Source organism: Cornus florida, unplaced genomic scaffold, assembly GCF_030987335.1.
Source record: "Cornus florida cultivar Cherokee Brave unplaced genomic scaffold, ASM3098733v1 CherokeeBrave_3.0.0_Hap2_Chr06, whole genome shotgun sequence".
In the NCBI taxonomy this organism is placed as follows: domain Eukaryota; kingdom Viridiplantae; phylum Streptophyta; class Magnoliopsida; order Cornales; family Cornaceae; genus Cornus; species Cornus florida.
The window spans coordinates 84,501,476-84,645,654 of record NW_026775576.1 but is presented as its reverse complement, the minus strand read 5'-3'; the positions used below and the strand labels follow the sequence as shown (position 1 = coordinate 84,645,654).

Genomic DNA, 144,179 nt, shown 5'->3' with positions numbered 1-144,179 from the left:
AACAAGTTGAATGACTTATGGAGGATTAATTTATTATATAAGGGAATGGATTAACTAAAATGTTAAGTCCTACTTATATTCAAGTCAAGTCAGCTGAACAAGTTGAATGACTTATGGAGGATTAATTTATACTGGATATGATGGTTACTAGATTTTATATATATAAGTATGGTGCAATGATATGAGTTTGAGTCTCAGGATCAATGGTTAGGGCGCGTATATCGCCAGGGATGTGTAGTTAAATACAGTGTAGTTGTGTACCCTAATAGATCTAGGTACTCATGCCCACTATATGTGCGTTTTGCATGTTGCCTACTATTCAGGTTGAGACAACCCTATAGTCTAGTGAGGTTCCTTTAGTGTGTATATATATATATACGGACTACTAGTTACTGTTGGATTGACTAGGATGTATACGTGTATCGGATCTCTACTTGGACTGTAATAGAGTAGAACTTGTTTGTGGGTCTGACCCACCATTATTTTTCAGGTGTTCGTCACGAGTAGAGGTTGTTCGTGCTGAGCGGGGATCAGTTTACTTCATTCTTCCGATGCTACATAGGAGTTCCTTTATGATTCAGTTTCCTGTTTTAGATTACTGTCATTTGTTTAGTTTGGATTTTCTAGGGGTCTACACAATATGGATTCCCGAGTTGTATTTTGGAGGATCAGTTGTATCAGAAGAGTTTATTAATTAATGAAAATATATTATGAGGTTTATTATTATATTATCATTTTAGTTTCTTATCAGCATTTTATTTATTCTTCTTTATTCTTTTGTACTCTGTGTTCGTTTATTATCAATTTGTTTTGATATTTTCGGGTATTTGGGCGTGGGCCTGGCCAACCCGCATTCAAAAATTCGGGGGTATCACAATATATGTTAATTGTTAATGATTAATTGCTCCCAACATAAATGTATATGTACGTAATTATCAATCAATAAAATATTTTCAAAAATCTCACAAGAACCAATGCATAATAAGTTTCCCCAAATACCCCTAACTGGAACCATGCATTGGCCACAGTATTCCTTAGTAGGAATGGCATTTCCGTTGTTAGTGCCACGATGGAGGGCGTTTCACAAGAATGAATGCATAATCAGTTTCCCCAAGTACCCCTAACTGGAAACATGCATTGGCCATGGTACTCCTTAGGAGGAATGGCATTTTCGTTGTTTGTGCCTTGATGGAGGTTTTAAAGAGAAAATAGTTACTACAAAAGTGGGTCAAATCTTTGTTTTTATCTAAAATTACAAGTGCATGGAATTTGGACAATTATTTACTATTTCACTAAATTAATTTGTAGTATCAAGTGTTGAAATGTTGTACTTCTATCATTTTTTAACTCTCTGTATTTTATCCCTCATATCACCCACGTTTTACATCAGTCTATGCCACGTGTAACTTTCTCTATCTATCTCCTTCTCTCTAGAATATAGCTGCCTGTCAAAATAACAGAATTCAGTAACTAAATTCTTATATACTATATATATATATACAAACACAAATAGTATACGTCTATACATATCGCTACATAATCTCTTACCCACTGTAGTGTAAAAGCTCCATAATCTAGGGTTTTTTTTAATCCATGGTAATCGAAAACTTTACCAGGCTTCAGCGTTTTAAGTGGGTAGTATGCTTTATTGGAACACTTATTATGGAGATTACAGTGTTTCGTCTATCCAAGTTTTTCAAAGAATTGATGTTCGGTTCATATGAGACCTACTGGTTCTACCTTTCTATCCGTTTCTCTTGTGCGGGTGTTTTTGGGCTTCTCTAGTATTTCTGACCAACGCAAAACCCTAAATTAAGAGCTCGCTGGCTAATCAAAGCCATCTTTGACATTTTTCAGCTGCTCTTTTCTGGCTACCTGGTGTACAAACTCTTGCATCCTCCTAACCAAAAGTCCGAACTGATCGACACTGTAGGGGTCATAACGATGGTCATACTCGCGTTCTTTTCCGTGTTTCTCTCTCAGCTCATGCATCCAACAATGGATCTAAAATTCCCCATCGTTTTTGTTCACGTGTCATTCCATATGAGCTTTGAGGTGAATACTGTGCTATGTTGGATTATTGTGTGCCTCGCATCTCTGACAGTCATTCTTGTTCGTGCCTACCCGAAGAACCTTTACAAAGAGGGGAGGTTAGAGCTGCTCAAATTCCTCTGCTACCAGTTACTTCCAAGACGAGACCACTCATTCCGGTGATACTCGATGCTGCCTGTAAAACTCACAACACACACACACATACACACACACACACATACAGGATTCAGAGTTAGTTAATTATTGTAATTATATATGTATTGATATTCTTGATTTCGAAAATACTTGCACATTGTTCTCAGCTAGCGTCGATGGAAACTCGACATGCGGGTGCTATTTCTAACATCGAACTAACCGCCGCTACTGCATATCTGCCTGTATTAGAACAATCAGAGCATCGCGAGTATGACTCTCATTCTATGATGTAAAATTTAATTTTTCAGAATCTTTTTTTTTTTTAGTCTATTTGGTATATCTATACTATTTGTTATTGATTGATTGTTCCCAACATAAATGTTTATTTACATAATTATCAATCAATGAAATATTTTCACAAATCTCACAAGAACCAATGCATAATAAGATTCCCCAAACACCCCTAACTGGAACCATGCATTGGTCACAATACTCCTTAGTGGGAATGGCATTTTCGTTGTTTGTGCCACGATGGAGGGCGTTTCAAAAGAATGAATGCATAATCAGTTTCCCCAGGTACCCCTAACTGGAAACATGCATTCGCCATGGTACTCCTTAGGAGGAATGGCATTTTCGTTGTTTGTGCCTTGATGGAGGGTGTTTTAAAGAGAAAATAGTTACTACAAAAGTGGGTCAAATCTTGGCTTTTATCTAAAATTACAAATGCATGGAATTTGGACAATTATTTACTATTTCACTAAATTAATTTGTAGTATCAACTTTTGAAATGTTGTACTCCTATCATTTTTTAACTCTATGTATTTTATCCCTCACATCACCCACGTTTTACATCAGTCTATGCCACGTGTAACTTTCTCTCTCTATCTCCTTCTCTCTATAATATAGCTGCCTGTCAAAATAACAGAATTCAGTAACTAAATTCTTATATACTATATATATATATACAAACACAAATAGTATACGTTTATACATATCGCTACACAATCACTTACCCACTGTAGTGTAAAAGCTCCACAATCTAGGTATTTTTTTTCATCCATGGCAATCGAAAACTTTACCAGGCTTCAGCGTTTTAAGTGGGTAGTGTGTTGTATTGGAACACTTATTCTGGAGATTACGGTGTTTCGTCTGTCTAAGTTTTTCAAAGAATTGAAACTGGGTTCATATGAGACCTACTGGCTCTACCTTTCTATCAGCTTCTCTTGTGCGGGTGTTTTTGGGCTTCTCTGGTATTTTGGACCTGTGAAAATCCCTAAATTGAGAGCTCGCTGGCTAATCAAAGCCATCTTCGACATTTTTTAGCTGCTCTTTTCTGGCTACCTGGTGTACAAACTCTTGCATCCTCCTAACCAAAAGTCCAAACTGATCGACACCGTAGGGGTCATAGCGATGGTCATACTCGCGTTCGTTTCTGTGTTTCTCTCTCAGCTCATGCATCCAACAATGGATCTAAAATTCCCCATCGTTTTTGTTCATGTGTCATTCCACATGAGCTTTGAGGTGAATACTGTGCTATGTTGGATTATTTTGTGCCTCGCATATCCGGCAGTCATTCTTGTTCATGCCTACCTGAAAAGTCTTTACAAAGAGGGGAAGGTTAGAGCTGCTTAAGCTCCTCTGCTACCAGTTACTTCCGATACGAGACTTCTCCTTCCGCTAATACCCGATGCTGCCTATAAGACTCACTATATATATATATATATATATACACACACACTGGATTCAGAGTTAGTTAATTATTGTAATTATATATGTATTGATATTTTTGATTTCGAACATACTTGCACATTGTTCTCAGCTAGCGCCGATGGAAACTTGACATACCGGTACTATTTCTAACATTGAACTAACCGCCGCTACCGCATATCTGCCCGTATTGGAACAATCAGAGCATCGCGAGTATGACTCTCATTCTGTGATCTAAAATTTAATTTTTCAGAATCTTTTTTTTTTAGTCTATTTGGTATATCTATACTATTTGTTATTGATTGATTGCTCCCAACATAAATGTTTATTTATGCAATTATCAATTAATGAAATATTTTCACAAATCTCACAAGAACCAATGCATAATAAGTTTCCCCAAACACCCCTAACTGGAACCATGCATTGGCCACAGTACTTCTTAGTAGGAATGGCATTTCCGTTGTTTTTGCCACGATGGAGGGCGTTTAATAAGAACTAATGTATAATCAGTTTCCCCAAGTACCCCTAACTGGAAACATGCATTGGCTATGGTACTCCTTAGGAGGAATGACATTTTCGTTGTTTGTGCCTTGATGGAGGACGTTTTAAAAAGAAAATAGTTACTACAAAAGTGGGTCAAATCTTTGCTTTTATCTAAAATTACAAATGCATTGAATTTGGACAATTATTTACTATTTCACTAAATTAATTTGTAGTATCAACTGTTGAAATGTTGTACTCCTATCATTTTTTCTCTCTCAGTATTTTCTCCCTCACATCACCCACGTTTTACATCAGTCTATGCGACGTGTAACTTTCTCTCTCTATCTCTTTCTCTCTAGAATATAGCTGCCAGTCAAAATAACAGAATTCAGTAACTAAATTGTTATATACTATATATATTTACACACACAAATAGTATACGTTTATACATATCGCTACACGATCTCTTACCCACTGTAGTGTAGATGCTCCACAATCTAGGGTTTTTTTTTCATCCATGGCAATCGAAAACTTTACCAGGCTTCAACGTTTTAAGTGGGTATATGCTGTATTAGAACACGTATTCTGGAGATTACGGTATTTCGTCTGTCCAAGTTTTTCAAAGAATTGAAGCTGGGTTGATATGAGACCTACTGGCTCTACCCTTCTATCATCTTCTCTTGTGCGGGTGTCTTTGGGCTTCTCTGGTATTTTGGACCAGTGAAAATCCCTAAATTGAGAGCTCACTGGCTAATCAAAGCCATCTTCGACATTTTTTAGCTGCTCTCTTCTAGCTTGTACGAACTCTTGCATCCTCCTAACCATAAGTCCGAACTGATCGACACCGTAGGGGTCATAGCGATGGTCATACTCGCATTCTTTTTCGTGTTTCTCTCTCAACTCATGCATCCAAGAATGGATCTAAAATTCACCATCGTTTTTGTTCATGTGTCATTCCACATGAGCTTTGAAGTGAATATTGTGCTATGTTGGATTATTATGTGCCCCGCATCTCCAGCAATCATTATTGTCCGTGCCTACCTGAAGAACCTTTACAAAGAAGGGAAGGTTAGAGCTGCTCAAGCTCCTCTGCTGCCAGTTACTTCCGAGACGAGACCTCTCCTTCCGGTGATACCCGATACTGCCTGTAAGACTCAATACACACACGCACACTGGATTCAGAGTTAGTTAATTATTGTAATTATGTATGTATTGATATTCTTGATTTCGAACATACTTGCACATTGTTCTCAGCTAGCGCTGATGGAAACTCGACATGTCGGTGCTATATCTAACATCGAACCAACTGCCGCTACCTCATATCTACCCGTATCAGAACAGTCACAGCATCGCGAGTATGACTCTCATTCTGTGATGTAAAATTTATTTTTTCATAATCTTTTTTTTTTTAGTCAATTTGGTGTACCTATGCTATTTGTTAATGAGTAATTGTTCCCAACATTTACAGAGAATTTGAAGATTATGTTAACAGAAATTAACTATTGAAATTAGTTAAATGCAATTTGATAATGATTATTGAACACAAAATAAGTATGACATGGAAAGTGAGAAAGAATGCGTGTGACCAATAATAGATAGGGCTGCGCCAAAAATCTATTAGGTTTTATAGGAATTTTGAACTTCCAGTAAGAGTCTAAAGGCGCGCTCAAGTCTTGTGGTGTTTTTTGATAATTTATTTGGCTTTGATCTCTCTTTTAGATATTGGAAACTGTATTTGTAAAAATGTTATGGTTATCTGTATGTTAATAATATACAGGGAAAGGAAATACTAGATATTTAATATCTTCTTTCCTGTTTCGTTTAATTGAAAATCATTTCATGTTTGTTGGTTGCCTAAGAAACAGAGTAATTAAAATCATGAAAAGGAATGTGTGTGTGATCAGAAGTGCTGTGTTGAACTGTATTGGGTTTTATAGGGTTTTGGACTGAATTTAAACCTCCATTATTTTTTCGACGCGGATGCTCAAAAATGGAATTTCTTTGGTGGTTCGTGTATGTCATCTCATTGTAGCTTTTGTTGTCCTTCATGACAAACTTTTAGAAGCTAATATTTAAAGTACAATCTAGCTTATATATTTTAATTAAGTTAGTAGGTTCAATCATGAAGTTAGTATTTTTTTCCTTTCAAGAACTGTATTCAACTTTTGGTCAAAAGAATGTATGGACCATAAACATTATTTTCATAATTGTTAGATTTAACACATGTATCTTGTATTTATTTATTTATTTTTTCCAGGTGATCAGTCAATAGGTGGAACCATGGAGGGGAGGAATATGAAGAAAGAATTGTGTACGTACTTATGTTTAATGAATTATCATATGTTTAATGTAAGAGTAATATAGTAAAATAAGCAATAAAAGTGTTTTAAGGAATATTATTACCAAATAATTTTAAAAGTAAAAGTGCTTTATACAATGTGTCACCAAATGCTTAACTGCGTTGTACTGACAGCACTTTTATAACAGTTCTATTATTAAAAGTGTTTTAACATTCTAAGAGTGATCCCAAACTGGCTCAAGTTTAGATTTATCAACTAATAATTCAACTAAACTAAAACACAGGCTATGTTTATCGTATCAAATAAATACTAAATCAAGTTAGGTTTATATAATATAAAAAAAAATCATCATTCCAAAATGAGTAAACTTCAGTAGGGTGACATTTTGTTCCTTCACGTGTTACTTGACTCACGTTTCTCTCATAAATAATTTCTCTCTCCTCAATGATTATTCAAAATTATTTTCTTTGATGGTCCTTGTTCTTTTCTTTTTCTTTTTTAAATAAATAAATAAAGTGAATTGGTACCTGTGGAGGGAAAAAATCCCCTCCAATGAAATTACTCCACGTCATCTCAGATACAAATCTGTTTTCCAAAAGCCCGTCACACTCAAGCAAATCTGTCTTCCAAAGGCCCGTCACACTCAAGCCCAAATTGAATGTATTCTCAGCCCAGGGTCTCAGTTATCAGCTCTCTAGACCTTTATCCAGGCCGGATCAAAAGGGTATCAACCCATTCGCTAATATCAAGCATACGGCCCATTATTCAAAGCCCAGCCAGTTATGAAGAAATTCTGCCAATAAGAGGATTTACCATGGAAGGAAATTTTACACAAAACAAGTTCTGTACATAGAAAATTCGTCAATTGAAAGAACTCTAATTGTAAAAAAAGTCATACATGGAAAGGATTGGAGGACAAGCAATGCGAGTCTTACCATAATTCTACTATCTTTTGTGTATAAATAGAGGCCAAGACCTCCAATAAAAGGATCCCAAAATCATCCAAGCAATTCAATTATTGATAGGTACTGTTCTTGTTTATTCTTATTGTTTGTTGAGTGTGTTGTATTATTTTCTCTCAATTGTAATTGGTTGAGCGAAATTTTGCACTAACAGTACCTCAATGATTTGCGTATAATTTATCCAAAAAAAAAAAACCTATGAGATCTGTATTATTTTGTGATAATTAATTATTTAAATTGTTATATCAATGTTTAAAAAGGGAAGATGTACGTTTTGGTATGAATTAAAAAACAAAAGGAGAGAGAAAAGTAAGTTAATGATTGATGAAGTTTTAATAGTTATTCAATAATTTTTTATTCTAATAATTACTGCGAATCTTCCATTATCAAACCCTAATAAGAGAGAAAAGAAAGTTAATATAAAGTAGATAATTAGATATATATTCCAATAAAAATTATCTATAAGAATAACAAATATATAGATTTTTAAATTGGGAGGATCGAAAAAAATTAATTATTAAAAGGACATAGCTATTCAATAAGAATTCAGATAAGGAAATATTTTTTGTAAATCATTTTCAACCATTTAGGGGTAAAATATTTTCTACGAAAAAATAATTTTCTAATTTTAGAGTCTCCCAAATACCAAAAAAATAAGAAAAATAATTTTGAAAATATATATTAGGATGAAACAAACGAGCCTCAGCTCACTCAATTGATCTCCCAAGTATTATTAGTATGCTCATACCACTAGTCCAACAAAATCACTTCGGTTGACTTATCAAGTAGGTGTACTGTGTATTGCAAATTTTAATTTGGTATACCTTGTCATTCGATAAATTGAAATTTTTTTTACTGTTGACAAATCGCTTAGGTACACCTACGGGGTATTAAAGATTCAATGTGAAATATTTTATTCAGAATATATATATATATATATATTAAGTAAAATATTTTATGTATTTTTATTTTTTTTTTTGATATTTGGTAAATGTTTAGGTCGACGTTAAGAAAAAGTATATTGGGTGTGGCATGTAAAATAATTTGTCGAAAATTGATACATAAGTTATTTTGTTATATTTTATTATTTTTTTTATTCGTAAATATTTTAGCACAACCAAACACCAAAAAAATAAAAAAAATACTTATACCCATTGCACCACGGAAGAAATTTACATTATTTTAGAAGTATTTTGATACGTGATACCATTTTTAATCAAAACTATCTACTATTATTATTATTATTATTATTATTGATAAATAGAGAAATGGAGAGTTTTAAAATAAATATGATAGCTTTAACTGAAAATAGTCCTACTTAAGATATTAAAATATTGAAAGATAATATAGAATTTCTTCATATTATGCAAACAAGTAAACAAGTAAAAACAAAGTCACCACTAATAAATGCATTATTTTAAGTGTCACGTTGATCATAGCTTTAAAAGGATGACTTCATAAAAGAATAAAAATAATAATAATAATGAAAAAATGATTCAGCACATTGTATTTTCATAATTCCTTTACATATATTTTAATCTAGTCTGTTACATATAAATATTATCATTATGTGCATATTCTAATGGGAAAATTTAATAAAACTCTATTTAATTATGCATATTTTTAAATATGTCAATTTTTAAAATTTATTAGATTTGACTGTTAATTTTATCAAACTAATTACAAAAGTATAAAATAAAATAAATTTTAAAAAAAAACACTATTTAGACTCTTTAATGGCCTTTGTTTCTCTCGAAAAGTCTGTCGTGCTTCCAAGTTCATAAATTATATTATTTATGGCGATGAGCTCCAATAGACAAAACATGGACCAATTTTAAAGTTCTCTAATTCAAGTGATCATCATTCAGATAAGTTTTAAATTCGAAACATGGGCATTCAAAGTCTTCAACTCCTTTCTCGCTTCCTTCCCTTTCAATAAAATCAAATAAATTAACTATAAACCTTTTGGCTTATTTAGTCTTTCTTCTCTCTCAAACCCATTTTCTCTCACTACTTTTCCTAATAAAAACTCTTCTTTTATATCAGTTCCGTGTACCATTGCTTTCCCTGTTTTTTTGAGTCATCAAAACAACTAAAGATTGTTTTCTTCTAAGTTCACAAGTTCTTTTAAATTTTCGTGTTTAAATTTGATATGGGCTTTTCGAAAAAGCATCAACCAAATGGAAGCTTAGAATCCGAAGGCAAGAAATGGGTGATCCCTGGAATTGCAATTTTTGTTTTCGGGTTTCCCTATTTTAGTTGTTTAGATTTATATTATATGAATACAATATATATTTATATAATGGGTATTATAGTTTAGTTCAAGATATTTGCTTAATGGATTTTTACTTTTAATTTCTTACGTTTTGTCTGTTGGATTGGACCTTGTAACCTAAAAAAATAGAGTTTATGGACTTGGAACCATGCCCTTGTAACCTAAAAAAATAGAGTTTATGGACTTGGAACCATGACAATGACATTTATGACCATTAAAGTATCTAAATAGTATTTTTGTATACTTTTGTAATTAGTTTGATAAAGTTTGCGGTCAAACCTATACATTAAAAAAATTAACATATTTAATATGCATAATTAAGTTTCCATTCTAATTGAGAAATTCTATAATAATTGGAAAGTGTTTTGACACTTGATCAATGTGTGATTCGAATATTAATTTTTTTTTTTTTTAGTGTGATTTGATTTGACATGTCAAAATACACCCGATTTTACGTGTCTTAATTCCTTGACATATATTTTAAGTGTCACATTTGCTTGATTACATATGAAAACCACATTTTACAATATATATATATACACACACACACACGGAAAAGGCACGTGCAATGCATGTAATTAATGTTTTGCAACTTATCAAATTTTTTTTTTCATATATTTTTTTATTATTTTATTTTATTTAAATATATCATTGTCTAATTAGATTTTATTTTATTAAAAAAACTCATAATAAATAGATAAATATAAAGGTTATATGTGATAGAGTTTTCTTTTTATATTAATTAATAAATATTTTTTATGTTAAAAAATAAATGTTGAAACTCTTTACACTATTATATTTTATTTATATGTATTATTATAATATTATATATTTTCTTTAAATATATCCCTGTTTAATGTGATGGAGGTTTATATAAAATAAAATAGACAATTTGTGTTAGAGTTTTATAGAATAATTTGTCATAAAGTTTTATAGAAAATAAACTAGGTAATTTGTGTTAGAGTTTTATAGAAATTATTTTATTTTCTTTAAACATATCATTGTCAAATAAATATATAAATAGGTAATATGTGTTAAGAGTTTTATAGAAAAATATTTTACAAACTCTTTTTATATCAATTAATAAATATTTTTTTATATTAATAATTCTTGTCTAATTAGATTACCTTTTATTATAAAAAAAAAATCATAATAAAAGATAATTTGTGGTAGAGTTTTAGAAAAAATATTTTATTTTTTATATCTTTTAATAAATATTTTTTATATTAATAATTCTTGTCTAATTAGATTTTTTTTTTATTAAAACTCATAATAAATAAATAAATAGGTAATTTGTGTTAGAGTTTTATATAAAAACTCTTTTAAAATCAATTAATAAATATTTTTTATATTAATAATTCTTGTCTAATTAGATTTATTTTTATTAAAAAACTCATAATAAATAGATAAATACTTAAACTGCGTCAGAGTTTTATAGAAACTATTTTAAAACCTCTTTTTTATATCAATTAATAAATATATTTTTATATTAATAATACTCGTATAATTATATTTCCTTTTATTAAAAAAACTTATAATAAATACATAAATAGGTAATTTGTGTTAGAGTTTTATATAAATTTTTTAAATATATATATTTGTCAATGTGATAGAGTTTTATTGATAAAAAAATAGGTAATTTGTGGTAGATTTTATAGAAATTATTAATAATTCTTGTCTAATTAGATTTTCTTTTATTAAAAAACTCAAAATAATAAATAGGTAATTTATATTAAAGTTTTATAAAAACTCTTTAAATATATCTTTGGCTAATTTGTGGTAGAGTTTTAAAGAAATTATTTTATTTTCTTTAAATATATCATTGTCTAATTAAATTTCCTTTTATTAAAAAACTCATAAAAAAAGATAATTTGTGGCTGAGTTTTAGAGAAATTATTTTATTTTTTATATTAATAATTATTGTCTAATTAGATTTTCTGTTATTAAAAAACTCATAATAAATAGATAAATAGGTAATTTGTGTTACAGTTTTATATAAATTCTTTAAATATAATATTGTCTAATGTGATAGAGTTTTATTGAAAATAGAATATGTAATTTGTGGGATAATTTTATAAAAATTATTTTATTTGAGCAATACTAACTACACCATCCTCAATAAATATACATATCATCTTTAATTACTAAATTTAATATGGTGAGTACCAAATCATAGAGATAGTGATTTATTATTGGTCCACGTCACTAATGAGGATGGTGTAGATTCTCATTAGTGAGTACCTAAGTATTATTCATTTTATTTTCTTTAAATATATCCTTATCTAATTAGGTTTCATTTTATTAAAAAACTCATAATAAAAGGTAATTTGTGGTAGAGTTTTAGATAAGTTATTTTATTTTAATTGATAACTTATAGGATTTATTTTAATTGGTAATTTATTTAATGATTTGAAAGAATTTTAATTAAATAATTACCTATTTAATTTTAATGGGTAAATTAGCATAATATGATTTATTTTATTTGGTAACTTATAGGATTTATTTTATTTGGTAACTTATTTTATTATTTGGTAAATTATTTTATCTATGAATGGTTTGAAACATATTTGAATATCAATTAAACAATTACCTATTTAATTTTAATTGATAATTGATTTGTGTCAAAGTTAACAAATTTAAAATTGAATTATCAATAGCACTCTTTTTAATATTTAATGTGCATGTAATATTTTAATACAATGCACTACCGTATTACTTAAAAACTACATTATTACTTAAAAAAAATGTTAACTACATTATTATTAAAAAAAAAAAACGTTTAAATATGCCAATACATGTTAATCCACTGCCCAACTTTATCACGAGGATGTAAAAAAAAACAAAAAAAAAAAAGAAAGTATGAGGATAATATGTGGTGAATTAATTATTTATGCACCAATTGATTTATTTCAATATTTTATGCACCAATTGATTTATTAAATATATGATTATGTATTAACACTTTTTTTTTATGGAGCAAATAATAAATAATTTATAAAATTATAAAATTTCAATGAGTACAATTATATGATGTAAAAGAAAGTTGTTTAGTGACCCTTCAAATTTGTTGAATCGCGGAGAAAAGAATGGCACGATTTTGATGTGCTTGTTCTTGGATGAATGTTGACCAAAACTTTATTTTATTCTGAAATTCTGCCCCTTTAATAGAATTCTCAATTTAATAGGACAATGACATGTGTCATTTCTTGATAAGGACATAATCATAATTGGGCTAGCCCAGATGAATATCATTATCTTTTATAAGAATAGTATAGATATAGATTTTGTGTTTGTATAAACTATTTTAAGAATAGTTGAGGAGGCCCCAGACGACATGGGCCGGATCCGACTTGCAAACACTACATTCAGTCCGTACAGCTGGGTCGGCCCATATAAAGACACTGCCATATGGGCCGAACGCGAGTAAGCCCATCAAAGGTGACCAGGACTTATGGAGGAATAGGCCCAGATCCAGCAATCAGTAAATATCTTGTAAATATCTTGTAAATATCTATAAATAGGATAAGGAATGGAAAGGAGGGGGATCTTTTTTGAGTTGAGGTGTAAGAATTCTAGAGAGAGAAAGAGGGGAACGAATTTCTTGCATCTTCAATTGGCGCCGTCTGTAGGAAACGCATGGAAGTTTGGTTGATCAATGAGGAATATCGAGTGGATTCAAACCAATTCGGTTGATCGAGACTCGATCTTTGGGATTTGGATCCAGATCTGAGCGATTGTGACCTACTCTGGAGGAATTACAATTCTTGAAGCTTTGGCAGGAGTGACTTCAGATCTACGCAACAACGAGTTGTTCGATTGTGGCAGGATCTGACGGATTTAGAGTTCAGACAATTCAGATCTCGTAAACAGTGAGCATAATTCGGAGAATTAGAAGCCAGATCTAAAAATTCCTACTCACGAAGCTCGGATCTACTCGCGAACTTGAGATTAATGCCTTTACTCCGTTCGGGAATAATGATAGGTGAAAGCTCCAATCCGATGGAGGCTGTCCAGCAAACAAAGCTTGAGGAGTTGATGAACTTGATTGAAGCTCTCAAAAAAGAGAATGCAGAATTGAAAGCTGGAATGCAACATCGGCAAATACCAGCGGTTTCGCATCCACTTCCGGTCGGAGAAGGAGGTGTTCAATCTAATATCGCGCATCAAGGCGAACAGGACAAGAACAATCAGTCAGCTCACCACCGTGATGAAAGGATAATGGACAATTTGCCGCCAAATGTTCGTCGAGTTGAAGATCATGAAGGATCGACTCACGTTGATCCGCATCGGGAAAGGTTCGACCGAGAGGAAGTGATGGAGGTTGATCGCCGTCGAGTAGCGTCGCCTTGGCAAAGAGAGTTCATAGAGGAACGGTCGTTCGATCCGTCTTACCGGCCCTCCATGGTTACTATCACTCATCACGGTTCGGAGGGCAGAACCGTAACTCACAGAGCTACCGCTGGACTCCAGAGAGAGAATGAAGCTCTCCGATCCGCAGCTCGGACGGTGGATTCACCATTCACCGACGAGATCTTGAATGCCCCGCATCCAAGGAAGTTTGCTATGCCGGTCTTTATTCTGTTCGACGGAACGACCGATCCGATCGATCATGTGTATCATATCCAGTTGAAAATGGCCCTGAATACGGAAAACGACTCTTTAATGTGCAAATGTTTCCCTACAAGCCTAGCCGGACCGGCGCTCAGCTGGTTCAAAAACTTGCCTAGGAGCTCCATTGGTAGTTTCAGAAACTTGTGCGATCGGTTCATAAGCCAGTACTATGGGAACAAGCGCCCGCCGAAGGACATCTCGAGCCTATTCACGATGAGGCAGCACAAGGATGAACGTCTCCAGGCCTTTCTTACCAGGTTTAATCTCATTAAGAGTATGGTGATCGAATGCCACCCTTCTACAGCAGTTCAAGCCTTCAAGTTAGCCATGACACGTGGAACTCCGTTTCACACCAGTCTGCTAATGAACACGCCGACTACTATGGATGAACTCAATGAAAGAGCCGATGGCTTTGTGCGCCTAGAAGAAGAGGAGGCAGCTAATGCTCGGACAACGTCGCTTGTGTCGACCGAGGAAAAGTCTAAGGCAAAGATCAGGCAGAAGCAGGCTCAGCCGCAACGTCAGACCTCTTGGAAGGCAGAAAAAAGGTCCAAGGAGGAAGAGCTGATTACTCCGCTGAAGGTCACTCTGGCGAGGCTGTATCAGGAGAACAAAGATAAGTTTCATCCACCACTGCCAATTAGGCAACCCCTCGAACAGAGGGATCAAACTAAACATTGTGCTTTTCATTCTGATTTCGGTCATCAGACTAACGAGTGCAGGAACCTGAGGAAGCAAGTGGAGATGTTGATAGCTAGAGGGGAGTTCGCGAGTTATGTTCAAGGTTCGGCGATGGAGCAGAATCGACCGGTGGAACAAATAAAAAGGAGTCATAAACAAAGCTCCCACAATTCACAACCAGTTCGTATAATCAATGCTATCCATGGTCGACCCGAGCCTAGTGAAGAGTCAGATGAGCTGCTCCGGGTGCGCCTGCGGCAGGCGCAGATGAAGAAAAGGGTCGGCAGTGTGAATACTCTACACCAGCAGAGCCCGTCGATGCAGATAAAGTTTGACTGGACAGACCTGCAGCGTGTTCAACTGCCTCATGACGACCCGTTGGTAGTCAGTTTGACAGTGGCAGATTGCTTGGTGCGCAGAGTTCTGATCGATCCTGGGAGCAGTGCGAATGTCATGCCGAGGGACACATTTGACAGGCTCGAGATTAAACCAGAGAGGCTCAAGCCCACTGGAAATCCCTTGTTAGGGTTCGATGGGAAGAGGGTGGAGCCCGTCGGGATGGTGGAAGTGGAAGTTCAAGCTGCAGAACGAGCTCTTATGGAAACTTTTGTGGTTGTGGAAATTCACCCCTCGTATAATCTCCTGATGGGAAGAGGATGGATTCACAGAGTCCAAGGTGTACCCTCAACTCTGCATCAGGTCATGAGGTGCCTCGGACCCGATGGAGATAAAGTGATAGACATTCGGGGGGATCAGGTTGCAGCCAAAGAGTGTTATTCCGTCACACTAAAGCATGCTGGGAAAGGAAAGGCGCCCGTCCGTTCGGCAAGCCCCAGATAGCAATTACAGGAACCTCCGCTCGAGCAGAATAGGGTGGAGGAGTCAGTCGACTTGACCGAGGAGCCCCTTCTGGATGTGCAGATCGATCAGTCCAGGCCAGAACGAACTACCAGAGTAGGTATAAGACTGACCAGAGAAGAGCAGCAAGAGCTAGTGGATTTCTTGTCCCACAATACCGACGTATTTGCATGGAGTCACCTAGACATGCCTGGAATTAGTCCCTCCGTATCCTGTCATTCCCTGAATGTCAATCCCAATTTCAAACCAGTGAAACAGAAGCAGCGAAGATTTGCTCCAGAACGTAATCAGATCATAGCGGAAGAAGTCGATAGGCTGCTTGATGCGGGATTTATCAGAGAGGTGCACTACCCTGATTGGTTGTCCAACGTCGTTGTTGTGCAGAAGAAGAATGGGAAATGGCGAGTATGCATTGATTTCACCAATTTGAACAAAGCCTGTCCGAAGGACAGCTTCCCGCTGCCTAAGATTGATCAAATGGTGGATGCCACCACTGGGTATGAGCGTTTAACCTTTCTGGACGCTTATTCAGGTTATAATCAGATTCCTATGGACCCCGCAGATGAAGAAAAAACTTCTTTTGTCACCGAGCGAGGAACATACTGCTACAAAGTTATGCCTTTCGGACTAAAGAATGCGGGAGCAACTTATCAAAGACTTGTTAGCAAAGTTTTTAAGAATCAAATGGGTAAGATTGTGGAAGCCTATATTGATGATATGGTGGTAAAGAGTAGAAAGAAGGATGCTCATCTGAAGCATCTGCAAGATGTATTTGATGTACTAAAGCGATATGGGATGAGGCTCAATCTAACCAAGTGCTCGTTCGGTGTGAGTTCCGGACAGTTTCTGGGACACGTGGTCAACCGCAGAGGCATCGAAGTTAGCCCCGCTCAAGCAGAGGCTTTGATTAAGAATGCCGAGCCAAAGACGATCAGAGAGGTGCAAGCCCTCACAGGACGAATAGCTGCATTAAGTCGATTTATTTCAAAATTGTCAGATCACTGCAAACCATTCTTTGACACGATTCGGAGCCATGGAAGGCAGGTCTGGGGGGATGAGCAACGACAAGCATTGACTCATTTGAAGGAATATATGCAGAATCCACCAGTCCTGTCAGCCCCAGATCCGGAAGAAAAGTTATTTCTATATCTTGGAGTATCTGGTGTCGCGACGAGTGTCGTTCTGATTCGTTGCAAGGAAGGGGTGCAATACCCGGTATTTTATGTAAGCAATACCGAACGGGTGGTACTTGCACTTGTAAATGCAAAAAGAAAGTTGAGGCATTATTTCGAATCCCACCCCATAGCTGTTCTAACGACTTTCCCAATCAGAACGCTTATGCACAAGCCAGAGCTCTCGGGCAGAATGACAAAGTGGGCCATAGAGTTGAGTTCATTTGACATAACGTATGAGCCGAGAACAGCTATTAAAGGGCAAGCGGTGGCCGATTTCCTGCTAGAATGTGACGCCGAAGATACGGAAGAAGACCTTAGATGCGGCACTTGGAAACTTTTTGTGGATGGCTCCTCTAACCAGATGGGGGCTGGAATTGGGATCAAACTGCAAACCCCAGAGGGTACTTCCTTGAGCCAAGCACTCAGACTTGAGTTCCGAGCCACCCATAATGAAGCGGAATACGAGGCGTTGCTAAACGGATTAAAGTTGGCCAGAGAGCTACAGATCAAAAGTTTGACAGTGTATAGTGATTCGCAGCTGATTGTTCGGCAGGTAAATGGTAAGTACGCGACCAAGGATGACACGATGGGGGCATATCGTTCTGCCGTTCTGCATAAAGCCAAGGACTTTGCAAAGATTGAATTCATACAGCTGCCGAGGGAACAGAATGCAGATGCAGACCGGTTAGCATGTAGTGCTTCGAGTTGCGGTGAAACATTGGCGAGGGTGATTCCAGTAAGAATAGTGACCCAGCCATCTATTTTCGAAGAACCGTTGGACTCTGACCCTTGGCAAGTCAACGTCATACCGTATGAACCGAGTTGGATTGACCCCATCATTACCTATATTCGAGATGGCGTTTTGCCTATGCAAAGGGATGAAGCTAGGAGACTCAAAAAGAATGCTGCAAAGTACGCCATTGTGCATAACCAGCTGTACAGAAGGTCCTACTCTGGCCCATACTTGAAATGTGTCACCCCCGCGGAGTCGCAGCAGGTATTGCGAGCTATTCATGAGGGTGTGTGTGGCAATCATTCTGGGGGACGATCGTTAGCGCATAAAGCAATGACACAAGGGTATTTCTGGCCAAACATGTCAAGAGATGCGGAGGAGTTCTCTCGAAGGTGCGATAAATGCCAACGATATGGACCATTGATCCACCAACCACCTGAGGAATTGCACGTAATGGCCTCGCCATGGCCTTTCGCGCAATGGGGGATGGATGTGGTCGGTCCTCTGCCAACTACAAGAGCTCAGAACAAGTATGTGTTACTGGCCACGGATTACTTCATTAAATGGGTGGAAGCAGAACCATATCCTAGCGTGACTCAGACTCATGTGAGACGATTTATTTGGAACAATATTATCTGCCGTTTCGGTGTTCCCAGATCAATAGTCATGGACAATGGCACAAACCTCGACAGCAGGCAAGTAAGAAAGCTGCCGGAGGAGTATGGAATCAACCAGAAGTTGGCTGCAGTAAGTCATCCTCAGGCCAACGGACAAGCGGAAATTACAAACAGAACCATTTTCGCCTGCATTAAGAAGAAGCTGGAAGATCATAAGGGGAAGTGGTTGGATGAACTCCCGAACGTTCTATGGGCTTACAGAACCACCCCAAGGCGGCCGACTGGGGAGAGCCCGTTCGCAATGGCGTATGGTACCGAGGCAGTTATACCGGTTGAGCATTTAGTCCCCACTATCAGAAGCTTAGCATGGAGTCGAGATCAGAACGACAAGATGTTAAGATTGAACTTCGATATGATAGACGAAAGGAGGGACGCAGCGGCTATAAGGTTAGCATCGTATCAGCAAGTGTTGGCGAATAGTCACAACAAGAGAGTAAAAACACAGGGATTTTGCCCCTGGCGATCTGGTTCTGAAAAGAAAGGTGGGGATGGTCAAAAAAATGATGCCACCCTGGGAAGGCCCATACAGAATTGCAGAAGTCATTGGCAAGGGGGCATATACGTTGGAAACCATGGCGGGAAGGTTGGTCAGCAAGCCCTGGAACGCCACGTCTCTGAAGAGGTACTACCAATAAAAGCTAAGTTCCGGCTTTAATTGGATGTTGTTTGTTGTCAATCAAATACGTATGAATGAGCAAGTTACTGAAATTTACAAAAAAGAACTTTCTTTTCCAACGGTCTACTATAAAAACTTAAAGCCAAGTGGCAAGTGGCATTCTAGTCGAGCGCCAGGCACTTAAGCAAGATAAGTGGCAGCTGGCACTATAAGCCGAACGCCAGACACTTGCTAAAAACTTAAAGCCAAGTGGCAAGTGACATTCTAGCCGAGCGCCAGGCACTTAAGCAAGATAAGTGGCAGCTGGCACTATAAGCTGAACGCCAGACACTTGCTAAAAACTTAAAGCCAAGTGGCAAGTTGCATTCTAGCCGAGCGCCAGGCACTTAAGCAAGATAAGTGGCAGCTGGCACTATAAGCCGAACGCCAGACACTTGCTAAAAACTTAAAGCCAAGTGGCAAGTGGCATTCTAGCCGAGCGCCAGGCACTTAAGCAAGATAAGTGGCAGCTGGCACTATAAGCCGAACGCCAGACACTTGCTAAAAACTTAAAGCCAAGTGGCAAGTGGCATTCTAGCCGAGCGCCAGGCACTTAAGCAAGATAAGTGGCAGCTGGCACTATAAGCCGAACGCCAGACACTTGCTAAAAACTTAAAGCCAAGTGGCAAGTGGCATTCTAGCCGAGCGCCAGGCACTTAAGCAAGATAAGTGGCAGCTGGCACTATAAGCCGAACGCCAGACACTTGCTAAAAACTTAAAGCCAAGTGGCAAGTGGCATTCTAGCCGAGCGCCAGGCACTTGCCATAAACAAACACACGGCAAAGCTAATATAAAAGAAAAAGAAAGAAAAGATATGTATGTATTGAAAATAAGTTGAATAGAGCACAACACATAGGGAAAAAGAGTTCTGTCGTTTCATTAATATTGAGCATTGAGTTTACAAAAGAGAGATGTCCATCATTACAAAAAGATATGGAATAAAAGAATCCAAAGGAGCCCTAGCTAGACACCTCAGTACCAACAGCATCCTGGTCGTGCCGACTCGCCTCCTCGGCCCCATCAGCCGTCTCACCTTCACGAGGTGGGGAATCAAGGTGAATGACTGAATCGTTCGGCTGGGGCTCAGCGTCAGCAGTGGCTATGGAAGGAACCACGATTGACGATTGAGGAGCGGTCAGTGGCAGAGCGGTAGGAGGAGCTGTGATGATCCTTGAGGAAGCAATGTCCTGGCACTCATCGAATATGCGCTCCACTTCGGTGGGTTCTGGGTCGACATAGACCCCCAGAGGTTCGATCCCCAGATCCTTGTCTACCTCATCCGGAGTGGAGCTGGTCTGTCCCTCATCCGGAACCCGGTCGGCGAAACCTTCCCGGAATCCTTGAGCATACCTAAGAGCACCGACCCTTGAGAACCGAGCGTGAAGAGCCAGCATCCCACCACCCACTCTGCTGATCGCATCGATCAGAGCGGTACGCTCCTCTAGAGCTCTTTTCTCGAAAGCCATCAGAGCAGACTGTTCGTCAGCCAGAAGGCGCTGGAGTTCTGCCTTTTCTTCTCTAATTGATTCACGCTCAGTCTGCCAGACGCTCTTTTCAAGCTGGAGGGCGTCCTTCTCATCCTGAAGGGAATCATTCTCCTTCTTCAGGACATCTCTCTCTTGTTCGGTTTTGTCAAGCCGAGCCAGTACCTCGGTATTCTTCATGGCGAGGAGGTCGTTTTCTTTATTAGCCACCTCCAGGCTGTCAGAAAACTTACGGGCCCTGGCGTTCCCCATCTCCACCTGCTTCTGCATGGCCATCATTCCGAACAGTGTCTGCATAGGTGCACATTAAAAACGGTTAAGCCAATAGTCAGGTCGGGCGAAGGCAAGACCAAATAATATGAGAGAATTCATGAGTTGGAAAATAAAAGTCACCTCCATAGCAGATTGGGGAAAGCGGCTGAACACATCCTTCTGGGAAAGGCCCTTTGCCGCCTCAAGGTCCTTCGGAGTCCACATGCTCCTGTAGTAGGCCATAGCGGTCTGGCCATCCTTCAGCATGGTCTCGTTCGGTTTCACGAACGTCCCATCCGTTCGGGTGTACCGAGGGGCCCATGGCGGTAAGGTGGGGATAGAAGGGGGGCCTGAAGCAGAAGCGGAGCCACCAGCTGCAGCAGGCCCAGAGGGAGCAGGAGCTCTGATCGCTCGGTGCAAGAGAGCACCCGGCCCGGAGACCCGGGTCCTTCTAATGAGAGGCTCCTCCTCAGGATCGACTTCACTGTCAGGATGAGGCCTTTTGCCTCGTTCCTTGTCCCGACCGCCCCCCGCAGCAGCAGGAGCTATGGTAACTTGGGGGGACGCGCTCTAGTTGGCAGCAGGGGCGCTGGCAACAGGGTTAATAGCCACTGTGCTCGGGACAGTGTCAGAGATGGTGGCTGAGGAAGAAGCTGACGTTGGAGAGGAGGTCGCCCCAGCAGCAGGAGTGGCTGGGGGAGTATTTTTCTTCCTGCCAAAAGAAGGAATCTGAAGTCTGCTCATGTTGTAGCCGAGTGATGAGAGCGCTAAGAGGTTATCTGAAGTGAGGAGATCTGAGCAGGAAGGAATATCGTTCAGAACGTATTTCTTCAAGTAGTTACTCCTATCCCTGCAAACACTATAGCTCAAGTCATCACAAGGTATTCCTAAGGAACGGCATAAGAAAGTGCAAAAACGAGGAACGCATGTTTCGCAGGGGCAGTCATGTTTATGAGATTTGAATTTCTTATAGGAGGAGACAGAACAGACACCAAAGGCGCTCGGGATTGGGTAATCCTCTGCAGCCGGCGAAGACCAAGCCCCACTAATGCCCACGATGCTATCCCTCCAACCCTTCTCAGATTTTATTGTGTCCATACATATGGACATCTTCTCGAACGGGTAGAGGTGGTAGAAGGGTTCGTTAGTACGGATCTTACTGACCTTATAGCACAGAAGGAGGTCTATGAGGTCAAGGTCCAGATTTCTGTCACGCATCAACAAGAGCATAACAGATATGATTCTAAAGAAGTTGGGGTTGACCTGCAGAGGGGATATCCCCAATCTATTGAAGACATAACTAAAGAAAGGGTGTAGAGGGAACCTAACAACATTCAATTGAAGGTTCGTGAATAAGACTTCGCCGGGCAGGAGGCCGGCGCCGGTCATAATGTTAACGTCCTGGGGGCAAACCCTAACTTCGATGTTGTCAGGAAGTCTAAGTCTCATACGAAGAACATCCAGATCTACAACCATGGTGGAAGTGCTTGAAGAATCTAAAAGGGGGTAAATGGAAGCCTGCCGAAAGTAAAAAAGAACGAAACTAACCTTGGAGGACTGCAAGATCGCTGGAAGAATGACTCTTGAAGGATTTCACCAGAAAAAGCTTAGCACTGTTCTAGAAAGAGAGAGACTTGACTGATGATGGAGACGGTAAAAGGACGTGAAGTGGAATTCTAGAGCATTATAAAGGCGAGGGGGCCCGAGGGCCGAAGCGTCGGGAAGGCGAGAAATTCCTCGAGCCCCGGAACATTGATTCTGGATCTGACCGTCCGTTCCCCCACGTGGTTATCTCGAGCCGTCAACATCATGATGAGACGCCATCAATAATTACCCCTTATTAAATAAGGGGCAATTATGGGGGCAGTTGAGGAGGCCCCGGACGACATGGGCCGGATCCGACTTGCAAACACTACATTCAGTCCGTACAGCTGGGTCGGCCCATATAAAGACACTGCCATATGGGCCGAACGCGAGTAAGCCCATCAAAGGTGACCAGGACTTATGGAGGAATAGGCCCAGATCCAGCAATCAGTAAATATCTTGTAAATATCTTGTAAATATCTATAAATAGGATAAGGAATGGAAAGGAGGGGGATCTTTTTTGAGTTGAGGTGTAAGAATTCTAGAGAGAGAAAGAGGGGAACGAATTTCTTGCATCTTCAATAGTATAGATTTATTAGGTAATTTGTAATTTGAATTTATAGAAACTCTTTTAATAATAGTATAGATTTATTAGGTAATTTGTAATTTGAATTTTATTAAATAAATAATTTGAAAGTGGTGATTTATTTTATTAGGTAATTTTTTTTTTTAGAAACAAATAGATAAATAGGTAATTTGAATTTTATTAGGTAAGTTTAAGAGTTTTATATCAATTAATAAATTTTTTTTAGAAACAAATAGATAAATAGGTAATTTGAATTTTATTAGGTAAGTTTTAGAATTTTATATCAATTAATAAATATTTTTTTATATTAATAAATAAATACTAAAATACTAAATTTTTTTGCACAATTATTAATAGTATAAATATAGATACAGATATAGATATATATGCCCGTATGGAAATTGCAGAATTCAGGTAACTGGAATGTTAGGGCCCGTTTGGGAAGTGTAGTGTGATGTAGTGTACTGCTCTAGTCTAGAACAGAACAAGTGTTTTGTAGTGTGATGTTCTGAAATGGGAACAAAACATGTTTGGAACAAAAATTTGGAGCGAGAATTTTGGAATAGAAATTAATATTTTTTTTTTGGATGATTAAATTAAATTAATTACAGAGCTTCATTAGTACGCAAAACAAGAATTACAGAGCTTGATTAGTTGATTTAGGAAAAAAAAAAAAATCAAAACAAAACCCATACACACAAGTTAGCAGTTGTAGAGAGAGAGGGGGCAAGCTTGAGAGTTGAGACCCATACACACAAGCAAACCCAAACACAATGGAACAACGAAAACCCATACACACAAGGTAGCTCTCTCTCTTATTGCATAACTGTACTTCAAACTAAATATTGACTCTACCGTAACAGGTCTGGAACAGAGTGAGAGCAAAGCTCACATCAAATAAGAGACCCACCCCTCCTCTTGCATCTCTGGTCAAACAATATTGTAAATCAGTATATATATGTTCAAAAAAATGTCTCAAAGAAAGGTGGACCTGACACTTGACCGAAAGATATGGGTTTTGAACAATCTGAAATGAAACCCATTCTTGTAGATTTTGTAGTTTGCAGTTGCAGAGAGGGAGAGAGAGGGCAACTGATGCTTGTATGTTTTGTAATTTGCATTTGCACAGAGAGAGAGCAAGTTCACAGTTTTTTTTGATCTGAAATTAGGGCAAGTTCAGAGTTGAGAACGAGAATAGAGATGGAGGCGATTAGGAGGTTGAAATGATTTGCCGTGAAATCGCCACTGGGAAGCGATTAGGGAATTTTTTTTGATCTGAAATTAGGGCAAGTTCAAAGTTGAGAACGAGAATAGAGATGGAGGCGATTAGGGCAAGTTCAGAGTTGAGAACGAGAATGGGGATGGAGGCGATTGGGAGGCTGAAAATTTTATTATTATCTCGCTACAGTAAAAATAAATAGGCTTGGAACAACATAGAACACCAAATTATTGTTCCAGTTTTTGGGCCAAATATTGGATTTGTTCCTTGGTGTTTGTTACGGGGCTAAATTACACCACGAATTTTTGCCTCCGTAATGGCACTTAGGGCCACTAAGTCTCAGCCAACACAACAACACAATACACACAGTATAGAAATGTAAAGAAGGCACACACAGTTTACAGGGACAAGCCCCAACCTTTGCTCATATTAAACATATTACAAAGGAACATGAGTTCGTATAAGGAACAACCAAGGCTCACACCCTTCTCCCTGTTCCCTCTACAAAGCCCACCTTAGCATTATATAGGCCACTCTCAAAATCGCCCATAACTGTCCACTAAGATGATGGATGACACCCCCATCCACCTAGGGTCGTGCTGGCACCCTCCAAATGTGCCAGCACTATAATGCAGTTGACAAGCCCAACTGCTAGACCTGTTGGCATGTTCTGCTCATGCCACATAACCACAAGAAGTTACATTCTGCATAGTGGAAGAAACCACCCTTAACCGCCTGTGTGTTGGTCCTCTCAGAATTGTGCCACATGCTTGGGAGGTTACTCAGCACTCCCCCACTTCCCATGATGAGTGGGAAGTGCTAGTAACTTCCCCCAACCGACCGAGCCCACTAAGCCACCACCTCTTGTAACCGCAAGCCATGACTTTGTGTTGTCCATGCTCTAGCCACATCTGAGTCAACCTTGTGAACCTAGCTCAAGCCAAGTCCACCAATCTGCACCCACATATATATGTTTCTAAGTGCACGGCGTGCCAAGCCATGCACGCCTGTGCGCACGCTCGGGTGCACACCAAAGTGCACGCCGGCGCACACACTAGTGCCCTTCTTCGCGCGCCATGTTTGAACCCTCATGCGCCCGTGGCTGTACGCCCGCCTGGACGCCCATGCGCACACCGAGCTAGACGCTCGTGCACACTAGGTTGGATGCCTGCCAGCGTGCCCACCTGCATGCCCGCACGCGCGCCGCTGCACACCAGCGCGCGTGTCGGTGCCCACTTGTTTGCCCTTCAATATCTTAGATGCTCCCCACTTGTGCAACCATCTTGGAGTGGTGCAACACGTGCCCATGCACGTTGGCTAAGCCCTCTAAGCAAGCCATGCCATAGCCCAACCGATGTGCTCAACAGACCCCCCTAGTATAATCTTAAAGAAATCCAGCACTCTGACAGGAGTAAACATCACCCATGCTTGAGGAGTCATAATAGCCTTTCAGGCCTTTCCCGACATCCAAATTGAGTGCCGTCTGCGCCAACCAGCTTCTATGGACTCAAGGTACCTCCCATAAATATCCCGAGTCAAAACTCCAAGTTTCACTTTTCGCCATATTTACGAAAGTGCCATTGGGCACCCCCAGTGCACGCCGAGCATCCTTTTAAGCATCTTGTGTGCACGCTGACAACCCACTGAGCATCCTCATGGCTGTCTAACCAAAGCCAAAGTATTCCTAAGACATGGCATGGCCTTGAAATGCCCATGTCTTCCCTTGGACAACCGTCAAGGGGCTAACAAACTACCCCCACCAGAAGAAGTCGACGCCCTCGTCGACTTGTCCAAGTACTCCCTTACCTGTTTCTCAAACTGCCATAATGTCACATCCCTTTCCCAACTCGCCTCTGTTTCACTGTATCTTTTCCATTGCACCAAGTAATCAGTTCTGCAATTTTTCTTACTCTGACCCTGGGTCCGGTGAGACAAAATCTTCTCCACCTCCTTGTTAAACTGCAACCGAATAACAGGTGGGGCTCTCTTAGCTTGCTGTCTTAATGTATCTGCAGTGTCCTCATGAAAAGGCTTGAGGAAACTCACATGAAAAGTAGGATGGACCTTCAGTCTCTCAGGTAACTGTAATCTGTAAGCAACATTTCCCACTTTCTTCACAACTTCAAATGGACCATCATACTTCTGAATCAGCCCTCTGTGAATAGTCTTGCTGCTTATCTTCTTCCAAATCTGTGGAGTCAACTTCAACAGAACCTTGTCTCCCACTTGGAACTCTAATGGCCTTCTTCCTTTATTTGCATACTTTTTCATCCTTCTCGCAGCCTTGGCAAGGCTGTCCTGTGCCTCTTCCACCATCTCTTGCATGGAACGGGCATATCGGTATGCTGCAGGGCATCTTCCACCAGTCCTCTACACTGCCACCTCCTGTGGTGTGCGAGGTTGTTGCCCTGTTGCCAACTCAAATGGACTCATTCCTGTTGCTGAAGACCTGTGCAAATTATAAGAGAATTGTGCAGTGTCTAGCAACTCCAGCCAATTTTTCTGACTTGCAGTGTGTAATACCCCGATAATTTTAAAAGATTTATTAATTAGGATTAATTATTTTATTTTATTTTTCAATGATTTATTTTATTTTATTGAGTGCTAGATTAATTATCTTATTTTAATTAAGTTATATTTCGTGATTATGTATGATGATTGATTGTTTGTGTGGTTGATTATTGATTGAATTATTGGTGTGTTGATTTTATTGGTATTATATGACTTAGTTGTAAATTCTTGTTTGTTTATGTGTTTCATGTAATTAGTTATTTTAATTTCTGTATTTAATTAATTATCTTATTTATTTAAATTAATTGGATTGGGCTTAAGGAAAGTTGGACCAAAAGATGTGGTCTTGGGCTTGTATGAAACCTTATTGGGTTAATTAATAAAGGTCCGTGGTTATTTAATTATTTAAATGATCACTTTTGTATCAATTATTTATATATATATATATATATATATATAATTATATATAAATATAATTAATTAATAATTGTTATGGAAAGATATATATATAGATATATATTTATTGATATTTATAAGTATATATGATTTAATTAACTAATGAGTTAATTATGGAAGGAATATATATTTATATATAATATATGTTTATAGATATAAATTATTTAAAGGTTATTATTTTAATTCATAATACTAGTTGGAATAGGATTTGGAATTTAAGGTGTATAAAAATACACATAAGGCTTTAGGGTTAAAGGTTTTACACGTTAGAAAAATAAAACAGACAGAGAGAGAGGAAGAAGAAGGGCTGACAAGGAGGAGGTCGGATCCGAAAAGGAGGACGTCAGAATTGGAAGAGATAATTAAAGCTTAAAGCGTCGGTTTCGTTTCGAAACCTTCAGGCGAGTTTTCTCTAACTTTCCTCTTAGAACTCATAAGGATTTCACCTTGAGTATCAAGGCTTTAATTAAATTTAGTTGTTTAAAAATTATGGTTAGATCGAAATAATTAAAAAGTATAAACTATTATATTTGATTTTTAGATTATTGGATTTTAATTGATATATATAGGTGTTATGTATATTTTAAAATCAATCTATAGGTGGATTTGTGACCCAAGAGAGTTAATTATGGTTTCTTTATTTTCTAGAATTGTTCTGTAATTTTCTGGAATTTTTCTATATTTTTAGGAATTTATTAGGATTTATTTTCCTATTATTTGTTAGGAAAATAATTATATATATATATATATATATATACTAGGTAACTGGCGCATGTGGAGCGGCGGCAAAATAAAGAATTGATCCAGTGCGGCGCGGTGTAGGATAATAGGGTGTATATGCCAATTAGGGCCATTTGATTAATTAAACTTATGTGAATTGATATGGTGCATCGCGGCGCATAAAACTTTGGTGCGCATGTGTATCTGGACCATAGAAGTGGTCTGGTCAACTATGGGATTATTTGGTGTATTGCAGACCATGAGAAGATGGTGCACTCGCTGATCTGGACCTTAGATCTATTATAGTTAATAGAAAATAATCTAGTGTGAGCGTGTTCATTTGCGCACTCATTTATGACCATTGGATGCGGCATAAAGGAAGCGATGGATTCAGTGTGGTGAGCTCACGGTAGCTGAAAGAGCTTAGCCAATACCGGCACACAAGGAGGCATGAATCCAGCGCGTGCAAGTGCATAGTAAGCACGTGGGCGCGCGTGGGAAACTATGTTGGCCTAATTCGACACTAGAAATTAAAACGGTCATAACTTAGTCATTTTAAATCGAAATTGGGTCATTCTTGAGCTCAAATTCAAGGATTTTTCGTCCTCTTTCCAATGGTACCAATTTCATTATCAGATTCTTATCCTAATAAGAGATATTTACGTTTTAGTGAGACAGTGTCGGAAAACTATTTAAACCAATATGGAGTATTTAAAGGAAACTATTTCTGACATATTTAGTTGTACTAATTTGTGTAAATATAATAAATTAATAATTTGTTATGGAAGGAAGTGTATATATATATATATATAAAATTATTTATGTATGTGTATATATAGTTTAATTTGTAGGTATATATATATATAAATCATTTAAGATGATTAATATTATCATTCTTATTTGGCATATCTTAATAGGCTGGTTGTTAAATTAATGATATGCGTATAATATGCATGTGATGGCTATGTATGATTTAGCGTATTGTTAATTTTAAAGTTAATTCATGGTTAAAGTGCGGGCATGGATGAATTGTCAAATGATTAAATATATTACCTAAATATTTGTATGAATAGAATACACATATGGAAAGCATGGATGAATTGCTAATTAAATGTATGAATAAATATACCTGTGGAGGCATGGTTGAATTGCCAATGTATAAATATACATACACGGAGGCATGGTTGAATTGCCAATGTATAAATAAATATACTTATGGAGGCATGGTTGAATTGCCAATATATAAATAAAAATATTTACAATGGCATGGTTGATTTGTCAAAGCATAATTACGTTGTTATGTGTTAGATGATTAAAATATCATCTATGGTTGTTGTATGTATGGATTGGATTAGGGTTAGATATTCTTAAATGAGAATAGTTTAGTACTTACTGGTTAGTGTATTATTTTCCATTAATAAAATAATATTGGGGAAGACGTGGATGATTTGTCAAAACTTGGATTTTGGATATGTGATTTAAACAATTTAAATCATTACCGGGTTGGGATTAAATAGAGTATTTCTTTTATTATAATTTGTTGTTTAAATGATTAGACAACTGACTAGGATGGGATTAAGGTTAAAGGAGTTTTTATAAAATGAAATGGTAGATTGGTCTAGGTATGAATATTATTTTAATAATTATTTAATAGGTATGGAAATTTAATAAACCTATTAATGGATGTGATTAGTATAGTATATATAATTATATATAGACATGTATATCGTGCTTTATTAAAGTTAAAACTTTATTAGGTTTGGTTTTGATCAGAGATGATCTGCTTATTGGTTTTCAGAGGCCTGGTAGAGTGAACTTGCTCGTAGGGTTTAACCCACGATTTATTTTTCAGGTTATTAGAGGTTCCAGTCTCGAGGTTGAGGATCCGCAGTTGGGAGACTGTCATTCGTCTATTCATCTTGTGTACTTTTAAATAGTATTGGATTATTGGATAATATTTTAAGGGGTCCTTGAGTTATGGGATTTCCGAATTGTAATTGTTGGAGAATCATTAAGTAATATTTATTTATTAGTTTTCTTCAGCGGTTTATTTATTCTTTATTATTCATCTTTGTATTATGTGCTTGTTAAATACTTAAATTGTTTTGATATCCCTTGATTTTGTGCGCGGACTTGATCAATCCGTGTTCCAAAATTAGGGGGTATCACACAGTGACATAATGCCTCAGATATTCTTCCAATAACTGGTTCATCCTTTCAGTCTGTCCGTCAGTCTGAGGATGGTTTGCTGTAGAGAACTTCAGTTCAGAACCCATCAAGCTAAATGGCACTGTCCAGAACCTTCCCGTAAATCTGGTGTCACAATCACTAACAATATCTTCGGGCAAGCCAAAATATTTCACCACAAACTTATGAAATAAACCAGCAGCAACTTCCGCTGGGCATGCATGTGGTGCAGCAATAAAAATTGCATACTTAGAGAATCTATCTATAACCACAAAAATAGATCTCATACCTTCCACCTTAGGAAAACCAGAAATGAAGTCCATTGAAACTGACTACCATGGACGCTCTGGTATAGGCAAGGGTTGTAGTAGCCCTGCCTCCTTCTTCCTCTCATGCTTATCTTTCTGACAGACCAAGTAAGTCTTGACATATAAATCTATGTCATCCTCCATCTTGGGCGAATAATATGATCTGGATATCAACGCCAACATTCTATCCACCCCTGGATGTCCAGCCCATTGGGGATCATGCATTTCCCTCATTAGTTCCAGTCTCAAACTTCCAACAGGAACATATAACCTACCTCATCTGGCGTAGAGTAGATTATCTTCAATCCAGTACTTTCTGACTTCACCATCAGCAACCTGTTGCTTAAGTTTCTGATAGGCATTGTCGGACTGAGATTGCTCTTTGATTCTATCAAGGAAATCAGTATACACAGTTGTCAACGACGCCACATACTCCTGCACTTCTTTCCTACTCAAGGCATCAGCAACCTGATTCTGCTTTCCAGGTCTGTGAACCCACACAAAATTGAACTCCCCAAGAAACTCTTGCCAATGAGCTTGCTTTGGAGTAAGCTTTTTCTGTGTCTTGAAGTAGGTATTGGCCACATTATCAATCACCACTGTAAACTTGGTACCCAACAGATAGTGCTTCCATGCATCAAGACAATGTATCACTGCAGTCATCTCCTTCTCGTGAGTTGTATACCTATGTTCAGCATCCTTAAGCTTCCTGCTTTCAAAGGCACATGGGTGTCCTTCTTGGACTAGGACCCCACCAATTGCTCTATCAGAGGCATCAGTATGCACTTTAAATGGCAAACCAAAGTCAGGAAGTCTCAAGACCGGTTCTGTAGACACTGTCTGCTTAAGCATCTCAAAAGCATTCTGGCACTCCTTAGACCAAACCCACTGTTTGTCCTTCTTCAGCAAGTCCGTTAAAGGACTAACCTTCTTAGAATACCCCTTTATAAACTTTCTATAGTAGTGTGATACCCCTCAATTCTAGAGCCACGGGTGATCAAGTCCGAGCACAGATCTGAGAGATACCAAACAATTAATATATAAACAAGCAGAAAATAAAAAAACTGAATTAAGAAAAAACTAATAATACGCTGAATGAAATCTAAAATAAGAAACCTCAAACTTGTATTAATAAATTAAGTATAACTTAAAACCGTACAACTCGGGAATCCACCTAGTGGACCCCTAATTCCAAATCCTTGAATAAATTTACAAAATTTAAATCCAAAATTAAAATAGAAAGGAAGTCCTATGTAACCGGAAAAGTGAGTGTCTGTATCTGCATCAACACGATCAAGCTCTCAGCCTGGTACTGTCGAACACCTGAAAAATAAAGGAGTGGGTCAGACCCACATGCAAGTCCTGATCTACTACGATCCAAACAGGAATTCGATACGCAGATACATCTTAGATAGACTCAACAATATCTAGAGTAGTCCATATGTGTATATATTACACACTATAGGACGCTCACTAGTCCAATAGGTATGTCTCAGCCTGAGTAGAGATACCATGCAAATCGCACGTAATGTGGTTATGTGTATCTAGACCTACCAGGGAACAAAACCACTGTCCAGTTATCCATCCTAGGCGATATACGCACCCTAACCATGGTCCTGAGACTCAAGCTCATACCATGGCACCATAACATAAATATATAAAGTCCGTTCAAAGTGTGTCATTCAAAAAGTTTATTGACCTGACACATAGTTATAAGTATGACTTAACTTTTGTAGATAATCCATCTTATTTCAGAGTAGGTAGGTCTTGATATTTGAACTAAGCCATCCCTAATATGCCACCGTCCCATACCGGTGCATATACATCCATATAAGTAGGACTTAACTTTTATAGTTAATCCAACTTATTCCAAAATAGGTAGGAGTTAGTATTTTAACTAATCCGTCCCTAGTATGCCACCGTCCCATACCGGTGCATACAATCCTCCCAAGAGCACAGTTTATAAAATAACATTATGCATTCAACAACCATTCTCCAAAATATGCATCAATATAATTTAACACATATATATGAATATTAGGCATTCACTATAGGGCCTAAAAATAACCTTCCAATAATATAAACTGCTAAAATAATCTAAGCATTTACATTCTTCAACTTGTCCATAAATCGATGCAGTTCCGTAGCAAGGTGTATATAAATTTGGTCCAACATAAATATAGTTAAACATGGGTGTAACTAAGTCATGCCTCCACTGAAAGACTTAGAACCCAAGCTTCAGTCCATTAGATTGACATAACAGGTTTATGCAACTTCCTTCTCCAAACAGTACTATAATTGTGCATTTATGCACTGAACTAAGCATCAGACTATTCCAAACACACGTACACATATTTGAATAACAACCTGCTTATAACAGAGCTGCCAAACATGCTTCAAAACCTAAGAACATGTAAAGAAATCAAATCTCTTCCAGACAGTGTTGTAGCAAATGAGATATATAATAGATTTAAGCTATCAGTCAATCCCAACCAAGCATACATGTATTTAAATAACATAATGTTCATAACTCAACTACAGATCATGATTCAAAACTTAAGATCATGCGAAGAAAACAAATTGCACATCAGTCTGCAACACAAGCCAGTTGCTCCCGTAACCACATATAGACCTTTGATCAAACTGATGTTAATTCTGTCCTAGATTCTGAATGTAAGCTTGGTTCTTAATTATTTCATACATCATAAGCAGTGTATTACCTCACTCAACAGCCTTTAAACCATTCCAGAGGCCCAGACTCAGCCAAACAGAACATAAAATTTCAGTTTTACGCACCATTAAGAGAAAGAGAAAGCTCTAAGTTTCACAGAACCTTCTCCACTTTAGGAGAGCCGGCTCCCCTTCCTTGGGAGCCGGCTTTAGATGGGTAGGAGCCGGCTCTCACCCCTAGAGAGCCGGCTCTAGTGTTTTGGGAGCAGGCTCCCTCTATTTTTGGAGCCTGCTCTCACCCCTAAGAGCCCTAGCTTGTTCTGCATCTGTCATCTTCGACTCCGGCGGTTACAGTCTTTAAAAATAGTCTTATTACAGATTTTAAAGTCCTATCCTCATCCCAGATAAAACACCAGACCTCTCTTATACCCCTTTTAGTTGAATAACAGATCCAAGTTTGAAACAACGGCAACCATACAAAAGACTGAACTTGTAGTCGACTGAGAAACAGATTCAATTCCATCATGCTAGAAACTTATTTAACATGTTTAATTTCAGTTTTTAAGATCCCACTCACATCCCAGAGTAACCACAAGACAGAGTTATACAAACAAGAACGGAACTAAACATCAATTTGTAAAGCATCGACAATAAGATTTTAAGCTGAACGTGTAAAACTATGAAAACAGATTATATTCAATGATGTTTAATACTGTTACAACATGTATAAATGATGTCATTAAGTCTTACTTAAATTCCTGGAGTGTAACTAAGTATGCACAGAACACAAATTCCTGGGAAAGAGAAGATCAGAAACTTGCCTTTGAATTTCAGATTTGAAATTCTAATTCACCGTCTCTGTAATATGTTTGGTTCCTAAACTGCAAGTCTGCTCCTCCAGTGCCTTGGTTCAACCCAAAATCACCTCTCTTTCCTCCTTCTTGGTCCAAACTTAATCCAGACCAAAACCTAGACCTCCTCTCTTTATCTTCCTCTGTGTCTCTCAATATCTCACTGTATCTTTGTTCTACAGAAAACCTACGTTTTGTTTTGTGTTGTTTTAAACCCTAATCCACTGTAATATACATATATATAGGTTTAGACATTAAACCCTAATCCATATATAACCCGACCCATATGTAAACCTAGGTTACAAAACAATGACGGCTGCCTATGAAAATTATAAACCCAATGAAAAGCTATATAACAGTCACGTTGAGAACAAACTAAATCAACTATCACAAAATTAATCCAATTAAAATAATTAAATAAAACAATCAAATCCATAATTACGATAATTAATTAATTAACTTAAACAATGAATGCAATTAAAAACAATTACACAAATAATCAAGTAAACTAACACATAACTAAATCAATTACTCAATGAAGAAAAAAATAAATAAATAAAAATTAAATTAATTTTCAATTTATCCTTTTGAAAATTAGGGGTATTACATTCTCCCCCCCTAACAAAAGGAATTCCGTCCTCGAAATTCACAAAACTTTGAATTAATAACTTTACCAAATTCATTTCTGTTTTCGTGTGGCACAGCTTCATTAGATGAGCTCCACCAAATTCCACCATATTGAACAATATACCATGTATATATATAAAAAAAATAGCATATTTGTACAACTCCTAGATTGTATCTGTCAACGATCCAATCGTTCCGAATATTTAGCGAAGGGTAATGATCACTATTCCTTCATGTTCCATAGAATAGACGCATAGAATTCTTATACATGCAGCACTTTAACAAGTTGGTAACGCTATAGTATAAGCAACTGCCTAACTCGATTATCCAAATCTGTGAAAAGGCAGTGTAATACAGAAAACCAACCTTCCTCTAAAACAACCATTTTCTGATAGAGAACTGTTATGTACGAGTTCAACTATCTACAAAATCCGATTGCCGCTTTCAAACCGTACACACTCCTTACTAAAAGAGAGTATGTTTCTCCAATGTATCCTTACATAAAGTCAAGGCATTATCATATAACCTCGCTTCCAGGCCGGACCAACCAGTGGGAGATCGGCACCACCTACTATCCAAAATCCCAGACATTGTCGCATGAACCCCCTTGTGCCAACAATAGCACAGACAATATCTGAAAAGCTAAGTAACGCTTCCAATTACCTATGGCAACCTAGAATATATCCTAAGCATATTTACCGTGATTTAAATATAATATTACGATCACATATCCCGTCTAGAGATGTGAAGCATAGTTGTTGCTCCAACACCTTCAGAAAACTCCATGGACACAGCACCGGTTATCTGCTATATTGAATAACCACATGCTATAACTCCGTTATCAGTGTAATGGAGAATGGATAAGAAGCGCCAAAGTAAACACCACTAAAGTGTAATCCTCACGCGAACTCGCTCTATCCCCTATTCTTAAACCATATGGAAATTAAAATTTCAACTAATGTTGGTAACTTCTACCAACCATCCTCTCCTGATTAGTCCTACTCCAATCTCGATATAGGAAGTGGCTAAAACCTCCAGTGATATCCAAGTATCAATTATTATTATTATTATTATTATTATTATTATTTATTTTTTTTTTACCTTGTTAGCAGGTGATACATTTAGAAACAGTGATATACCTGTCTCTATCTGTACCGGCTCACCAAGACAAACCTAATAAGTCGTACTATAACTCCTATTCAGTTAACTGCAATGTAAAATTTATGAGTTTTACACCTCAGTCACTCCGACCTTTACCAGAATCAGAAATCCAACTACTATTCCTCTTTCAGCACCCTAAACTCATCGGAGGAAGGCACTACCTCCTATGGGGTCAACCCAAACATTCCAAGTTGATCACCTCCATTTTCCTGGTAATAGCAAGTGTTATTATTTTTTTTCATGCGAAAACTTAACTGACTTTCAAAATAACCACCCAAGGTTTAATTACCCTAGCGGTTGATAAAATCAGTCTTCTTCCCACCACCTCCACTAGATGTAACTTAATGTAAAGTGTGAAGCTGTGATACCCCTCGGATCCGAGACACGGGTTGATCAAGTCCGACCCGAGTCCGGGGGATATCAAACAATTAAAGTATTTTAAATCAAACACGGAATACAAAATTGATTTAAGAAATAAAAATTTAAAAGCTGAAAGGAACTAGAAGTAAATATCTTCCAAATATAATTATAAAAATCCAAGCTTCAAAACCTCTGTAAGTTTACAACTCGGGAATCTATCTATTGGACCCCTTATAAAATTCTCAAATAGGAGTTTAAATCATAGAAATAAATTCTACAGCTAACATAGAGAAGATTCCTACATAGTCGGAGGAATGAATATCTGTATCTGCTCTGCACGTCCAAGCTCTAACCCTGGAACTGACGAACACCTGAAAAATAAATGAGTGGGTCAGGCCCACATGCAAGTCCTGATCTACTACAATCCAAACAGTAATCCGATACGCAGATACATCATAAGAACACTCAACCATATCTAGAGTAGTCCGTATATGTATATAGTGCACACTAATAGGATGCTCGCTAGTCCAATAGGTTTGTCTCAGCCTGAATAGAAGGCAACATGCAAATACGCACCCTAAGGTGGGCATGAGTACCTAGACCTACCAGGGAACAATACCTATGTCCAGTTATCCATCCCAAGCGATATACGCGCCCTAACCATGGTCCTGAGACTCAAGCTCATACCATGACACATAAAATAAATATATAAAGTCCATACTCCTAATACAAAATATCATCCATCTGTATAGTAGTCTGATATATGTAGCACAAATTCATCCTGAGACCATAGTAGGTCATTCACTTTATTTGATTGACATGATACAAGTAGGTGATGGATTTAACATTTATGGTTAATCCATACCTTAATCCAAATTTGGGTAGGACTTAGTGTTTTGAACTAATCCATTCCAATATAGGTAGGTCTTAGTGCTTTGAGCTAAGCCATCCCTAATATGACACCGTCCCATACCGGTTCATACACATCCATTCAAGTAAAACTTAACCTTTTTATGGTTAATCCAACTCATTCTAGATTAGGTAGGATTTAGTACTTGAGCTAATCCATACCTAGTATGTCCCCGTCCCATACCGGTACATACAATCCTCCAATTAACATAGTCGATAAAACAGTAATAGATGCAAACCAACTATACTCCAGAATAAGCATTTATTATAACCTATCAAGTTTAGGATCAAATTATGCACACAATATAAAGTTTATAAATCCTAAACCAATTCCTTTAAGCTGATAAAAATTTACTGAGCATTTAACTCCTCCAAACTGCGTAGTTAATTGAACCACACTATAAAATCAACATCCATCCTCCAAAATATGTATCATTATAATTTGATACATATATATCAATAATAAGCATTCATTATAGAGCCTAAACAAAATAAATATTCCAATAAGGTAATCTGCAAAATAAGTATAAGCATTCACATCCTCCAAGTTGTCCGTATCTGCCGTAGTTGAATAACAAGGTGAAAATTAACTTGATTCAACACAAATTCAGTTAAATTTAAGTAATTAATGCTACTTATAATCCTATTTATATATGTTTAGTCCTAATTAAATCATATACAAACGATCCTCTAAATTCTCTAGTGTAAACAGTTTAATATTTAAGGTGCAACCGGTAAATTCCTTGCCTAACTGTGCATTGTCCAATCCTTAATTAAATTATGAATTTATGTTTCTCTATTGTTTAATGGATTTACAACACTTGTATCCATCCATTAATTCAATTCAAACCATTTAAAACACCCCACGTAGCCAAACAGTGCACTAAACCAAAACTGAGCGCATTCGGGTGAGAGCACTGCTAAAATTGCCTCAAGAGCCGGCTTTGGACTATTGGAGCCGGCTCCAATCCTTTAGGAGCTGGCTCCAAAGGCTTAGAGGCGGCTCCTAGGTTTTCTGGAGCCTACTCTTGCTCCTTTGGACACCGTCATTTGTTCTTGCTTCATCTTCTTCGACTCCGGTAACCAACAGAGCCTTTGGAATGTTTTAATCAGTTGTTATAGGGTCCAATCAAAGTTATAGATTAATCCTAACCCACTGATATGCAACCATGATTTGAACTAGACTCAAGTTTGGAAGCCACAATTACAGAACGTTCAAATAGCAACCTTAAACAACTTACAACAGATTTATTTTGTAAAAATCAAAACTGTTTTAAGATCTTGTTCCAGGCTTTAAACTCACTCCTAGATTAGTTACAAAGCATCCCACATATAATTTACAACCTTAGTTTACAACAACCTGAATCACAACTATAGAAAAACAGATTAACAGAGAAGCAGAAATAGGCAAAACAATTATCTTACGAGTATTTAAACCAGATTCTTATATGCATAAATCCATGATATTATGTTTGTTTACAATTGTTTTAGCCTTTGTTAAGTCCCTGAAGTCCTCCTAGGCATGCACAGAACACAGATTAAAGAGATAGAGCAGAACAGAAACTTGCCTCTGATTTCCGATTGAAAATCCAAAACTGTTGTCTCTAGCAACTTCGGCAATGTCAATAGTTGTTATCAACCTCTGCCACTCCTAGTTAAATCCAGAACTCCTCCTTGATTCCCTACCTTATTCTCTTAAAGTTCTCTCTGTATTCCCTCTGTATCCTTATGTACGTGAATATAGTGAATATGGTTTACAGGAAACCCTAGCAGACGTATACTTATGTATTTATAGGCTTAAGTTGAAACCCTAATTTAAATCCTAAACCAAACCCTAAATTAAATCCTAAACCAACTATATGTCGACTCCAATCCTAAACACGATGTAAAACATAAAATCCTAATTACCAAAACAGTGCATTTACATAAACACGTAAAGAAACAAACCCAAATACAATTTAAGCAATTAATTAAAGAAAACACAATTTAAAACAATTAATGAAAGAAAAACACATTTTAGTTAATTAAAAATAAAACAAATCAAATGAGCAAATAATTAATTAATTAAAACAAGCAAATAATCAATTAATTAAATAAAAATAATTATATTAAATTACAGGATTGTCCTTTTAAAATTAGGGGTATTACAGAAGCACCACACCTGTCTAACTAAGCTGTCCCGTGATCCATGCTATGCGTAGGAACTGATATCTTACCAGTTCTAAAATAGACAACACAAAGCTGATTTAATTGTATCAGTCACCCAGAATCCTGTCCCTTACGTAGAATTTAACAATCTATCATCTAGATTCGTGGAAACTACTCTGTCAGGCCCGCTCTAGCATGAGAAATGGCCACAAGGATCTAATGATTTCTAACGGTCCATCTAGATTATTTACTAGATATCAAACTTTGCGACAAAGCACTATGTCCCTCCGCCTACCTGCCTCCCAAACATCTGTTTTTTTTTTTTTAAGCATCAGGTCTCCTCCGAGACCAAATAAAAACTAAGAGTTGTGAACCTCAGTCCTTACAACCTCCTCCCAATTTGTCTAACAAAAGTATCCCTAGGCTGGTAACACCAGCTTCCATATTTAGATGTTCGATTCCATTATTAGGAACCAAATTCTTAATTAAGGATAGACTGACGAATAGTTAATCCTGTTTACTATCCTCAATTGGTTGCGTTCCTACAAGTACTTAAACCAGTACCAAAATCCTCCTGCTGACTTGGGAACACCCGCTTAAAGTTTCTGAGAAGATATTCAGCCAAGTTATTTCTTCCGATAAACGTTATAATCTATCAAATGATTCTTTTTCATTTGACTCGAACCACTGGGTTTCCTATCCCATCCTGAAAACATATTATAACTACACATGTCTAAGTTCGGCAAAAGTTAGAAATACTTACCAAATCCTATGATCCTATGCCCAAAAATCTTAGTGTATTCAATGCTATTCCTCTAAAACGATAGTTGACGGATCACTCACTTATGTCCCCAACGAAACCGTAATCTCGCTCCTGAATTATTAACGAAAAGGAAACACATAAAGCACACACAATAAAACACGATCGAACCCTACGTAAAACATCGTTCCTCCTAGCAAAGAAAATCTCTTTTTAGAAATCAACTTTGCCTGATTGGTTCACAATCTCCCTTCTACCGTTTCGGAGGTAATCATCCAATCTCGAAACATAGCTGAAAACAAAATCCATTTGCCTCAGCAAATGCCAAAGGCTTAACGTTCATCCTCTTTATACACAGAATACCAACTATCCAAAATAGCTTTGTAAAATAACTTAGAACATCCCAACCTAATCCCTATACTCCTCGGAACGTGATATAAAATCTTCGCTTCGGCCTGAGAAAAACTCCATCTGATCCTAAACTCCTAAAGAGTTCACCTTATCTACCTTTCCTAAAAGTAATCCCAAAGGTTAACCATCCGTAGGTCGATCCATGCCAACTTGACTAGCATCATTCACTATACTATTAGCGAACAAGATCACCCTCGCGTGATCCTTGCTTTCCAAGATTCACTACCCTCTTTCTTGAGTATGTTGAACCTTTCGACACTAGAATCCTCTCCGGACTTCTATTCCTCGGTTGTCTCTTCTATGAAAACATCTAAACTCGTGTTGGTCCCTTCATACGGTGACCTAAAACACACTCCCAAATCCTTCATTGGCTTGTACTTCCAAAAGTAGCGCCAACCAGAACTAAACCTTCGATCCCGAGTTCTACTTCTGGTAGAGAACTTGATAACGTACTCCTCTACTCCTTTGGTCTAATTCGCTGTCGCCGCAGACCCCATCCTCCTTCTAGTGTCAACCATTCCATAATTATGGAATATAATTGACATCAGCTGCTCCTCTTAACGAACCGTAAAAGAGTACAACGAATCCTAATATGGCTCTAAGTTTTTAAGAAACGCAACGCGGAAGACTTCTAACGAACGACACTCCTAAGGACACTAGAACCTGGAGTGCTCTGATACCAACTGTGATACCCCTCAATTCTAGAGCCACGGGTGATCAAGTCCGAGCACAGATCTGAGAGATACCAAACAATTAATATATAAACAAGCAGAAAATAAAAAAACTGAATTAAGAAAAAACTAATAATACGCTGAATGAAATCTAAAATAAGAAACCTCAAACTTGTAATAATAAATTAAGTATAATTTAAAACCGTACAATTCAGGAATCCACCTAGTGGACCCCTAATTTCAAATCCTTGAATAAATTTACAAAATTTAAATCCAAAATTAAAATAGAAAGGAAGTCCTATGTAACCAGAAGAGTGAGTGTCTGTATCTACATCAACACGATCAAGCTCTCAGCCTGATACTGTCGAACACCTGAAAAATAAAGGAGTGAGTCAGGCCCACATGCAAGTCCTGATCTACTACGATCCAAATAGGAATTCGATACGCAGATACATCTTAGATAGACTCAACAATATCTAGAGTAGTCCATATGTGTATATATTACACACTATAGGACGCTCACTAGTCCAATAGGTATGTCTCAGCCTGAGTAGAGATACCATGCAAATCGCACGTAATGTGGTCATGTGTATCTAGACCTACCAGGGAACAAAACCACTGTCCAGTTATCCATCCTAGGCGATATACGCACCCTAACCATGGTCCTGAGACTCAAGCTCATACAATGGCACCATAACATAAATATATAAAGTCCGTTCAAAGTGTGTCATTCAAAAAGTTTATTGACCTGACACATAGTTATAAGTAGGACTTAACTTTTGTAGTTAATCCATCTTATTTCAGAGTAGGTAGGTCTTGATATTTGAACTAAGCCATCCCTAATATGCCACCGTCCCATACCGGTGCATATACATCCATATAAGTAGGACTTAACTTTTATAGTTAATCCAACTTATTCCAAAATAGGTAGGAATTAGTCTTTTAACTAATCCGTCCCTAGTATGCCACCGTCCCATACCGGTGCATACAATCCTCCCAATAGCACAGTTTATAAAATAACATTATGCATTCAATAACCATTCTCCAAAATATGCATCAACATAATTTAACACATATATATGAATATTAGGCATTCACTATAGGGCCTAAAAATAACCTTCCAATAATATAAACTGCTAAAATAATTTAAGCATTTACATTCTTCAAGTTGTCCATAAATTGATGCAGTTCCGTAGCAAGGTGTATATAAATTTGGTCCAACATAAATATAGTTAAACATGGGTGTAACTAAGTCATGCCTCCACTGAAAGACTTAGAACCCAAGCTTCAGTCCATTAGATTGACATAACAGGTTTATGCAACTTCCTTCTCCAAACAGTACTATAATTGTGCATTTATGCACTGAACTAAGCATCAGACTATTCCAAACACACGTACACATAATTGAATAACAACCTGCTTATAACAGAGCTGCCAAACATGCTTCAAAACCTAAGAACATGTAAAGAAATCAAATCTCTTCCAGACAGTGTTGTAGCAAATGAGATATATAATAGATTTAAGCTATCAGTCAATCCCAACCAAGCATACATGTATTTAAATAACATAATGTTCATAACTTAACTACAGATCATGATTCAAAACTTAAGATCATGCGAAGAAAATAAATTGCACATCAGTCTGCAACACAAGCCAGTTGCTCCCTTAACCACATATAGACCTTTGATCAAACTGATGTTAATTTTGTCCTAGATTCTGAATGTAAGCTTGGTTCTTAATTATTTCATACATCATAAGCAGTGTATTACCTCACTCAACAGCCTTTAAACCATTCCAGAAACCCAGACTCAGCCAAACAGAACATAAAATTTCAGTTTTACGCACCATTAAGAGAAAGAGAAAGCTCTAAGTTTCACAGAGCCTTCTCCACTTTAGGAGAGCCGGCTCCCCTTCCTTGGGAGCCGGCTCTAGATGGGTGGGAGCCGGCTCTCACCCCTAGAGAGCCGGCTCTAGTGTTTTGGGAGCAGGCTCCCTCTATTTTTGGAGCCTGCTCTCACCCCTAAGAGCCCTGGCTTGTTCTGCATCTGCCATCTTCGACTCCGGCGGTTACAGTCTTTAAAAATAGTCTTATTACAGATTTTAAAGTCCTATCCTCATCCCAGATAAAACACCAGACCTCTCTTATACCCCTTTTAGTTGAATAACAGATCCAAGTTTGAAACAACGGCAACCATACAAAAGACTGAACTTGTAGTCGACTGAGAAACAGATTCAATTCCATCATGCTAGAAACTTATTTAACATGTTTAATTTCAGTTTTTAAGATCCCACTCACATCCCAGAGTAACCACAAGACAGAGTTATACAAATAAGAACGGAACTAAACATCAATTTGTAAAGCATCGACAATAAGATTTTAAGCTGAACGTGTAAAACTATGAAAACAGATTATATTCAATGATGTTTAATACTGTTACAACATGTATAAATGATGTCATTAAGTCTTACTTAAATTCCTGGAGTGTAACTAAGCATGCACAGAACACAAATTCCTGGGAAAGAGAAGATCAGAAACTTGCCTTTGAATTTCAGATTTGAAATTCTAATTCACCGTCTCTGTAATATATTTGGTTCCTAAACTGCAAGTCTGCTCCTCCAATGCCTTGGTTCAACCCAAAAGCACCTCTCTTTCCTCCTTCTTGGTCCAAACTTAATCCAGACCAAAACCTAGACCTCCTCTCTTTATCTTCCTCTGTGTCTCTCAATATCTCACTGTATCTTTGTTCTACAGAAAACCTACGTTTTGTTTTGTGTTGTTTTAAACCCTAATCCACTGTAATATACATATATATAGGTTTAGACATTAAACCCTAATCCATATATAACCCGGCCCATATGTAAACCTAGGTTACAAAACAATGACGGCTGCCTATGAAAATTATAAACCCAATGAAAAGCTATATAACAGTCACGTTGAGAACAAACTAAATCAACTATCACAAAATTAATCTAATTAAAATAATTAAATAAAACAATCAAATCCATAATTACGACAATTAATTAATTAACTTAAACAATGAATGCAATTAAAAATAATTACACAAATAATCAAGTAAACTAACACATAACTAAATCAATTACTCAATGAAGAAAAAAAAAAAAATTAAATTAATTTTCAATTATATCCTTTTGAAAACTAGGGGTATTACAAGTAGTTTGCCAACCCTAGAAAAGATCTCAACTCTGTCACTTTGGTAGGTGCAGACCAATCAAGGATGGCTTTCACCTTTCTCTCATCCATTCTGACATGGCCCTTACTGATCCAATGCCCCAAAAAACATCACTTCTTGGCGACAAAACTCACACTTCTCCTTTTTGACAAATAACTGAAACTCCTTCAGTTTTGAGAAAACCAATCTCAAGTGTTTTAAGTGATCTTTCAATGACTTACTATAGACTACAATGTCATCCAAATAAACAACAACAAAGCGATCGATGTAGTCACAAAACACATTATTCATTAAGTTGTAGAAGGTTGCCGGGGCATTAGTTAGCCCAAATGGCATTACAAGAAATTCATAAGACCCATAATGAGTTACACATGCAGTTTTGGGTTCATCTCCTTCTGTTATACGCACCTGCCAGTAGCCTGCACGTAAATCCAGCTTAGTAAAATAGGATGCCCTTGACAACCTGTCAAATAGATCTGCGGCATTGGGCACAGGGTACTTGTTCTTCACAGTCACCTTATTCAGAGCCCTATAGTCCACACACATCCGCATTGAGCCATCCTGCTTCTTCTGAAACAACACTGGCGCGCCATACGGTGCCTTGGATGGTTAAATATAGCCAGACTCCAGCAACTCATCCAACTGTCTACGCAGTTCAGCCAGTTCTGAAGGCGCCATCAGGTATGGGGCCTGAGCAGGAGCCCTAGAACCCGGCTCCAACTCTATCTTGTGATCAACAGCACGTCGAGGGGGCAATTGCTTAGGTAGTTCTGGTGGCATCACTTCTGCAAATTCCTCTAGAATTTCAGCAACAGAATCCGGAACTTCAACAAGCTAGTCCGGTTTGATCTCTATCATAGCTGCAAGAAAGGTAGAGTTTCCCCTCTTCAAACCTGTTTTCACTTGCAATGCAGAGATTATTTCGATGCAGCCATATTTACGATCTTCCTTCTTTTGGTGCCCATAAAGAGCCACTGATGGAATAAAACATGGACAACTCCTGTCCCAAATAAAAACTCCTCCCAAATATGGCACAACTACCATTCAGGCTTTCGTAAGGAACTCAATTCCAAGAATTAGATCAAAATCATCTAAGGGTACAGCCATAAGACTAACTACGCCCTCCCAACAACCAACTTTCATAGAAGTGGTGGCCATGCCTAAGACAGGCTTGGCTTCAGAATTCACAGCTTTCATCTTATTAGCATGTGGAATTAACTTTAAATTAAAGTTACTTACTTCCCTCTGCGCAATGAAGTTATGAGTGGCCCCCGTGTCCACCATTGCCAAAACTTCCTTGCCGTTTAGCGTCACCTGAATGAACATAAGCCCTTTCAACTCCATGGACTGTTCTTCAGTAAGAGCATTCAGTATTTGCAGAGGATTAACTCAGGTTGGACCAGATTCTGAGTCTGAGTCTCCTTTTGAATTAGCGACAATAGCACTCAGCTTCTCCCTCTTAGGGCAGTCCCTAACACGATGGGGACCATTGTAGATGAAACAACCGTAGTTGGGCTTAGTCCCACTACTACTCCCTTTGTTATTGTAATCTGCCTTGGCCTTGACAAAGCCACCACCTTTATCCTTCTTTTGATTCTTGTCCTTCTTCTTGTCCTTGAACCTGAAGGACTGGCCTTTGTCTTTCTTCCCCTCTTTGGACTTCTTCTTGTCTTGTGTAGTAGACCCAGTCATCTTGAAATCTACAAGACAATCTGTCGCTGTCATGGCAGTAGGAAGGTCCCTCACACCTTGCCTATGGAGTTCTGCCTGAGCCCATGGTTGCAATCCGGACATGAAATTGAACAGCTTGTCCTCCTTTGACATATTTCGAATGTCTAGCATCAAGGAACTAAAGTCCTTCACATAGTCACGAACGGTACCTGTGTGCTTCAATTTCTTCAGAGATTCCCTTGCAATCCATGCAGTGTTCTGAGGCAAGAACTGGTCCTTCAATTCCTTCTTAAGGGTCTCCCAAACTTCAATCCGAGGCCTACCCGCAAAAGCATCATCCTCTGTCCGTGTGCGCCACCATAGTTTTACATCACCAGACAGATACATGCTTGTAATGGTCACTTTCTCGCCATCAGGGATTCGAGCAGCCTTAAAGTACTGCTCCATATCCCATAGGAAATTCTCCAACTCTTTGGCATTTCGGGTACCACTGAAAGACTTGGGATCCGGCACCTTGATCTTCTGCGAAAGAGGATCACCACCGCCTCTGGAACTCCCATGAATGGCCCTCTTCACCAAGGACACTTCATCTTCAAGGTCTTTTAAGTTCTTCTTGAAGACGTCAGTCGGCGACTCAACATCTTCAGAGATACGGGTCAATTGCTCTTTGGTGGCCTGCATGAAGTCACCAAACCCATCAGGATCAGTCTTCAAGATATCCACTTCAGAAGCCAAGTTTTCAATTCGAACAACAAGGCTCTCTGCACCATCTTGTACCTCTGTTTTTGTAGGAAAACCCACGAACTCTTCCAAACGGGAAACTCTCTCACGAGTATTACCTCCAGCCATCGTAGAACGGGGCTCTGATACCAATTGTTACGGGGCTAAATTACACTACGAATTTTTGCCTCTGTAATGGCACTTGGGGCCACCAAGTCTCGGCCAACACAATAACACAATACACACAGTATAGAAATGTAAAGAAGGCACACACAGTTTACAGGGACAAGCCCCAACCTTTGCTCATATTAAACATATTACAAAGGAACATGAGTTCGTACAAGGAACAACCAAGGCTCACACCCTCCTCCCTGTTCCCTCTACAAAGCCCACCTTAGCATTATATAGGCCACTCTCAAAACCGCCCATAACTGCCCACTAAGATGATGGATGACACCCCCATCCACCTAGGGTCGTGCTGGCACCCTCCAAATGTGCCAGCACTATAATGCAGTTGACAAGCCCAACTGCTAGACTTGTTGGCATGTTATGCTCATGCCACATAACCACAAGAAGTTACATTATGCATAGTGGAAGAAACCACCCTTAACTGCCTGTGTGTTGGTCCTCTCAGAATTGTGCCACATGCTTATGAGGTTACTCAGCACTCCCTCACTTCCCATGATGAGTGGGAAGTGCTAGTAACTTCCCCCAACCGACCGAGCCCACTAAGCCACCACCTCTTGTAACCGCAAGCCATGACTTTGTGTTGTCCATGCTCTAGCCACATCTGAGTCAACCTTGTGAACCTAGCCCAAGCCAAGTCCACCAATCTGCACCCACATATATATGTCTCTGAGTGCACGGCGTGCCAAGCCATGCACACCCGTGCGCACGCTCAGGTGCACACCAAAGTGCACGCCGGCGCACATACTAGTGTCCTTCTTCGTGCGCCATGTTTAAACCCTCATGCGCCCGTGGCTGTACGCCCGCCTGGACGCCCATGAGCACGCCGAGCTAGACGCTCGCGCACACTAGGTTGGATGCCTGCTCGCGCGCCCAACTGCACGCCCGCACGTGCGCCGCTGCACACCAGCGCGCATATCGATGCCCACTTGTTTGCCCTTCAATATCTTGGATGCTCCCCACTTGTGCAACCATCTTGGAGTGGTGCAACACGTGCCTATGCACGTTGGCTAAGCCTTCTAAGCAAGCCATGCCATAGCCCAACCGATGTGCTCAACAGACCCCCCTAGTATAGTTTTAAGGAAATCCAGCACTCTGACATGAGTAAACATCACCCATGCTTGAGGAGTCATAATGGCCTTTCAGGCCTTTCCCGACATCCAAATTGAGTGCTGTCTGCGCCAACCAGCTTCTATGGACTCAAGGTACCTCCCATAAAGATCCCGAGTCAAAACTCCAAGTTTCACTTTTCGCCATATTTACGAAAGTGCCACTGGGCACCCCCAGTGCTCGCCGAGCATCCTTTTAAGCATCTTGTGTGTACGCTGACAACCCACTGAGCATCCTCATGACTGTCTAACCAAAGCCAAAGTATTCCCAAGACATGACATGGCCTTGAAATGCCCATGTCTTCCCTTGGACAACCGTTTAGGGGCTAACAGTGTTCCACTACTGTTGAGAACACAACAAGTTGGGCCCAAACAGCATGTGTTCTGAAAATAGATACTGTAGCACTGGAGGGAATACTACAGCACACTACCCAAACAGGGCCTTAGTAAATTTTTTTTTTTTTGACAGGAATGTTGGTAAATCATATTCACACCATCACGTGGTAACCGACTAATTCAACCACGTTTTTCCAATTTTATTTTTATTTGCCCAAAATCACATCGTGAATTGCTGATTAACGGCTTAGAACTCCGGAAGCCAGTTATCTCTTTACATCGCGAAGTATTGGATCAAATATATTATTCCCGGTTGTTCCATTCCATTTTCGTCCCTGTATTGTTCTCTTTTGATCCAGACACAGATTGAACATTACTCTCCCAAGAGGGACTCTCTGTTCTTTACAGGAAATGCTGAAATTCTTGAAAGATGTAGTGGTTGGACCTGGTTCGGGTCCAAAAGATCTACCGTATCACATTGGAGAACCCTACTCCGCTGCATGGGGCTCGTGGACTCACTATCGCGGCACCTCCAAGGTTGTTATTCATCATTCTCTCTCTATACACACATTATACACACACACACACATATATATTACATGTTTGTATGCATCAATTCCCGTATATTGCATATTTTGTTGTTTTAATTCTGTAAGGTTTTTTTAATTTCATAAGGATTAAGGGATTCTGAGCGGTCTGGGGACATAAATTTTGTAATGCAGGCATAAATTTTGGGTTTTGTCCTCATTTATTACTGTTATGGTGGGCCATTAGATGTAATTTGCCTTAATCGTCATCTGCGTTTGATTGAATTTGATCATTATACAAGTTACGAGGTTTGAAAGTAATTGATAATTTGTCCTTTTTAGTTCCTAATTGTTGGGAATGGGTTTGGAATTGCTTATAGATTAGCCTGCTTTGTTACTGAGTTATACATTCCACAGTTCAACTAACAAGGTCGAGTAATTTAGGAGTAACATTTGAACTTTGATTTCTAATGGGCCGCAACAGTATTGCCACAAACTGTAAGCTTGGGTTCTTGTTGGTGAAGGGGGAGGTATTGCATGTAAAATAGTGGGCATTGCAGGTGGAATTTGTTGGGTGGCAATTGGGGTTGACTTGTGTGTGTGTGGGGTAGAGAGAGAGAGAGAGAGAGAGAGAGAGAGAGAGAGAGAGAGAGAGTAAAATGGAAGTTGAATGGTCCATTAAATTTTTTGGTATAGTAGCTTAATACAAAATCAAATGCCTACACTAAAAAAATTGGGTTGAATGTATCCACACACACATTGACTTGTGTGTGTGTGGGTACATTCGTCGTCTAGAACCGGTGTATTGAAGAAAATTGAATCTATTCCTTCATCTGATGACATAGGATCAGTTTTAAGAATCCTTGAAATGTCTCATTGTCGTTGAATGGCTGCCATTTTCTACAATTGCTCCCAATGAGACATTAAAATTATGCACATGCGTAATGGGATGGTTTGGTATTCATGGGTCTTCTAAACATTTTTTAGTCAAGAGAGCTTCATCCTTATTCCTTATGCACCATTCACACCATTAAAAAACTGCCAGCATGTCCAGGAAAATAAACAAGCAGTATCCCATCAGTAGGATAAGATTTGAGTTCATCCAACTCGCCCAAGTTTGTTGGAAGCCTAAGCAAAGAAGGTACAAACGAAGTGAAGGGTTCTTTTTAGATAGGAGGTGGTTTTCTTGTGGCAGTAGTTGTGAACGTCTCTCCTATTCTCTCAGTAGGAAAAAAAATAGAAAAAGAATTGAAGTCTTCTGATCGGCATCTTTACAAGATACTGGAAATTTGATGAAGTCTAAGAAGTATGGATACATCTAGGGAGGAGCTGTGTTCGTGTTAGAACATATCAGACACTTCCATACACATGTTCTATACATTTTGGACTTGTCTAAAATTTTAAAATAATTTTCTTATTTTGACGCATGGCCGGCACTTCTTGGATTCTCTTCATCATGCAATTAATAACTCTGTACATTGGATATAATTTTCTGTTAGCATGAAAAAAAAATTGAATGAAAAGAATAAATTAAACGTTTATATATAAAAAAAAAAAGTTTGATCATCTTTAAAACAAAAGATTTAGAAATTCTTCATTGAAAGAGTGGATGTAAGAGGAGTTTTCATATCTATGCGCATACACATAAATGCCATGTCTTTGTTATGACTTTCTGTATTACAATGGTCACTATGATTATGTAAATTTATATATCATGAGTTTCATTTAGTCATGAAATTTATATTTAGTTACCATGAAAATTTTTATGTTGTATATATCTTAACTTTTATGTATGAAAAAAAAAAAAAAATTGTTGTCGTGTCTATCTTGCTCTTTTAAGATGTGTCGTCATGGTGTGTCTATATTGGGTCAATCAGTATCTTGTATGATGTCCGTATTTTATATTGAAGTAGTAAACAATCCCCCCAAAAAATCTGCTAAACCTTTGGCCAGCTTTTCATACAGTCAGTACCCCACCACCATTGCCTACGAACTCAATGGCACCAATGGTGTGATTTCAATCACATGTTCTTCATTTATTTTAGCTGATGGCGTTTCTGTAAATTGCTCCTCTTACTCATCAAACTTTATGTAAGTATTCACGAAAGCCTAATATAATTTTTATTTTATAATTAATCTGCCCTTGTATATATATCTGCTAAAAGCACATTTTGGTGTATCATTTTAGATTCGAATGTCTGATCTACATTCTAGTGCAACACTGTAGGATTTTTCATAATTAACTGTCTTAAAACTTGAACTCTAGGAGCATTAAAGATCTCCTGTAGTGTTGTTCCTCCTTCCCTCTCTGTCCTTTTCATGGGATTTTAATTGACTTCTGATCATTACTCTGTTTTTAGAGGAGGAAGGGTCGTCGGTGTCAATATTCTCTCTTTCGGGGAGTAGTGCCAATGACAGACATTTAGCTGCTGGTCGTAATGGTGTCAAGCGTCTCCGCAAAGTAATCTATCAATGGCTATAAAATTAGAAATATAGGATAGACATTAATAGTTACTTCCTTTATGCTTGCTGCAACATACTCTTGTTTTCTATAGTTTTCTATTTATGAGTTTGATGCAGCATGTGTAGTTACATCTCTCAATCCCATCTATGTTTGCTGTGAGTCTGTAACTGAAGTTTTAGTAAATTGTGGTAGTCATTTATTTAATTTTCCTGAGATTTCATTTATTTTGAGTACTTACTTGAGAACTGAGATAGTCAATGAATGTTGGGGAAGTTCACAGCCCAACTTGATTGAAGTTTCACACTATTAGCTTATAGTACCTACCATAAAAAGAATAGCTCATGTCACTGCATGATTTATTTTCTTTATTAGATGGATTTGATGTTTCACAGTTGGGGGTTTAGGTTCAAATATGCTACAGATGAGCTGAGACCGCGAGAGGAACAGTTTTTAACTTGAGCCTAGATCTTTTGATCTGGCTATGTTGCCCTTTAGTTGTTGTTGAATGATAACCCCCCTGTGCTTAACACTGTCAATAGCACAAGTTGATTTTGTATTTCCGGAAATTCTCATATTTCAGAGTTCAAAGTTGGTATTTTGTTTTTGAAAATTTTGTATTGGGCCTCACCATTCAAATCCCTACATTGTTCATCTATCTTGTCAAAGGTCAGCTTGTTTTATTCATGGGAACCATTGGGTCTGTATGTTATCTTAGACAGTGGTGTGTTTGGAAGCATGCGAGAGAAATGACAGATTTTGAGATCCAAAGCACCAAATCTTGATTTTTCTTTCAGTTCTGACAGTAGAACTTTGGATCTGTTTTTGACGGGGATTGCACCTAAATATGCTTGCAACTCCAGTCACGGTGCTTGAGAATCCATGCTTATGTATTACGTTTAGATGCAAATCATTCTGTTAACTTACCATTTTGAAACTTCTTTAGTTATCTAGACTAAAGTTCCATAAACAGCTTTTTCTTTGCCATTTTTTTGTCAACTTTTCATCTGTATTTGCGACTCTTCAGTTATGGGGCTTGAGAAACCATATTTGGCGTTTGAGATTTAGATTTAGTCCCGTACTTCTATAATGAAATACACAATGGATTTTATTATTTTGCTTTTTTATTTATGGTATTTTCTCAGTGTAGATCTTCATTTAAATTGTTTTGATTCTTAATTTGGTTGCATCACCCGCTGTTTTTGCTCCTTTCAGGTTAGGCATCCAAATATTTTGTCATTTCTTCATAGTACAGAGACTGAAACTTTTGATGGTTCTTCTACAAAGGTTAATATCTACATTGTCACTGAGCCTGTTATGCCACTGTCAGAAAAGATCAAGGAATTGGGATTAGAAGGTACACAAAGGTATATAAATCTGTCACTCTGGATGCGCTTTTCCTTGCTTATTCCAATGCTGCAGTGCACTCGTTACTTTTTTACTCAAATCTTTTTCACTGCATGTGATTCTGTATATGATAATTTATTGTAGTCCATTTGTGTAGAATAACATTGTTTGGGAACTTCCCAAGTGTTTGATTGCATGACTTTTTACGGGAATAATTCAACTTAAAAAGAGTGCTGTTTGGGCAATGCATTTTCTCTTCTAGGGTGTTTATTTGGTTTTTGGTCTTCATTTCCTTTTGATTTCTTGAAGTATATCTTTCACAAAAATCTGTTGTGGTTCCTTGAATTTTAAGTTCGCAAGGATTTGTATTTTGAATTCTGTTTTACACTTTGTTGGTGGCAGGGATGAGTATTATGCTTGGGGACTGCACCAGATTGCTAAAGCTGTGAGCTTCTTAAATAACGACTGTAAACTTGTGAGTTTTTTCAATTGCGTCTGCATTTTTTGTTTTGTTCTGCCAAAATATTTCAGTCTTTCAGAAAAGATTTTATTTATTTATTTAATTTTTGGAGGAGCTGGTCATGAATTTTTTGGATTTGAACGTCTCTTGTGGTGTACCCTTCTTTGTCTTCTTGTACCATTTTGACTGACATGTGCTTTATGAAAGTTCAAAGAAGTTAGCAATTTCATGACAGGGGAGCTAGTAACCAATGGCTCAGTATTTGGGGCTAAATATAATTTTTTTGATCTTTTTTTCTACTTAATATATATATTTTCCTGGATTAATCTAATTTTAAATTAGTCATCAAGGTTTGTCCTCGATTACAGTTGGTCTTTAAATATTGCATGGTAAAGTAGTAATTTAAATATCTTTTAACTATCACATGTGAGTTCTGCAACAAAGACTTGCAGCCCAACTGGTATCTAGAAAAGGTTCCAAAGTTCAGGCATTGTGGTTAAAGCCCCCACCAAAAATCTTTCTTAGAAGATATTAGAGTAGAACTATCATATTGTCCCCTTTTAATTTTAAAACTACCCTTCAAAATATAGTGTTGGTTGGGTAAAGTTTTCAAAAGTTGAGGATGTTTTCAGAAGTATGTAATCTTTTACATTTGAGGGACAAGAATTTTGGGACATCCCAAAGTGGAAAGATGGACAAGAATTATGGGACAGAGGGAGAATATAGATATACATGTATTACTTGAGTTCAGCTGACCATCCTTTATGTAGAACTCAGCCTTTCCTTTTCCTTTTTCCCTCTAAAAAAACTCTGGCTATGCAAAAGTTTTATAAAAAGGCCATCTATTAAAATTATTGCAAGAAGAAAAAACTTGAATGATGTTTCCCCACCAAATAAATAAAAAAAAGGAAAAATGATGAAATGTTCTTGGAGTTCAACATGAGCTGCAGATCAAGAAACAACGAACAATTTGGTTTTCTTCAGGCCCATTATGATCTGTATGTAGCTCCTACTGGTAGCCTGTAAATGCTGATGATACTAATGCTTTGATTGGGGAAAAAACAGCTGTTTAAAATGGTGTCATGTTAAGAAATGTGGACGCATTTCGCTTATGTAGTGATGTATTCTTTTTTGCATGCCTCGAGGTTTCAAACTTCTAATATTGGGTCTGTTCCAAATGCATGGTTACAGTTTTACATGTTATCTAGAAGTCAGTCAGGAATATTTGTGTAGAACTTTCTGGTCAATTGCTTTTACTTCTCTCTTTCATTTATATTTCTACTCATATATTGGAATATATTAAGATGATTCTAAAATCCTTCTTAAAAAGGAAAAAACATCTCTCTCTCTCTCTCTATATATATCTATCTAATATAGTATTATTTATATATTTATTTATTTGTTTGTCTTGTATTGGCTACCACAGGTTCATGGTAATGTTTGCTTGGCCAGTGTTGTTGTTACTCAAACTTTGGACTGGAAGCTGCATGCATTTGATGTTTTATCTGAGTTTGATGGGAACAATGAAGCTGCTACGGGACCTATGCTGGTAATCCATTTTTTTTTCTTTTCAATGTGATACTTGTTGCAATTTCTTTTTCACTTCTGATGTTGAATACATTATTTTTTATTTTATTGATCCAAGTCCAAGCAATGCAGCTTCTTGATTTTACAGGAGATAATTGTTTCACTAAATGAATCCTTCTGCTGCAATATTTTTTTTCAGCACATGCCTTGGAATATGAATACTTTTTTTACTCTACAATTGTTTGTTTTGCGCTGCTAATTGATTAATTAGAATTTGCTTTGTTTAGTTTCTTTGGCACTTCAATGGTTTGTGGTAGAATTCTTGTCAGGATGAGTAGCAGCTTTGCAGTAGTTAATTGAAGATAGTTTTGTTTCTCACATATTGATTAATATTATTATTTTTCCATACAGCAATATGAATGGCTTATTGGTTCACAATACAAACCGGTTGAGTTGTTGAAATCTGAGTGGGCAATGATCAGAAAATCTCCACCTTGGGCCATTGACTCTTGGGGCTTGGGTAAGTCTATACCGCCCTTTTTGTGGTTATGGTATATTATTTTATCAATCTATTAAAATAATATATTGCTAAATGAGCTCTCCATATTGCGTGAATGCTAAGAGAGGTACTTCTTACTCCTAATAGTAAGATACCTGACTTGGTGCATATGCATTCAGAAGCCTGCAACTGATCTGACCATTTTCATTGCATGTACTTCCAAGGGATTGTTGTTATATATGCCTACTGGAATTGGTGTCCATTCTGGCATTTTGCTAAGAAGAGAACCGTTGTTCATTGAAGGCTTGACTATCTGCTACCACCACTTTTGTTCATTGCTTGTGCGAAAAATAACTAAATGTGATTGTTAGCATGTGATAGAAATTAGCATTCTTGAAATTCGCCCAATTATCAGCAGTCTCTTTTGCATTGTGCATCATTTTAGACATTTGGCATGGTGCATTGCAGCACTTCTTAGTAGGTTGGAAGGATTAACTTCCATTTTTTTTTTTTTGATAAGTAAGAATTTATTAAAAACGCTCAAAAGGGGAGCGAAGCCCAAAGAAACAAAAGGGCCAAAGGGCACCTTAGACCTTCAGAGAGGCCAAGAAAACAATAATTAGGAATCATAGTTTTACATAGAAAACATATAATCTGTACTTTGTGGTCTTTAGTAGTTTTTCTAGTCTTGTTGACTGTTGGGCATTTCACATTTTCTTAATCTATGGGTATTATTGATGTATCTTTTTAATTGCAATCTAAGATTCCTTTTAATTGCTAGGCTGTCTTATTTATGAACTTTTCTCTGGTATGAAGTTGAGCAAGACAGAGGAGCCGCGTAACACTGCTTCTATACCAAAGGTCAGCCTGTTACTTTAATTTTACATTCAGTGAGTGCTTTTTGGTATCCAGTAGTTCTTGCTTTGTCATTCACTTCCATTGCTTTTTACCCATCCAAATTACTGTAATCTTTTGAGTCATTGGATGTGTGTGCTCACCTTTGTGTCTGTCTTAGGTTGCTTTAACTTACAGTCACTTGAAAGAATTCTTTTCATTCCCGTCTGTCTACTTTTTTTTTTTGTCTCACAGTCTCTACTTCCAGATTATCAGCGGCTCTCGAGATCTATGCCACCTCGCAGGTTGAACTCATCAAAGCTTATAGAAAATAGCGGTGAGTTCTTTGGCTTTCTTGTTTTCAGTAATTTGAGTAAATATATGTGAGACTAGTTTTGAATTAAATTAACAGTATGCTTTTCAAGAGGAGAGTTTTTTCTTTTGAATGAAAAGAAAAAAGAGAAATTTTCTTCATCTGATTTCTGTAATGGTAGATATTGTTTTGTGTTGCTATCATATATCTTAATGAGATCATTACATGAAACTTGTGCTGTTTCTACTTCTATTGTTTAATAGGTGACTGCAGGTTAACATGACGATTTGTATGCAATAAAGCTGTGGTAATGCATCTACACATATGGCCATTCTTGGCACTAAGTTTGGCAGACAGAATCTTTTAGGAAATTTTATATAGGCATGAGTTTGACGATGTAGCATATGGATTATACATTTTTGTTAAAGGCGCGTGCCTAGGCTCTAGGTTCACATAGGCTCAACACTAGTGCCTGTTGTGTGCCCAGCTGCGCCTTTGATAACATTTGCACCTTTAATATGGAATATGAATATGCTTTAATAGTAATTAAATTTTCAGGCGCGCGCCTCGCTTCACTCAAGCGCGCACCTCACCTTGCTCCTTGTGCCTAGACTCCAAAGGACCTTTAGCGCCTTAGTGCGCCTTGGGCCTTTGATAACATCGGATCTTTTGACAGAATTTTTTTCTTTTTATAAATATTGCAGATGGATGTATGGGGTGTTATCTAATCGCTTGGCACTGTATATGTATTGTTGAAGGATTTAAAAAGTAAAGTTACACCCTCTCTAATAGCTTAAGCTTGGATGGTTGTCAACATGGCCTGATAATTAAAATTGACACACTTGTGGACCAAAAGAAGGCCACACGTGAGGGGGCATGTTGAAGGATTTAAAAATTGATGTTACACCCCTCTAATAGCTTAAGCTTTTAGAGTAGTTGGTGGTTAACATGTATAATCTATTAAACAATAACCTTCATTCAAGAGCAGGCATTCAAATTGTACTTGCTACTTTTTTTTTTTTTTTTTGTTCTTCTTCTTCTTTTTTGTGTCACTTTGTTTCTAGATGGGTTGCTGGTTCTTCTTGCCAGTTATCATTTTTACAATGTAGTTATACCTATGGGTAATCACATAGAAATACACAATTATGGCCTTGATTGCTCTCTCTCTCTCTCTACACGCGCACACACACAATTGTGTTCCTTATTGGACATATATTTTGTATTCATACATAAGAACATGGATAAGACCAAAGATTGCTTAACCGTGCAACTAAATTCATATTTTGCATATTTTGAGGTGATAATGTGGTGCATTTTTTGCATCACACCTTTTGTTGTGCAACTTGTATCCAAAATTTTGAGCATTGTGCCATCATCCATTTTACCGGACTTATTTGCATCCATCTGAATGCCAACACTTGAACATGTAGAATAAAACAATGTTGGTACAAAGCATTGTTGATGCTAATATCCGAGTTTTTGGAACTCTTGGTTTTTAACCTTTGTTGAAAGTAGAACCTTTATATGACCTTCTGATTTGCTAAGAAGGGAATCTCATGCTCAAAGGATTATCCACAGATTAGACCCAATATTCTGGAGGGAGATGTCAGTTGGCATTTATTCTGCAGTTGTCTTTATTATGTGCTTTACCAAAAAATCATACTACTCATCCTTTCATTACAGTTTCATCAGTGTTCAGTATTTTCCAGGTCAACTTGAGATCCATTTGATAGTAATTAAAAATTTTGACCATATAAATGAAGGAGAAAACATGCAACATCGGTTTGCATGGTGTTTGTGTATGACCTTACTGTTTTGGCTGGAACTTTCGTGACCAATCAACATTATGCATCTCAACTACAGCATATTCTGTAGTTCCTTAGCTTTGTCTCACTGTGTAGTAATATTGAGTATCGCTTGCTGGTTGAATCTAAAGCTTCACTAACATGTTGAGACTTGTTTTCGTGGCTGGAAACATATTCGTTGGGTTCAGGGGTTGTGACCTTGTTCATTGCACTCATATCTCATAATAGTTTTTCCTGCTACATATTTGTCTCTCTGAAATACAATCCCTGGTCATTTTTTGTTACATTTTAACTTGTTGAAATTCAGCCCATAAATTCATATATTCATTCTTCTCTTGCTATTTATGTTTGGGTGATTTTCATTTTGCATCTCTCAGCCACAGCTTCACTTGTTCAGTTGTTCCACGATTACCTTTTCTCTCTTAAACTGCCTCTTGTCTATACTAAAATATGCATACTACGGATTGGCAGAATATTTCCAAAATAAGTTGGTGGATACCATACATTTTATGGAAATTCTTAACTTGAAGGACAGTGTTGAGAAGGATACTTTCTTCCGTAAGCTCCCAAAACTAGCAGAGCAGCTTCCTAGGCAAATTGTGCTGAAAAAGGTGTGTCTTAAATTTCTAATGCAAGATTTTTAGCTTTACAATCAATAAGATTTCAACATAAATTCATTTTGTCATTTCTGGTCTCCACAGTTACTTCCTTTATTAGCTTCTGCCTTAGAATTTGGTTCAGCTGCTGCCCCTGCACTGACCACATTGTTGAAAATGGGTTCTTGGCTTCCACCAGAAGAATTTAGTGTCAAGGTAATACACTTTTAAGTCTAAATGTTGGCCTTTACTTATGTTCACTTGGATGTTTTTGTGATTACTATTTTACTTTAATCTGATGTGTAAAATCCCTTGCCTTCATTTGTAGTTGTTACCAACAATTGTTAAACTTTTTTCCTCCAATGACCGGGCTATTCGAGTTGGTCTTCTGCAGCATATTGATCAATTTGGGGATTCATTGTCAGCACAAATTGTTGATGAGCAAGTATGCAGATCATACTAAATAAATACACTTACTTTTATAAGATTGAAACAATTTATTCATTCCTGTTTCTGGAATAATGCTATTTTCAATCAGGTTTATCCTCATGTTGCTACCAGGTTCTCTGATACATCTGCCTTTCTTCGGGAATTGACACTTAAATCCATGCTTGTTCTGGCTCCTAAGGTAGAGTTATTTTATCATTTTGGTAGCAAGACTCTTGCTTCATGGTGTTTGATTTTGGTGAGTAAAATATCCAATGATGAAAATATTTATCAACATGATAGAATGATTTTATGTTAAACCCCTTGAACTATACTAGTGTTAATGTGTAGGTGTTCTCAAACATATTGCATATGAAAGCAATGTTAGGACTTTTCTGTCAATTTCATCGTTCTGTATAACTTTGCTTTCCTTGCAATAAATGACATTGTTTCTTTGTTAATCCTGTACAGTAAATTGTATATTATTCGTGGCTAAAAGTTTTCTACCCTGATGACAATAACTTTTTTGTGATGAATTTACCAATCTTTTACTGGTTTAATATACAGATCTTTTACGGATTTCTGAAGGATTTCACTATAGGTGTTATATGATATTTTTGTTGTCTTGGTTATCCTTCTGAAATCATTCAGCGTCACACATATTCCCCCCCCCCCCCATATGTTGCTCTTTAATTTTCTCTTAGAACCGCTGCAATTATGGCTTTATTTGGAAATCTATGAGCTTGAGTTGAGTTGGTGTAGTAATGGTGTCTCCTTCTTCCCTAAATTTTAGCTCAGCTTTTTTTTTTTAAAGCTAGGAGACATCTCATGAACGTTTTTGACTTGTTCATATGAATTGTAAATTTTCATGTATGGTTTGCTTTCTGATGGAGGTGACAACAACTATCTTGAATGCTATGTAATCTATCCAAGTAAAAAAAAAAGTCCTAAATGCTATGCAACGCCTATATAGTTGCTTGACGTTTCTAGTGTTATTACTATTGTTGGTACTTAAGTATCTTATAGGGTTCTGAGAGTAACCCTTGCTTGTGATTAATGAACTAAAAGTATATTATTAGCAGACTTCGTATGCTATGAAAGTATGAAACCTCTCTTGATTATTCCAAATGATAAAATTGTACCATTTAAAGGGATTGGGCTGATATTTTAGTAGGAGCATATGAATGTCATTTTAACCAGTGCTTTGCATCTTTTATCAGTAAAAGCCTGAACTCAATGGATTAATGGATGCAAAAGTGAAGACCTGGTTTATCAAAATGATAAAGATGAGTCAATGAAAATAAAAAAAAAAAGGAAAAACTGAAACTTTTCACTTTTAAAATCTGGCCTTGACTCCTTGTCATAGTGCTGTTTGATAGCCTGCTTTCACATGCAAAAGCCATTCCAACATTTCCATTGCGTCTATGGTTAGTGGAGGGCTGAATTTCCCCTTGCGTTAATATAAAAGTACCACTTTTTGAATTGTGGACTATGAAGCAAGTTAAAATTGAATATTTTGTAAGATAGCTGTAACACCAGTTAAGCCTATGTTGAATTTTGGAAAGACCAGAAATGTGTTGGCAAATGAATTAAAAAGAGGGTGTTGATATGGATGAATGGCAATACAAGGAAATGTAGAATAAGTATTGAACGGGCTTGTATGGGAGCACAACTAGATCAATGGAGCATAGGATGAGAAGAAGTTGCCCGAGGTAGTTCAGTAATGCGTGACAAGGACTGATGAATAAGGAAGGGAAATTTGATTTAAGTTTTTATTTATATCACATACAAAAGAAATGCTAGAATTTTTTTTGATAGGTTACAAGAAAAGATTTCATGGCGTATGATTTAGGATTGAATATAGCTTTATCTACATCCAAATGGAGAAATAAGATTTGGCTGCCTACCCAATGTTGTTAATAGCTAAATCTTTGCTAGAATGAGTATTGTTGTAATTGACAACAAAAAAAATGGAAGTCCTGTTATTGACATTGTATTGGTATGTTTTTCTTTTCCCCCTGAAAATTGACACGGTTCATTATGACTGATGAATTGCTTCCTTCTATGTGCCTCTGTTGATATAATTAAGCATCATATATATTTTATATTTAGTGCATGCATTGAGCATGATTTGCTGGTTAATAGATTCTTTGGATTGCTTTATTCTGCTAAAACTATTGAATTTGTGTTGTTTTCTAATTTCTTTCTATATATTGTTTTGTTTCACTTATAATTGCAGCTGTCTCAACGCACTATTGCAGGATCTTTGTTGAAGTATCTTTCAAGGCTACTGGTATAGTATTACTCGATTTATTGATACAACAAAAGTCTATACAGAACTGTTCTAAATTTGAGACTTAATGCCTTTTTATTTCAATGTAGTGATATGGTTATGCTTTCTCTATTGTTTATTTTATGTTCTTTGTGCTTTCTAGTCCACTTCTTTCATATTGTAATTCATTCAGGTTGACGAAGAACCGTAATTAGAACAAATACCACTATCCTACTTGGGAATATTGCCAGCTACCTTAATGAAGGGGTGAGTAGCAGTTAGCTTGTGTTCTTTTTATATGGTTATATTTGGTTATGTGATGCTGGTGGTTTAATAAGAGTTGGTAGAAGTTATCATCCAGGGATAATATGGTAGACGTATTTTGATAAGAATTGTCCTTTATAAATGGTGGCTGATGGATTTGAAGCTACAATGCAGACACGAAAAAGAGTTTTGATAAATGCGTTTACAGTTCGTGCTTTGCGTGATACATTCTCTCCTGCCTGAGGAGCTGGTAGGAAGGATATACCCTTTTTTGTTAGTTTATTCTTTCATTAGCCTTAATAATTTTCCTTTGTGGAAACTCTCTGCATGTCGCCTCATCTACTCTCTCTCTGTTCCCATTTTGGTCTGTCTTGATATAAGTTAATTATGGCAGGTGTTAAGGCATTAAGTGCCACCAGTTCCTATTATGATATCACAGAAATTGCAACTCGGATTCTGCCAAATATTGTTGTACTTACCATTGATCCTGACAGGCTACCTTTTCTTCAGATTATCTAATATTTGCTTTTGCTTTTGTGCATCTTTCTTTGTGCACAAAAACAAAAATTTCCTTTTATTATATATTCTTCATTTTCATTCTATTTGTTTTCTTGGGCTACAACTCGGGCAGGTTCAGTCAGGCTAGGGGTCTCCCTGGGCCCAGCCTAAGCTCTTGCAGGATTTTTTCTGGTGTGAGCCCCAGACTGAACCTAACCATGAGCCGGAGCTACTCAAGCACACGCCAGTCTAACCTTAAATTTGTATGCTTGGGCTAAGCTCGGATTGGCTGAAGAAGTTCAGGCTCTGCTGGGCTTAGTTGGGGCTAGGTCGGTGAAATTGGGTTGGTCAGGTTGAGCCCACCTGACTTGCAGTCTTATTTTTAACCCTTTTTGCCTTCTATGTTCTAATTTATTAAGGAGAGTTGGAGGAGCTTGACTTGATGTTCCTGAAAGTAACAGTTTTCTTCCTCTCCTGATACAGTGCATCACCTATAATTTGACTTTTAGTGATTGCATAATATGTTTGACCTCAATTATTGAACTATACAATAATGATCTCAACTAAAGCAACATTCATATTATATAAAATTTACATTTGTGACAGTTGATTTGATGGAAATAACCTTTTCAGTGGCTTTAAGGGTTAACTTGGAACAGTTGCAAAAACTATTAGAATGGTTGCTACTTATGTAAAAATTTTCTCGGAGTAACAATTTCTGTCATTTATGCCTTGTATCTTTCGTTATTATTTTTTTATTTATAGATGAAAAATAGACTTGTCTTTTGACAATGGTAACCTGACGCCAATTTGGTAGTGATCTACGTACACTTAGAGATTGGAGTTGAAAGCCACTTGGCTGTGTTAGATGCCTTTATAAATGATGACAGAACAATGCTAGATCTGTCGGGTCCTTGTGCTTCCATCCAATATATAACTCATCCCACTTCGAATATAGGGAATCTTCCATGTGATAATGCTTACAGAATGAATTGCACACGTTGATTGAGAATCGCTTGAAAATTCCTTGCTAGTGACTTCGAGGTATTATTTTTGTTATGACAAAAGCAACGAACCCAAGATTAAATCAAGAATCATGACAGAAAAGTAAACACACCACACAAAGAACACAAAGATTATACGTGGTTCGGCAACAACCTACGTCCACGGTTGAGATCCGGTGAAAGTCTTCATTATATGTAAAATCGGAGATTACAAGTTTTCAGCCCCTCACTATGTTTCTGTACGAATTTTAGAGTTTCTCTCTTATCCCACTCCAAACCCTAAGCGCCCTTATAATCGGGCTACAAGAGACTAATTAGGGTCCACGACCCATGAGCAAAAACGGGTCAAATTTTTTTGTCATCGGGACCTGCACAAAATTCTGGCCACAACATCACAGTTTTATAATTCACAAATGGGTTTGAATGCATACACTTCTGAAATGGTGCACTATTGTTTTTTTTGGTAAGGCAAAGAGATGCAATAAAAGATGTTCCTTTAATTTCAATTTGGCATCATATAAAATTATGAATATAATATTAAAATTAAGTTGTAAATTCAAGTCCTTTTATTGTTTTCTATATACTTTATTTCATGTATCCTTTGATTGTGGTTTTGGAGATCAAAACATGAGAATTAAGATAATATTTTACTTTTAAATTTGTCAGTTAAGAATTATAGATACCACACATTTCAAGTATGACCCAGTTGTGTCCGACATTTCATGTGATGGTAAATTTAGGGGCGGAACCAATTAAGGCCTAGAGGGGGCACGTGCCCCCCCCCCCCCCACTTTGCTCCAACTTACTACACATAGGTACATATTTTTGGTATATATATATATATATATATATATATATATATATACACTTACATGGTAATTTTAAATAGTGCCCCCTCAAAATTTTAAATTTTTTTAATTTCCTTTTGAAAAAAAAAAATTTACATATATCCTTTCTTCAAATATACAATATATTTTTCCTTTTTTAATATTTGTTTCCTTTTTCAAAAAATTTCTTTTTTCACTTATGTATAATTATGTATTTTTCTATTTTTTTTAAACTTATTTCTTTTATCGATGACATTTGTAATTGTATTTAATTAAAATATTATTAATTAATATTTTAATTCTTATATTTGTAACTATATTTTTTTTTACAGTATTTATTTAGTATATTATTTTACAACTATTTTTTTTTCTTATTTGCCTTTTTGGTTTAAAAAAATTATATTGTCATATTTATTAAAAAAAAAATTTAACAAGTGCATTATGCCCCCTCTGAAATAAAATCCTGGCTCCGCCCCTGGGTAAATTATTATTTTTGCCCCACTTTCATCAGCTGTGACACTTGACTAACTTTTTAAATATCACTTTCTTTCTTGGTCATTATGATCACTCTCGATTGGATGTTGATGTTGAAGTAGGGGACTGTCTTTAAAAGGCCCCTTTACACTCTTCTGAGTGGCTTCCTGGTTTCAAATAGATTGTCTTTTAGGATTTTGGCTAAGAGCAGTGCATTTGCTTAAATTATGTATAGATATTGCCCTTTGATATTGGAGTTAGTCCTTGCTGAAGTTGCCTAGATCAATAGTAAAAACAGTTTCTTTCTTGTGCCCTCTGCATTTGTTTCTACAATTCATGCTTTCTGTTTGATCTTGTTTTACACATAAGTTTTCTCTTATGAATCTCTTACATGGTGCAGTGATGTTCGATCAAAAGCATTTCAGGTTGTTGACCAATTTTTGCAAATAGCGAGGCAGTATTATGAGAAGGTGCTTTTCAAATTCGTCTTGCTTTTAGCATGCCTTTTTCTTCCCTTCTTCTTGAAAATATATTCCTAAAGATATTTCTGAAGCTAAACTGCATACTAAACACTGAAAAGAACTTGCAAGATGACATAAGGTTCACCAAGTTCTGCTTCTTTTTTGAAACAATCTAATCTTGTAAATCTTTCTTTCATACTTCCTCTTGTGAGATATTCGGTAAGTGGTAAATCTTACAAAATACATTCTTTTTCTTTCTGTCCATCAAATTACAAGACTGTTGCTGTACCCCACCATACCATAGCAAAACCCTTTTCTTAATCCACCCGTGGCATCTACCCCGGCGGTGAGTGTTTTCACTGGGAGTTGAAAATCTACCTCCTAGGTATACAGCTCCCAGTACAATTAAGCTAAACTTATTGGCTTTATATTGCATCTATAGCCGTGCTTGATTCCTACATGTACAGTTTGAATAATACGGTTATGGTATTTGAAACTGGCATTCGTGTTGTTGGATAAATTATTAGATTACTCCTTAAGAATGACATTGACACCCATGTCTTTGTAAATTGCACATTAGTTATTTCAGATAAAGATAATCAGTTTGGGTAATAGGAACCATGTAACTATTGAATATGATGAATTTCTCTTCTTGTCCATTTTCTTATTTTTTCTGATGGATTCCTGTTGAAATATTAAAAATACCCATTCTGGTTTGGACCTTGGGAATGAAAAAACTACAACATCTATTTGATATATGTTTATATATATATGTATATAAAATAAAGCAGCATCTTTATGTGATGGCAATGGCAATGGCAATGACAAAGAAATATTGAAAAAAAAAACTGAAATTTTAGGGGGAAAGGGTTTTGGTGAGTCAGACATATGTGATGATTGATACCTGTTTTTGTTCTCTAAGCTTGAATTATATTGTCGTTCTCCCTGTTCTCCTTCGTAGACAAATGCAGGAGATACCAGTGGGACTACAAGCGTAGGAATTTCGTCAATACCAGCAAATGCAAGTTTACTTGGGTGAGTTAATTTAAAGTTGGAATTTTATGAACTGGCTTGTTTATTTTGTTCTTCCTACCATTACATACGTTGGCATTCTCATTTGATCTCCGACTAAACAAATGGAGAAGAAACATATTGTCATTTATTATGTTCTATAATATTTTTTTATTATATCAGCTTCTCTTCATTTACTTTAAATCTTTGACTTGCATTGAATTTTAAGATTATATTAATTTGAAGTAGCTCGTTCAATTAGTTTTAATTCTTGTTTGCATTAAGTGACTGAATTCATTTTAAGATTGGGGATCTGAAGCAATGTTGTGCTTGTCCAATTAAATAGGTGAGCTCCTTGTTGCCATGCTCTTCACGAGCTGCAATTTTTTAATATGACTTTTAGCTTTCTTTATTTTCTGTGATTTTGAGTTTTTATTTTGGGTTTGAAATTCTTGTGATTCAATGTTGAAAAGGGCCCTTCAGTGGACCAGAAACCAGAATCCTTTCTTTTTTGAAAATCCTTTGAAACTGACATCTTTCTCTATATTGAATGGAGTCAATTTTAGCAGTGACAAATCCTAATCCATTCAAATTGGATTCATATAGTTTGGGACATTGATTATCAAAGTGAAAACATTTTTTAATTTTTTTTTTTTATCTTGCCGCAAAGTAGAATGCAAATCTAGTTTGCCTTAGTCAAGGTTGCTTGTAATTAGAGTTGGCCCATGGATGGTACAACTTGAGTTTGAGACAAGGTTGGAATTTAATAATTTCCTCCTGCCTAGTCCCATTATATTACAATTTACTGTGGGAAAATCGTTTAGCAGTTTAATTGAATCCCATTAATATTATTTTTTTGATAAGTAAGATTTTATTAAAAATGCTCAAAAAGGGGAGCGGAACCCAAAGAAACAAAAGGGCCAAAGGGCGCCTTAGACCTTCAGAGAGGCCAAAAAAACAATAATCTCCTCCGTAGATCTATAATCTCTCCCTGAAACCCAACAAAAAAGAGTAGAAATAACAGAGAACTTAAGCATAGAAACAGGCTTCTTTTTTCCATCAAAATATCTCCTATTTCTCTCTAGCCAAATACACCACCAAATACAAAGTGGCGTAGCCCTCCAAGCATCCTGAATGGAAGCCCCAACAGAGATGCCTCTCCAAGCCTCAATCAACCCTCTAGAGGAATAAGGCATACAGCATTATTTTACACAGAAGCTTTGTAGTGAGAACGGAAAGCTCTTACATACAGCATCGGTTTTGAGTAAAGTTTGGGCATGGCCTGAAGTGATTTGAGAGAATGCCATTTCCTCCTATACTATGCTATATTAGTAGGTTCTCATTTTTTGTTTATTAGATCTCTCTGACTAACCACTGACCCACCAATTTCTCTCCATCCATAGACACCATATAAGGAAGCCTGCCAAACTGCTTGAACTCTCTTTCTAGTACAACCTTCAAGCCAACCAGCAAGCAACTCTTCCATATACCACAGCATAAACCAATGAACTCTAAGCAGGGAGAACATCTTTACCACAGATCCCGAGCAACTGCACAATTCATGAGAAGATGATTGTTTTCCTCTACCTTTTTAGATGTACATAACCAATCAGGGTACATTTTCATCACATACCCTAAAAAAGCAATTTGATATATGTATAATGTTGCACAAATATTTTTTAGTAATTCACAAGCATCACATTATTCTGTACTTAGACCGTGTGAACTATAGTTGTTTGGTCATAATCAAATCCATTTTGGGAATAATTATGGAACTATGACTATGAATATAATGAAAAAGTGTGATGGTTTTGATCCAATCAGGGTACATTTTCACCACATACCCTAAAAAAGCAATTTGATATATGTATAATGTTGCACAAATATTTTTTAGTAATTCACAAGCATCACATTATTCTGTACTTAGACCGTGTGAACTATAGTTAATTGGTCATAATCAAATCCATTTTGGGAATAATTATGGAACTATGACTATGAATATAATGAAAAAGTGTGATGGTTTTGATCTTATATTTATATTGTTCAAAGTCATGATTGATTAATTGTCAAAGTTCGATAATTTGGTACTCACGATTAATGAAATCGTCATAGTGATTAACACTTAGGGTTTTAAGCTTCATATTTATTTAGCAATGACATTTCCTCGGAATTGAGTCTTCTATATGAATATTTGTCCAAATTCTGTAATACCTTAGTTTTCTTTTTTCCCAGTAAGCATTTTTATGCTGCTGTTTCGGGTACAAATCACAGATTTAAATCAGTCTCCCTGGGTGTAGCGGCAGTAGATGGGAATTTGGCCAAAATACCTAGCAATCCTGACATCGAAACCGGCAGTCTTCATTAAAATTGGTGTGCTTGGATTGGGGCCCTCCTTTCACAGCTGGGGTTTACCTTGCAGCCAGGTCTCCAAAGGGCACATGGTTGGAAGTGTTCCACATCAAAAAAAAAAAAAATAATAATAAATAAATAAATTATTCAATACTTTTTGGATTTTAACCTTTGGGATATATGTATAGTTTGGTGACTAGAGTTAAAAGTTCTTCCTAATTGGAGTTGCACGAATTAAGGAAACTAGCAATTTTTCTATAGGTTCATTTCTTGGTGGGATGAAGTATTGCATCTTCTTCTTTTCTCTATTTAGGGTCCAGTGTGTGTACGATGAGGTTATAGTTGGTGTATGGCTTACTTCCTCATCTCTTAGTCAGCTCATTATGTAAAACATGTTTACATGAATTGCACTTATCAAAAAAAAAAAAAAAAAAATGTTTACATGAGTTGCACCCCTTTGTGTTCTTAGTGGATATATTTTACTGATCCCTGTAGAGAAAAATAATGGTCCTTGGTCGATGTGAGCTTGTTTTATTGTCACTGTAAATGCAGTCATATTTCTTATCTATTTTGCAAGCTCTACCATAATTCTCCAATTTTTTCATGGTACAATAATGAATTAATTAATACATGTTCATAACGGAGCATTACCACATTCTCCAAGTATTTCATGGTACAATAATGTGTCCTACGTAATATTTTTGAACCGATTCTATTTGTATTTTAGCCCTTGCAGATACAAACATATTTTATGATTTCAATAGATGATATTAGTTCTACTTTGTTTTAGTAATTTTGGTGATTTGGATATAAGCCATTTAATATCACCAATTTGTGGATACCGGTGACCTTTCGGAAAAAAAGAAAAAGAAAAAAAAGTAAGTGAAATATCCAAACATTTCTTTATGCAACTCTTTCTAACAATCGGTGGCTGTTTTACACTTCTCACTTGCCTTGCCCTGTAGTTATTATTCCCCAACTTGATATTTGATTCTATTTCATTATACATAGTCCTCAACTAGCTACTTTAGAAATTTTATTCTCTAAATAAAATTTGTGGCATTTGTTCATCTAAGAATTAGGCAATAACACTGATGTCACAATTATAATGTAGATGGGCAATGAGTTCCTTAACCCTCAAAGGCAAATCTTCTGAACAAAATCCGGTTTCATCTGCAAATTCTACAATGCCTCTTACTTCTGCAGTCTCTAATGCCAGCTTGGGTATGCATCTTGTTTACTTGTTTGTTTTTCCTCATTTTGTTTCAATGCAATGCAAATTTTGTTTGTCTTGTTAGGTCTGCCTTGCATGGCTACCTCGTGGAAACAGGATGAGCGGATTTAATGGAAATGATCAAATCAATTTTTGTTGTTAACATGCATAAAACTGACATTTTTAAAAGGCTTTTATGGTTAAATAAGTGGAGAAAGCCTTGTTTATCCATAATCTGCTAGTTACTGAAGAAACTGGGGAAAGGTTATTGCTGCGTATTTTTTTTTTTTTAATTCTGGTTTTGATTTCCCTTTGTCCTTGAGGACTTCTTTATTCAACCGAAGTTATTTATGTTGGCTTGCCAATAGGGCTGCAAATGAACCGAACCGAGCCGAGCCGAGCTTTAGCTTGCTCGGGCTCGGCTTGCCTTGTTCAGAGGAGTGCTTGGGCTCGGCCGATCATGGACTAGCCAGGCTCTGGCTCGGCTCGTCAGTTTTTGGTTAGGCTTGGGCTCGGCTCGGTTCATATATGTGTACATTTCCAATGAATCAAGACGTTGTTACTTGAATCGTTGACTTCTGAAATCACCCATCTAATCTCCACAATCCATCCTCCCTTTTGTCAATTCAAACCATAATTCATCCTCCTTTTGTCAATTCCAACCGTAACCATCGATCTCTATCTCCAGTTTCATCACAATATGATTAGAGTGGAGAGAGCCAAAGAGAGAAAGATTTGTCAGCTTCAGATTCCATAACCATTGATCTCCAGTTCCATCACAATATTATTATTTTTTTTCCTAGTTGGTACTCACACACACGTCTCTTCTGAGATTTGAACCCCTGACCTCCCTTTGGGAAGTATGAGGCTGATACCGCTAGGCAACTGGCCCGTTGGTTCCATCACAATATTACTAGAGTGGAGAGAGAGAGAGACAGAGAGAGACTAACCTTCCAATCGCCGATGGAGTTCTGTGATTTCTGTTGCAGACAGGTTGCCGGCACAAGGAAACGTGGTTGCTACAGCTCCCAGTTTAGGATTTCTATCCAAGTATCCAACTCTTTAACTTGATGTAAGAAATTTATTCAATGGCTGAGATTAAGTCATGAGTTGGGCTGGGCTATTTAATTAATAAAAATGGGCTGCTAATCTGAAAAGAACAAGAAAATAATGGGCTTCTAAAGATTATAATATGAATTGGGCCAATGAAACATATGTAATATGGTCTAAACTTTTGGGCCATTGAAAGATATGTGGTATGGGCTAAGCTTTTACACATAACAATTTAAACAAAGTCAATTTTATGTAAACGAGCTTGTTCACGAGCTTCACGAGCCAAGCTTATCATTGCTCAAGCTCGGCTTGTATACTAAATGAGCCTAAAAAATGAGCTCAAGCTCGGCTCGTTTAGTTAACGAAGATCCCGAGCCGAGCTCTTAACGAGCCGAGCCTTACTCGCCAACCTTGATAATGAATTCAACACAAATTCTGGCAACTTCTAAGCAATTTTAGTATCATTAAAATGTACTTAAGTTACCATTCCCCAAAATTTATCAAAATATATTGGTATATTTCGTTTTTGTATGTGTCAAGAGAAAGATTACCCCATTGGGAACTGAATGTTAAAGCATCATAGTAACAAGGGAAATGCTTGATGCAACCTTCATCTTCTTACAATTGAACCATTGCTGCATTGAAGAAATAAAGGTTCCCATAAATTGTTGAAATACTCCGAGTTCATCAATTATGCAACTTCTTCTCGACTAAGACGTAGTGATAAATTCAGGAATCTGGGATTTTCAGCTGAGGATTGTTAGTTATTTGTAGAAATCAGAAACGTTTTGGAAAATGTCCATATGAGTTTGCAAGTGAACACAATGCAATCTTCTTGGTAGTTGTGTGCAATATTTGGGAACTTTGGTAATAATTTGTGGAGTATTTCTTGTTTCAGGACTAAGGCATAAGTTGGGAATTCCGAATTGTTGAAACATACTGAATGAATGCAATTTTTCTTTTTTCTTTTTTCTTTTTTTTTTTTTTTGTTGAAAATTAAAGGAATAAATAAAAAAATTGGAATTGTTTAATAGTGATTTCAATGGATCTTTCTTTTCTCTTTTTGTAGTTTTGAGAAGAGTGGGTTGTGGGGAGGGAATGATAGTGGGTTTAGGAATTATAAAAGTAATTGTCTTGAAGACTGCTCATTTAGAAGGAAAAAAAAGAAAAAGATATAAATGTAATAAGAAAATATCAAAGCGTACAATTTATAAACTTTTCCTTGTTCAGCAATACATTTATGCTTGTATAAACCTGTTAGACGATACTGTTGTTTACTACTGATTTCTCTTGATTATAATGTATCTTTGGCTATGTGAATGCATTTATTCAATGAGTCTATCTTTCATATTGATATTTGCGACAACTATAATGACAGATGGTGAAAGTACAATGCCTGTAATTTCCAGTATAGATATAGTTGATCAACCAGCTCCTGTGTCCCCTACATCAACTGAAGGTTGGGGAGAACTTGAAAACGGAATACTTGAAGAGTACGGAAGTGATAAAGATGGGTGGGATGATATTGAGCCACTTGAAGAACCAAAGCCATCTTCAGCTCTTGCAAACATCCAAGCAACTCAAAAGCGGCCTGTTACCCAGCTGAAGCCACAAGGTAATATCATCCATTGAACTCATAGTTGGGTTGGGAGACTAATGTCTATGAACTCAATATTTTCAGCAAATAGTAACATTTTGTAGTTTCACAGGATGAGAATTTGACTGCATAATTCTAATTCAAACATGCAGACACAACAGGCACTCAGTAAATTATTATTTTACTACATATAGATAAAGCAAATACTTTGGAGTTGGTACATATATGTATGCTATATGCTTTTATAGTCTCCTTATAAGTGGGTTTGTCCCAAAACTCGGGGTATGAAAGCCAGGAAACCAGACTGATTGACGGCTCTGGCTTCCAGCAGTTCAACTGTTGAGACTCCTCCGGTGCACAGTTTAAAAATGATTGCTGGTGTCTTGTAGGCATATTCGTAAACCTTTTGTGGGGGAGAACACTACATTAAAAAATTGTGTTACATAAGTCAATATTTGGGTTGGAAAAAAAAAAAAAAAAAGTCAATATTTGGGCTCAGAATGAATTAATCCTGGCTGATGAATTAATTGATATAAAGGCGGTGCGGTTCATTTATTTAGGTTGTCTGTGTACCTGTAAATCCTAATAAATTGAATATTAGATCTATTTTTGCTGCAGCCGCATCTTATTTAAGTTGAAACAATTTCCCATTTTGCTAATTGTCTTCATAGTCGGACATTCAAGGATGTTTTCTAATGGGAGATTTTATCGTTGATCAGTTACAAGTTTACGACCAAAAAGTACAGTTACGAAGGCCAAAGATGAAGATGACGATTTGTGGGGATCTATAGCTGCTCCTGCTCCAAAATCAACATCAAAATCTTTGGATATAAAAACAACTGGAACACTTGATGATGGTGATCCCTGGGCTGTAATTGCTGCTCCTCCACCTACCACCAGGGCCAAGCCTTTATCAGCTGGGCGAGGCCGGGGTAATAAACCTGCTGCTTCAAAATTAGGTGCTCAAAGGATAAATTGAACATCCTCTTCCGGGCTGTAAAATACAAGGTTTCATGTTCACAGTCTGATCATCCATTGGAAAGAAAAAGGTATTGGCACAGAAACTGTAAAGCCCCCGAGATGGTAGTTTTTCTTGTTTTAGCAAAGCTGATAAATCCTTTATGCTGATTGTTAATTAGCTAACACAACTCTTCTTATTTCTTTGGGATTGGGGTCGGCTGTATAAGAGTAGACACTGGACACTGTTAAAATACATAGGCAGAAAAGGGAAGGAAAAATGAGAATAGATTAAGATATGTTTGTGTACATTAATTATTTTTAGTGGTGAACTGTGTTCATATTGAAATATATTGACTTTCACCATGAAGTGTATTTGTACTTTCTCCAACAATACATTTGATTTGTAGTATTGTTTTTTTTTTTTTTTCACTAAAAATAATTCTTTAATCTAAATCTTTTTTCTCTTTTCTCTAAAACTTAGCCCTTACTTTTTAATTTTTAATTAATTTTTTTTTTCTTTTCATTATAGCAGTGTTAATAATTTAAGCTTTAATGTAAATTAGTTGAAGGAGCAAGAACAAAATTGTAATGGATATTCTTGCAGGCCTGTCTGAAGGCTAGATGTTATCATTTCGTATTGAAAAATGATATAGCATTCGAAAGTCAAAAGTGCGGTTCCAATGTTTTCAGGTGATTTTCAGGTGATTTCACTTTAAGTTGTTCATCATCTCACCTTCTGACCACGAATCGTGACGTACCACATGTTCCTTCGATCATATTATACAGTTTCATGTGCACTGCTCGTGTTGTGTGGCACAAAAAATGTGATTAGTCCGGTTGAGACTAAAACTTTTGACCTACTGCTCTCCACGTTCTATGTATATGTCAATTTATTCTATTATTGATGAATATAATTCAGATCCTCTTTTAGGTCAATTTCACATTTTTAAACCGAGTCAATTTAAGTTGTCAAGAAGACTTGAAAAGAGAATTACGTAAACCAAATGATTAGTAACTTACATCAATTAAATAGGATAAATTATATATAATACATTAATTATAAGCTCTTTAATGTTTATTATTTTGACTTTTTTAAAATTTATTTTTTGATGTCAAAAAGTGATTTTAAGTGTGAAAAGTCCTAGTTTTATTAATATTAATATATTATATTGCAAAATTTTCTTTTCATACAAAAAAGAAGGTAAAATTATAAGTTTATATGGATAATACTTGCCTACTCAATCCATATGTATATCTATACACACACTTGTACGTACATAGGTACAAAACACTTGTACATACATAGGTACAAAATTGGCTTTTAAAGTAGAGAGAAATTAGGATTCAAGCTTCCTAAAACAATACCTTCTAAAAACAAGATCTTCCTAAAATAATATATTATTTTTGTTCTTCCGAATCAAAAGATCAAAATTTGGGTTTCATTATAGCTATACAAATATAAATACACACACACACACACACACAAACAAAAATTATGTTATTAAAATACCCAGTTACCTCCACTTTCAAAGTAATCCTCATTCTCGTTACAACAATCCTAAGTTGGACAAGAGAAAGGTAAGATTTTTTATTTTTATTATTTTTTTAAAGCACAAACCGGAAGTATTTTATGATTCTAGTAATGATTCTTCATATCAATCACATATTTTTCACTTTGAGAAGGTAGAGAGCAAAGCTAACCCCTCAAAACACTATTGCTATATTTCAATTCAATTATTTTTTTATAACGCGTTGACACATATTCTGATATTTATAGGGATAGTGGTCAAGGATGTATACAGTGCTACAGAAAAATTGTGTTATATCATATCACATATGAGACAAAAGATAATGTTAATCCAATTAAAAATGGGTCAACCCAATTCTAATTATATTTTTATTATATTTATATTTTATAAATTTTAGAACACTTGTCATAATTTTATTGTGCCACTTACTTAATCAGTAAAAATTCCCTACTCACCGGTGGGTAGATAAGTATTGTCCATTTAATAAATTTATGAGGAGAGGCTAGTAGCAATGTGTCAAGTTAGCGTCTCTAGTGAATTTTAGAGTGTCAGACTTCGACTCTCTGCATTTACTAATCTAATTTCTAACCCTTCACTTTTGAGTCTACTTTTTGTTTTTTTAAAACTGTAAATAAAAAGGAATGAGAGGTGAATAGACAAGTATTGTCCATTTAATAAATTTATGAGGAGAGGCTAGTAGCAATGTCTCGAGTTAGTGTCTTTAGTAAATTTTAGAATGTCAGATTTCGACTCTCTGTATTTACTAATCTAATTTCTAACCCTCCACTTTTAAGTCTACTTTTTGTTTTTATAAAACTGTAAATAGAAAGGAGTGAGAGAATAATTTGTATTTTACTTTTTCAATATCTTTTTGAAAGATAATGAGTGGAACTTACTAGTAGTAGAATATAATTTCCTCCTCCTCCTCTCTCTCTCTCTCTCTCTCTCTCTCTTTTTCCCTAGCTGTGGAATAATAAAAAAATAAAACACATTTTTTTTATTATTTAATTTCCATAGACAGTCGGAAGTCGGAACAGTATTATCAATTTTAATTAACTGTAATTAACGAGTCAAATTATTTCTTTTGCCAAAAATATATGAATGTATCGCTGTGATTTAGATTCACCTTTATCATTTTACCTTTCAACCGTTGTTGGTCTTCATTCTTCTGCGTTTTTAGTTTCAGAGAGAGAGAGAGAGGGGGAGAGGGGCGAAATAGATACAGTTATACATACATATACATATAGAGAGAGAGTAGAGAGAGAGAGAGAGATGCGATTCAGAGGCTGTTACTCTGATCTGGTATCTTATGGATATATTATATGGATTATGTTGGTGAGCTACTGGATGATTGCAGTGAGAGCTTCGATCCATGAATACAAGAACGAAGCCTTCATTCCTCGCTTCAATTCCTTCTTCTTCCACGGCGGTAGTGAGGGACTCTATGCTTCCAAGGTCCATGACACTTCCAAAAACACTTCCGAAGATAAACCTCTCAATGGCAAATCATTTATCAGGTATTTCATCTATCTCAGTCCACGAGATCGTTTCACTTCTTTGCTTATGTGAGAAATTTGTATTTTTTTTTTTTTAATTATTTACATACTTCATTTTGGCTTTATCCAATTTGTTTATGCCTTAATTTTAGCTTGTTTGTGATGATTTTTTTTTTTTTTTTTTTTTTTGTTGTTAAAATCAATAATCAACAATGCGTCCGAAAATTGTGCTGTTGCAATGAAAACTAACAATTGAATATACTTTCACTGATATGTAAACATATATGTGTATATAGTGTGTGTGTGTGTGTGTGTGTGTGTGTGTGTGTGTTTGTAGGCTTAGGCTTGTTTATCTAGAATTTCATGTATAGCTGTTTGACTTCATCATGTTTAAAATAGGTTTTGTGTGACCTTAGAAGTTTTTCTTTCACAATGAAGGCAGGAATCTGAAGTTAAGAGGGTTTTTACTTTTTAGAGAGAGAGAGGGTGGTCTAGTGTAGCTGATGAATTGTTTAAAGAGTTCATTCAGAATAAAAATGTGTTGTGATAGGGGAGGAGGTATTAAGGGCCTAAGAGAACCTAGAAGCAATATACATTGTTTTCTTTTTCTTTTTTATTTTTGGGTAAGGAAGCAATTTTCATTGTTGCAACAGCTATTGCTGTGGAACTTCATAAGAGTGATTGAGCGGAGACTAAATAATGAGACATAAGTATCAGCCAGTCTGTTCCTTTTCATGGTTAGGTAGATCAAGCACGGAAGCTAGTTTTTATTCTGTACTTTTGTATGTGTGGTTCGTGCACACGGGCTTGTCATGTATTTGTAAATGCTTTTTAACTCAACAAGACTTAAACTCAACTACTTGCAATCAGTTATATAGATACATTGTTTGCAATCAAAGCCATCTTACCAATTAGATCTCAAGCAGCTTCAATCCACATGTTTTTATCCTTCCTCTTACCCTTATGGTCATTTAACTTTGGTTAAGTCACGCATGTGTATCAGTGCATTAGTTGGTCAGTATCGCACCTGCCATAATCATCTCATACTTATTTTTAGGTGGTGTCACTTCTAACCTCACATGAATACAGTTGCCTTTATATTCTATATTTTACTGTAATGTCACTTGTCCATCTCAATATCTTCAATTTGGTTACGCTCATTCTTTAACTTGCTTCCCACTGTGTGCATCTACAAGCCTTTGCTCCCTCTATTGTTGTAGCCATTTTCTTGGCCTTTTATGGGCATGGGGTTTGTCAGAATAGCATTTCTTAAAATATTTTAGAAAGTTTCTAGCGGGACACTTTGATATAAAGAGAGCATTTGTAATGAATAAAATAGTTGTTCTCTTGCAGGGCATGATTGGGTAAGTTCTTCTTGATTGTAAAATTTCAATTTTATTATTGCTTTCTTTGGTATTTGAATGCTTTGTTCATTTGTCTATGGATAGGAAATTGTTAGTGCTGGGAAATCTAAAAGTTAAACATCCCCAAATTTTAACTCAGATACCTGGGTCAATCTCATATAGGAGTTTAAATGATCAATGAACAGGCTTTGAGCCCCTAATTTTATCTCTATGAGCCGATGAGTATGGTACATAAACAAGGATCTGTTTTTTAACTATCACTAGAGCAGTTTAGAAGTATTTATCTAAGCAATGTTATCTGATTTCAGGTTTGACTCAATCACGTTCCGAAGAACAAAAGAGGCCACCAATAAGCAGAACGAAATGCAGCAAAACACTGGATTGGTTGAAGCTATAATAGTAGAGGTCAGAGACAGAGATAAGATTGGGGGCTCTTATTTGAATTCTGATGCGATATGCTGCACTCCAGCTCTTGCCAATGATGGATCCTGCAAGGTAGGAGAGGTTATTATCCGCCAAGACCCGGATAACCCTGACTGGCCAAAACGGATTCCAGCTTTCTTCCAAGGGAAAAGTGAAGAGGCTAACATGATGATTCAAACTGTTGAGATTAATAGCACAGGAATGTACTATCTGTATTTTATGTTCTGTAATCCAGAACTCAAAGGCACATTAATCAGTGGAAGAACTGTTTGGAGAAACCCAGAAGGTTATCTACCTGGGAAGATGGCACCACTTATGACATTTTATGGCTTCATGTCTCTAGCTTACCTTGTTCTTGGTCTCCTATGGTTTCTTCGCTTTGTACAATATTGGAAGGATATAATACAATTGCACTACCACATCACTGCCGTAATTGGTCTAGGAATGTGTGAAATGGCTCTATGGTATTTTGAATATGCAAATTTCAATTCAAGTGGAAGCAGACCAATGGGAATTACTATATGGGCAGTTACCTTCAGTGCTGTCAAGAAGACTGTCTCGCGCCTTCTTCTCTTAGTGGTTTCAATGGGATATGGTATTGTGCGGCCTACTCTTGGTGGTATAACTTCGAAGGTACTTCTTCTTGGTTTGATATATTTTGTGGCTTCTGAAGCTCTTGAGCTTGTTGAACATTTGGGGAACATCAATGACTTTTCTGGAAAAGCAAGGCTCTTTCTGGTTCTACCTGTTGCTTTATTGGATGCCTGCTTTATTCTTTGGATCTTTTCATCATTATCTAAAACATTGGAAAAACTCCAGGTAATGTTGCTGATAACCAATTGTTTTCATCTTATAACTACATGTGCTTTAACACTGTTCTCTGCAGTAATTCATAGCTATTAAAGGAAAGGGTTAACACTGTGCTTTTTGTCAATGCATATCGGTAATTCAGTGCTGCAGGTGATCCCATACATCGGACCTAATAAGTGTCTCCCAAAGTCTATATGTAAAAAAAGCTATTTCGTAGTTGGTCCCCATTAATCTTGGGGTGCTGAACAGAGTGGACTGCGTACAAATCTATCTTTCAACACTTTTTGCACAAACTGACCATCCTCATACTCAAACCCATGTACACTTGGCAGTCAGAGTTTTTACCACTAAAACAAGCAATGACCCCTAGTGCCAAAGTATATATGTGATAGACATTATCTAACATGAACTCTTACCCTTTATTTAAAAGTATCAACTAATGGCAATCTGTACGACTTGACATCTGTGGGTGTCAAAGTATCAACTAATGCCGATCTGTACGACTTGACATCTGTGGGTGTCGATAGGATCCGATTGATGTGTAGGATATTGTTCAAATTCTTACAAACAAGTTGTTTTTAGTATCACACGGTACCTTTCATGCTACTATACGTATGGCTAATACATCACAATACTTCTTGTGATTTATAAATTTTGAGCAGTTGTAACTACCAAGATTCTGATTAAAAAAAAAAAAAAATCAACAGTGGATTTTTTTTTTAAGAGCCGAGAATGTTTTTATACAACGTTTCTTTCAATAAGAGGGTGTTTCAATGTATATTTGATAATTGGACATTTCCACAATGCGCACACACACACACATATCTTGTATAGCCTTGGGGGACTAAAGCAGTAGCATATAGAGTAAACATTTTAGCCGTATTGTTGGACTTGTATGTATCAGACTCTAAGACATTAATTTAATTATGATTTTTTCATGATATGTAACTTTTTGTGTATCATGCATGTTAGGATATACCAATTCATATTGCCAATATTGAGTTGTATTGGGGCCTCTAGATCAATGATTGAGACCATTACTTTTGACTCTTCTTGTACCATTAGTTTATTGATGTTTATTCTATAATTTTAGTGCATTTACTATAAATGACTTTCAGCGTATGATAACAAATTAAAAGCAACTGAGTTTAGTGCTGGCCGCCAATATTGAGTTGCATCAAGGCCTCCTGATATTGTGATCAGCTAGTTGCTGTTTAGGTATACAAATCCTTATTCTCCGTTACATTCAAACAGTGCCATATCCTCTGTTAAATCATCAGCGATCTTTTCTTTTCTTATAACTATTAATCCTTGTTCTATGTTGAACAACTTTCCTTCTATAAAAGGCAAATCCATTCTCGATGTTACTGATATATGGTCTAGTGTATATGATTCTTATTTGTTCAGGTGTTCTGGTAGTTTGCAATCATCACTCTTAAATCATGCTTGCTTTTGGATGAAAACATTGTGGCTTTTGAACCTATCAAGACGGATGATCCTTTAGCTTACAGTACTTTATTATAAAGCACCAGATGCTTTCTATAATTAACACCAGTCATTGTCTTACTTGTTGTCTATTTCTACAAAAGATTCGGAGAAGCATGGCCAAACTTGAGCTCTACAGAAAGTTTACCAATTCTCTCGCTGTATCAGTGCTGCTCTCTGTTGCCTGGATTGGCTATGAGGTAGTCCTCTTTTGTTTTCTATTTCTGTTTTGCTCAACTGACAATATTTAGTGAACCATTAGCGCCATGATAGTGTATCCTTAGTGAAATATCTTTGGTACACATGTTTTTCAGTTTCACTTTGCACAATCTCAAGGGACAAAGCTTACAACTATTCACAAATGATACAAGTTACCAAGCTATCCTGCTTTAAATGATTAGGCTCTATATATTCAATTGTTTATTACCAAGCTATTCACTGTTTTCCCAGGTCTTTGGAACAGTCACCTACAGAAGTCATTAGATCTACAATTGTTGGTTTCTTTTTATTTTTCCCTTTAATATTCAATGTGATTCTAATTGAATTATTGTAATGAAACATTCTGATTATTTTGGTTCAGTTGTACTTTAATGCAACCGACCCATTGAGTGAATTGTGGCGATTAGCCTGGATCATCCCTGCTTTCTGGACTTCGCTGGCATACTTACTCTTGGCGGTGATATGTGTTCTTTGGGCTCCTTCACATAACCCAACTAGGTAATATTGAAACTTGCTTCTTTCATTTTCTTTTCAGCCTTGTACTTGTTGCATGTGTTTCAGATTGATACCTGCTTCTTTAATAACCATTGGGAATTTGTTAGAATTATGTACATTCTGACTGAATCTATCTTTTAAAAGAATTTAAGCATAAATGGCTATTCACAACCATGCATTCAAAACTTGCCTGCATAGAAAATCTAATAATTGATGACGTAATCATGCTCTAGTTATGATTTATAGAGCAAGTTCATGTTATATTTTTTAGTGATGGCATGTGAGCATCTTTTTATATGAAATTGATGGCATGTGGAATAAAAGGAAGAATGTAAATGACCATATATTTCAATTGGTAATCTAGGAGTTTCATTTGGAGCTCCAAAGAGATTTGGCTGGGGAGAAATTCTTACTGTTGCCTTTTTTGTTTAACGGGGCACAAGCTCCTGATTAAACAGAGACCATGTAAGCATCACACCTGAGCAAGAACTGCTTGAATGAGAGCAACTAAACCTTAGAGGAAGGTTCTTGAAAGATTCTTGAGTCACTTAATAAGTGTGAGGCTAAGTCTGAACTATCGTTCCCTTGCCTGTATGTGTGATGAATCTCAGATTGCCAACTCTGGTAACCAACCTTTGGAAGGCCTTCGCCAGATTCAACTGGGGATGTTGGTCTTCCATTCCCTTACAGATCATACCAGTGGATTTTTCCTATAGTCACCGGTAGGGGCAGTACGGTTTTTATTGTCAACTATATTTGTGTATTATTCTGTTTAACACCCTAATTAGGCATTTAGTTAGGTTTGAGGTAGGTTATTTGTTGGAAGCTGATTTGTGTGACAGGAGCAAAGATCTGTAGACTCAATAGTATATGCATTATGTTATCCTAGCTAGTAATGCTTTAAATTAATGGTTGAGGAACACAAGGCTTGATAAGGTTTCCATCATTCACCAACTTGCTTACTAGTAAAGTGCAGTTCATTTTGCTATATATATATATATATATATATATATATATATATTAATAATAAAAATTGTGTTGACAAGCTTGGAGTTTGTGCTATTCCTCACCAAAACGAAGAAAGATATGATTATTCTGATCACTGTTATTTGTGGTAATTGATTTGTTGTTTGTTCATGTAGGTACGCGTACTCGGAGGAAACAGGTGATGACCTTGAGGAGGAGGGTATATCGCTTACGGGCAGTGGGGTAAAGGTGGCTGGAGATCTAGCAACCATGGTGGAAAGAAAAGAAAGGAAGGTTTCGCTTGCAGCAGATCATGTGTTTGGGCTCGGAGAAGATCTTGAGGAGGACAAGAGGGAATGAAGTCACATTTCTACGCATATGCCGTTGAATCATAGCTTTGAAGGTGGGTTCAGGAGTGATAAAAAAGGTAAAAAAATGCAATAAGATGCTTAAATTGCAAATCAATAGCCCCACGTTTAGCTGCCCCTACCATACATACTCTTCCAGGTTCTGGCAAGTGGGCTAAATTTCAGTGAGAAATGGGATTGATGTGGGTAAGAAGCAAAAAGGGTCTATCTTGATAGGTGATTTGACCAATTTGTAGTTAGTGGTAGTCACATTATTGTGGACAAATAGTTAATAGTGTTTAGGAAAGCTTAGAAGGTTTCGCTTTCTCTCTCCTCCCCCCTCCTCTCTACGAAATTAAGAGGTAGAACTACAAACATGCTGAAGTCATTCAAAAATTAAACTCACATTTTTTTTTAATCAATTTTTCCTTTGTTTATTATCTTTGGAGTGCAGAAGGGAAAAAATATACATGTCAGCTGAATTCATGGTGTTTTCCCTTCTTTATTATATTTGGATTGTAAAAGGTCAATATATATATATATAGTTCAAGAGTATAGTAAACTATATTATATTAGTAAGTTTCTTACCAGGCCTAAAAAAAAGCGGCCCTTTTTGGGAATTTAATTTTTTAAGAGGATAGTTATATATATATATATTATTATAGTTGTAAGGAATTAATTTTCAAATATATCCTTTTTAGGTCTGCATGAGATCATTATTTTTGTAGTTTCGAGACAAGATTCGCCAAGAGAGTAAATTAGGAATGTTAAAAAATAAAAAGGTGAGACGGACCTTGAATTTCATAAAAGTAATATTTGAAAGCATCGATTCGGAATACTAAAAACTAATGTTGGCTAGAGATATATCTTATTTTTTTATATTTGACATAATTTCAGCAGTGAAATTCACACTTCTTAAACTTTTTTTTTCCCTTCATGCTAAAAGCTTCTGAAGCATCATTTTGAGTTCATTGTCAAAAGAGCACTAGGCACAGCAATTTTACACCGCAACAATTTCCTTATTAGTTCAAACACTATCCCAAATTCTTTAAGTACCACCTACCTCACCACTGTCTCCGGATTGCTCTTCTTACAATGTCATCTTATGGCCCACAAAGTTTCCGCACTTATATAACAGCCGTTGTCCACGGGATGCAAGTGCAACTTAATACCATTGCTCGTACGCTAGACAATGACATGCATTTCACTCGTCTTAGAAATGTATAATTTATATATATATATATACATTCCTATGGGCCCAAAAAGTAAAATTTAATCTTTTATTTTCTAGAAGTTTTAGAAATGTTCATACAAATAGTTGTAGGCTGCTATTCGCGCGGGATGTAATTGGACTCTTAAAATTAGAATCAGTAAAATTAGAGAAAATTTTGATTCAATTATTTATTTATTTATTTATTTTTTCAATTTTACCGATCCCAATTCCAAACCTCTAAATTACTTTTTCTAATGGAATAATGTAAAGTAATGTAGAAGGAGATTTAAATCTGACAATTTATCCTTCTCTCTTGAAAATGGATGTAATAAATGCTTGTATTATAAGATAAACTATTAATTCGAACATAGAAGCTTGAGACATCTCATTTTCTATGAATCCACGTATCATAAAAACTGGAATGTCTCCAAACTTTTTGGTTCCAAAAAAATTATACATATTTATATTTGTATATATTCGCATTTGAGTTATTGTGAATCAATCTTTCATATTTTTGGGTAATGATGTTAAAGAATAGTACGGGTCATCATGAAAATCACAACCATCTAACAACATGGAATGACGCTATCATTCTTAATCATAGTTCGAGCGCACTCGTTCTTATGTTTTGCGCTCTTTCGTTCTCGTTTTTCATCTAACAACATGGAAGGACACTATCATTCTTAATCATAGTTCGAGCGCACTCGTTTTTATGTTTTGCGCTCTCTCGTTCTCGTTTTTTCTCTGTGTGATTTAAATTGTCACTTTCGCATGCTTTCGTTTCCGTTCTTACTCTGTGTGATTTAAATTTTGTCACTTTCGCGCTCTGGCTCTATAAAACTTAAGGAAGAAATGATAGTCTATTTCTGGCATGCCGTTGCTGCCCTTGCTGTTGGCCATTCTCCATAATCCGAGAGGATTTAGGAGGTGCATGTTTGTTTCTTGTTACCACAGGCATTTCCTATTGATCCCAATTTACATTCAATGCTGGTTTCAATAGGATTTGAGTAATAATGATACTCAAACCTAAAAATCTAACCGAAGTCCTTAACCGATAAATTCTTATCCTTGAATGATTGGATGAAGTGGATAAGATCAAAGTTTTTGACTTATCCACTTCATCCATAGGAATCCCAATTAGAGTTTTAGGCCTGAGAATCATTATTCTTAGGATTTTTGCTTTGATTTAGACAGAAATCTTTTTAGAATCAAACTTGATTTATGTGTGTATATATACAGTTCTTCATGTTCCCTTGAAATTATTTAAAGGAGGAAAAGAACAATGAAATTGAGATTGAAAATATATGTTTAGGTACTATTTGTCCCAGTGACTTAAAGATGTTGATCCATACGACAATGATTTAACTTTGATAGTATGATGATATGGAAGCATGATTGCTGCCCAGAATATACCGGCTCGAACGAAAACAAAAATGAAAAAAAAGAAGCCAATTGTTCATCATTTGAAGATATTCAGAATTGAGCCAAGCAAAAATGGAAATGGAAAATGAAATTTTTTTAATCAACTAAGCAATTAAACACATGGTAGACATCAACTAGGTGGTACCATGCTTTATACATAAGGTTTGGACTTGAAGTTTAGTCAAGGAGGAACCAGAGTAACAACTATTGCTGCATTTGCCACTCTCAAGTCATTCTTTTCTCAGACACCAAACAGAGGATAAATGAAAATTTCAAAGAAAAAAATTATTCATTGAACCTAGCTACTCATCATCTCATACATTTGTGTGGATTTGTGTGGGGTCAGAGAGTAACATTAGAAGACATATTTAGTTACCAGCTGAAGCGAATTCGTCTAATAAGTTTGTGGGAGGTCTTCAATGAATAAATTAGTTTGTGGCTTCTCTAGGTACTTGTAGTGAATGCTTTCTCTAATTTTCTCAAGAATGTTTTGAGCTGCCGTATTTCGTTAATCGGCATCTCAATTCCTTTACATCTGATTGTTTGATGGGCTTTAGCATGAACATCTGAGCTCCTTCTTCTAAGCACCTGTTCACAGAATGAAAGTACATATTAGACATGGCAGAAGAAGAAAAAAATATGGTAAATATTGAAGAAAACCATGCAGATGTGAGAATTACCGGTTGATTCGAGTTGGGATGTTCTCGGATGACATTATCACAACTGGAACCTCCTTCATGATGGAGGACTCCTGCTTGCAAGAAGAATTTGATGGTCAAAATTTTACGCGTAAGCAAAACAGTAACAAAAAAGTGTTGTTGATACAAGTGCAAAGGTGAGATCCATTGGTGCATCAAAGTTCCTTCTTTTCTTGAAATTCAAATTACCTTGATTTTCTTAAGTAGCTCATAGCCTGTCATTCCCGGCATACAATAATCTGTAATTATCAAATTTACCTTCGAATCCTGCAAAAAAAAAACAAAAAAGTGTATAACCATTATAGACTCCACAATGAAACCTGAATGCAGAGATTGTTGTGTTTGAAATCTCATATTGACAAAACTATATGGAAAAACTTCATTTACATGATTTACATCGACTCATGCTAGGCTTCTCAATGAACCTAACACTCCAAATGAATAGGGAAAAGTGGATATGCAGTATTTTTTTTTTTTTTTTTTTTTTTTTTTTGGGTGAAGAAAGTCACTTACACTACCATTCAAAGGGTGCTTTTGATCATCTCCCAAGCCCAAATACTCCAACGCTTTCAACCCGTTTTCTGCTGTAGTCACTGCAGCAAATCATGAATTAGTAACCTGTTACTCCTTGGATCAATGATTCAATGAGTTATCATTTTCTTTAATCTTTATAGTGTTTCTAAATCATGGAGATCAATAGGTTATTATGAACTTCGAGACATATTAGACTGATAAACATAAATTATATAACTCTATAAGGAAAATGATACTTAAAGTGATTTAAGTGAGCAATTATTCTAACCGAGGCTTTTGCAGCCCTGAGATGCACTTGGTGTAGGAATCATGGGATCTCAACAAGATGCATCTCACGGCTGCAAAAGTAGTCGGTTAGAGCAATCTGCTGTTTGGGTAGGCTTGAATACCATGCTCTTAACTCTAAATGTGTTCGGCTCATGCTATTGAATGCAGATAAGTTATGTGATTACGGAACAATAAGCCAAACAAGATAAGAGCAAATAGCAGTACTGTAAATGGAGCAGTTAATACAAGGAATATCAGCCTTACCCTCAAAGGCCGCAATTGTTAGTTTGTTACCACATTTTGACATTTTTCTCTCTATTATCTTTTAGCAGGCTGCAAGTGTTACACTACACATTTTCATTTTCAGCACATTTACACTAACATATCTCTTACCTTCAAAAATACACTTGGGGAAAAGTTGGGACTTCGGAAAATTGATGAGATTTAGAAGGGGAAGTTATTACATGGTCCCGAGACTAGAGTTCAAAATTGTAAGGAGGTCAGAGAGCCTCCTCTGGATTTGGATCCTCAACTCTAAAAGAGAGGTCCAAAAGTCACCCAACAGATGAGACAGCGCCGAATCACCAACTCAAGTTGGTGATATGATACAAAGTTAGACATGGCAGTATGGCACTGTCTAATGTGGGATGAATACTCCCTTAGATTGAAAATTTTTAGATGGTCCTGGAATCATTGGTCCTAAATAATCAATACGGAAGCCAAAAAGGCTGAATTTATACATTTTTGACACAATAATATTTGCATGTCCAACGGTAATTGGTCGGGACCTTGTAATAACTTTTCCTTTAGACATCTCATGATTAGTAAACAGAAATGTACTTTTACTATTTTCTTTCAATTTTAAGCTTGATATGTCATGTGACTGAAATAATAATTGTTGAATCAAATTTGTACTGCTTATTTCCTACTTTGATCCTATTTATTAAGATAGAACTTTCCAACTACTGGACTATATAATAATTGAACAACAGTTAGTCAAAACTCAAAAGACAACACTAGCTATATATATATATATATATATATTTCAAGAGGTGAGAATAAGATGAGAGGGAGAATATATTTACCCTTGCAGGAGGAGTTCTTGAGTAACTTTTCAACAAGTTTGCGATCAATGAGATTGTCATCAACCGCCAGTACATGAGGCTCATCCAAATGATCCATCACAAACAGAATACACAAAAAACCCAAAAGCAGAGAAAGAAGAATTCAATAGAGAGAGATACAAAGCAAATTACACAATGTTAGATGTATTACTACTGTTAATGTAATGTGGGTATATATATACACACATACAGGGAGGAATTTTCTCGGGAAAAGGGTGGGAATCAGCATGATAATATTAAAGGGTGGTCACAGATATTTCGTGATCTCTCTCTCTCTCTATCTCTACATCTCTCTCTCTCTCTTGATATCTCTCTCTCTCTAAATCTCTCTCTCCTACACGATATCAATATCAGTATCTGCCTCCTGCACCTAAATATCCTCCCTCCAGCTCACCCTCTCTTTTTGCTTTTCCTTTTTTTAATTTATCTTTTACCATTTGTGTATATATATATATATATATGATAGGAGTTGTATAAAATAATTGTTACGTGGTCTATTGGATAGGATTCTTATTAAGTATAAAAGAAAAATAACACTATTTTGAATGGGACCAAGGGAAAATAAAAAAAAAAAAGTTTATTTTTAAAAAATCACACTTTCATTCAATACATATAAAACAACTGCATGGACTAGAGTGATTTCGACAAAAATGATTTTCCTTGTATAATTGTATATATATATATATTTCTATTTCTTTCTTTATTATAAGTAGGATATTTTATAAATAGGTGTTGACTGCCTCCCTCGGTAGATACAATATTCTGTTTGATACTACTGTTATAAATTTCCCTCCAAATATATATGTACACAAATGTAGATATATCTAGAGATACATACGTGACAATAAAGGCTTGCCTTGGTTGAATTTTGTACATCAGAAGCATTTAATAGGTTGAATAAATGCATTGTGTATTTCAAATTTAAAATTTTAAAATAAGCAAGCGAATATCAACTCACTACTGCTCCTCTCTTAATCTAATAATTCTAAATATTTTTACTTTGCGCTATTAAATTTTTTGGGTGGCTATTTCCATTTTAAAAAGATATATAATCACATATATATAATTTAAAGATTTTGAGTAGATAAGTTGGAATGAGTAGTATCTCTTTTACTTGAAACAAAATCATGGTAAAAAAAAAAAAAAAGGATAAAATAAAGTTAGGAAGAATATACTTTTATGTTAATCAAAATGTTATTGATTCTTCTAGTTTTTTTTAGGGTGAAATTGATTTTTTTTATTATTATTTTTCTTATATATTAAGTTGAGTCAAGCGCAAAAAACGCAAAAAACACCTATAAGGTATGTTTATTGTACATATCATACCCCGCACATGCAAAAAAAAAAAAAAAAACCTATAAGGTATGTTTATTGTACATATCATACCCCGCACATGCAAAAAAAAAAAAAACCCTTAAAGTTTAAATTTGGTGCAAATAAGTCATTCTGACAAATTTAAACCATAAATTGACTAAATTACCTTTAGTGAATCATTTTATAAAATATATAAAAATAAATAATTTTGTAAAATAACTGAAAATGACACTATTGGAGGATGCCCCTCTCGTGCAAAAAACACCTCTAAAGTTTCAATATGGTGTAAATAGGCCCATCTGACAAATTTAAACCCTAAATTGACTAAATTACCCTTACTGAACCATTTTATAAAATATATATAAATAAATAATTTTATAAAATGACCAAAAATGACATTATTGAAAGACGTCAGCAATGGATAAGTAAAGATAAAAACATAAAATAAAAATAAAAGTACAAAAGAAAAGTAAAGATAAAAATAAAAAATAAAAAACAAAAATAAAGTGCAAAATAAAAAAAACAAAAAAAATTGAACTCCGAAGATCGGTGTATATTGATATTGAGATTTTTGTTTTTGTTTAGCAGTGTTGGAAAAAAAAAAAATTAGTAGAAAAGAATAAATTGAAATCTCAAAAAAATCAAATCCTTATTCTACAAATTCTCAAAATTTTTTTAAAAAAGGTTAGAGATATATATAGAGAAAAAAGTTTTAAAAAATAAAGTAATGTGCACATAACACTCCTATGCTATAAGACTTCTTGGGCATTTTTGGAAGAGTAAAAGGGTAAAACGGGTATTACAATACTAATTTATGTCGGGGGTATTTTGCATAATATGAAAATATTAGGAGTATTTTTTGCACACTTTTTCAAATAGAGGGTAAAAGTGTTACGCGCGAAGTATACTTTCCGGTATTTTTGCACTTGTCCCATATTAGTTACACCATAATCTTCTTAGCTTTTAGAAAAGGAATTGACTTTGCTGATCAGCTTAAGTTGTAACTTGTAAGTGTTCTTTTATTAGGAACTTCAAAGAAGCGCGTTGCTTTTCCTTGTGGCCAAAATCTTTGCGATCACATATTATCCTATATAAAACTATATTTGAACATATCAAGATTTCTAATCTTTCTTTTGCTTAAAAGTATTTGACCAAATCTTCCAACATTAACCAAATCATCGTTAAAACTTTTGACATAAAAGCTGGTCAAAATTTTCTAATATTTTTTAGAGCATCAAATAAGCAAATACATTCCTAAAAAGTTTCTCTATTTACAACAGGGGGACTGTACCTAGCAGAATATGAGCAGCAATTTACTAGCTTATTTCTTTACCCTACCTGGTATATATAACATTCTAGAGATAATATTCAATTTCACCGAAGCTCATAAAACATTCTATTATAATTTGTATATATAACATTCTAGAGATAATATTCAATTTCATCTAAGCTCAGAAAAATCTCCCACGTCAATAGAAGGTAATAACATTTGATCAATTCGGTGCTCCCAAATATAAGTATAAGCAAAGTTTTAAAATATGGCTCAATTTTACATAAAGAACAAATCAGCAGAAATATTCAGCCAAAGTTAAATTGGTGTTCAATTTTTAAGTTCATATCAAAGTTAAATTCTTTTTAAGTCACGTAATAAAAAGAGTATTCATTTCAAAAAATAAAATACTCTTTTTATTACGTGACTTAAAAAGAATAAAACAAGAACTCATTTGTAACAAATAGTAATACAAATTCCCTTGTTTTATAAATTAAACTTGATATGAACCTTCCTTCCTAAGTCCTTGACCTAATTATACATTGACATGAATTAATTGTCAATAGATTAAACTCTGGCATATCCAATCAGACGACATTATCAGTCTCCCAAACGTGGCCTATATAAGCAAGAGAGAAAAATCTAAGCAGACACATTAATAGTTGAATAAGAATTAGTGCTGGTTTGCTCAAATTACAAGTCAAGAAACATTATGCAACATCGAATACTCTCGAGCTGAGTTTTGCTTGTCTATAGTATAAAATGACATCCAAATTGAACAAGTAACTCTTACAAAAGCCTAAACAATGACAACAATATAAATAACATTGATTGATCAACAACTTTGATTTCATTTTAGAGCATTGTTTTCGCATTAGCTTAAGGGAAAAAAAGAACTACTCAGACATGAACCGGTGAACGGTAGGCTACATTGTATGGTCCAACAGAAAGGTTTTAGTCCAACGTATATTAATGATACCAAATGCACATCATGCCCTCGTTGTTATTGTCATTATTTGATGCTCGCGTTGCGAATGGACGATGTGCATGGCCCAGCAGACGTCATGAATGGTATTCCCTTGAACATTGCCACCCCCTTGTTGTCGGTGAACAGATTCTGCAACGATCAATGTAGATACAAACACAAATGAGACAAAAACACACCCAAAGGTTTTGAGGATGATGGAAATCTGATTATTAGCGGAATATTTAGCACTTAAAGGATTGATGGTTCATTCAGTGGGAAAACTAAAATTCATCCTAGGTCCTGACCAATACCATCATCACTTGACTAAATGGTATACTACCAACCGTGTTTTCTACCTTATAAACATCACAATGGATGAAAGTTATCATAAATTCGGCAGGTCAAGTAGTCTCATAGTTTACCAATGATAAGTTCCACAAAATCAAAACAAGTGAACTACTTACTGGGGTTATCTTCTCCAGCTGTTTCTTTTTTGGGTTTAAAACGTCTTCAGGCTTTCCATCGTGTCTGAATTGAAACATTCACAATCACAACTTAATAAATAAATACTAAAAGAAAATCACATTTCTATTAACAAAGAAACATCAGTCCCAGCAGCCAGAATAGTTGCAAAACAAACACACACACAAAGAAACAGTTCCGAGTTGCACACAGTGTATACAAGGAGCATCTTATACATACCCAGAAAATGAAACACACTCCCCAACTTTGGCCCCTTCGGGAGCCAACAAAGGCTCCACATCAGAATGATCTTCACTAGAAGCACACAACACCTGAAAACATAGAATTACCAACACATCAAACACCTCTATGCAGAGTATAGAAGAAAAAAAATAATCTAGGACACAAAAGATGAATCAACATGAACATGTAAAGTGTGAATCAATAAGTAGGCAAGACTAAGGTTTTATTATCTGGAAGAAAAAGGGATATGAGACAATTATAAAATGCTGAATCAATTCAAACATGCAAAGTAATAGTTGATCTAGGATGCAAAAGATATAACTTTAGTAAGACATTATAATTGAGTATCAATTAATAAACCCAAATCTAAAGCAAAAAATCCAAGACCATTTGATTGAAACATGAGACAAATTGGATGAGAACCCAAAATTAGAAGATATAGAAAGTTTACCAATCCTTCTGACATCACATCTCGTAGCTTTCCAGGTTTTACATTTGTGATTAGAACCACGCGGCGGTTCTGCAAGGCACATATAAACAGGAAAGGACCATCAGAAATTAACCTCCAGAATACGATCAGCTAAAATGCAATTTTAATACATCCATTGTAAACAAAAAAAAATAGTAATGGGACCCAAAGGAACAAAACTTTATACTAATAATAGAAGCAGTATTCAGCATTCACACCATTAACTCATCTGGACTGCAATACTTTGCCAGACCACTGACCACCTGCCGCACCTTAGGGCCGCCAACATCAATCTCCTCAACCAGTAAACTGCCCCATATATCAGAGAAATAATATGACTAAATTGGAAAATTACAATCTATTATGTTGCATTGATTTATATACTACTGTAGGCTTCAGACAGCTGGAAACATGGAACTATCTCTTGGTTACCAATATATTAAAGGGAAAAAAAATGATATATATATATATATATAGAGAGAGAGAGAGAGAGACGCAAGAGATTAAATCATACCTGTCTGCTGATGGATGTTTCCATGCATTCCGGATTACACCAACCTGTATTTTGAGCAAACTAACACTAGTTACTTTATCTTTCTCGGCTGTATCTTTCTCAGGCACTTTCTTCTTCTCTACAGCAACTATGTTGTCTCCTTTGACCTTTTTCTTCAAATTTTGAAGAAACAAAACCATGACATCAACAAGTGAGAATCATATTGAAGTCACAAACCAAAACTCAATCAATTGATTGCAATTATCATATACAGAGTCAATCTTTTGAGTGCCATTCTTGAAGTTATACTCCCTAGGAAAGCCACAGTATGTTTTATTCAATTATCACACTTGTAGATGATCTCTCTCCTCGGGCACATAAATTTCTCGTGGCAAGTAAAATTTACGCTAAGTTCCAGACAAATAGGATACCTGAGGAAACAAGGTCAGTGGGAAAGTCAACAGGTTTAACATGGAATTTTAATGAATCAAGCACGCTTGTATAATAGTTGCCAGTGATTAATGGGTTCTGACAACTCATCATATAGATATTACAGGATTAATTGTTATTTAGAAGCAAATGTACAAGAGACATTCTCAAAAGGAAAACGCATAATTGAATGTATTTTACAAATAGATGAGGTACAGGATCTTAGAGGCTGCGAGACTGCGAGTACCAATTAGAGGCAATGAAGAACTTGCTTATCAAAAAAGAAAAAGAAAAAAAGAGGCAATGAAGAACTCTGGAGGCACCAGGTCGTTCGTTCATTTCTAAAGGAGTGCAAATGCCATAATATAATTTCACTTGATTTACGATTACAAATCCACATGTGTCCATTGGGATGTTTGGCCAGGACATAATTCGAGAACTCCTTGATGACATGCAAAGGGGCGCCCTGGAGCCCCAAGGCACATATCATTGAACTCTTTTACTTTGTCTTAACATTTTTCTACTTAACCCACCAAAGCACATTCCCCCAAAGTTCATGTAGGTCCTGAGGCAATCCACAATTGCCCCGAGACATGATAGTCAAGGCACGTGCACTACACACCATGACACAAAAGTCATGGCTTGATAGATGGTTTTCTTGAAGTTAAATTGGGCTGCTCTATACTACGGTATACAATATAGCCATATAAGCAAATGGTAATATCTTTTATCATGCCGACACCTTTGAATCAACTCACAAACTTGAACAAATCTAGCGCTTGTCTGAGGGAGTTATTCTTGTAGCAGAATGTCCCACACCCATAATCATTAAGGAAGCCCACACCATAGCCACAATGAACCCCCTGTCGAAGGTTACATAATGGCCCTGTAAAAAATAAACCCACTGTTCCTTGCCACCTCCATATACCTTCATTTTAGAGTCACCAAGCTCAACAAGTTTTCCAGAGGTTACCTTTTGCTCTAGTAAGGACTACACTTGGGTGTATTATATGAACCCAATTCTTATGTAATTTCTTCTTCCATTCATTCATATTCATATATACTTTTGGCTTTTTTTGCTATAGATATGTATACTTACTTGTATATATATTTACATATAAGTGAGCATAACTACTTTCATTTTTTGCCCACTTACAGGCTGCTTTTGACAAAGGAAACCAAGCGTGTACAACTCTTATGACTTACAGTCTTCTGTTTTCCTCTAGTTCTCAGAGAAGTCAAACTGTTCTCCATTCAAGGTACTTTTCCCCATCTTAGAAAATCCCTTTCTAGTGTCAATGACCCCTTGTGATCATTTTCATGACAAGATTCGTAATTTTCCAACTACCGCTGACCCAATAGAGGCTCATTTCTTAATTAAAGATGAATTGGGGGAGGAAAATGGTATTTCGGTTATTCCTGCTTGAATTTGCGTCTTCTTATAGAACATGCTGATTTTTCATACTCCTTTATAGACTTTGAAAGTCATTCTAACCTACCAATGGATTGGAATTTGTGATTGGATAATATATTAGGGCATTATTGCATGTAGACTAATCCTCAATACAGATTATCCTCTCAGTTCATACTTGTTCTAGTTTAATAATCGCGGTCACAAATCAGTTGGAGTGAGGGAGGATAACCCTAGGAACCACAAGGCATTATATCCTAGAATATGATCTGGCAACAAATACCGATCAATTGTTGAATAACAATATCTTTCAAAGTCTATGAATGAAATGAAAAATCAACCTATTATCCGACTTCCATTCTCCAGCTCTGATTCATTTACAATCAAGAAAGGAGCCTCTAGTAGGTCAAAGATTGCCAAAAAATTACAAAACTTATCCTTAAAACGATCATAGGGGCCGCCAAGAACATTTTTCAGAACTATGTAGTAGTCCTGTGAATCGTCTGGGGATGTGAGTTGCATCCCCAGAGTTGACCCAAAACACCACAACATAATAAATGATATTAACCTTTGGTTAGACGGCTACATTATCTATCGTGGTACATGGGCAATTTAACCTTGGGGTAATCTTTCTACCAAGTCATGACTCGCATCATGGAGTATAGCACACACATGTTACAATTGATGTATCTCGGGGCAAATGTGGACCGCCTTGGAACCAGCATGAACATCGGGAACCTTGGGGTATGTGGTTTAATGCTCCGTTTGGTAAGAGATGAAAAATGGATGGAAGGGGGAGAGGGGCTGGGGGGAAGGATGGATGAGACATCCCTCATAGATGGACGGAAGAACATGGATGCTATTGTTATTTTACAAAACAAAAAACCTTATACATAAAAATTAATACATTAAAATAAGGGTAAGGATGTCTTTTCAAATTTTTTTTAAACAAATATCCGTATTTCTCTCTCCTCTTCCTCCTACTTTTAGATGGAAACAAAATAATGCACCTGGAGGAAAGCATCATCCCTCCTCTCAACATTCCCAACTTCCACTCCCTTCTACATAATAATGAAAGGTTGCTCCATCCCTTCTCTCCACCCTCCCACCCCCTTTCATCCTAACAGGATGTCAAGACAAAATACAAAAGTTCGATAATAGTGCAGCACGGATTCAAAGGAAGGAGGTACCAGTGCATGTCATAGGAGAATTCTCAAATTAAGTCTTGACCAAATACCCCAATGAAGGACCCACATAATTATGATGGTTAATCAAGCGAAACAAGTTATTGACACTTGCCTCAAACTTTATAAAAATATCACCAACCCTTTAGAGAGAAGGGACGACCCTCTAAAGTGCTTCATTGGTTATAATTGGCATTTGCTCCGACTTCTACCCTTTTGCAAGGCTCTAAGGCCTCATTCCTCATCTACTTGTGAATTACTTTTCTTTAACCATTTCCCTTTTGAGAACAACACTTCTATATAATGCATCTAGAGTAATTATATAGTTTTGACGACAAGCCATAAAAAGCAAGTAGAAAAATAAAATTAGCTAGTATTCTCATAGACTACATATAAATTCCAATACGATCCCACTATATCTTAGGAATTTGTCGTGCCCCTTCACCAGAAGGAGCTTTCAGTTAAGGGGAAGTTTAGTCAGTTTGCTCACCTCACTGTGCAGCACAATAAATGACTCTGTAACTCTTGTGGGTAGGTGAAGTTATAAAATTATGTATTATCCCTCCCTGTCAAGCATGTCCATAATTCTCCAATAACCTACAATATGTATCATGATGTAGGCCAATTTTAACTAGGGAAAATGTTACTTGCTTTGTTACGTAATACACTTCTATCTTTAAAAGAAGTGCAAAACCCTTTAATAAATAACAACTTTGCACTCAAAAAGTTCAAGTTGATTTCTATAACTTATTCTCAAGCAAAAAAAAGTTCTGCTAGGAACAAGTGTGCTGTATGGGAAGGCAACAGTCTGGTTTACTTTTAAAAAGTGTCATCATTACAATATAAGTTGTGCACTTGCCCCAATAAGATCAATTTGGAACTCCCAGGCAGCCTCAAGAAACTAAAAAGGAAGCCATACGTACTGAAGGACCCAACAATAGATTATGCGTTACTGGAAAATCTTATAAAATCAAACGGAGGAAAATAACACATTGGCACTTTCAATTAGAAAGAATAAAATAGAACTAACAAAATAGAAGACAGAAAGGAGGCGACCCCCACCGGGGCACAAAGAGAGAGAGAGAGAGAGAGAGAGAGAAGAAGAAGAAGAAGAAAGGAGAAACTACATTAAAACAGGATAAAAGACCTACCTTATCAGCACTTTTCTTTATATTCAAGCCTGCTTCTGAACTATTTGCATCTTTGGCGCCTTTAGCATTTGAATCTGCTTCCAAATTAGCTACATTTGTCCATGTCTACAAATAAATCAAGAGAAAAGTATTAAAAAGATCATGCTCGAGCTTGTTTTATGTGTGGCTGAATGATTTATGCTGAGCAAAAACTCCATGAAGGCGGATAAAAGAAGCATAAATCCCTGTCTTCTAATGCTTCGTTTGGTTGGAGGGATGGAAAATGGATGGAAGAGAGAGGAGGACGGATAGATGAGGCATCCCTAGGGAAGGGAAGGTGTCACCTCCATTTTTTGTTTGGTTGAATGGAATATAGTAGAAAAGAAGAATGGGGTGATACTTTTTTTTTTTTTTGGAAGGAAGGAAAAGAGAGTTTTTATATTCTTTTTACCAATATATCCCCACTACATAAAATTATAAAAGGTAGGGATATCTATTTGCAGAATTTTTGAAAAGGTTAAATTTGGAAATTGTATGTTTATATAGTTATTAATTTTATCTCTCCTCTCTTCCCCACAAAATTGGGCAGATAGAAAAACATAAAGAAAGGAGGGATGCTTCCTCCCTCACTTCCCTTCCCTCCAACCAAACACACAAAAAAGTTCATCCATCCCTCCTCTCATAATTCCCTCATTTTTTTTTTTTTTTTTCCTAGTTGGGAACTCACACACACATGCCTCCACTGAGGCTCGAACCCCTGACCTCTCTTTGAGAAGTAGGGGCTTGGTACCGCTAGGCCATTGGCCTGTTGGTCCTCCCTCCATAAGAGTTCATTATAATAATCCTGTCACCAAAACATGCAGAGGCACTGAAATGCTTATGTGATATGGTGCACTTCTTCTGGAATTAGAACATATTGTATCTGTATCTGTCGAACTATAAAGAAAACATTTTTGTAACTCACATTTTGTAGGAGTGGTAATGTAAGTATTGCAAAAGAAATGCTGGCAATGATACCATTTGAGTGTGAATCGAAGTTGAAAGCAAAATTCAAACAACAAAATTGATGACTCTTCAACCATTCTGCTCTTACGTGTAAAACATTAATGATGTAAAAACTACTCACAGGAGGCTCAAATCCAGGCTTCTCTAGCAGGATTGTTCCAAATAATTCCCCAAAATCATCCTTATTCTGCATAAATGAATATCAAGAGGGTTTACAATACTAGTTCATTCAAAGAAAACAAATAAATAGTATTAAATATAAATCTTTGAACATGCAAAATAAATTGCAACCTTTTCTAGTTTGAAAGTCTACATCTTGTAACTGCTTAAACCTACTACAAATGTGCTTAGACGCGTCCGTGCACTTGGAATAATGTATGCTCACTTGTATTGAATATGCTCTTATACCAAGTTTTTAGCAATATATGCATCAAAGTCTCAAACTTGACTTTGACTTAAATCATTAGGAAATTAAACTGAAAGCATTTGTTATAGAACCTTAAGCGTTTAAAATTAAGATGATGCAATATATTCAGGATGTTTAATAAAATTTATATATTTGTTCAGAAGTCCACCTATAATTTAGATGCATATATTTCATTTCGTAACAACAGCAGAATATGCCAAAAATGGAGGGAAATAGTAAAAGCATAATTGTAGTGTTCATAGCCGTATGCCTGACCAAAATTATCCAGCCCTGACTGGTATGGCTTGGGTACAAACTTTTGCAAAGCTCCGGTCCACAATTTAATAACAGTGTCCATCAGGTGTGATTAGGACTGGATATTGGATAACCAGCAGGAGATTGAAAATTTAATAAAATATGAGCTAACTGCATGATTTTATTATTATCATCTTTCAATTGCTTTTTTTGCTTTGATTAATACAGTGTTCAATATTAGTTATTTTTTCTTTCTAAATAATGATGCTATATATGGCAGAAAAAAAAACTGTTCAATTTTTTTTTTCTTTGGTAAGTGCATGGAGCTGCCCTACATGGAAGCATATAATTAAACATAATATCCAGCCATATTCTAAAATGATTTCATAAAAATTAATGGTGATCTTTTGACCTCCAAGAATTACTGTTTAGGTTTGTATCTTTCGATAGCAGTTGCAAACTACACAAAAATTTCCACACCGAATTACACAAATTAACTCAGTGAACTACACAAATAATACTAATAACAAAAATAAGAATACTAATAACAATAACAATAACCAACTGAAGTGCAACAGGTAATGTCCTCACCTGGATGTAATCCATCCATCTCAACAAATGTGGCAATTTATCCCTATCTGGTTCTGAAAGTCCAATCTGGCAACAGAAGATCACCCAAAAAATTATTAGAATTAAAGTGCATTGCAAAAATATCTAACTAGAATTTCTTAATAATGATAGATATATTTTCCTCTGAGAAACCTTCAAACTTCGAAAGGGTTTCAGTATAAATAATGTTGTAATTAAAGGTGATCCTTGTTTTCCACTTTGCAAAAACATCTACAATTCTATAGAATATGTAGTTTTTAACAAACAAGAAGAAAGGGAGGGCTGAATGATGCTAAGGTATCGGTTGGCCCACTGATTGTTTTACTAGTAAGATTTTTTTACAGTGTACAAGAAATGTCTATAACTGTGGCTGACGTAAAAACAAATTGGTAAAAAAACTAGAGAATGCATACCACGGACGAGTGTATTGCTGAAAATACAACAACATCAGCTTCAGAGGGTTTCATTCCACCGCCCAAAAGAACGGACTTCTGAGCCAAGTCTTCATTTAACTCATTTAGTGCTCTAAGGCATGCCTCAGTATCTACAGGAAAATCCTCTGCATGTGCTATCCACTTCATCACCTACAACAAAAAATTGAGGGCTAACATCAAGATAAGAAGTCCTCAATTTTTCTTCATGCAAGTCCACAAAACCAAGTGGTTTTGTCTATTTGATATTCACTTCCTACAACTTGGAAAGTCACTACCATAACAAATTGACATGCAAGACTTAAGTTAGTAAATTAAATATTCCCATGGTAGTAAACTATACTTGGATCATACCTCATCCTGTTTAGCCTTCAAAATATCTGCACACAAGCTCTTAAAATCACTTTGCATGACATTATCCAAGAAAGTTTTCTGCATAAACCAATTTTTGGAAATTAGCAAACCAAATTGGCAAAACACTCGTGCAAAACCAAATGAGGTAAAAAGTATATGCCCCATTTAAATTTGCAAAATTAACTATACTGTTCTAAATTCAACAGCTTATAATCCAAGGTTGTCATGTGCACAGTGCAACAGCTTATAATTCAAGGTTGTCATGTGCACAGTGCACGAAGATGTGAAGTGAGGACCAATAGGTCAGTGGCCTAGCAGTACCAGGCCCCTACTTTCCAAATGAAGGTCAGGGGTTCGACTCTGAGTGGAGACGTGTGTGTGAGTGTACCAACTATGGAAAAAAAAAAATGTGAAGTGAGGAAAAATATATATAGTAGTGCCACGTTCCAAATATATCTTACAAACTGTAATCCAATGGTAAATGAATGCAAACACCTTGAACTTGAATCAATTTCATAATAATTAATACAAAACATCATCAGCTGAAGCACAAACATAAAAAGCATCCATGTACATGAGAGAGCTCCAATTCTATTCAAGAATAGGATCTGTTTGGAATTCAAACACAACAATCAGAAATAGTGAGAAATATACATTCGTAATTGAACATTACAATATCCACTATATAGGACTTGTTATTGAAAAACAACAAATATAGTAAAATTATAATGTTGAGAACTAATGAAACACATATTTGCAAGGACTCGTCATTAATATACACATACATATGTGTTGTATGTATGTATGTGTGTATATATATCGGGAAAGAAAGATTGAGCAATACAGAGTGATCCATAAAAGTTGATTTAAAACTGTTCTGAGAATTCGAAATATCGGAAAAGTTTACGGAGCTTACCGGATCCAATTTCAGGTGTTTACAGAGGGACGAAACAGCGAGTTGCTTTCGATGGAGACCGATGTCTTCATTTGCAGACGCCATTTTTGCTGTTTTACACTCTCTGTCCTCTCTCAGTCTCGGTGTCTCATTACTAGACTCTCTATATTATAGGGTTTATTCGGGTTTTGTTTTGGAAGGCTTCGTGGCCCACCGAATCTAGACTGGGAAATCCTGCTACCGTGTACCCATTATGACCCATAACGACTAGGCCCAAACACAAATCAAAAGGTTCAGTTAATTATTAGCCCGTTTGGAGAGTAGTCAAAATAATTATTATCCGTAAAAAGAAAAATACATGTTAAGCATTTTTATTCTAATAATTGATAGTATTTTAGGAGAACAAACTTGGTTTCATGATGATAATTAATAAATTTATTACTTAATTATTAATAAATTCTTAAAAATATCCATGGTTAGAATATATAAACTCACTATAACCATGCATATTGAATGAATTTTTTCATTTTCATACCAACATACTAACGAACATCTAACTTCCTCATCCTCATCTTCAAAGAGAAGAGGAGGAGTTTGAGCCTGGTTATAGGCAAAAAAGTGTGTCCGGGCAAATGTGTTTTTTGCCATGAAAAAAATAAAAAATAAAAAAAATTCCGGTTCCCATTTCCCCTCGTCCTCCGTTATATTTTCTCCTAAACATTTTGAATTTTCTCATGAAAAAAACCAAAAATGTGCCACCGGACACTGATAACTATTCAACATAGTACAATAATTACCATTTAGAATACTCGTGGGGAACTCTTATGTATAAATTTGCTATGCTACTTAAACTCAAGGGGCAGTTGCCTTGATAGCCTAGTGCCTTGCACCGCACCAAAAAAAAAAAAAAACTTTAGGGTCTGTTGCTGCCAACGGTGAGGACATGGTTTAGAGTGCGACAAAGGTTATATAGGGTGGAGTGAACCCGATCTCCACACTCCCATATGCACTAAAGAGGATCCGGGTTTCTCACGGATTGATGGCTCCAAACACAAGTTTCTCTCATTCTATTCTCCTATGTGCACTAGAGAAGATCCGAGATCCTCACGGATTGATGGCTCCAAGAACAAGTTTCTCGTTCTATTCTCACAGAGCTCGATCCAACCCAAGGACAAAATGAGAGAGACCTTGTGACTTCGTTAATAGAAACATCCCTCTTGTCTCTGTGCAACAGAGGAGGATCATCCCTGCAAAATTGAGAGCACATATAACTGGTCATAGACTATCCAGAACGAGAACAGCCTTACACTGCTATAAGCCTACAATTTATTCACTACGTATTTCCAATTCTACTTGAGTGTCTGAATTCCCAATTAGTAGGAAACCATCTTCTATCTCTCATAATATACCGTCAAAACAGATATTGCAACATCAGAGGGAAAAAACAATGGTGAAATAAAAAATAATGTGATTATCAAAAATGGCAACAACTTGTTTTACAGACAACAAAACTGCTTACGCTAAACAATCTCTCTATGAAATCCGATTGCGACACTAGCACAGAGTGTGAAAAGTTCAACCATTCACAGTGTTTTCATACACTCATTCACTCTTTTTCCTAATCCACTACATCTATTTTTCTTTCATTTCCCTTTTCATTGATTTTCCTAGAAAATTTAAATATGAAATCTCACTTAATCATCCCAATCGTTTCCCCAACCATCATTATCAGAGGATCTGGAAGAACGGCCATTTGCCCGTCCATTTCCTACACGATTTCCACCTGGTGACTTCACTGCCTTTTCCTCATCCCAATCATCATCCCAGCCTTGATCCCAACCTTCTGTTTCCACATTCATGGTTGAAAGTGAACCTGGCTGCCCCATTTCAAGTTCCTGATATGGAACTCCCTCAAGATGCCGTTCTCCTTTCCCTAACTTGCAACAGGCCCATATCCCGCAAATGATAATTCCTGTTGAAAAGATTACGTAAGCACTGTGCATGGGGGTAACATATATGGCATACGACTGAAAATGCTTGTAGAAGTTGTTTCCTGGAGCTGAGGATCCCATTTGAATTGTACAATTCCCATTTCCAGCATTTAATACAATCGATTTAGTTCCTCCACGATTTGTGGTTATATTGATCTGGCATAAAACAAGCAGAACAACTGATGAGAAGCACAAATCTGAAACTAAAACCAAGTTCTTACAAACACCATTGACTATACATATATATATAAATTTTCTGGATAGTAACAAAACAACCAAATACCAACTGGAACTTGAAGCATGTACTTTCCCTTGTGGGGATGGTAGCAAACACCACTCAAGCTAACAGCTGGTGATAGGATGGAATTATTCGAATGTTACTTCTTAAGAAACACTTCTTTTTTCGGAAGTTGAAACACTTCTTTGTTGCTTTCAATTATAATTCCTTGAAAATCAGGCCCCCAAATGTCTTTCCACTAAAAATTAAGTGTCCACTTTTTAGAAAGATCACTAAAAGCAGGACACAAAAAAAAAAATTTGAATAACAAAGACTATGGATCTGCACCTTCTTGGCTTGGTGATTTGATAGTTCCAGCCCCTTGAATGCATCTTTTACAGGCAAGAATATAAAATTCACTTTCAGATAGTTCTCTCCATCATTCTGAACGATAAGAAATGGAACTTGGGGGCCTACAAGGAGAAAGGAATTATTTTAGCTTTTTTTATTTCATAAAGCCAACGGAGAGGTAAAATCACAAGATATGTTGTAAAGAGAGGGGAAATAAAAAAAGACACAGAAAAAAAATTACATCATTGGATTCATATTTTAATACGGCTCTCCTGAAATATTAAACTTGAACCAATGGTTTAATCTCTTTAAGAAAGTAGGCATCCATGAGGCCCCAGCTGAAAAACAGCTAAAGCAACAAGATAAAAAGGAAAATACAAAGATGAGCACTTCAGTCAATTTGATTATTGCATATTCACTGTGTTAACCCCCTTACCATGCCTATCTAAGGGGATGAGTTTTGGTTGGGGTGGGGGAGGCAAAATTAAAGGGATTAGAGCAGGTCTTATAGAAATTGATTAGATAGAACAGCACTTGCATTGCTACAAAAATTCACATTTGCATATTCTGTGTTAGAATACGAAGGCATGGAAGGATAGAAATAGGAGAGAGAAGGACATGATGTCTTCTAAGCCTCTAATTCGCAAGAGAACAGAGGAAACAAGAAGAGAGGAAGGGGGGTAGAGAGGGACACTTCCAAATACATTACTGATTGAATCCCCAACACTAAAAAGAAAAACAAAAATAGAACTCATTATTAATTTATCTTCAATTGTATCCTGTTTTCCCACAATAGGCCTATTTCAGGGCTTACAAAATTTCAATTACACGTACCAACCTTCGGAAAAAAATACAGCAAAATTTACAAAAGCTCCCAATATCACTCAATGTCATAATGCTATCAAAGATTTACAAGTAAAGCCATAGGGTGCACAATGATCAAAGGACCTTGTGTGAGGGTTTTAGGAGCTGAATTTACATTGTTTGGTAGAAATCTTGATTGCTTAAGATTTTTGCTCCAGGTGGTAGTTTGACACAGTATCAAAAAACTTTCTCCACTTGCATTCCATTTGTCTGCTTGTTTGCCTCTCCAAGCGCAAGAAAAAGGTTGCATGTAAGGGAGGGTGTGAGAGCTAATAGACATTGTTTGATCTATTCCTTAACGACTTAAACTTTTTGGGTAACTGGTAGTTGAACAAAGGTGCGCCATTCCCCTTTTTTGGAGAAAAATCAATCTTCAATCATTAATTGTTCAGGATTGAAAATATTTCCACCATCTTGATATTCATGATAGATCATTATATAATATACTAAAGTCATGCACTCGCAGTATGATTCTTTAAGAACAAATAGATGATAGAAGGGATGGGAATAAATTTTTTTCAGAAGATTGAGTAATAGAGATATAGACTAGAGAAAGACTCAACATGAGTATAGAGAATGAAAGGAAAAAAAGGAGATCGAGAGAAGGGATTTTTGAAGAGACAAGTGAGAGGAGATAATATATAAGAGACGTGAAATAAAATATCAGAAAAGAGAGAATAAATAAAGAAAAAAAGAGAAGAAAGAAGCTACAGAAGGGGAGAGAGAGAGAGAGAGAATCAAAGAACAGGGAAATACAGAAAGATATCAGAAGAAAAAGCAGAGCAGGAGGTTAGTGATAGAAATGGAAAGTACTAGAATAGGAGAAGGAGAATAATGTGTAGGAATAGATATGGATTGATTTGAAAAGAAAGAGTTAGGTGAAAAAGAAAAGCAGGAGGGTAGTGATAGATATGAATTAATTTCATATTGATAACATTGAAAGTAAATGTTAGATGAAAAAGAAAAGAAAATAAAATAGAAGAAAGGAAATGCACCAGAAAATTAATTTACTTAAGTATACTGTTTGATGGACACGTACTATATTTGATGAGATCACATTACTGTAATAATAAGTTTAAACTACGTATAGTCTCTTTAAATCTAGAAGTTTAGATACTTGAGACAGGAAAATATATGAAATGGGAATTCAGTAAAAGTAAGAGTAAGACCAACACAAATGGCGACCAGAAATAATGAAGATTGAGAATTCAACTGCCCTTTTATGTCTCCTATATGCACATAGGAGACATAACTTGTAATATGAAAGCCTGACAAATTAGTTTCATGTGGCCTACCCCATTCCATGGGGAGCAAGGCAAACAGATGATTATGACGACCCAAAGCAACCATATCATATGCACACACACATGTGCATTATATAGATCATTGGAGAAGAAAAAGGTTTGCAACTTACAAGCAGGTGCTAAGCTCATGAATTGCATTAAAAGGCAGCCCAATTTCAGCATGTCTTCACCTCCATCCATCCCCAAATTCTTATCCCTTTTTCCATTTTTGGCTTTCCCAAAATCCATTTCCCATTTGAAAACTCAATGCAGAAATATTGTATAATTTAAAAACTTCTCCCCACTAACAATATGAACTTTTAAACTTTAAATTGGTAGTTTTGAAATTTCAAAAAGGGACAATGCTATTAAATGCATGTCCCCTTAGAGAGTTGGAATCGGAAAAGGGATAAGAATTTTGGGCCTTTGTCAGACCGGCCCAAACTAGGCCTCAAATACTCGAGAAATTGCAAGCTGGTTTGAGAAGAGGATGCTTATCTTTGAGCGGCTGAACCCAGGCTTGGGAAGGCAATATCCATTTCAGTTGAAATCAGTTAAAATTCTATTAATAGGTCAAAGGACATGGTTGTAATTTTTAAAATGAGAACATTGCTTGTGCAGCCAAAAAAAAAAATCGCTTCCAAAATTGGGTGCTGCAATTGGGATCAAAATGGGTGATGGGGAGGGTTGTTCATTTTTTTTTTAGCAGCTGTGAGAGTGCTTATAACCTTCATTCTCAATATATATATATATATTTATATATAGAAACATATATATGTATGTATGCCAGATATATACATATATAAATTTATAGACACACCCTGCATCTCTCATTCTCTATTGAATAAAGGAAAGCTCTTTCTTTTTTCTAAAATAATAAGGTAAGTTTTGAAAAGTAACAAGCTTCAAAAAGAATTCCACAATGTCATCCACCAGCATTATTGAAAACAGTTAACCCAACTCTTATTCAAAGCCCATCCCATCTCCCGGACAAACCCTACACTTTTCTCTTTATAAGTGGCTGAAGATATCACTCAAACTAAGAGCTGGTGGTATAACTATAACCTATGTTATTGTATAATGTTACAAGAATGGTTTTCCTCTACTCATTGAGCATCTTCTTGATCTTCATGTCAACCGTGACGTGTTTTTATTCAACAATAGACAACATCTTCTCATTGAAAATCAACCCACCTTCGGCAACTACATCAATTTAACTATTAATTCCAGAAAAGAATAATAATAATAATGTGATGATGGTAACCCAAACACTCTCCAAAGAAGTACAAAGCATAAGAAAATACTGACAAGAAAGCTGAGAACAATCCATGATCCAGGACAAACAAAAACTCAACAATCAGCTCCTGCTGATCATACAAGTATTTACTCAGACCGTCAGAAATACCATAAGAAATGGCATAACGAATACGAAACACAGTTTGCCAATTAGAACCTCAGCTAGATTACCTACAAAACGAGCTAATTGCAAAATTAAAAGCATCACAAACAATCACATCACAATATAATGACACAAAATCACTCAGAGAAAAATGTGATTACCATTTCCAGCATAAGAAAGGCACGCAGTCATATTCTCATCATCCTTGCAACTATTAGACAATCCACACCTTTCATTGGTGACTGTACCGATTGGTTCGGCTTTCGGGGGATTGACAGGTGCCTGGCCAGAATTATCAACAGGAGCTCCATCAGGATTGAAACCCGCACTCGAAACAGGGCTTATCAAAGGAGGAATCTAGAAGAACAATACAATTCAAAATTCAAACCACCAAACAATATATACACACATGTACGTGTATGTGTGTGTGTATATTATGTATAAATTGAAAGAACAAAGAGATTTGAAGAGTACATGGGAATTATTCTCTTTGGGAACTTCTGAGAGTTGTTTCCGAAACATTGGAATCGAAGATGCGTCTGATTGTTGTGAGAAAGCGAAAATCAATAGAACTACTATGAATTTGAATTTCTGAGACATTCTCGTGTAGGTCTAGACCTTGAATTTCTCGATTAAAGACTGACCTTGATATGAATGTTAAGAGCAGATCCATACAAGTCGGGTGTGTAAGACGAAGAGTTCTATGGACCTCATTATCATTGAAGAAAAACTTGATGTCCTGAGATTCAATTTTATGCAACAGACAAAAGCACAGACTTGTTGACGGATCAATAGAGAGAGAGATAAGCGCGTCAACCAAACAATGGAATTGGAATTTCAATCTAGAGAGAGAAAGAGGAGAGAGAGAGGGATCTGGTTTGATATACTACATGTCGATATATACATGTATGTATGTATATATAATATACGGAGTCAATTTGGAGTCTTTATTCCATCGGAGGGCTGCTTCTTTGTAACGTCCAATGTCTACTTCTTCATGAGTCTCTCCAATCAAAATTTAAGTTTGTGAAAGGAAAATAAATAAATTAATTACTAGTAATTAATTATAGACATACAGTCATACGACTCATACAGTCTCAGATGGTTGTCTAATATTTGTGACAAATATATATATATATATATATTAATTTTCATTTACAATCAATTTACATTTTCATTCATGAGTATTTGAATCATATAAGGGGCAATATTATGAGTATATTTGTTTGATTTTTTTAATTTTATTTAAAACAACATCTTGTGATGATTGATGGTTCATGAGTCCATTGAAAAAATAGTTTGGTAGCTAATTAGGTATAATTAACATCAAGGATAAAATAAATGAAACAAAAATACTTTAAAGAGAATTTCAAAAGAATAAACAAGTTAGATTATCAAGAGAATTTCAAAGAAAAAACTAGTTTTGCCTAGTGTAAAAAATAATTTGGAAAACAAAAATATTTGTTCCATTAAAAGATTGAACAATTTTTATATTTCACTATCAAAGACCAAAATATGGAAATGCACTGTTACAAAATATGTGAGAGGTGGATGTTCATGACTAATAATAATATGGACACTTAACTTAGGTGCTGGCCATTTGATTGACCCTTTGGTTAAGTTTGAATCTCACTATCTGAGTTTTAAAGTAAGAAAAGAGATATTTTAAAATACCTCATTTTAAAACCTGCTCCAAATAAATAAGTTTTTAGTAAGTACAAAAATTAATCTTTTTAAAAAAAATGGGTTTTCATTTTTTGAATCTATTCCACAAAAATATGAAGCATTTGAAGAATTCCAATTATGCACAAATAATATACATAACATTTTGCCAACAACCAAGCTAACCAGAATCTGGTTTACCAAACAAACGACGCCGTTTCATCTACTTGTTCAGTTTACCTCTCTCTAATTACGAAACTAGGAACTCTCTCTCCACTTCAGCATCATTCATCTGAGATGAACAAAACAGTTAGCTCCTCCTCCTCTCTCTCTCTCTCTCTCTCTCTGTCTAACCCATAAATTTTCTCTCTCCTCATACCAACCTTGTAATTGTAGGTAAAACCCTCCAATATCCCAAAAATGGGGTTCTCTCTAAGCTTGGATTCACTTCTCAAAGTCTCTGGGATCTAACTGTAATAGGACTAGGGTTTTGTATTAATTGGGCCCAGAAATGGCTTCCGAAGAGGGCTTAGTACCAGCTCGGAGACTCGAGAACGGTTTGAATTCACACCCACAGCTAATCTTCCAAGACGAGACCCTCCGGTTCAGTCCACTGCACCGCCGCTTCGGCGATCCCGGTCGGAAAACCAGGGAGCTCACCGGCTTCATCGACGACGACCGGTTTTTTCAACCTCATGGGTCAGAATTCCGGCGAACTATGTACCACGACACACCGCTTGATCGGCAGGACCACCGGAATTGGGATGTCAACGGAAGGACTTCGACGCATAGTGGAGATGGATCCGACGAGGATGAGGATGAGGACGAGGACGACGAAGAGGAGGACGATGATGGTGAGGTTGAGGGACTCGTTGATAGTAATAGTAAGAATAACAATAGCAGCAATAGTGGGCGTACTGATACAGATAAAATTGGCAATGGAAAAGCAAAAAAGTTCTCTTCTTTGGGTAAGAAAGAGGCATTTTATGATTGAATTTTCAAAATTGTTCACTATTTGACTTGTTTAGTTTGTTGTAGTTGGGTCGAGTGGGGAGATAATGAAGGAGAGTAACATTGTCCAATCTGGTAATGATGGTAATGATATGGGAGCTAGTCCGAGTGAGAATCATCAGCAAGGACGAGTCGGCCAGTATGACAATGTGGTTACCATTGCTGACCATGATGGGGATTTGTACTACTCGCAGTATCTGCAGGGGTCAGAGGTGTTAGCCAGCGGCCAGAAGAATGCAGTGGTTGAACATGGTTGTGGTTTTGGTGGGAGAAAGGAGGGTTTGTACTCAAGTGAATTGAGAGCAATTCTCTCGGATCCTTTGACGTAAGCTCTCTAAAAGTTTTTTGATGTTTTGTTTTTATATGTGTGTTGTTTATCAACTTGCCTGCAGTTGACTGCTAGTAAATGGATTAGTACTAGATGAATGTTGTACAACAAAAGTAGTCTTAAGAAAAAAAACACAAAAATAATCTCAAGTGTTTGGTTGTGTGGCGACCTTGTGGGCGAGTGTGTGTGAGGGTGTGCAGGGGCACCAGTAGGCTACCACACTGGGCGAGCTACAGGTGCACAATCCCACATCGTCTGGTGTGGATGGGGTAAGTGCTATATGTAGATTCAACACCCTTCTATGACACAACGCGTTTTAAAGCCGTGATGGCCGTGAACCCATCAGAACTCTGTAGTTAAACACGCTTAACTTGGAGTAGTACCAGGATGGGTGACCCCCTGGGAAGTCTCTGGTCTGGGTGAGCCAAAAGCGGACAATATTGTGTCTGGCCAGGGTGAGGGTCGTTACAAATGGTATCAGAGCCTGACCCAGCCGGAAGTGTGGCCAACGAGGACGTTGGGCCCCAAAGGGGGGGTGATTGTGGTGACCTTGTGGGCGGGTGTGCAGGGGGCACCAGTAGGCTACCACACTGGGCGAGCTACAGGTGCACAATCCCACATCGTCTGGGTGTGGATGGGGCAAGTGCTATATGTAGATTCAACACCCTTCTATGACACAACGCGTTTTAAAGCCGTGATGGCCGTGAACCCATCAGAACTCTGTAGTTAAGCGTGCTTAACTTGGAGTAGTACCAGGATGGGTGACCCCCTGGGAAGTCTCTAGTCTGGGTGAGCCAAAAGCGGACAATATTGTGTCTGGCCAGGGTGAGGGTCGTTACAGGTTGGCTTTTGTTAAACTGTTAGGATTGGTGGAAAGAAAATGAGGATCATCTAAAAGGCTGAATTCCTCTACCGCTAAACGAGAATTGAGACGTGTGGTAGTAGATATAAGTCTCCTTGCTAATGTGAAGTGGGTTGGGGAGTTGGGAATGTAGGGAGAGTGAGTTAGGAGAGGAGGGTGGAGTGGGTATCAATAGAGGAGGAAGAGAAAATTCTTTCATAGGTCTATATGAAGGATTTAAATAGTCACTCTAGGCTGTGGACGGGCATGGTCATGCCTTGCTTGCTTCAACCACAAAGCATCCATTTAATCATTCAGAGTTTGTTAACTTTCTGCTTGGTGATCTTTATATTATATATGTATGTACATATGCATATATAATGTTATACAGTGTGTCCTAGTTGAAATCTATTTAGTGGCAAATGCTGATTGTTTATGTTAAATGGTTTACATGGCATTATAATTAAATGGTAAAAGTAAAACAGGATTTTGCAACAAACTCCAAAGAGCTTGGATAAAGCATATTGAGTTGGATTGAATATGTATGTATATATATATGCACAGCATATTGTTTATAAATATATTTTTGAAATAAGCCACCTATATAGTTTTGTAGGTACAATTTTTGTGAATTATGTTATGGTAATTCCCACTGTAAGTTGTTTATTGTTTTTAAGGGCTGAGAGTTTTTGTGTATTTGCTGCCATGTGCCATCTCTTTGCTGTTAATTTCAGTGACTTCTATGTTTGATACATAATTTCTGGGTGTATAGTGGAACACTTATGGAAGATGCAATGATATTGCCTTGCGGGCATTCCTTTGGAGGTGGTGGAATACAGCATGTCCTTAAAATGGTGAGTCTTTCGCAAGCAGAATTCGTATTTTGTAACTTGATCATTTCGGTTATCAGTCTCTGTAATGATAATAATTTCAATGCTTCCAGGTTAGTCTTGTGATGTACTATGTAATGGTGGTATATGAACTAATAGGCAGAGAAAGTGGATGTCTTTGTAGATTAGTTATTCTATTATGAAGTTTACTACTCACCTGCATGTGGACATGCATGCTCAAGTAATTCTTTGATTTATGTGATAATTTTGTTTTTATATTCTTTCAAAATGTTTAACGTGAAATTTATATAAAAGCATATGTATTGAGCATACCTACTTCTTGGTGATATAAGCACTGTCTTTTGAAAGTTTTTTTTTCCACCTCATGTTGTGTAAGAAGGAGCATGGCATTTCTTAAAGGTGCATCGACAGAGTAAAATTACATCTCTGGTCTTAGTTAAGAGTTTGGTGCTGTTATGGAGGACCTGGGCAAGGGGTTAGGATGTGTTTATGAGCAAACGTCAACGTTTACATTCTTTACAAAAACAAATAGATAATCGCATTATTTTGCACAAAATAGCTGCTCTCAGAACTGGCGTCCTCTTGCTTGTAAGCACTAGCCTTCACCATTGGCCAAGCAATGAACCCTAATACAATTCTAAAGGCTTATTTACTTACTTGCCATTTTGTCTATGCATGTGTTTGTTTGTTTGTTTTTTGCTGATTTGCTTAAAATACTTAATTTAATGAAATAATGCAATCACCTAGATTTCAGAAGTAGGAATTTTTTGGTTATTTGGTCAGTACAGACCTAGCCAATTGCTCTTTTATTGTTGCCAGAATAATGTCCTGATTTTATTCTTATGGAATGCGTTTGCAGAAAGCTTGCTACACTTGTTCTCAAGCAGTATCAGAGGACTCAGTGGCTCCGAATCTTTGTAAGTAAAACTGTTTGACTATCATTAAAGAAGATTAAAAGCCACTTACTACAAATGTGAATACTCTGATCATATTCTTTTATATGTGGCAAGTTATTTTGATATCCAGACTAGGCAATTCAACTAGGACACTCCTATTATAGCAGGCTCTTTCATGTGAATGAACATTTAAATAGGGTTAAAATATAGAGTATAATGATCAGACACCTTTATGGGGTATATGTTCACCGGAAAATATATAAAATTACTAAAAGAAAATGGATTTACCACAAGTGCAAATCTAGTACTCATTTAAACACATCCTTGAAACACAAGGAAATGGGCAGCTGGCTTTGATGGGGAGAGTGGTGGCTGAAGTGCGGATGAGTCTCTTGATTGTACATGTTTTCTAATTTTTTCTTTAGATATTTAGTTTCTTTATATTTATCATTTATTTGACTAAATATTGAAGTTTATATGAGCTTTTAAGGTTTTTGAAATTGTAATTGTTATAAAAAATTTGAACAAGACTCAGTTACTCCATGCCCACCTACGCAACTTTAAAACTTTACAAGTACTATAGAATAAATTACTATGTGTGTGACTCAACGATAACCAATTTGTAAGAAACCCACCAAATGGGTCCAGGTCCTTACATGAGGGCCGTTTGGTCAGTCACACATATACCTCATGGCTTCATAATCCTAAGTTACATGAGGGGCAATCACAAAAGTTGACCACCCTTGTTTCATGTCCCGATCATTTGCCAATTACTTACATTTCCAATTTAATTTTATGTTTGATACAACAACAGGCTGTATTTCTTTTTCCGGCTACACCATTGCATTTTGCCCCTTTGACTTTTGTACTGCTGAGTTCACACAACAAGATGACTCTTTCTGACAGCCAGCATCCTACTACCTCTTTCATATTCCTTATTAGCAAAATTAGGAAATTTTAAATCATAATAGGGATTTTCTGTGATACCCCCGGATTTCCGAATGCGGGTTGGTCAGGCCCACGCCCGAATACCCGAAGATATCAAAACAAATTGATAATAAACGAACACAAAGTACAAAAGAATAAAGAAGAATAAATAAAATGCTGACAAAAAACTAAAATGATAATCTAATAATAAACCTCAGAATATATTTCCATTAGTTAATAAACTCTTCTGATACAACTGATCCTCCAAAATACTCCACAATACAACTCGGGAATCCATACTGTGTGGACCCCTAGAAAATCCAAACTAAACAAATGACAGCAATAACTGTCTAAATCAGGAAATTGAATCATAAAGGAACTCCTATGTAGCATCGGAAGAATGAAGTAAACTGATCCTCGCTCAACACGAATAACCTCTACTCCTTACGAACACCTGAAAAATAATGGTGGGTCAGGCTCACAAACAAGTTCTACTCTACTACAGTCCAAGCAGAGATCCGATACACGTATACATCCTAGTCAATCCAACAGTAACTAGTAGTCCGTATATATATATATATACACACTAAAGGAACCTCACTAGACTATAGGGTTGTCTCAACCTGAATAGTATGCAACATGCAAAACGCACATATAGTGGGTATGAGTACCTAGACCTACCAAGGTACACAACTACACTATATCTAGCTACACATCCCTGGCGATATACGCGCCCTAACCACTGATCCTGAGACTTAAGCTCATATCATGGCACCATACTTATATATATAAAATCTAGTAACCATCCTATCCAGTTAATTCATTACCTTATATAAAATAGGTAGGACTTAACTGATAAGTTAATCTGTCCCTAGAATGCCACCGTCCCATACCGGTGCATTAAACCACACAATCCAACAATTGATGTAACGATTAAGGAAATACATCAAACAATCCAGAAATAACTATGATAATATGATATCAAGTTATCACAAAATATGAATGACTTACTATTTATTTAAGCTTCCTATATCATATGTCCCACACAAACTGGATCTTATACATGATGATATTTTATTATATTGTCAAATAAGCATTCTCCATATCCAATTCATCCTACACATATAATCTTAATTGCTAAAACATTTTAAAAGATTAAATCCATTCGTTTGTTTAAAACATTCAAATAGCAAGCATCATTATGATTGAGTCTATTTAAATTTATTTAAACCCAAACCTAGTTCCTATTTAATGTTCAGGAATCCTAGGCATGTTTCTACTTTCCATCATTCCACATATATGAAAAATACATAATGTAAATTCACACCGGAAATCAAATCAAAATCATGCATTTATCAATTCGTAACACAAGAACAGATATGAACCAATTTCATAAAACCTATATTCTAATCCAATTAAACATGCATAATTATTTAATTTTATGTGTTTAATAAATCCTGGAATTTCCTAGGCATGCATAGAAACACGAATCAAAGGGAAAGAGATAGAAGAAGAACTTGCCTTAAACTTTCGGATCGAAAGTTAAACTTCTTCTTTCTTGATCTTCTCTCTACAGGGTTTTTTTCCTCCTTCCTTCATTTTCCTCATTCCCTCTCTAACTCTCTCTCTCTAGAATATATCACGTGAATATTTCTACCCCCTTTTACAACGTATAGCTATATATTTATAGGTTAAATAAAATAACCCTAACCTTTTTCCCAATCTAAGTCAATTTAAAAAATATATATATTAAAATATTAAAAAGGTAAGTAAAATATGTTATGTATATAATTTATGTATATCTTATTAAATAAATAAATTATACACATCCCATTATTTATTAATGGATTATCCAATAATACTTAAGTTACCATAATATTATAAAGTAAATTAAAACATAACACGTATGAAATCTATGAATATTTTTATTATTTAAATATAAAACATATACATAAGATTAAATATTACTACCCAAGTTACCATAAAAGTAATTAATAAATTACTTTTCTTTTTATATATATTAAAAAGGTAAGTAAAATATGTTACGTATATAATTTATGTATATGTTTATTAAATAAATAAATTATACACATTCCATTATTTATTAATGAATTATTCAATAATACTTAAGTTACCATAATATTATAAAGTAACTTAAAACATAACACGTATCAAATCTATGTATATTTTTATTATTTAAATATAAAACATATACATCAGATTAAATATTGCTACCCAAGTTACCATAAAAGTAATTAATAAATTACTTTCCTTTTTATATATGTAGATAATATATATCTATATATATACATACACAGCTATTCATGGGTAATAATCCACACACATCCAACCTCCTATCCAAGTAGTCCATGGGACCCAATTGGTTGGCCCATTACTACTAACCATAACCATAAAAGAAAAATAAAATAAAATAATAAAAGAAAAGAAAACATTTAATTTACAATTAATCAAAACACCATTTAAGCACATAATCTAATTAAACAATTAACACATAAACAAATACAAATAATACATAGACACATAATTAAATAATCAAGAAATACCTAATTCAATTAAACACATAAGTAATTAGTCAAATAATCAATTAAATAATTAACAATACAATTAAAACAAATAAATAAATACTGATACTATCCTTTTAAAATTAGTGGTATTACATTTTCCCTTATTTTTGTCTATGAAAATATATGGGATTGCCTTTTTTAGGGATTCATATGCAATGAATTTAGTGCTAGTTTCGAAAATAAATCATATAGACTACAATTTGGGAGTACTAGTTCTTGATTTTTATTTTAAAACACAAATTTGAAATCTTAGAAGCGCTAAATGTTATAGAATTTAGACAGGCTATGAGAAAAGAGTAATTTTTCCTTGTCTAATATATATTTTTTCTTTTGGCTCCTGCATAGCTCTCCGAGCTGCTGTCCAGGCATTCCGTCGGGAAGAAGAGTTGCAGGTTTACTGTGCATCCAAAAGAAGAAGAGAAAGATTTGAACAGGTTGGTCTTTAATGTCTCCAACTCTGTGGCATCCAATCTTTTGGAAGATATTGTATATTGGTGTTTGAGCATGGCTATTTAAGGGGAAATAAAAAATAAAATTTTGACAATGGCTCATAATGTATGATATGGTGGCCTGACCTACGCTCTCTCTTTTTCTTTTTTATTTTATTTTTTGTTTATTGTTACTTTATGTTTGTTTTTTTCTGTTGGCTAGTCTGCCTGTCCATTTGTTGACCGGATTTTAGATATTCTTCGACTGTGATATACTTCGTATATCTGATATGATATTGTCCATCCTCATGCACTATGTGTTCGGGCCTGTTACTTTGGTTATAGACGACCCTGCCATAATAGCTGCCTTAGAGTAACCTTGACATTTTAAATGTTTATATCTGATGTGATGCAGGACAAAGGTAGTTATGGTGATTCAACTCTCATGGATCTTCCAAGGGGAAAAGGTGTTCAGTTTCCATTTGCTGTGACTGATCGAGTTATTATAAAGGTTTCTTTCCACCAGAAATCCCAGATTGTTTTTGGTATGCTTCATTATAATTTTGTTGGAATCACTAATCAAAGAGAAAACGTATCAGGGCAACAAGAGGACACCACCACGTTTTGTTGGACGTGAGGCTGTTGTAACAACACAATGTTTGAACGGATGGTTAGTCGTTTTTCTACTCTCCTACTCCCTTACATTTGTTATAAATTTAAAGCTTTAGCCACGATGAACATTGTTATTTCTATCTTAATCTGTTCCCCTTAGTCTGGGAAGCCTTGAACGTTTCCTTCTCATTTCTTTTCATCTAATGCTATCTCGTAGGTTTTAGTTGATGTTCTCAATGCACATTATGGAATTCAACTCCCTCTTAGTTTCCCTCACATTGTCTCTATGGTTTTGGCAAAATGAGATAAAAGGCATCAACAAGTCACTTTTGGTCTGCATTTTATCACTTGCCAAGCATAATCACTTAGTATTTAGCTAGGAAACTCTACCATCTTACTTGGGGAGTTGTAATGCTTGATTTGGTGCCTATTGGGCAAGCTACAGAGCAAACTTGTACATGGCAAGAAGTCAATGGTTACCAAGAATAGGGAACAAGAACTTAAAAAAACATGTAGGGAAGTCTCCAAATTTAAGAAAGTGGTTCCCTATGCAAGTAGAAAAAAGAAAGCTCAATTTTTATTTATTTTTTATTTTTTTGTGTATTTTTGCCTGATTCTTCAATATCTTGCATGCACTATTTTCCTTGCAACTCTTATTTTAGCTCTAGAAATATTACCCTAATAAACAGAAACCACTTTACTAATTAAAAAAAAGGCTTACAGGTATGTAGTGAAGACATTGGACAATGCAGAGAGTGTGAAACTCCAGTATCGCTCACTTGCCAAGGCTTCAGATAGTCCATCCTCAAAGTCGATCTCAAGCAAGGTGACGCCAAACTGGGTCTAGAGCTTCAGTAAACAAGATCTCCCAAATTGGGCATTTATAGCTTACAGTTAATACACATGGTGCAACTATATCAATCTAACATCATTGCTCAAGAGGTTTTCTTCAAATATTGTTGTTGATTCCTTACACGTAGATGTTGTATTTAGGCCCTTGTACATTGTAGAGGCCTGCCACATGATGAGAAACTCTAGAATGAGATTCGATATATGAATAATATATGATCAATTTTGCTTGCTCAGCATTTGTATGAAACTGGTACTATGTACTCATCACTGCTTGTATATCTAAATGGGAGTCTTAAAACAAATTCCTCTTTGCTGGTCCTCTACAACAGCTATCTAATCCATCTGTGAGTTGATCAAAATGAGGATTCCAAATTGTACTAGCAACAATTTTTCCAGTAGTTCAAAAACGGTTTGACTCCTTTTGGGTGCAAACAATTCCTTGAGGGGGGTTGAGTACTAACTAGGGAAAAAAATAAAATAAAATAAATGAAATGAAAAAAGGTCTCTAAAACTAAATGGAGTTTCAAATTGTATTTTGTGTTTCATGCATCTTGAGAGTAGATAATTATTATCAGAAAACCGGACGAAACAGGTTCGAATCCCCTGCTAAACCTTGAAAATCTTGGTAGCATGATGTCCGTCAAATCCGGCTAGCCATTATCCTGCCACAATAATTATTGCCTGCTAGCAAGAGTGAATATAAGGCACTAGCAAATTTGGACATTGTTCCACAATTTATAACACAATTTCATTCTACATTCAGCTAAACAGTAAAGAATGAGAATTCAATAGCTGATAAATCGATGATTTCTCATGCAACTTGCAACCATTTCTGACAACAATTAGTTTTTTCCTCTTTTCTGATTTTGGCAAAAAATTAAAATATAACTGACCTCGACCTCTAATGTTACATGATGACAAACTTGACAACTCCACAAAATCCTGCTCCGACCAACATACCTAATTACTAGTTAATTTACTTATGTACATGGAGATCGACAGGACAAGAATTAGAAAAGAAAAGGAACGTTGCATGTTGAATCGATGGAAGCTGCAGCTGCCCCGACAGCAAATTCCCTTTCTGAGTTCTCTAATCTGCACAATAAAAAAAATAATAAAAACTTCAGCACAATTTAGAGACTACAAGCTTCAGAAGAAGTGCTGTATGTAATACTTCGCCGGCCGATACGCGACGTATCGCCCGGTTTGTAACCCTTTTTCAGGAATCAAAACTAGGAATCATATAAATGAGCAAGTTATCTGAGATGCAATGCAGAAAAATCATTTTAAAAGCCAATTTTTTCATGCCCTGTGAGTACTTGTCATGGATGGTCTCAACAACAGCGATACACTAGATTACTGTTAACTTGCAACAACAGCGAATCAAGTTCACAAAAAGAAGTTTCTAACCTAAAAGGCACCAACAGATTCCTCAAGATACCAAAATATGCGGTGGGCTATTGATAAAACATGAAATGATGTAAATTCTCACAAAAGAAAAGGGGACAAATTGAAGACACCGAAACCAAACACTTCAAATGAGGATGGCATGGGGAAGTGTCATAAAGTGAAGACCCAAATGCGAAGAATGTTACTGTATTGCAACTAAAAGTTCATTGATGGAACAACTATTCTAGAGTAACCGGTCATGGAGCTGCATTGAGCTTGTAGTTAAAAGAGCAGTGCAAAATTTGGGTTCAGATACAGCAATTAGAAAGAAAAAGTTGATTTTTTGGTACTCACTTGGTTCTTTGATAGTGTTCTCTATGTTGTTGGGACGAAATGGGCATTATTTTGAACTCCAGAAAATGATAAAGGAAAAATAAGAAAAAAAAAAATTCAAGAAATGAGAGCCATATTGCGCTGCTTTTTCCCACTACTGTTGCTTTTCCAATATTGTGTAAAACTAAAAAACCTGTGTCAAAATTTTTAGTTGCTCAGGTTTTCCTACATGTTCAAATCATAGGGAACAAATGAATGCAAGTATTTGTACGTTTTTAACGGAGTGATGTCAGTGATGATACAACATGCAGCTTATAAGGTTAAAATTAAGTTTGTAAAGACTAGGGTCATATTTATTCAACAAAAGTTGACAAATTCATAGCGGCAAAGAACTAACACATTTTGTTTCCTTCAAAGAAAATAAACACTTTACTTGGAGGAATTTTCTAATGTTCCCAGCCGTTACCAACCATGTGTTGCATCATTATATTGGAAACGTTGCAGGCCCCGTTCACAGTGCAGCTGCATTTCTTTTACTTGTATCAACCAGCTTTCCTGAATTTAGTGATAGAAAGAAACAACTCAGAAACCCATTTGAAGCGCAGGAGAGTATAAATAAAGTTTGTAGATGAAATTTGTTTAGCTATTCCAGCAAATCAATGTTAATATTTATTTTCTATGTTTCTTTTCATATAAAACAGGCCTTAGGCATTGATTGAAGAAGTGTATTACCAGAGGAAAGTAGGAAACTGCCTTCCATATTTCTATGTTACACCTAAACACAAAAATTCCCAATGAAAGAATTGCTTAAATGAAATGGCAAACAAGATAACTCATGAACATGAATATTCGACAACAACTAAGTCGGGGAACCAGTGGGAAAGGAAATTGAAACTTAGTAAAACCTAATCAATGGAAGCCATCATATCAGAAGGCCTTCTATAAATACCATGTACCAAGTAACAAAAAAATAATTCAAGCTATCAAAATGATCTGATTTTTCTATCATAGATCTAAGTTCTTCATGTTCTAACAATTCAAATGATAAAGTTTCCTACCAGTGCATATGCATCTGATAGACCTATAGGACTGAAGGAGATTTGATCTTTAAATATGCCCAAAATTTCATCTTCTTACAAGTTAAAACCACACAATGAAACAGAACATTATTGTATTAGCTCACCAGCTGTTTCTCTTCTTCAGAAAGTGCTTTATCCATCTGGTCAAACAGAAAACTCCACCTAGCTCGATGCACGTCAGCAGTTGCATTATCAGAGCATCGAGCATGAGAATTTTTCATAACACAAAGATCATTCTCTTGATTAGATGAGAATTCTGTCAATATTAGGCAAGACAATTGCGTATGAATCACTTCTTGAACTCTTTTCTTACTACATCGCAGTGCTGCAAGTAGAGAACAGCCCACATAATTATGCAACTTTCAGTATTTATACACTGTAATGACCTACGGTGAATTTTACCAAGTAGACCATTACCAGCAAGACGCTCTTTAATGTCTCGATAAAGAAGTTCCAACCATTGGTAAGCAACAGTAGCAGCTGTCAAACAAAAGCACGTTTAAATCAGCTCAAGTATAACTTTTTTCTACTTGTAATTGCATAATGGTTTTAAGAATTGCGTGACAGTAAGGTCCAAATAGAATTTAATTTACATTTACTTTGTATCCTGCTGAAATGTTCATGTTTCCCCTTGTACAGATATGTTTCATTCTACGATTAAGCATTTCTTTAAATACCCTCCTAAGATAAGAAGTTTTTGTTCCAACCATTTCTAACTGTTCTCTAGAACTTCAGATAAATGACACAGGGCAAGCAGTAATCATATAGAAGAAACAAGATGGGATAAGAGATCAGAACTTAAACTCACATTTCACAGAAAGAGAGTTAGTAGTGGTTGGGTTTGCCGATTCCTCATTGGACGAGGAGCTAGTAATGTCTGAGAAAATGGACGTAGATGATGACAACTTCCCCGCAAGTATATCATCCTCATTGTCGGGATTGGAATGTGAGGGACAGAAATATTTACCAATAATTCTACTCTCTACCATGCTTGAATCACCATCTCCCACCGCGCCCTCCGAATTCAAGTACGCTGATTCACTCTTCGAAATTGAGCAATATTTTGTCTGACGGCTCCTGGACAAAGTAATGAAATCTTCAGGAGAAAGATGGGGTCGATTCATTCCAAATCCATTAACATTTTCCAGGTCATTCTTCTCCTCACTAATATCTTTAGTTCCACTCTTCATTTGGATTCCCTGTTTGCTTCCCCCATTGTGATTTTCAAGTTTTTGAGACCTCACGAGTGCTGCTATTTTTGAATGAACCTGTACTCTGTTTCTCACGTGATTTATAATTCCAGGATTCAACTCATTCAGCAGTCCACTTGGAGCCGCCGTCCTCGCAAACCTGTCAACCTGTTCTATCTTGGGAATCTTCATCTTTTTCTTGAATTCTTTTTTTTTACTTTTCCTCCCACGCGGCTTTGGTACTGGTACACCTCCACGGGAAGATGAGAGGAAACCACTCTGCTTCATCTCTTTCCAAACTCTCATTGCATCACTATCCTCCGATGGGCCTGTGGTACTCCCACACTCGGAAACATCTCTGGCTTTCAAATGTTCACTTCTGTGAGGATAAAAAGGGTCTTGATTAAGTGAGCTCGAAAGATCCTTTGCATTAACATCCCAGCCAAAACCCCTTGGCGTTACAAAATTAGCGTTGTGTTCTATGCCATGCTTCCCAAATGATGATAACTTGTTAGCACATTGAGCATCACCACAAGCTGAAGTGTTAGTAACACAAACTTTTGCATGTAGACCAAGGGGTCTGGGGGCAGTGTCAACCTGAAGAGGTAATGTGTCCTTTCCTGTTCTTTCTGCCTGACCAACGTCTGAATTCATGGTTATAGTGTCCTTGGTGACCTGGGACTTCTCTTCGTCAACAGAGAGAGAAGGGTCACTATCTTCTCTATTTTCCGAAGATTTTGGATAATGACTATAAATTCCTGTGGCATATATTAAAAAATCAGCTGTGCTTGAACTACAATTCAGAAGCTCCAGACAAGACCGAAGCAGAAGCAATTCAAAAGATAAGTAACATGAGTATACTTGTCTTTCAAAATCAAGGCAACTATGGAGACACAAACATCAATTTATTTATAAAGATGTATAGACAATAAGTCTTAACGATACTTGAAAATGTTAAAATGTCTCCGTTAATTGGATGCCTCAACGGCGTAGGATTCTCATATAAGATAAACCTAATTGCATTTGTGTGTTTAATACCAATCAATAAAAATACACAGCTAATTCATACTAGCCCAAATCAAATCATCCTGATAGCTAAACATTACCAATCTCACCCAAAAAAAGAGGGGGAAAAAAAAAGAAAAAGAAAAAAAGTTTTCAAGATATTTACTTTCGGAATGAAGCACAGATTCAAGATCTCGCATTTTCACTCGCTTGCTCCCAAGTTCGGATCTTTCTCGAAATTCATCACAGCTACGCTTCTTCCCCGCCATTACCTAACAGACCAAAACCAAGAAAACCATAAGCAACAAAAATTCTCTCAAATCACTTGATAAGGACAACAAAGCCAACCTTTTACTCGATCACAAAAGATCGATTCGAAACACTTCGCAGTGGGTGCGGTGTGTGAACAAATGAAATAATACTCGTGGTTAGGGTTAGGGTTAGGGTTTTGTTCTGTGTTTTCTTTGATTTGAATTGCAGCGAGTAGTGTTTTTCTGGTAACATTCGCAGCCAGCAATAGTAGAAATGAAATATGATGCATACATATTTGATATTTCCGTATATGTATATATATATACACAAAATTTGAGAGCGAAATAAACAATGTTTTTAGTTGTTTTTCAAATTCAAATGGAAGAGATGGTTTAGGGCCCAAAAGAGTGTTGGCGCGTTAGTTTGGGATGGTAGACTATTGCAAGGCGTTCGTCACACTCACTTTACTCTCCAGTGTCTAGTGTGTGAAAGTGTCAATAAAACAACCTTTTCCCGTAAATTTGAAAAATTAAGCACGTACTGTATATTTTATTGGGAATTAAACTAAGCTTCCCATAAGTTTGCAAAAATTATGCTGATGTTCTGTGGAGTACACTTCAATTCAATTTCATTTGCAAAATATTTAACTTTATAAATTTTACATATGAAATTTGGATGCATTTTTAAATTTAATAAAATCATCAAATAATTTTTTTTTTTATTTTTAAGTAAGTACGCACGTACACTTGCAAATGTTCGTTACAAAACTTGCACTCATCATATTTTTTTAAAGAAGAGATATTATAATAATTTAGGTCCTGAGTTAGGTGGCTAAGGCAGTCGCCTAGAGTCTCCAATTTAAAAGGATCTCAAATTTAAGATATAGAAACTCCTAATCAAATGATCTTATCTTGTAGTACTGTACATTTAACAACCATAACAAAGGGTTACAAATATATGAAGAGAGAGCTTTTGCTCAATTCACAATCTTCCAAGGGAAGCCAATATTTATTACACAGGTACTATTTTGAAGCACTTGATTTGCTTATTAGAGCAAATATAAAGTTGATTTTGCTTTATTAAGATAAACATTGTAACTTAAAGATGCCCAAAGATGGCTTTTCTGAAAGCTCTCCCACAAAGGACTTCCTAAAATCCTTTCATACTTTTCCTTGGATGAAGCTTGATTGGAAGGCCCATGGCAGGGTAAGGAAGGGGATCGCGCGTTAATGGCTCATCCGGGATCATTTCTGTCCATTGGTAATTTATTATCAGATGATGGATTATCAGCAAAGCTTCCATTCGAGTAAATTCTCCCCCGGGACAGATTCGAGGACCTGCACCAAAAGGAATATAAGCATATGGAGGGATGGATATGGTAGGATTCTCGAATCGCGATGGATCAAACTTCTCTGGTTCTGCAAAAATGTTCTCGTCCATATGTGTAGGAGAAGTCACCCAAAGTGCCTACAAGTGATCACAACAAACTATAATATGAATACTAAACTTGCACTACTAGTAGTACTATTTGGGCAAGGGGACTTGAACGTGTCTAAGGCCACACGTGAACTTGGAAAGATCCAAGTCCTTAACAGTTTGCATACTTTTTGTAGACATAATATGTGCTTATTGAGTCAAAACAAGTGAGTAGCTTGTACCTGCCATCCTTTGGGGATATGAAAGCCACCAAAGGAGGTGTCTCTCCGAGTACATTTGAAGTTGCCAAAAACAGGAGTCGTCAGCCTCATGAGCTCTTGCAACACTCTCCATGTATACTTCATCATTTGCAGATCACTCCATCCAAGCATTCCATCACTTCCTTTTTTCTCCTTCACTACATTTTGTTCTATTTATCGAAATTAATTCAAACACAAAATAAAATCAGTCCATCAATATTACAAATTTTTTAATTCTTTAATTTTATCAAGCCACAATTGCATCGGTAAGCTAGGATGAATTAATTGATTCGAAAAGGGGCTCAAAAGAACGAATGGATATTAGCCCTGATGGTATGATCTCTCTTCCTTAAATTGGTGTGTGCACGTTAGCTTGATGATGGTTAATTATACCTTCAAACACCTTACTGCAGACTTCAGGATCTCTAGCAAGCTGTCGTATGAGGAGGCTCAGAAGAATTGTAGTCGTATCGTGGCTAGCAATCATGAGAGTTATGAGATTGTCTATGGTTTCCACTTCTGGTAGAGGCTTGCCATTTTCATCTCTTAGCTCAAGAAAGGTTGAGATAATATCCTCTTGATAGCCCACTTTCCCCCCTTCCATTTCCTTTTTCCTTCTTCTGATCAGGTTCGAGAGCAATCTGCATAACCTACCTCGAGCCTGCATTGCTTTTCGGAAGATGGTTCCGGGAATCCAAAGGAATCGTCCACAGTCCCTTGAGGGCAATTGTAAGATCATTGAATCGTGCATCTTTCTCTTCGCCTTCTGGTAATCAGAAAAGCAGACTGCAACTGACCCGAAAAGCGATTCTCTTCATGAAGGTCACAACTTGTATGGAATCCTTGCCATCAAGTTCCTGCAAAAACTCACATTAAAGTATATAATTAACACTTCTTTTCTTATTGTTATTCAAGCAAAAAAAAAATAGCTTAAGACTTGTGAGAGAGCTTGGATCAGGTACTGCATGTGCTGTTCACAAGCTTCGCGTGTACACATTTGAAGATTGTGGACTCTCGGTGCTGTGAAATAACATAACAGACAAATAACCAAGAGTTGCATATATGCGTGTTACATGGCTATATGTACATGTACGTTGTCATTTTGATCATAAAGACAAATAACCAAGGGGGTGATCGAACACTCTCTCTCCTTGAATGCATTCAAGTGAGACTCACTTGGCCCCACCAACATGAAATCAAAGGGGTTCCAACTTCTAACGTAACTTGGTTACTTCGTTTGAAATTTGAGAATCATATTTTTTCGAATTTTCACTAATGGAAGGTTACACGAAACACTAAATCTGAAAAAGCACACAAACAAGCGATTTTGATTGTTACTTGGAACAGTTGTTGCTTGACTAGTGAATCCATTTTAGCAACACATCTTTGAAGGCTTTCAGCTCTCAAAAAGGGCATCGTGGCACCCCCTAACAAGCTTGTGTCTGGAACCCGATGTCTCAAAGATGCTGTGCTTCCCAAATATGCTGCCTACAGACACTGGTTGGTTGCTTGCAATGCCATTGTCACCACCACTGAACACAAAGCGATTACCGGCCTGGCCAGTTATGACAACCACCTTTGCAGTCATGAGAGAGGTCTTGAACACTGGTCCGTACTTGGCGATACGTTCAGTGATCCATTCAACAGTCTTATCATTTTTCTGTGCCTTGAGAAAGCTTATTAACTCTCCAATTAATGGAAACCCTAGCGATCCCGGGGGAAGCTTCTTGCCCGCAGGAAGATGATGAGAGAGCTTGAATTTGAAATACCAAACAAGATTAATGGTTATCAAAGTTACCACAAGAATGGTTAGAAATGGCAGTTTGGATACAAAAGAGGGATCTCCAAGGCTTGAGAGAATCTCCATTGTTATGATGATGCATTATAAAGGTTGGTTTTTTTTTTTTTTTTTTTTATAAAATGAGCGATATGGTTGAAGACAAAGTTCAATGAGCGATTGTTATAAGGAATTGTGAATTAAATTTTTTAACATATGACGTTAAGGGCATAAAATACCATAAAGTATGATTAGAGTACATATCACAGCCTTCACGTGTAAAAAGTACTCCTTTAAGTTTTAATTTAGTGTTTTAATTTAGTGCAAATAAGTCCCTCTGGCAAATTTAAACCCTAAGTTGACTAAATTATATTTATGGAACCATTTTATAAAATATATAAAAATAAATAATTTTGTAAAATAACCGAAAATGACACTATTAAAGAATGCCCCTCTCGTATAAACAAACCCCTAAAGTTTCAATCTGGTGCAAATAAATCCCTCTCACAAATTTAAACCCTAAGTTGACTAAGTTACTCTTACTAAACCATTTTATGAAATATATAAAAATAAATAATTTTATAAGATGACTGAAATGACACTATTGGAGGACATTCACAATGAACAAGTAAAGATAAATAAAATAAAAAGTATAAAAGAAAAGTAAAGATAAAAATTAAAAATTAAAAATTAAATAAAATTAATGTAAGCTAAAGAAAACGAAATTTTTCCAAACTCCGAAAACTAGTGCACACTGATATTGAGAATTATTATTATTTATTTAACAGTGTTGGTACCAAAAAAAAAAGTAGAAAAGATTAAACTGGAATTTAAAAATATTCAAATCCTTATTTTACAAATTCTCAAAGTAAAAAAAAAAAAAAAAAATGTTTAGAGATATCTTTAAAGAAAAAAGTTTCAAAAAAATAAAATATAAGGCAATGTGCACATTACACCCCTATACTATGCGATTAGTAGAATATATATCCCCTTGGGAATTTGCGGAAGAGTAAAAGGGCAAAACATGTATTACAACACTAATTTATGTCAGATGAGACATTTTTGCACAATGTAAAAAGATTAGAGGTGTTTTTTGCACACTTTTTTAAATAGGGGATAAAAGTGCTACGAGGAGTATACTTTAAGGGTATTTTCTACACTTGTCTCTATGATAGTTAAACTGTCTACATTCTGAAAATTGAAAAGTGGTGAAAAAAATAATAATTAATAAATAAATAAATAAATGTCTCGCTTTCGGTCCACACTCCTGACTTAAATGGTGCATGTGTTGTAAGACCGATACACATTCATTAAAGAAAAAAAAAAAAAAAATTGGTTAAATGCTCTGACATCCCTGAAGTTTTAGTTTAATTCTATCGTATTAAACTTCAGCCAATTTTGCCCTCATACACCCTTTTTAAAGTATGAAAAAGATGGGTTTACTATTATACCCTTGGCTTTATTTAACGATGAAAAATATAGGGTTAATTACAACGACATCCCCTGATGTTTGCTATATTGACAGCCATATATAACTTAGCCATTTTTTAGACAAAGACACCCCCTAGGTTTACAAACTTGAACAATGACACCCCATTTTAAAAAAATGGAGCCAAACACAGCTTTAAGTGACTTGAAATGTCTAATATGCCTTAAGATATATTTTAATCCTCACCTAAAATGACCAAACTACCCTCGCATCTCATCTTTCTCTTTCAACATCTCATATCTCTCTCTCTCAACCCAGTTCCTCCTCTTCTTCCACACCCTCCCAATCCGTAAATCAAACCCAAAATTCTCTTTATCACACAGTATACACACAGTATCTTTCAAACCCCCATCTCAAACCCCTAATCTCGATTCTTGCTCGTCGATTCCATGGCGCAGTTCCTCTCATGGCCGAGCCTTCCATCGGCTGAGCCGCCCGCCATCACCGAGTGTCGTGGAGTTGGGTTTTAGATTCGTGTGATGGGTGACTATCTCGATTCGGAAAGCACTTTTAGGACAACGGTCAGCGAGCAAAATGGATTGCTCAGCCGGTGGAGAGCTTGACTGTGGATGGCTCGGTCGTGGAGAACTAGCGGCGGCCGGTGAGGGCTCGGCTGGTGAGGGCTCGGCCGTGTTTAAGACGGCCTTGGCTGTGGGCGACGGGAAGACGGCCTCGATTGTGGGCAACAGGCTGTTAACACTGAACACCGGTGGATAGCTTGGCTAGATAGAATCGGTGGCAGTTGGCTCGATTAACTTCGGAACAGCGATGACGGGCGCGGTTGACTGACAGCAGCGGTGACGAGCGTTGACTCGTCCGAGTTGGACTCGGTGGTGGCAGAGCTCGGATGCGATGAGCGAGGTTGGTTCAGCTCAGCGGCGGTGGCGATGGCTGTGAGTAGACGATGGAGGAATGGACTGCAGTTATGGATGGCTCGGATGAGGGCAACGGCGAGACGGTGATGGGCTTGGCCGTGGGCCTGCGGCAGCTTGATGGACTGCGACTGTGGATGGCTCGAATGAGGGCGACGACGGGATGGTGATGGGCTCGTGGCGGCTTGATGGACAGCGGGGAAGAAGGGCTCACAGAATGGATGGGAAGATCTAAAAATTGGAAGAAGAAAGGATATTTTTGGATGAGGGTAATTTGGTCATTTTACATGGTCAAAGGGTAAACATGTATTTTCATCATATTTGGGGTGTCATTGTTCAAGTTTGTAAACTTAGGGGGTGTCTTTGTCCAAAAAATGGCTAAGTTGTATATGGTTGTCAATATGACAAACCTCAGGGGGTGTGGTCGTAATTAACCCAAAAATATATTGCTGATATGTGTAAGCAAAATGTGAAATGACAATACCGTCCTCCTATTCCAATTTTCCCAGCAGTCTCTCTCTAGAATTTCACTCATTTTCTCTCTCTAAAATGTCTCCCAAGGCCGAGAAGAGGACAGCGGCTGAGAAGAAGCTGCCAAAAAGGTCGACGACGACAATGATGATGACGGTGAAGCGATCGGATTGAGCAAGAAGAAACCCGGCCAGACCCGGACCACGGCGAGCATTATGTTGAGCAGCCATGCTCAGCTAGATTTCGTCAACGGCGATTTGCAAGTTGGGCTCGGTTGTTGACGACGAGGAGTTTAGAACCTACCGGCGACAAATGATAGAGATGGATCTTGAACAAAGCAGTGGATGTGTCGACTGTAAAAGTCGTGAATCGTGATCATCGGTCATCCACATGGTCGTGATCGCCTCTTCCATCCCTTTCCTCTCTCTATTCCTTCTCTTTGAGCACACCATCAAATGATTAGAGAGAGAGTATGAAAAAATGAAATATTTTAATTCATTTGTTTACTGATTTTCTAGTCAGCTTCTCTCTGGGAGATGATTTTGAGAGAAACCCAGTTGTTTTGTGGTCATTATTTTGCTTCTTTCAGTCTCAAGGCCTCTGTTTGCAGCATTGTACTATTTAGCATTCAACCACCAAATCCATTCCTCAAAGCTGCAATTCGTGGAATGACATGTCCTTACACGTGCAAGCACGGAGAGAATTTAGCTCTAACCAACTCTTTAACCTCTCTCTTAGAATTTTGCTCCCAATTGGTTTTTCAATCTTTCCATAAACAAAATCTGATCACTCTTTCCCTCGTTATTTTCATCCTCCACGGAGCCTAAACTTTGATAGTGAAAATAATGACTTCTACCATTTAAGTAATACAGCCTTATCTGTGACGCCTATGAATTATTCCAATGGACCATCAATTGGTTTGAGCAAATTGCTTTCTGTGCTTTTGAAACAAGAAAAATACCTCCCAACTCTCAGTACTCTTCCCCACTGATTCTTCTAAAACTAATCAAAATTTGTTTCCGAAAATTGAGCCTTGCGGGTTCAGCAAAATAGAATTGGTTTCTTGGACCTTTTCTTCATTTTCCTTCACTCTCTCTTTTTAACTCCTGGGTTCATCTGTTTTTTTTTTTTTTTTCAATCCAATGAGTTTTCAACACATCAAGAATCATGATGGTGATAGTGTCATTGGGTTTCCAATCATGAGCTTTAGTATGCCTCCCTCTCCTGTTGATCCTAAGCTTTCTCTCTCTGTAAACCATCTTGGAGAGAGAGAGTCTCAAATGGGTTTCCAGATTTTGATGCTCAAGAAGTCAGGAAAAGTGAGTGGTCTACAGAAGATTCGAGTTTTGGTGTTGACAGAAAAGACCTTGCTTTGAACCTAGTGAGGATGAAGAAAGTAATCAGAGGAAAAGTGGACCCCCAAAGCTCTGTACCAGAGGCCATTGGAGACCACGTGAAGATTCCAAGCTCAAAGAACTAGCTTGTTACCTAGTTTGGTCCTCTTTTAATCAAGCACTCTCCGGTATTGATCTGAGGATGGACCGGTGATGAATCCGCCGTAGGAGAAGTGCAGAAGAAAGGGTTGAGGGTAAAAAGGTCTAACAATTTTTTAAGAATAATAATGTATCTGAGATAATGGAAGGTAATTTAGGTATTTTATTTTATCATTTTAAAAAGAGGGGGTGTGAGAGCTAATTAAACCAAGTCTGATGGGGTGCATTAGCAACTTTTTCTCATGTTTAATATGAGAATAATAAATTAAAATTTAAAGGAGTCTGAGAGCATTTAACCAAAAAAAAAATACTAAACTTAAATTACAATAAATATTATTTAAAAAAAAATAAAAAAAACTAGAAGAGAAAGTCCACTCTTTGGTAACAAGCATAAAGATTGATAAGACATACAAAATACCAGTAGAAGAAGATATATAGACTTCAGAAAATGAAGATGCATATGGCCTACGAATTACCGCTAATAAGTAAAAAGTAGAAATTAGAATTACCGTTAGTCCGGCAAGAAGCATTCTCTTTATTGGAAGCTAAACAAACTCGTACGTTCGGGGTTTGAATTCTCAATCTTTTTTTTTATTTAAAAAAAAGAGATCATACCAGCTAAACTAATACCCGATGGGTGCTATGTCAATTAATCACCCGTAATTGCTGCTCCACAGAATTCAAGGACAAGCACATAAAATACAAGAACAGTTTGCATTTATTTTTATCTAACTACTAAATCTAAAATTTGGGTATTCCGAATCCAAACTACTGAACTCTAAACCCTTCCCAGTTCCTGGAGATCTATAAATTTTTATTTTTATTCATTTATGTATTTTGTTTTAATAGACTCGACTAAAACTAGTAACAAGTCTAATGCAAAGGAACAAACTTGTATAATAAAAAAGAGAAGAGAAGGGATATATATGTATTGTATAATAATGTTGGCTGCTAGGCAGGCTTGACATGGATCAATTACAACTTGAGAGCAATCCTCAAACAATGGCGCGCAGCAGTTCCCAACAACCTGTCAACGCAAGTATTCGGGATAGAAGCATGTGTCAAATTAAAAAGAGAATTTAATTTTCCTAAAGGTTCGACTTATTGCTCTCAGATTATTATTTTTCTGTTTTTTTTTTTTTAGCACAAGCAAAAAAAGCAGATATTATTGCAAAACCAAAGAAAGGTCGATCATGTAACCAATGAGGCCACACATCCCATTCGTTGTCACCTTGATTACACATTCGGGGAGCCCACTTCAAAACAAAATTATCCTGGTAACCGTGAAACATACACCTAACATCTTCCAAAACTGTGACCGAAAGACTGTCATTTGGGGTAAGAGTCATCGCTCCTAGACAGTCTCCTTCAATCTCCACTTTGGTGTAACCCTAGTTGATCAGCAAATTGATACCTTATCTAAGCATAAGGATTTCAGCCATTAAAGCTGATTAATAAACTTTTGGAAAAATCACTCTAACCTGGAAGAGCAGATTTTGGGGTGAAGGGGGGAGGGGAGTAACTGAATTTCAAGTCAGGACCTCCCGGGATGATTTTTTGTTAAAAGTCAAAAATTATTAATTTTTTGGTTAGTTTATCTAACATTTTCTTAAGCTTCAGGAACTAAAGGGTATTATGCTAATCTCTAGAATTTTTTTTCCATCAAAATTCAGCTTTAGCAACCAATAAAATCACAGAGAACAAAGTGTCGAGACGACCAAAGATCCCATTAACAGAAACACGAAATCAGCCCCTGAATAGCCCACTAAACCCTCTTCTGCTCAACCAAGAAATCAAGAGACCAAAGATCCATTAACAGGTTACACCATTGAATAGCACAAAAACCAGCCCCTGAAAAGCCTCCTAAACCATCTTTTGCTTTTCTCAACACTCTTTCCAGCCAATCCTGAACCTATACATCAAACCTTAACCTTAATAGCTATATTGATAGTGCAAATTCTTGATGATCATACATTGATTTTGGTAGCAGAGCTTTAATAAGTGTTCACGCACTTGTACTAAACCAGTAAGTTCTCGTTTCCAGCCTCCGCCACTCTCTCCCTCCTCCCTCCCTTCTACCCCTAAATGAGTTATAATCATGCACCACCAACAAAATAAGGAAACTAGACATGAAGTGTTAGTGCCCAAACATGTGGGGCGAACACACGGGGCTGTAACTACTCCAGAATTGCAATACAACATTTGGAGTGCACCAGCAATAGAAATCTCCCCAGGCAGCCAACACTGAGGTGGATTTGGCAAGTTAACTGGTGCTACTCTGTTACTTTTGAGTAGCAGAGTTGAGTCGAACCTAATATTTCAAGCTTAACTCTCATAAAGATTTCAATTTCTAGTCCAAATCAAAGACATCAATTCCAATATGAAAAGGATTTAAAATTCTTAAGCAAGTGGCATATTGAACAACCTATCAATAACTAAATAAGAGTTGGTAATACGCAATGATGATCAGCAAATGTCACATAAAGAGGAGCTTTATTCAAGTTGAAGGCGCTATCAAAACAGAACAAGAGTCAAGTGGACAGATACGACACCGTGATGAACAACAGAGTAAGGGACTTATTCAAGTTGAAGGCACTATTAGAACACAACAAGAGTCAAATGAACAGATATGGCACAACAACTCAGCGACAGAGTAAGGGTGCGACTCACCAGAGGCAGATCAAGTCTAAAGCAACTCTAGAAGAGATCAAGCTGTTAATGAACCATTTCAGAATTCTGATTAGCCAGTGATCCACACTATCAGAAATTCGAAAAAGTAAAAAGAATGGAACTTCTAGGATAGATTGGTTCACACATCTCGTTATTGGCCTCTTATGTATGCATAGTAGTGACCATCAAATAACATAGGACAAATGCTATTCTGAAAGCAGAACGTGGCTTGCTTCTATTGATCGCATTGACAAAGCAAGAATGTCGATAACATCTAACAATGTCAATTAATTTAATCCATCCGGCTAATGAAACAAAAGACTAGAAGCAATGTTGCATGCACCAATACCTTAACTACTAAAAAAGGTGAAAAGGGCCCCATAATCCCGACATTGTGATATGTATCACTCACATACTTGCTCATAACCCTGCATATTCCTACTATCACTAAACTCTCAAGTATGTACGCTCTTTCATGTCCAAAATCACTGCCTCTCTACACGTGTACAATCATTTAGATTGAGAAATTCACAAATTTCAAAATGTGACTGATGTCTATAGCAAGATTTAAAGTTCTTATCCTATAATCTATAAAGACATGGAGTAGGGAAGATGAAATCTCATTTCCTGTTGAAAACCTCTGGCTATATCAGCAGAAAATTCTAATAGCAGCACCACACCCTTATTACATATCATGCAGCGGCATCGCAAAACGACATATTAACCATCATTAGCATATACATAACCAATACAAGAATGATGAAAAGACATATATGACAGCAAAAAAGATTCATGAATCAAAAGCACTAACATCTTCACACAATATGACACCGTATGCAAACCAAATAAAGAACATCCCTCAAAAAGAAGTTCTGGTCATCCCAAACTTCAAATATTTGAATGCTACCTATACTTGGCACAATGTCAGAAATCAGAATATACATAATCAAAATGTTATAAAAAGGTAACACAAGCCAAAATTGGTGCAGCTCACCATATAACTTGACCATGAGTCAACACAATTCCAAAAATAAAGTGCAATTTGAATACATTGTACACACCTCGCAATAAACAAAGTAGGAGAGGAAGCACCATTGAGAAGGTTCAGTAAAACCCACCAATGGAAATTATTAAGTATCAGCATTACAAAAGGCTCCATGCATTTTATGCAGGGCCAAATCAACAAACTCGGTACATAAGCAGTATTCTTCTCCTAATGGGTAAACAGCATAAGCTCCATCTTCCCCATCTTTGCGGAGGAGGTTGCTCACTAGTTCTGTTCATCCTTGTCACAAGTAAGGATCTCCCTATGATCAGAGCCACTACCCTGATTATTTTTAGCATCCAAACTCGCCTCCTCATCTCGTTTCTTTTGTATAATATCCCAGAAAAAGTCTGTCAAAACATTTTCATATGAAGGCGTCTTTGCATAACCAGGAAAGTAATTGATATCAATAACAAGATACTTATTTCCAACCCTATTGTCCTTGATCATGTCAAAGTTGAAAAGATTAAGCCTCAAGGCTTTTCGCAACCCATTGGCTATCTCAGTGACAAAACTCAATGGCGGCATATCAGCCTCTTCAACAAGCTTTGCATCAAAATCATCAGTCTGATCTTCGCTAGCCAAATTCGATATCTGCGAGAACGATAACAGACCCTCCATTGTCCCCAATTTTTCCTCTGAAATATCTGGCAATGACCTCCTCTTCACACACTCCGCGTATTCCCCAACAACATACACCTTGAAAAGGACTCCACCATGGTTCACAAACTCCTGCAAAACAATCGGCAGTGGTTTCAGCCCATTCAGTCCCTCCTTATTGAACACCAACGACATTTGGTGCGAAGTCACACTCCCATTAGCAACCAACAGCTTGGCAATAACAGGAAACTTCAATTCTTCAAGAACTTTCTGGTCCAATAACGATTCTTGATTGTAGATCACAATCTGCTTCGGAACCCCCGGAGTTTCATATTCTTGAGATATTTTCAATCCATTCACAACTTGAAGCATTGATACCCTATTGTGGAGGGTTTCAATCGCGACTGGCGGATCAACTATGACAACATTAGGGTTTTGTACGGAAAACCCATCCAATTGTATCTTCCATTCTTCACCATAAAGTTTGTGTATGATGCAATCAAAAGGACCTTGTTCGGTCAATGGTTTGTCGGTATGGATTCGGATGAGATCAATACCACGGCCCTTTGCATGTTGATCCAAGGAAGGTTGTATGAAACTCTGCTCTTTCTTCGGCAAAAGAGCGTAACCTATGCGACACTTTCTTCTTGCTAATTCCGACATCGCCTTTGGAAATCTTGAATGTGCGTTGAAATTCCTGAGAAACAAACAGAAAGATTAAATATTTCTACTAGTACTTAGAGAAGAAATAATAGCAAGTAGGTAGAGAGAGAGAATTCAGCAATTCAAAAAGAATCAACATTTGCATGTAGTTCGAAGAACTAAGCTAAGATAATTCTAGAGAGAGAAAGAGAGGGGGGTGGTATGTGGGGGAGGAATTCAGCGTTAGGAAGTACAGAACAATCCAGTGAAGGCAGATATGGTAGCGTAGTTACAACGGTGTGTACACGTGGCGAGTTAAGGAGGAGGTGATGTGGAGATTTGAGTTTCGTCATGTCTTGACACGTGGAATCTAAGGGTGTGACTTTGCTTATTGAGGTGAATGGGCCTGCGAGTCTTCCTAGTCCATTTTTTATTTTTATTATTATTATTATTATTATTATTATTATATATTTTTTTTTTTTTGTGATTTACTAGATGGAAATAACATTAAAGAAAGAAAAAAAAAAGAATTTTTTTTTTTTGTTCAGTAAGAAAAGAAAATTTTTGTAGAAAAACACAAGAAAATTTTTCTTTCAAGAAAACTATTTGAAATTTCAATTACACCCCTTTTCACTTTCAAAAATAAATTACTTTTATGTATGATTTTTAGTAAGAATATTATACTGATAGTTAACTCTCTTTACAAAATTTTATTTTTTAGATTCTTATATTATTTTAATTTTTTTTAAAAAGATTTATTAATTATAAATTTGTTTAGATTTACAGTCATATTTAATAAGAAATGGACAAATTAGGTAAATCATAAAAAAAAAAATTTAACTTTCATGTTATTCAAACTGTGAAATGAGATTTTTTTACAAGTTTTTTGAGAAATTTTAATGCTAAACAAATAAATTCTAAAAAATCTATTTTCTTTTCCTTTACTTCACTTTCTTTTACTTTCACTTTTACTTTCTAATATTGATTTTCATCTAACCAAACGGATCCTATTAATATTTTACAAAAAATTTGGCAATTAAATCAAATATGAAAAGTATCAAAATTACCAACTCCAAACTTACTTGACTAACCCCACAGAAGATACAAGAAATTCCTTCCCTCTTTCTCTCTCTAGAATTCTTGTATTTCAACCAAAAAAATATCTCCTCCCTCTTTCCATTACTTCTCCTATTTATAGATATTTACAAATGTTGATGGACTGCTGGATCTAGGCCCGTTCCTCCATGAGTCCTAGTCATCTTTGATGGGCTTATTCGCGTTCGGCCCATATGGCAGTGTCTTTCTATGGGCCTGACCCATCTGTACGGACCGAATGTCTCGTTTGCAAGTCATATCCGGCCCATGTCATCTCAGGCCTCCTCAACTGCCCCCATAATTACCCCTTGTTTAATAAGGGGGTAATTATTGAAGGCGTCTCATCATGACGTTGACGGCTCGAGAAACCCACATGGGGGAACGGACGGTCAGATCCAGAATCAATGTTCCGGGGCTCGATGAATTTCTCGCCTTCCTGACGCTTCGGCCCTCGGGTCCCCCTCGCCTTTATAAGGCTCTAGAATACCACTTCATGCCTTTTTACCGTCTCCATCATCAGTCAAATCTCTCTCTTTTTAGAACAGTGCTAAGCTTTTTCCGGTGAAATCCTTCAAGAGTCATTCTTCCAGCGGTCTTGCAGTGTTTTTTGTTGCTTTCTACCTCAGAGGTTAGTTTTGTTCCTTTTTACTTTCGGCAGGCTTTTTTTTACCCTTTTAGATCCTTCAAACACTTCCACCATGGTTGTAGATCTAGATGTTCTTCATATGAGACTTAGACTTCCTGACAACATCCAAGTTAGGGTTTGCCCTAAGGATGTTAATATTATGACCGGTGCTGGCCTCCTTCCCGGCGAAGTTTTATTTTCAAACCTTCAACTGAATGTCGTTAGGTTCCCTCTGCACCCCTTCTTTAATTATGTCTTCAATAGACTGGGGATATCCCCCCTACAGGTAAACCCCAATTTCTTTAGAATCATATCCGTTATGCTACTGTTGATTCGTGACAGAAGTCTGGACCTTGACCTCATAGATCTTCTTCTGTGTTATAAGGTCAGTAAGATCCGAACTAACGAGCCCTTCTACCACCTCTACCCGATCGACAAGATGTCCATATGTACGGACACAATCAAATCTGAAAAGGGTTGGAGGGATAACATCGTGGGCATTAGTGGGGCTTGGTCTTCGCCGGCTGCAGAGGATTACCCAATCCCGAGCGCCTTTGGCGTCTGTTCTGTTTCCTCGTGTAAGAAATTCAAATCTCACAAAAACGATTGTCCCTGCGAAACATGTGTTCCTCGCTTTTGTACTTTCTTATGCCGCTCCTTAGGAATACCTTGTGATGACTTGAGCTACAGTGTTTGCAGGGATAGGAGTAATTACTTGAAGAAATACGTTCTGAACGATATTCCTTCCTGCTCAGACCTCATCACTTCAGACAACCTTCTAGCGCTCTCATCCCTCGGCTATACCATGAGCAGGCTTCAGATTCCATCCTTTGGCAGGAAGAAAAATACTCCCCCAGCCACTTCTGCTGCTGGGGCAACCTCCTCTCCTGCATCAGCTTCTTCCTCAGCCGCCATCTCTGACACCATCCCAAGCACGGTGGCTATTGATTCTGTTGTCAGCACCCATGCTACCAACCCGAGCGCGTCTCCACAAATCACTACAGCCCCTGCTGCCGCTGGGGGCACTCGGGACAAAGAACGAGGCAAAAGGCCTCATCCTGACAGTGGAGTCGACCCTGAGGAGGAACCTCTTATAAGAAGGACCCGGGTCTCTGGGCCGGGTGCTCTCTTGCACCGCCCAGTCAGAGCTCCTGCCCCCTCCGGGCCTGTTGCAGCTGGTGCCTCTGCTTCTGCGTCTGCCTCCCCTTCTCTTCCCACTTTACCACCATGGGCTCCTCGGTACACCCGAACGGATGGGACGTTCGTGAAGCCGAACGAGACCATGCTAAAGGATGGCCAGACCGCCATGGCGTATTATAGGAGCATGTGGACTCCGAAAGACCTTGAGGCGGCGAAAGGTCTATCCCAGAAGGATGTGTTCAGCCACTTTCCCCAATCTGCCATGGAGGTGACTTTTATTTTCCAACTCATGAATCCTCTCATATTATTTGATCTTGCCTTCGTCCGACCAGACTATCGGTTTAACCATTATTAATGTATATATGCAGACTTTGTTCGGAATGATGGCTATGCAGAAGCAGGTTGAAATGGGGAATGCCAGGGCTCGTAAGTTTTCTGATAGCCTGGAGGTAGCCAATAAGGAAAACGACCTTCTCGCCAGCAAGAATACCGAGGTATTGGCTCGGCTTGAAAAAACCGAACAAGAAAGAGATGTCTTGAAGAAGGAAAACGACTCTCTTCAGGATGAGAAGGATGCCCTCCAGCTTGAAAAGAGTGTCTGGCAGACTGAGCGTGATTCAATCAGAGACGAAAAGGCAGAGCTCCAGCGCCTTCTGGCTGATGAACAGTCTACTCGGATGGCTTTTGAGAAGAGAGCTCTGGACGAGCGTACTGCTCTGATTGATACCATCAGCAGAGTGAACGGTGGGATGCTGGCTCTTCATGCTCGGTTCTCAAGGGTCGGCGCTCTTAGATATGCTCAAGGATTCCGAGAAGGTTTCTCCGACCGAGTTCCGGATGAGGGACAGACCAGCTCAACTCCAGATGAGGTCGATAAGGATTTAGGGATTGACCCTCTGGGGGTCTATGTTGACCCAGAACCCACCGAAGTGGAGCACATATTTGATGAATGCCAGGACATTGCTTCCTCTAGGATCACTACAGCTCCTCCTACTACTCTGCCTCTAACCGCTCCTCAATCGTCAACTGTGGTATCTCCCATAGCCATTGCTGACGTTGGCCCCCAGCAGAACGACTCTGTTATTCATCTTGATTCCCCACCTCGTGAGGGTGAGATGGCTAATGGGACTAAGGAGGCGGACCGGCACAACCAGGAGGCTGTCGGTACTGGGGCAGCTAGCTAGGACTCCTCCGGACTCTCCGATTCTATACTTTTTTGTAACAATGTGACTTGAATACTTCATTTTTTTTTGTAAATCCAATGCTTATCATGAATGAGATGACAGAACTCTTTTTCTCTTTTTCCTTTGTGTTACGCTCTGTTCAAACCCATTTTCAATATATATATACATTTTCTCTTTTTTTTTTTTGTATTAACTTTGTCGCATGCTTGTTTATGGCAAGTGCTTGGCGTTCGGCTTGTGGTGCCAGCTGCCACTTATCTTGCTTAAGTGCCTGGCGCTCGGCTAGAATGCCACTTGCCACTTGGCTTTCCATTTTTTTAGCAAGTGCCTGGTGTTCGGCTTATGGTGCCAGCTGCCACTTATCTTGCTTAAGTGTCTGCCGCTCGGCTAGAATGCCACTTGCCACTTGGCTTGTCATTTTTTAGCAAGTGTCTGGCGTTCGGTTTATGGTGCCAGCTGCCACTTATCTTGCTTAAGTGCCTGCCGCTCGGCTAGAATGCCACTTGCCACTTGGCTTTTCATTTTTTAGCAAGTGTCTGGCGTTTGGCTTATGGTGCCAACTGCCACTTATCTTACTTAAGTGCCTGGCGCTCGGCTAGAATGCCACTTGCCACTTGGCTTTTCATTTTTTAGCAAGTGTCTGGCGTTCGGCTAACGGTGCCAGCTGCCACTTATCTTGCTTAAGTGCCTGGCGCTAGGCTAGAATGCCACTTGCCACTTGGCTTTTCATTTTTTAGCAAGTGTCTGGCGTTCGGCTTATGGTGCCAGCTGCCACTTATCTTGCTTAAGTGCCTGGCGCTCGGCTAGAATGCCACTTGCCACTTGGCTTTTCATTTTTTAGCAAGTGTCTGGCGTTCGGCTAATGGTGCCAGCTGCCACTTATCTTGCTTAAGTGCCTGGCGCTCGGCTAGAATGCCACTTGCCACTTGGCTTTTCATTTTTTAGCAAGTGTCTGGCGTTCGGCTAATGGTGCTAGCTGCCACTTATCTTGCTTAAGTGCCTGGCGCTCGGCTAGAATGCCATTTGCCACTTGGCTTTTCATTTTTTTTTTAATTTTTAGCAACCCATTGAAGAGGAAAGTTATTTTTATAAATTTCAGGAATTTGCACATTCATACGCACTTGATTGACAACAAACAACACCCAATAAAGCCGAAACTTAGCTTTTATTGGTAGTACCTCTTCAGAAACGTGGCATTCCAGGGCTTGCTGACCAACCTTCCCGCCATGGTTTCTAACGTATATGCTCCCTTGCCTATGACTTCTGCAATTCTGTATGGGCCTTCCCAGGGTGGCATCATTTTTTTGACTATCCCCACCTTTCTTTTCAGAACCAGATCGCCAGGGGCAAAATCTTTGTGTTTCACTCTTTTGTTGTGACTATTCGCCAATACTTGCTGGTATGATGCTAACCTTATTGCTGCAGCGTCCCTCCTTTCGTCTATCATATCGAGGTTCAATCTTAACATCTTGTCGTTCTGATCTCGACTCCATGCTAAGCTTCTGATAGTTGGGACCAAGTGCTCAACCGGTATAACTGTCTCTGTACCATATGCCATTGCAAACGGGCTCTCCCCAGTCGGCCGCCTTGGGGTGGTTCTGTAAGCCCATAGGACGTTCGGGAGCTCATCCAACCACTTCCCTTTATGGTCCTCCAGCTTCTTCTTAATGCAGGCGAAAATGGTTCTGTTTGTAATTTCTGCTTGTCCATTGGCCTGAGGATGACTTACTGCAGCCAACTTCTGATTAATTTCATACTCCTCCAGCAGCTCTCTTACTTGCTTGCTGTCGAGGTTCGTGCCATTATCCATGACTATTGATCTTGGAACGCCGAAACGGCAGATAATATTGTTCCAAATAAATCGTCTCACATGAGTCTGAGTCACGCTAGGATATGGTTCTGCTTCCACCCACTTAGTGAAGTAATCCGTGGCCAGTAACACACACTTGTTCTGAGCTCTTGCCGTTGGCAGAGGACCGACCACATCCATCGCCCATTGCGCGAAAGGCCATGGCGAGGCCATTACGTGCAATTCCTCAGGTGGTTGGTGGATCAATGGTCCATATCGTTGGCATTTATCGCACCTTCGAGAGAACTCCTCCGCATCTCTTGACATGTTCGGCCAGAAATACCCTTGTGTCATTGTTTTATGCGCTAACGATCTTCCCCCAGAATGATTGCCACACACACCTTCGTGAATAGCTCGCAATACCTGCTGCGACTCTGCGGGGGTGACACACTTCAAGTATGGGCCAGAGTAGGATCTTCTGTACAGCTGGTTATGCACGATGGCGTATTTTGCGGCATTCTTTTTTAGTTTCCTAGCTTCATCCCTTTGCATAGGCAAAATGCCATCTCGAATATAAGTAATGATGGGGTCAATCCAACTCGGTTCATACGGTATGACGTTGACTTGCCAAGGGTCAGAGTCCAAAGGTTCTTCGAAAATAGATGGCTGGGTCAATATTCCTACTGGAATCACCCTCGCCAATGTTTCACCGGAACTCGAAGCACTAAATGCTAACCGGTCCGCATCTGCGTTCTGTTCCCTCGGTAACTGTATGAATTCAATCTTTGCAAAGTCATTGGCTTTATGCAGAACGGCAGAACGATATGCCTCCATCATGTCATCCTTAGTCGCGTACTCACCATTTACCTGCCGAACAATCAACTGTGAGTCACTATAAACAGTCAAACTTCTGACCTGTAGCTCTCTAGCCAACTTTAACCCATTCAGCAACGCCTCGTATTCCGCTTCATTATTGGTGGCTCGGAACTCAAGTCTGAGTGCTTGACTCAAAGAAGTACCCTCTGGGGTTTGCAGTTTAACCCCAATTCCAGCCCCCATCTGGTTAGAGGAGCCATCCACATAAAGTTTCCAAGAGCCGCACCTGAGGTCTTCTTCCGTATCTTCAGAGTCACATTCTAGCAGGAAATCGGCTACCGCTTGTCCTTTGACAGCTGTTCTCGGCTCATATGTTATGTCGAATGAACTTAACTCTATGGCTCACTTTATCATTCTGCCCGAGAGTTCTGGCTTGTGCATAAGCACTCTGATTGGAAAAGTTGTTAGAACAGCTATAGGGTGGGATTCGAAATAATGCCTCAACTTTCTTTTTGCGTTTACCAGTGCAAGTATCACCCGTTCGGCCTTCGAGTATTTTCGTTCTGCCTCAGTCATTGTTTTACTGACATAAAATACCGGGTGTTGCACGCCTTCCTTGCAACGAATCAGAACGGCACTTGTCGCAACACTAGATACTCCAAGATACAAAAATAACTTTTCTTCTGGATCCGGGGCTGACAGGACTGGTGGATTCTGCATATATTCCTTCAAATGGGTCAATGCTTGTCGTTGCTCATCTCCCCAGACCTGTCTTCCATGACTCCGAATCGTGTCAAAGAACGGCTTGTAGCGGTCTGACAATTTTGAAATGAATCGACTTAATGCAGTTATTCGTCCTGTGAGGGCTTGCACCTCTCTGATCGTCTTTGGTTCGGCATTCTTAATCAAAGCCTCTGCTTGAGCGGGGTTAACTTCGATGCCTTTGCGGTTGACCACGTGTCCCAAAAACTTACCGGAACTCACACCGAACGAGCACTTGGTTGGATTGAGCCTCATCCCATATCGCCTCAGCACATCAAATATATCTTGCAGATGTTTCAGATGATCATTCTTCTTCCTACTCTTTACCACCATATCATCAATATAGGCTTCCACAATCTTTCCTATTTGATCATTGAAAATTTTGCTAGCAAGTCTTTGATAAGTTGCTCCCGCGTTCTTTAATCCGAAAGGCATAACTTTGTAGCAGTATGTCCCTCGCTCGGTTACAAAATAAGTTTTTTCTTCATCTGCCGGGTCCATAGGGATCTGATTATAACCTGAATAAGCGTCCAGAAAGGTTAAGCGTTCATACCCGGTGGTAGCATCCACCATTTGATCAATCTTTGGCAACATGAAGCTATCCTTCGGACAGGCTTTGTTCAAATTGGTGAAATCAATGCATACTCGCCATTTCCCATTCTTCTTCTGCACGACAACGACGTTGGACAACCAATCAGGGTAGTGTACTTCTCTGATAAATCCTGCATCAAGCAGCCTATCAACTTCCTCGGCTATGATTTGGTTGCGTTCTGGAGCAAATCTTCGTTGCTTCTGTTT

At 36.9% G+C, this 144,179-nt stretch overlaps 7 protein-coding genes and 2 pseudogenes across 10 annotated transcripts; 3 read left to right on the top strand and 6 right to left on the bottom strand.

Annotated features, from left to right (window-relative positions):
• Positions 1-48,390: 48,390 nt before the first annotated feature.
• On the top strand, positions 48,391-73,926 carry LOC132312484 (uncharacterized; annotated as a pseudogene).
• A 1,772-nt stretch (positions 73,927-75,698) lies between these two features.
• LOC132312482 (uncharacterized membrane protein YHL071W-like) lies at positions 75,699-82,744 on the top strand. Its single transcript, XM_059810866.1, has 5 exons — positions 75,699-76,216; positions 77,868-78,801; positions 80,382-80,477; positions 80,858-80,994; positions 82,134-82,744. Exons 1-5 carry the CDS (start codon positions 75,801-75,803, stop codon positions 82,315-82,317), a joined length of 1,767 nt encoding a protein of 588 aa, XP_059666849.1. The 5' UTR covers positions 75,699-75,800; the 3' UTR covers positions 82,318-82,744.
• Positions 82,745-85,014: 2,270 nt separating this feature from the next.
• LOC132312481 (two-component response regulator ARR17-like) lies at positions 85,015-87,890 on the bottom strand. Its single transcript, XM_059810865.1, has 5 exons — positions 87,524-87,890; positions 86,151-86,230; positions 85,827-85,904; positions 85,620-85,690; positions 85,015-85,527 (listed from the first exon to the last, which is right to left on the bottom strand). Exons 1-5 carry the CDS (start codon positions 87,618-87,620, stop codon positions 85,419-85,421), a joined length of 435 nt encoding a protein of 144 aa, XP_059666848.1. The 5' UTR covers positions 87,621-87,890; the 3' UTR covers positions 85,015-85,418.
• A 2,897-nt stretch (positions 87,891-90,787) lies between these two features.
• LOC132312479 (uncharacterized) lies at positions 90,788-101,052 on the bottom strand. Its single transcript, XM_059810862.1, has 12 exons — positions 100,911-101,052; positions 99,995-100,072; positions 99,623-99,793; positions 99,192-99,257; positions 98,061-98,126; positions 96,956-97,060; positions 92,802-92,953; positions 92,506-92,596; positions 92,270-92,338; positions 91,816-91,907; positions 91,578-91,641; positions 90,788-91,263 (listed from the first exon to the last, which is right to left on the bottom strand). The coding sequence occupies exons 1-12, from the start codon at positions 100,992-100,994 to the stop codon at positions 91,159-91,161; spliced, it is 1,143 nt and encodes a 380-aa protein (XP_059666845.1). The 5' UTR covers positions 100,995-101,052; the 3' UTR covers positions 90,788-91,158.
• A 1,288-nt stretch (positions 101,053-102,340) lies between these two features.
• Positions 102,341-107,979, bottom strand: LOC132312480 (uncharacterized). Of its 2 annotated transcripts, none has more exons than XM_059810864.1 (4): positions 107,469-107,979; positions 107,156-107,276; positions 103,446-103,570; positions 102,341-103,036 (listed from the first exon to the last, which is right to left on the bottom strand). In XM_059810864.1, the coding sequence occupies exons 1-4, from the start codon at positions 107,592-107,594 to the stop codon at positions 102,584-102,586; spliced, it is 825 nt and encodes a 274-aa protein (XP_059666847.1). In that variant the 5' UTR covers positions 107,595-107,979; the 3' UTR covers positions 102,341-102,583. The 2 variants fall into 2 exon arrangements, with proteins under 2 accessions (XP_059666847.1, XP_059666846.1); XM_059810863.1 differs by having other exon boundaries at positions 107,156-107,351; positions 107,469-107,977.
• Positions 107,980-108,927: 948 nt separating this feature from the next.
• LOC132312478 (U-box domain-containing protein 62-like) lies at positions 108,928-118,220 on the top strand. The gene is made up of 8 exons (XM_059810861.1): positions 108,928-109,624; positions 109,695-109,992; positions 111,609-111,690; positions 112,547-112,604; positions 116,441-116,529; positions 116,939-117,034; positions 117,123-117,193; positions 117,859-118,220. The coding sequence occupies exons 1-8, from the start codon at positions 109,168-109,170 to the stop codon at positions 117,980-117,982; spliced, it is 1,275 nt and encodes a 424-aa protein (XP_059666844.1). The 5' UTR covers positions 108,928-109,167; the 3' UTR covers positions 117,983-118,220.
• Positions 118,221-118,816: 596 nt separating this feature from the next.
• On the bottom strand, positions 118,817-123,693 carry LOC132312477 (uncharacterized). Of its 3 annotated transcripts, none has more exons than XM_059810857.1 (7): positions 123,332-123,693; positions 123,150-123,255; positions 121,597-122,736; positions 121,206-121,268; positions 120,893-121,113; positions 120,143-120,264; positions 118,817-119,082 (listed from the first exon to the last, which is right to left on the bottom strand). In XM_059810857.1, the coding sequence occupies exons 2-6, from the start codon at positions 123,250-123,252 to the stop codon at positions 120,172-120,174; spliced, it is 1,620 nt and encodes a 539-aa protein (XP_059666840.1). In that variant the 5' UTR covers positions 123,253-123,255; positions 123,332-123,693; the 3' UTR covers positions 118,817-119,082; positions 120,143-120,171. The 3 variants fall into 3 exon arrangements, with proteins under 3 accessions (XP_059666840.1, XP_059666842.1, XP_059666843.1); XM_059810859.1 differs by having other exon boundaries at positions 120,180-120,264; XM_059810860.1 differs by lacking the exon at positions 118,817-119,082 and adding an exon at positions 120,442-120,484.
• Positions 123,694-124,384: 691 nt separating this feature from the next.
• Positions 124,385-126,889, bottom strand: LOC132314471 (taxane 13-alpha-hydroxylase-like; annotated as a pseudogene).
• Positions 126,890-134,635: 7,746 nt separating this feature from the next.
• LOC132312476 (inositol-tetrakisphosphate 1-kinase 1-like) lies at positions 134,636-136,200 on the bottom strand. The gene is made up of 2 exons (XM_059810856.1): positions 136,129-136,200; positions 134,636-136,025 (listed from the first exon to the last, which is right to left on the bottom strand). The coding sequence occupies exons 1-2, from the start codon at positions 136,134-136,136 to the stop codon at positions 134,954-134,956; spliced, it is 1,080 nt and encodes a 359-aa protein (XP_059666839.1). The 5' UTR covers positions 136,137-136,200; the 3' UTR covers positions 134,636-134,953.
• Positions 136,201-144,179: the final 7,979 nt, after the last annotated feature.

What these genes read in the sequence shown, in the direction of transcription:
- LOC132312482 (XM_059810866.1), top strand. Translation starts at nt 75,801, where the DNA reads ATGTATCGCTGTGATTTAGATTCACCTTTATCATTTTACCTTTCAACC. An exon ending in AATGGCAAATCATTTATCAG is followed by an intron (nt 76,217 to 77,867) that starts GTATTTCATCTA and finishes ATCTGATTTCAG; the next exon opens with GTTTGACTCAATCACGTTCC. An exon ending in TTGCCTGGATTGGCTATGAG is followed by an intron (nt 80,478 to 80,857) that starts GTAGTCCTCTTT and finishes ATTTTGGTTCAG; the next exon opens with TTGTACTTTAATGCAACCGA.
- LOC132312481 (XM_059810865.1), bottom strand. Translation starts at nt 87,620, where the DNA reads ATGGATCATTTGGATGAGCCTCATGTACTGGCGGTTGATGACAATCTC. An exon ending in AGCACCCTTTGAATGGTAGT is followed by an intron (nt 85,905 to 86,150) that starts GTAAGTGACTTT and finishes TTTTTTTTGCAG; the next exon opens with GATTCGAAGGTAAATTTGAT. An exon ending in ATCCCAACTCGAATCAACCG is followed by an intron (nt 85,528 to 85,619) that starts GTAATTCTCACA and finishes TTCTGTGAACAG; the next exon opens with GTGCTTAGAAGAAGGAGCTC.
- LOC132312479 (XM_059810862.1), bottom strand. Translation starts at nt 100,994, where the DNA reads ATGGCGTCTGCAAATGAAGACATCGGTCTCCATCGAAAGCAACTCGCT. An exon ending in TGAAGGCTAAACAGGATGAG is followed by an intron (nt 99,794 to 99,994) that starts GTATGATCCAAG and finishes TTTTTGTTGTAG; the next exon opens with GTGATGAAGTGGATAGCACA. An exon ending in CAGCAATACACTCGTCCGTG is followed by an intron (nt 99,258 to 99,622) that starts GTATGCATTCTC and finishes TTCTGTTGCCAG; the next exon opens with ATTGGACTTTCAGAACCAGA.
- LOC132312480 (XM_059810863.1), bottom strand. Translation starts at nt 107,594, where the DNA reads ATGTCTCAGAAATTCAAATTCATAGTAGTTCTATTGATTTTCGCTTTC. An exon ending in CCTTTCTTATGCTGGAAATG is followed by an intron (nt 103,571 to 107,155) that starts GTAATCACATTT and finishes TTCTCCTTGTAG; the next exon opens with GCCCCCAAGTTCCATTTCTT. An exon ending in CAAATCACCAAGCCAAGAAG is followed by an intron (nt 103,037 to 103,445) that starts GTGCAGATCCAT and finishes GTTTTATGCCAG; the next exon opens with ATCAATATAACCACAAATCG.
- LOC132312478 (XM_059810861.1), top strand. Translation starts at nt 109,168, where the DNA reads ATGGCTTCCGAAGAGGGCTTAGTACCAGCTCGGAGACTCGAGAACGGT. An exon ending in CTCAGTGGCTCCGAATCTTT is followed by an intron (nt 112,605 to 116,440) that starts GTAAGTAAAACT and finishes GCTCCTGCATAG; the next exon opens with CTCTCCGAGCTGCTGTCCAG. An exon ending in CTGATCGAGTTATTATAAAG is followed by an intron (nt 117,035 to 117,122) that starts GTTTCTTTCCAC and finishes AAAACGTATCAG; the next exon opens with GGCAACAAGAGGACACCACC.
- LOC132312477 (XM_059810857.1), bottom strand. Translation starts at nt 123,252, where the DNA reads ATGGCGGGGAAGAAGCGTAGCTGTGATGAATTTCGAGAAAGATCCGAA. An exon ending in TAACTCTCTTTCTGTGAAAT is followed by an intron (nt 121,269 to 121,596) that starts GTGAGTTTAAGT and finishes TTTGTTTGACAG; the next exon opens with CTGCTACTGTTGCTTACCAA. An exon ending in CATTAAAGAGCGTCTTGCTG is followed by an intron (nt 121,114 to 121,205) that starts GTAATGGTCTAC and finishes CTCTACTTGCAG; the next exon opens with CACTGCGATGTAGTAAGAAA.